General features: G+C 38.1%; 2 protein-coding genes across 2 annotated transcripts; one reads left to right on the top strand and one right to left on the bottom strand.

Moving 5' to 3' along the window:
* Positions 1-34770: 34770 nt before the first annotated feature.
* On the top strand, positions 34771-55873 carry LOC139712656 (uncharacterized). Its single transcript, XM_071624464.1, has 8 exons — positions 34771-34943; positions 42307-42470; positions 43764-43866; positions 45177-45249; positions 48591-48812; positions 50178-50305; positions 53363-53486; positions 54840-55873. The coding sequence occupies exons 1-8, from the start codon at positions 34836-34838 to the stop codon at positions 54992-54994; spliced, it is 1077 nt and encodes a 358-aa protein (XP_071480565.1). The 5' UTR covers positions 34771-34835; the 3' UTR covers positions 54995-55873.
* Positions 55874-59091: 3218 nt separating this feature from the next.
* LOC139712655 (ATP-dependent translocase ABCB1-like) lies at positions 59092-91796 on the bottom strand. The gene is made up of 25 exons (XM_071624463.1): positions 91595-91796; positions 87828-87876; positions 86460-86744; positions 85663-85796; positions 84574-84650; positions 82430-82524; positions 78253-78377; positions 77277-77393; positions 76267-76435; positions 74885-75121; positions 72968-73171; positions 71905-72075; positions 70747-70924; positions 70256-70392; positions 69465-69626; positions 68465-68644; positions 66642-66725; positions 65798-66001; positions 64732-64832; positions 64186-64326; positions 63826-63982; positions 62670-62867; positions 62021-62224; positions 60525-60671; positions 59092-59456 (listed from the first exon to the last, which is right to left on the bottom strand). The coding sequence occupies exons 1-25, from the start codon at positions 91777-91779 to the stop codon at positions 59253-59255; spliced, it is 3945 nt and encodes a 1314-aa protein (XP_071480564.1). The 5' UTR covers positions 91780-91796; the 3' UTR covers positions 59092-59252.
* Between the last annotated feature and the right edge of the window lie 52383 nt (positions 91797-144179).

The following is a 144179-nucleotide window of genomic DNA, read 5'->3' on the forward strand; positions in this document are numbered from 1 at the left end:
CTCCCTCTGCATGTTTATGCACACCGAGTTGCGCGTTCGAGAAACATAAACTTGCACGTTTTTGAACTCATATTAATAAATCGCTCCGGAGTTCCACTAGCACCGCGGCAAAACGATCGACGTAACGAACATGGGCTCAAAGGCATCCAAACATTCCAAGAGACCAAAAGATGAAGTGCCGTCGACTGCTGAAGGGCGATGCTGCCAGAAAGAGCCTGGTGAAAATGTGAGTACATATTCACGGTGCTATAAATTTTTAAAAACTAAAACTTAGGTTGTGATAAGAAGACAGATTCATGTAGAGAGGAACCAATGAGATAGAGGTGCACCGTACAGATGCACTCACTCTAAACTCACTATATTTACTGGCTTGTTAGCCTTATAAATTACGTCGCATTTTCCCCTTGGTATCTTGAGAGTAATCAGTTCATTATAATAAACAGATTTATTCTAATAATGACAAAGTATTTTCTATAGACAGAAATTTAGACAGAAAATGATTGCAAAATCTCTCGTATAATTGATGAAAGAAATAACGGCGAGTAAATTTCGGTTGAATTACAGACTTTTTGAATTTGAAGTTTTTTTCTTTTTCTGGAATGTATCACTGCTGTGTTTTAAGTGTGTTATTGTCGAGCCCACCGGAGGTGAGGGGAGACTAAGGGATCGCCTGCGGCGTCTGTCCGTCCGTCGTCCGTCCGTCAGTCGTCTGTCCGTAACGCTAGAAAAACTTCAATAACTCTTTACTCTGGGCTTCAATTGCAATCAAACTTCGAGGGATGAGGGGTCATACAAAGTTTTACATTTTACCATATATGAAGGTCACCACAAGGTCAAAGCTCACAGGCAGGGGTCAATGAACTTTAGGACCCAATGTTAAGTTTTTATGGTGCGTTTCTATTATTGGTCATAACTTTTGATCCATAACTCCATTTGTGACCAAGCTTGGATGGTAGATGTCCCTTGGGGAGTGGATGGTCACCACAAGGTCAAAGGTCACAGGCAGGGGTCAACGAACTTTTAGAGCCCAGTGTTAAGTTTTTATGGCACGTTTCTAGTATAGGTCATAACTTTTGATCCATAGGTCCGTTTGTTGTATACCAAATTTGGATGGTAGATGTCCCTTGGGGAGTGGATGGTCACCACAAGATCAAAGGTCACAGGCAGGGGTCAACGAACTTTTAGAGCCCAATGTTAAGTTTTTATGGCGCGTTTCTAGTATGGGTCATAACTTTTGATCCATAACTCCATTTGTGGCCAAACTTTGATGGTAGATGTCCCTTGGGGAGTGGATGATCACCACAAGGTCAAAGGTCACAAGCAGGGGTCAACAAACTTTTAGAGCCCAATGTTAAGTTTTTATGGCGTGTTTCTATTATGGGTCATAACTTTTGATCCATAACTCCATTTGTGACTAAACTTGGATGGTAGATGTCCCTTGGGGAGTGGATGGTCACCACAAGGTCAATGGTCACAAGCAGGGGTCAACGAACTTTTAGAGCCCAATGTTAAGTTTTTATGGTGCGTTTCTATTATGGGTCATAACTTTCGATCCATAGGTCCGTTTGTTACCAAACTTTGATGGTAGATGTCCCTTGGGGAGTGGATGGTCATCACAAGGTCAAAGGTCACAGGCAGTGGTCAGGGAACTTTAAGGGCTCAATGTTAAATTTTTATGGCATGTTTCTTTTTTGCCATAAATTTTAACCCTTTTATATCTCTTTTTATCTGTTATATCTCTTTTTTTTAATCCGTTATATCCCATTCGCGTACAATTTCTTGCACGCGAATGGGCGAGACACATTATGGCACTTGCCTTGTGAAAATATTGCGAGAAACCTGGGTCCCAACAATTATTATTGCACTACTAAATTTCAGCTCTCTGTTTACTGTTCTTGTGATTGATTCTGAACGTCCGCTAACTCCGCATTATCAGTACAATATTCAGTGAATTTCTATAACAAATTAGAAATCTCAGTCTATCGAGTATGACTTGCATTTAAAAACAAATCACTTGATCTATAGATCTGTGTAAGCCGATTGAAATTATCCAGGTTCTTGTGTGAGCGTGTGCGTGTGTATGTGTGTGCATTTAATCACTACTTACAATTCCGGAAATTTTGTAAATGGTGGTCATGATCACGTTTGCAACGTTGATCAGTGAGTGATTTTATACGATGCCGGCGCCTGTCTACTGTGGGATGTATACGGGTGGATTAAGTAGGATAAACTGATATTATGACTAATCGAAAGTTGACTTTGTATGTATATGAAAACACAAAATGTCTACGAAAACATCAGAAATAACATCTACATCAACAACAGAACTCACAATCTGTAATTCGCTTCATTTCGGTTCGAATTTTATTTTCATTCTTGTGATCTACAAATCATGATATATACCGCATTTTCTCACGGTGTCCTATATCTACCTTTCAATCGAATGGCCCGGGTTCGGGCAGGAATTAGAATCAAAGGAGTCTTAAGCCCCTTTTACACTTTCACGGATTGCATCGCGTACTAGTATCACACATCACAGATCGTCATTCCGTGATTATCCGTATGGTTTCCGGCATGACCGTGACGACACCGGGAAGTCATCCGGCATGTTCGTGGAAAAAAAAAATAAGCTTGCTTAATTTTTCACCCGGAGTTCACTGATGAAAATCAATCCGCATTCTTTCTTGAAGACACCGTGTACTCCGTGTAACATCCGTATTCACTCTGAAACATTCCAGTTAACACATCGGGACTGAATTTCCGTGTATTTTGCCGATACGAGCTCATAAAGTTCTTGAAATTTGCTCACACCTTCCCCCGTCAACTTAGTCATCAACTTCTCATACTGACCGTAAAGTGGTTCCCTGAGAAGCCAAGCTTTGATCCTCACATTCCATCTCCTCGCTGTTTTCCTGTGTCTTAATTGTTGTTGTTGTTGTTGTTTTAGTTTTAATATCACGATGTTGTTGCAAAATGAAAACTTCTACACAGAAGATTGTACCTTTATGGTGTCGACAAGAGAAGCTTGTGCTGTAGATTTTCTGGTATGCTTGCGATACTTAGCTCTGAAGACATATCCTCCGAGAAGGATAAATTTTCAAATGTGCCCCTACAAACCCAAGTCATCTGTCAACATTTTTGGGATTTCCTTGAAAGGGTCCATTTGCCTCCTTGCTCTTCCTTGCTGTCCGTGATAGCTACAGTATCGTATACCTTTCCGTAGTGGTCCGCGTTGCTACTTTGACTGTCCGTGTAGACACCGCAATAATGTCTTGTCCGTGTATAGGCTCCTTACTTTTCCGTGTAGACATCAAGTTGGAATCTACACCGGTATTGCGAGGAAAATGATGTTGCATGCCGGATCACCACGAATAATGATCCGTAATGATGGCTACAATGGCTTTACCGTCTTCTCCATAGTCATGCTATGTAGAAACAAACACTCAGACCCTTGGATAGGACATAAAATGGAGGTCTCACGTATGAGAGAGTCACAACCCATGCACGTAGGCCTATAAAATCCCGCTTCATTCACCCATCACAAAGAGCAGCCAGGGTGCATAACCCGGTAAGCTGCACTTCACCGGGTCATGCACATGTTCCGTCCTAAGTTCTCGTAACAGGACCCAATGGAAGACCACAGGTAGTGCAGCAGGTCTGCTAAATATGGGCTATCCAGCCATCTTCTCAGATCTAAAATGAAAAAAAAAAGAGGAATGATATGATGGAGTCAAGATTGATATGACAAGACGACAACGGAAGAGAGAAGCATACACAACGAAGACATCCGCCTTTAGAAGTATTATCGAGATATAGTTGAGCATCGTGAAAGTGAAAAGGGGAAAAATAGAGGATATGCGGAAATGACTTGAAGAGAAATAAAGCTGGACAAAAGCGGTGATAACTGCACTCATCGGTCTCGGCACTAGGGTAGTGATAGCAATAGCATTATGTTCAAATTTATTTACATTTCCATCAAATAAACAGAGAAAATTTAATACAATGTATAAGCAGAATATATTTGTAATTATTGCAAAAACGTAAATTAACAAATTAGGGGCCTGTATGTGATAATGAGAACCAAACTGAAGAAAACATAACTATATGTATTTCTTAAATATATACATATGCATAGTACAAATTAAACAAGGACAATGAAGGATGGGAATGGAAATGGACATGGGGCAATGTAGAAATCATATAAGTGCATAATAAGGGGAAAACCAATCTCTTTGACTTCTTTACCTGTTTAAGTATGTATTTCTCTTGAAAGTGTAATCTTTGTGTTTAAAGACTGACGTATTTCAAAATCAATTCACACTGAATTGTTCCATTCATATTAAAGCACAACACTAGGAATGCTCGAAATATTCACGTACCATTTAACTGTAATACAAAAATCAAATCTTCTATATTTTACAATGGCCCCATTCTTTGGAATGCCCTTCTCACATCAATCAAGAGCAACAATATTTCAAGTTGAGTCAAACTGTCAAAAGGCTTTGTAAACTATTTTTTTCAATGAAATGTACCTGAATTAATATGTATGAGCATGCAATATCTCTTCCTCTGCTTCTTTTCTTATCTTTCATGTTTTCAGCCTTTGTTTCATCATTTAAATTTGTCTAATTATTCCTCCGTTGAAATGTAATAATAATTGTTTGAAGGGGACCATTTTCAGCAAGTCTTGTGTGTGCTTTTTATGATCCCTCCATTTAAGATGTAAATACTGTAGCAAGACAATTGTATTTTGAATTTTGTAAATGTTCTCATGTTTTGAAATGGAAATGAACGAATGAATGAATGAATGAACGAATGAAATGAAAATATAGAAGGAAAATTTTGAAATCGTTATTCAAGGAGATCCACAACCTTTGGTCACCGTGAATAGATATAACAAAATATAACAAGAGAGTTCAACCCTAGCGCGTCAGTTTGCGAATGTTGTTATTATGGGGTCATCCCACGCACTAGACCGACACCAACGAGTCAAAGAGCCCACGAGTTCGACATTGAAAACAGGTCCTTAAGTCATACAGCTCACGAGTCATACAATCCATGAGATTGACACTAGGCAAGTAAAGCCCATGAGTTCGACACTAGGTAAAAACAGCCCACGAGTTCGACAGATACGACACGAGGCTTAATGCGTCGGGCTCGTGGGCTTTGTTATAACTTAGTGTCGAACTAATGGTTTGTATGACTCGTGAGCTGTATAACTCATGGGCTGTATGACTTGTGAGCTGTATGCCTCGTGAGCTGTATGACTCGTGAGCTGTATAACTCATGGGCTGTATGACTTGTGAGCTGTATGACTCGTGGGCTGTATGACTCGTGAGCTGTATAACTCATGGGCTGTATGACCTGTGAGCTGTGTGACTCGTGTGCCGTATGACTCGTGAGCTGTATAACTTATGGGCTGAATGACTTGTGAGCTGTATGCCTAGTGAGCTGTATGACTCGTGGGCTGTATGACTCGTGAGCTGTATAATTCATGGGCTGTATGACTTGTGAGCTATATAACTAATGGGCTGTATGACTTGTGAGCTGTATGCCTCGTGAGCTGTATAACTCATGGGCTGTACGACTTGTGAGCTGTATAACTAATGGGCTGTATGACTTGTGAGCTGTATGACTCGTGGGTTCTATGAATCGGGGCTGTTGGTCTTGTGACGTGCACCCGTTATTGTTCCTGCTTGTAGAAAGTCTAACACGCCAGTCTATATGACTATGCAAAAGCGTGAGCTGATGATGTCGTCGCCTCACAACTTGCCATCATAGTTTGTAAGGAAAATTTCAAAATTTTCAACTTTGTTGAAGTTGTTGTTGATGATGTCAAAAGGCAGTATTCCCCAGTCGCCAGTCTCAAATCCTTGATTTATATTGAAGTTATCAGGCGAAAATTACTTTATGTTTCACACTTTTATAGCAGGAAAAAATACATTTAAGTCAGTTGGGAAATTGTGACATCTCTTTAGCAGATTTTTGAATTCTCATCACAGCGTTCTATTGCTCTCTTCGTCTATCTCTTTTCTTGTTCTTTTCTTCAGTTAAGTTTCTTTTACTTTCTCTGTGGAAGCTTTTAAGTGGCACTTTAGAAGACAAGATTATTCTTCATTCTCCTCGTCGACCTTTTCGTGTCTGAAAAGACGAGAAAGTGAGATCTAGAGATCTCAGATCTCGTCTTTTCGACACTTCGGGTCCGACAAGGCGAGGAAGTGTGATGTGAAATCTTGGGTGCACGTCACGAGACCGACACCCATGTGAGTAATACAGCCCACGAGTCATACAGTTCACAAGTCATACAGCCCATGAGTTATACACCTCACGAGTCATTCAGCCCATTAGTTCGACCCTAAGCTTATAAGGCCCATGAGACCGACACATTAACCCTATAAAGCCCAAGCTATTTTGACCCCTCGCAGGCCCAAGGGGGGGGGGGGCACATTGTGCCCCCTATACAACTTTTTTATTATTTGATGTATCATCGTCATATTTGGCACGTGGGTAGAGTAACTCATACTCTACATGACCGTTTATTTGAATTTTCACAAGGTAACACATGGAGGGCGCTATTTACAAAAATATAAAGAAATACATAGGAAATATGCTAAAAACATGATTTTTCGGTATAATTTCTTTATCCCCAGTATATATGTCTTATTATAGACCAATCATTGGGTGAAGGAATCAAAATAACTCAAAATATAAGGGCAATCTGTAGAAAATATTATTGTTTTCAATTATCTCTATTATATCTGTTGTTTTATGCCTTTGTCACATAAAAAAAAGGAAATAATAAGAAAAACTTTCCAGGACCATGATTCCTTCAAATTTTGCTTCTTCAACAAATTTCAGCCAAGAAACACCCATTTCATACACTGTAATGCTGTTAAATGAAATGGGAACAGAAAAAAAATGCAAACTCTGACTGACGTGGTTGTCAGTTTATGGTTGCCATGGCAACCAACAACATCAAATATAGCTAAATTATATATCAAAATGTTCGCAATAAGATTTTAGGAAAAGCCACCAAATTTGGTTGAAATGGAATTAAGGACGAAGGAGTGGCAAACGAAAATCTGGTAGGGGGGCACAATGTGCCCCCCCCCCCCCCCTGGGCTTTATAGGGTTAAGGCCCGTGTTGTATCTGTCGAACTCGTGGGCTGTATTACTCGTGAGGTCTATGACTCATTGACCTGTTTTTGATGTCGAACTCGTGGGCTGTATGACTCGTGGGTGTCGGTCTAGTGGGATGACCCCGAAATCTTGTCTTCTCGACTTCTTGGGCTCGATAATGCAGGAAGACGAAACGCATTGCCATGTCTCTCCTTTACAGGATCGACCTATTGGGGCCGGAGAGGACTAGAAATTATCTCTTTTTTCAGGTGGCACTCAAAAGCATCTGTATCTTTCTGTATCTCAATCGTTCTGTCTTGTTTCTACATAGAAAGCTCCCGAGCTACCCGAGAAAAGAAGTCGCCTCTTTGTCCAGTATGAGGAGGGAAACCCCAGAGTGTATGCAGATTTTGGGGCCACACTTTTGACCAAGAACCAATGCCATCGCTTGGTGGATGTGGACCCCTCGGGAGTAGCACACAGCATCGGACTGCGGTGAGTTTCCTTTTGAAAATAAGATGACAACTTCACTGTATATTACATGATGGAATCAGCTTCCAGTACATATAGAAAATAAGTCATTTGTTGGATTTAAGATGAGTGTTTAGGTGTAAGACTGAAATGGTGTTAAAGGGATAGTACAGTATTGGTGGAGATTAGAATTGGGCTTTTAAATTTTTGTGAGATACCAAGAAAACACTTATGAAATAGTACAGAGCATACCATTTTAGGACGAATTCAAAGTTTATTTGATAGACATCGGGTATGGGATGACTGAAACATCCAAAAACAAAGTAAAACAAACGATCGTAATAAAATGTGGGTCCCACACTTTATTGAATCGCTCTGTTTTCGATATCTCTGCCATTTCAAAACCAATTTTCATCAAATAAACGTTGAATTCCTTATGGAATTACATGCTCTTTCATATTTCATAAGAGGTTTGCCATTATCTCACCAAAAAATGTTAGAAACCTGAAATTAGGTCTCAACCAAAACTATACGATCCCTTTCATTTATGAAACATATTTGATGGATAAAGATACTGTATGTAATATGTGAATATTCAATATTATTTTATGAATGGACAGGGGGATGGGAGAGGGTAAACGTTTGGCGGTTTTTTGGGGGTATTTTTTTTGTATTTCAAGCAATGTATTGTATTTTTGTTTTGTTTACATAGTTATGTTTGTTGATGTACAATGGATGATGATGTATATGTGATTTTATTGGGCACGGACCAGCTAAAGAACAGCCATTGGCTGAAGCATGTTCCATGCTAAAATAAAATAAACTGAACTGAACTGAACTGAACTGAACTGAACTGAACCCTATTGGACTTATCACATTAGGACCGAGTTAAAAAAGTCTTTTCTGTCACCAATACGACCATGGTGACTGTCTCTGTCTCATATGCTAGATGAAACAGCATTGTGCATTTCATCTTACGGAGCGATATCATTATCGTATGTTACTGATATCTGTAATTTCTGACATTTTAAATTTCCAATTTCAATTTAATCATCTTTCAATGAAATGTTAAAAAGGAGAAAAGTAGGAATAGGAATGAGACTGTATCAGATCAATTAGCCTCCAGAAGGCAATTACCCCGGCTAAGTATCGGTTAGTGATAGGCTTAGGGTTAGAATTTGGAGAATTAGGTTTCGGATAAAGATTAGAGTTAGGGTAAGGGGAAGGATCTGGAGCAATAATCGAGGGGGTAATTGACCTAGAACCGAATGAGACATTCAAATAAAAAGATACAAGTAGCTGTACATGTATACTTCAATAGATGATTGAAAATATAAAAATGTGTAGATGATAACAATAATGGATGGTTATCGTAGTACTGATAATACCATAGTAGTAATGATGACCACGATGATGAAGATAGTCCATAGTTGTGATAATAATGGTAATGGTAATGAATATTATGAATATGATGCTAACAACCGATTTAGGTCTTATCTCCTTGCCAACAGTAGTTGGTGGAGCGAACTCTGTATATCCTTATCATTCATTCACTGCGCGTCGCAGAATGAGAAAATCTATTTTGAAAATAGGCTATGATTCCTCTTCCTATCTTTCTCTTTTAAGTTTCAACGATGAAATCTTCTTCTTCAATGGCGTAAATGTGGAAAACGTCATCCATGAGTCTCTAGTAGAAGCCATCAGAGACGTCGGACCGAGATTACTCTTTGTTAGTACCATCTTATCTTTCTTTTTAATTTTTTGTCGATAGGTTTTTTTTTTTTTTTGGGGGGGGGGTTATATATCTTTTTTTGTGGGGGTGTTCGATTACGATTCGAATGAAATAATATCTGAGCTGAATTGTCTTACATGCAATGAGTTTCTGCAAAATATACGATTTTATACAAGTAAATAAAGCTATAAAATCTTGCAATTGAAATGTATAATTAAATGTTTCAACGGAATGAATAAAGAAAATCTGTGATTGTGTGAATGTACCACTCTCATAATTTTACTCGAACAGCATTGTTAGACTAGTCATCCGGAAGTAAGATAATGGTAGATATCCTGATACTGAGAAAAAACAAATCGGTTTTCTGTTTTCTTGAGTGTTACGTCATCAACTTGAACATGATTTAACAGGAAAAGTTTGTAGGCAAAGTTAAGTTCAAAGTTCGTAAGTAAAATCTATGCTATAGATAAGTTAAAAGTTCGTAAGCAAAAGCTATGCTTATAGATAATTTTGAGCATACAATTGGAGTTTTTCTTGATTTTCTAAAGCTTTGGATACGATAGATTACGAAATCTTGTTTTATTGTGTCATTATGGAATCCGCGGGACGCCCTTAGAATGGTTTAAGAGTTATTTAACAGAAAGAAAGCAATTTGTTAATATCAATGGCAATGATTCGCAGTTGAAACCTATTTCATGTGGAGTCCCACAGGGCTCCCTCTTGGGCCCACTTTTATTTATTTTATACATAAACGATCTTCCAAAATCATCGCAAATTTTATCATTCATTTGTTTTGCCGATGACACAAGCTTGTTTTTCTTTTCCAAATCGAGACCCTAATGCATTAATTGATATGATGAATACTGAGCTCAGGTCTGTGCAATCCTGGATTTATGCGAACAGATTATCCTTGAACATATTAAAAAAATTCATTATATGGTATTCAGTAATTCTTTGAATGTTGTCCCACATGATATCAAAATAAATTATTTATGTTTAAAGCAGGTTAATTAATAGCACAAAGCTTTTTAGGGCTTTGGATTGACCGAGAATTTTCATGGAAAACTCTCATTAATTTTGTAAGTAAAATATTGAAATTTTGAATAAGCTTAAACATTTGAAGAGTTTGTTCGCAAAAACCAACAAGTCCATTTTTGAAGATTTGGAAGTACGGTCTCTATCATAAAGTACAAAATGATATCTTTTAAATGATATATTGGTCACTACATATAAAGGTACATTTTTAAAGTTATGGTCAAGAGAAGCAAAAATTTTCTTATCATTCTCTTTATTTCCTTGACCTTTAATCGCAAATATCTCCATTTGGCAAATATGGACTTATCGGTTTTTGCGAACAAACTTGTCATTTCTTTCCCGTTTATATTTTGCAGAGTATACATATTCTTCTTTAATATCTCCACACTTTAATTATGGAATTCTGGCGTGAGGAAATGCAATTAACTCATTACTAGATTCCCTTCTCCGTATTCAAAAGCGTGCAATAAGAATCATAAACCACGCCGGATATTTTGCTCATACCAACTGTTTTTTTTTTTCATCAAAACATAATTCTGAAAATTCCAGACCTATTTTATTACAATCTCGAAATTTTCATGTATAAACTAACAACTAATGAATTACCATCTGTTTTTATCCACATGTTCAAAAGGAATCGCTCTATCCACTGTTATCCCACTCGCCAGAGTGACGCCTATCACCTTCCCCATACTCGCACTATTTTTGCAAAGAAAACAATTACATTTACTGGACCCAAATATTGGAATGACCTCCCTCAAGATATCACTTGTCATTACTTAGTGGATACACAATACCAAGTTTTTAGCAACTTTTTTTTATATACTCCCAGTCTTTTGTCCTTGTCCGCAGCACCAAGTTGTTTAATGGTACCGATACATCTTTTAATATATAGCATTTTTTTTTTTCAAACACTGCGAGATCCGTATACAGTCTGGTTTGTGTGATATCTATGTGGTTCATTAGTTTATGACTTATCGATCTTTGTACTGGTATAATTTTAGTTGGTCAAGACAAACATATCCGTTCTCCATGTAATTATATGTATATGAACTCGGGAACCTACAGTTTTACAAGCTCTAAAGCTTTTATGTAGGCCCCATCATATTTCTTATACTTACTTGTTTACATCTTCATACGATATGACCATGTACATTTCTGTCAAGTGTATATTTTCTTTCTTCTTCTTCAATCAAAAGACATGAATTTATATATTTTGTATTCTTGTTTTATTGTCAATAATTTTGTAATCTCATCATTGAGAAAATGGAAATGGAAATATGAAATAAATTTGAATTGAATTTGAATTTGAATTGAAAAAGTTCAACAACTTTTACACATATCTGCCAAAATGCACAATAATGTCTTTAATATTACATTATCTTCGTTTTGTTTTCCACTGGCCAATTACACTTTTCAGGAAAGTATCACATATTTTATATAAAATAGCTCTGATAAGTAAATTACCATCCACCTTACATTGTCTGTACTTTTTCTCTTCTCTCAGTAATTTTAATAACTCATTCGATGTCACATACATTTTACAAGTCGTTGACGCCCTTATGATGTAAAGCATTAGGCATGTGATGTGTCTACAAATTAACGTTCCTTCACATACATGTACAATGTCAAAATTGCTATCTAAATGCAGCTTTACCGTGACAGTGGTTGAAAATCTAGGAAGCTGGCGTCATAAGTATAGGATTCACACGTACACAAATTAGGGGGAGATTAATCTCCAGATTTGCATCGCGATCGCAATCTCAAGATTTTTGCACGTGTGGACACAAAGATCCCACAGGTTAGCGCGAAGCATCGCAATGCTAATCCCTTGCAAGAAATCTTTCTCTATCTCTATATCAGTGCCCTAATTTTGCCCGCGGTGACCATGTGAACGCTAGACCAAATGATGTCGAGATTTTATATCCAATCATTGAAATCGCACACCAAAACGGGGTCATCCCACTAGACCGACACCCACGAGTCATACAGCCCACGAGTTCGACATCGGAAACGGGTCCATGAGTCATATATCTCACGAGTCATACAGCCCATGAGTTCGACACTAGGCGAATAAATTTCTAGGCCCATTAGTTCGACACTAGGTAAAAACAGCCCACGAGTTCGACAGATATAACACGGGGCGTATAATGTGTCGGTTTCGAGGACCTTGTTAGCTTATTGTCGAACTAATGGGCGGTATGACTCGTGAGCTGTATAACTCATGGGCTGTATGACTTCTGAGCTGTATGACTCGTTGGCTGTATGACTCGTGGGTGTCGGTCTCGTGACGTGCGCCCTATCAAAACACACCACACCACTGTGAGGTGCAAGAACACACCGATTTATCGATCTTCAGTTAGAATGCCATTCTGTCTCTGTGAACGCTAGCAAAAGATCTGAGATTAGGAGCATGATCGTCATCTCGGTATTTCTGACCGTGTGAACGCTTGCAAAATATCTCGAGATTAAATGCCCCAGTCACATAGACATTTCGGATCATCCCGGACCACCCCCGATCTGATCCGGAGTGATCCGGGGAGAGATCAGTGTTGACGCCTTGGACATCCGTGTATGTCCGTGTAGATCCGGGGACAGCCGGGAGGCCAACACGGCAACTTTTGGAGGTCAAAAACATCCGGCGTCATCCGGATATTGCCGTGTTGGCAGAGCAATCCGGGATGGTCCGTGTGGCTGCCGTGTAGCTGCCGTATTGACCCGTGTAGATACCGTTTTGATCCGTGTAGATTCCGCGCTCTCCCGGCCTTATCCGTGTAGCTGCCGTGTTGATACCGAGTGTACAGTCATATCAATGCTCTTCGACACTTCACCGAGTTCGAAATTATCCCGGATCTCCCCGGATTACCGCGTAGATCCTTGAGGATCCTATTATGTGACTGGGGAATTAGGAGTGCGTGTACGTGTGAATGCGACGTTCAATTTGATCGACCAGTATGTTTGGGGGATTCACACGTACACCAATTGGCGGGTTACAAATCTCGAGTTTTGTAACCCGCTAGGAAACTCAAGTTTTTGCACATGTGGACACACACACACACACACACAAAACCCGAATATCAGCAGCGCGATGCTTAACTCAAGATTAGAAGACATCCATGCTCTTATTTTTCAATTAGCGCGCTAATTTACCCCGCCGGTGAGTGTGAACGGTCGGGCTTAAATACTCGCGACTAAGTTTGGGAGTTATTTCGATAGGCAATTGGCGGGTTATTTCTGTGTAAGTGTGAACGTGTGAACGGTTGCACAAAAAAAAAAAAAACTGAAAAAAAACTGAAAAAAAACCCTCGAGTTTTCGAGCGCGCTCGGTAACCCACTCTTTTTGTACGTATGAATGCAGCTTCTATCGGTAATTAGCGGTTTATTTTCTTTGTATGTGTGCACGGTTGCTAAAAAACTCGATTTTTCCGAGCGCACTCGGTAACCAGCTAATTTTTCTTTTTTTTTTTTACCAGCGGCATTTATCTTCTCCATTCTTGTTGATGAGAATTTCTGAGCGCTTGCTTCTCCGTCGCGATCGACTAGGTTTAGAAATGTACTGCACGCGCACACCCCGTGTGTACTCACATTTGACTCCGGCAGTTTTTACCTAGGTCTTTTGTACGAGGTTTTTTAGGGTCATAAAATACTCCGAGCAATTTACTCCGACAGGCTAGTCATGGTAGCGAGATACTCCTGAAAAAAAAAAAATCAAGAGTATCTTGGTCGGAGGAAGAGACCGTGGTAAGTTTCCCCCGAATGGAGGAAGTTTACCACGACCTTGTTTCAGACGGGCACTACTCCGACTTTCCTCCGACCTTCCTCCGACCTTCCTCCGGACCTTCCTCCGACCTTCCTCAGGACCCTTCCTCCGAAGTTTACTCCAACAAAAACTCCCTCCGTCTGAACCATAGAGCTGTTTATTATACGTACTAGAGTGCGGACACGTCATACGCGCGCGCGTTAAGGCTCTGTGATCGCATGGAGCACGATCCGCCATTACTAAGAGTGGCAAAAACTTTAGTACAGTGCGAATTGCTTGTGTATTAGCAATACCGTTTGCGTTGACAACCGGGGTTGACAACGCCGGATTTTGCTCCTTTGCAAGACGTACACGCGATGAAAAATCAACGATTTTGAGTGGTTTTTTGATAATCTCATTCACAAAAACCACGCGTAACGCAATAATTTGCTATTTTTTAATGTAAAATTAAAGCTAAATAATTATCTCCTCAGTAGTGTATCAATTTTTCATACGCTGAGCGCTGATTGTTTCATCGCGGACATTCAAGTGCAGCTACGCAGCTAATTAGCTCTGATTGATCGGGTGGTGAAACGCGACTTGGAGATAATTTGTAAACCCCGGGGCGGGAAATCAGTGGCATAGCTAGGATTTTTTCCAGTATGGGGCACTGGGGGGCCTCGTAATTTTGTAGGGGGCACCCTACAAAAATGTTTTATCCAGCATTTTTTTTTTAATTTATCTATTTTTTTTATTTAGCATATTTTTTTTTTCCAATGGGTGGGGGGTGGGAGGCACATGGTGGCTAATTTTTCTTTTATTTATTTAATCTATTTTTTTTTTTGGGGGGGGGGGATGGGGCAGGTCCCCCCATACTTTACAGTCCTGGGGACACTGCCATTACAAGTCCCTGTATAAACAATGCGTGTAAAAAGGGGTTGCTTTTTCACGGACGGGCGATGTACTCGCGTATAGTGCAAAAGGTAGCAAAGATCGCTGAAAATCAGAGGAAAAGGCCATACTTTTTACAGAAGTAGCTATAGGCTGCTTGAAAAAAAGGTAGCTTCAGAGTGAAATTTGGTGTATTTTGAGATCAAAGGATCATTACTTGTACACACACACGCGCGCGCGCACACACACAAAACACGCACACATACCTAACAAAACATAAATACACACACATACACATCCATAAACACATCCATAAACAAACACAAAACACACACACACACACACACACACACACACACTTACTGAAGGCCACCACCTCCATCTTTAATTAGGAATACAATAATTTGAATGGGACATAGTGAAATATGCCTGCACACACAAAACAAAACACACACACACACACACACACACGCACTCTCTCTCTCTCACACACACACACACACAACACACACACAGTCCTGAACATATCACACAAAAATACATGTACTGCAGAGCATATATTCTATGCATTTAATCTTGTCATGGGATATTAATTCTCAAATTATTCGACATACATCATACATGGCTGTTAGAAAATCCGTCATACAAAATACAGAATTATTTAAAGCCCAAGTACGCACTGGCAATATCGTCTGCATGCACAATTTTGGCAGATGCAGTGCGCGTGCATAATGCACTTGCCACTCTTAGTAATGGCGGCGAGCTCTCCATGCGATCACAGCGAATTAAATGAGTACGCCCACTAGCGATATTAATAATCCAACTCTATGGCCTGAACGCATCTACTGTCAGGGAGCTTGAAATGAACAAACAATGCTATGGAATGTTATAAAATGGGTTCAAGAATGTAGCCAATAGGAAGCGCTGAAATGAGTCACCTGTGCTTTCGTTACTCAGTCCCATTGCACTGCGTGTTAAATCCTATTGCCGATCGTCTGTGCGCGCAGCGGCTCCTTTGAATTGCATGCATACGCGCTGTCAATCCTGTAAACAACTTCTAGTCCGGCCTTTCTTCCCTTGTGCATAACATGTGTGGCGTACGTATCATACGTACAGTGTACAGTAGACCAAGCGTTGTGGGGCCGGACGCATACATGGAGTCACTTTGAAGGGCAAATCCAACGATTTAGCAGGTTAATTCTCACGCTGTTTTCAGAGTATGTTGTCTAGTAGGCCTATATGAGGAGTCTATATCAAGTCTTTAAGGTAAAGGGTGCATATTCTATGTAAAATAAGTAAGTTTTCATGCGGGAACTTAAGTGTCCGGAAACCCAACCCCCCATCATACTTATACTGTATGTGCGGGATTTCCGAGTGCGACGTGCGTAAATGTTTGGGACGAACATCTTCGGACGTCTTGACCCACAAAGGTACGTGAAAAACGCTGAAAAATGCTGTTAGTTTTCGAATTTTCGACCCATTTTATAAAACAAATGATGCACAGGATTGTTTCGTGGCGTTAGTGGAGGCGTATAGCTCACTCTTATACGCCTACACTAACGCACTCTATCCTGTGCATCATTTGTATACTAGCACACGGCCTATTCGGGCCCATTCGTTTTTCATGGCGTGTTGCATGACGTGTCGCAGAGACCTTTTATATATTCTTCTTGCCTTCAGCATAACGATCGATTTTATTACGTATGCTTACTGAAAGACGTTGCGAATCCAATGCAGTTCTTGAATGAGATTATCAAAATCAACTGTGCAGCTATGAATGAAACAACTTGAGCGGAGGCTTGATCTCAAGCAATAGCTGTATTTCAGGTAGTGTATCTTCAATCGTCATCGGTATTATAAGTAAAAACAACAGACATTACACACACAAGGACATAAACGAGGGAACATTTTCTGTCTATATGAATTTAGTAAACCCATGCATTTTCTAAAACGCTTATCTGTATTATCTAAATTACCGAGGAAGTCAGCAGGACTGGTAGTAACATAATGCATAAACCAATCGAGTCCTTCTAGAAAACTTGTTTACCAACAAATATCCTCAAGATAATGTTTAATGCCTCTGAAGAAACTGCACGCGAGTAAAGCTGAATTCATTGCCTCCTCAACTGAAACACACTCTCTCAGAAAGGATTCTTAAGAATAATTATATAATGTATTGCACACAAAGGTATCTTATATTCTGAATGATATTATGTACACGAAAGCACAGTTCATGTTTGTGATCAGTTAAAAATTGAGCTATTCTCCATAGATATAAAAAAGGGTCGGTTGTTGTTAAAGTATGTGTACCTTTTTTAATCCTTCCCATTCAATATTCGTCCTTCCGTAGTCTTTTCTCTTCCAGACATGGCCAGTCATTGAGGTTTCTTATATATATATATATATATATATATATATATATATATATATATATATATATATAAACATGTATAATGTATATTTATAGTCGAGTGTAAGATACCCGAAATACTGACCAATGGTTCGTTTGTTCCTCCGTGGGATAGGGATGACTTGTTTTTTTCTGCTTAATGCTCTTTAGATGCGCTTTCATAACGTTTTTTTACTCGAGGTTTTTGTTTTTTTTTCATTTTTCAATTCTCTTATAGGGTGCGATCCGGATCACGAAACAAGAGCAGGGTTCCAAGGTGGAGAAAGGATACGTGTATGTTCGTCTGGGGGCTGGGGGTAAGGAGAAATCTACGCAAGCTGAATTCTTATTGGGCTTTTGGATATGATGAAATGGGAAAGAAATGCAACTAGTAGTATACACCTCTTCTTAAACCCCTATCTCTATCTCTCTTCCTCTCCAGCCGAGTCTTTCTTTCTTTTATAATTCCTTATCAATATACTCTCCAAATCTATCCTCATTTCTGCTCCAATCAGAAATTACACAATCATATCATGCATAAGTCATGTAAGTAATAACAGTTAGATACAGTATGTACGTAGGTACAGTATAAATGTGCATGTTATCATACAATGTCACGGGAACGCGTATTTAACTGTATTATGTGTGTGCATGTGTTTGTGTGTGTGAGTGTGTGTGTTTGTGTATGTTATTTATGCGTGTATGCATGTATATCATTAGTTGACCATGTAATACGTTATGCATCGTAAATCATCTGCAATTCAGCTTTGAATAAATCGGATGCGCAAGATGATCCTCAAATCAACCATCATCAAGCAACCAACTCTTAGAATATTGTATATTATATATATTATATATATATATATATATATATATATATATATATTATGTTTACACACACACACACACACAAATATATATATATATATATATATATATATATATATATAGCGCCAAGATTCGCGAAATTAAAATGCACGCGAAAGATCTTGTCTACAATATAATTATGCACTAAATGCCAGTGGCAGTTCGCGAAAATTTCATGCTACAAAAAAGGCCGTCGGCTGCAATTCGCGAAAAATTCATGCCGCGAATATATTTTTTACAGTACGGATTGAGTGAACGCAGCAATATCACTAATGCATCAGTGAAGCTTGAGAAAATCGATTAATTCGTTTTATACAAAGGTTTGATTTTTTTTTTTAAAGTTCTGGTGCCGCCAGTGGGGGATAGGAAAACTGCAACGTGTCGTGACGTCAGGCATGGACAACAATGAAAACAAAAAGAGAATTAAACATATCTTCATTTTCCTCTTTTTTTTTTTTTGCATAATGAAAAAGCACTTGACTTGACTCGACTTTGAGTTCCCAGAACTGGAGCACTATGACAAACTGAGGCTGATTGCAATTTTAATGAATGTTTTTATTTATTTTTTTTATTTATTTATCTATTTTTGTCTGCAATCCTTTGTCCAGCAAACAACGTGCCAAAGATTGAGTTCAAACAGGTGGGGCTGATAGAGGTTCAAGGATTAGGAGTGAAGGTGGAACTGTTCGTCCTCCCGGACGGAGAGAGCTTCCCAGAAATCAACACCACCTACGAGTTGACGGGGTCGGCTGAAATCGAGCTGAGCTTAACGGCGTCAGGAATGAACTTAGCTATCACCTCCGATGGAGCGTCTTTCATCCGCTCTAATTGTGAGTATAGGCCTACATAATTCTAAATATTGGTATATCCCGCTCTCCCTCTCTCTCCCTTCTCTTACCCCCCCCCTCTCTCTCTCCCTCCTTCTCTAACATGTCTAAGGACTTCCTCTCATATATAATCCACATAACACGCCATTTTCCGGTCAATGTCTAGGCTTTTACAATGAATCTAGCATAATATTACATTTTGCGAGCAATGATTAATTATTCATCAATCTAAATTAAAATTCGTCCATTCTTACAATTTCCAGTTTTGCGATCATTCAGATTCTTTAAATAAGCATGTTTTTAGCTGCAATGACATTAGAAATGTGAAGTTCGTGTGAAGGAAAAAGTAAATTTGGTTAGGTTGGGGGAAGTCCAGCTCATGTCAATGAACCAGCGTTCCGCAATGACCATGGTGTTCTTGAATTACATCAAATCTAGGTAGAAATTCCACCTATTTTGAGAAGACGTTGTTTTGATTATCATTGCCTTTATGGTCTCCTCCCCGGTATTCTCATAATTCACTTTGATTATGCCTTACATTTGCTGTGAAAAAAGACCGGTTTTGCAATGAAAATAGAAGGGACTGAAATATAAGGAAACAATCATGAAAGAAAGGCAAAAGAAGGAGAACGGATAAGCAAAATGAAAAACATAAAAAAAGCAAGAAATTTGATAAATAATATGCATGTTGATGTGAGTATGCACGTTACGGTAAAAGATGTCTAATGAATTAACGGGTATGAATCATGCACAATTTTAAAATTAGTGAATAAAGACGAAACTTAAAGCTCGAAAACATGTCTATAAGCGGTGAGTTATCAAAACGATTGCCAAAAAAAAAAAATCAACAAATACCGCTGCTAATTACCGACATTGTTTTCCTTGTGAATGTTGTTGGTATCTGTTAATTGGAATGGTTGGTAGACACGATACAGAAGCATGTTTCAAGTTGAATGACCATTATTAAATCTTTAAAATCCTGTATAGTAAATACATGCATTTGCAGTTTTAACCCTACAATGTATATCTCAACCGTCCACTTTATCGACAGTCAGCTTGTGTAAGTACACCTATAGGCCAGTCAGCCCTATTACTGATACGGCAACGATTATAGCCATGGCAACGGTTATCAATGGCACAAGCTCAGCGCAGTATTGCATCTGTGGCGCTACAGCGGAAATAATCGATAGTCAGGTATTTGATTGGTATGCTTTTTTTTTTACTGAATTTGTGGAAATAAACTTGAATTGACTTGAACAGAATTGTATTGATGTCGATTTGATTCTCAACTCACTCATAGGTATATTTGTACAGCAATCATACACTATAATGAATCCAACACGCAAATTGTCTTTTGTTTACAATATCGCAAAGAAGCCCAGGTGATACATTTAGTAGTGACATATACATTTTTTTTTCTGAAGAAGAAATGAGGAATTAATTGTTACTTTTTTCATGTCATTTCATTTTATATCATTTTCAACAACACAAAATTTAACATACACGCAATGACCCAAAATCGGTACAATATTGTACCGAAGGAAAATACTGTGAACTGTCTATCTTACTGTCGCGTGGCCTTTTCTGACTATACCGAATTAAAGATGTTGGAGTTGGTGCAGTTTTTCATAACGATGTGACAGTATGACAGGATAATGATAAAGCAGTATATATAACATCCTTAAAAATTGTTTATTCACGTCATTCTATCGCCGGAGAACACCAATAGGATTATTGTTCTAGATATTGAGATCATCATATCTTGTACATGGTCATTCTATGTCAACTGAGAATCGAGAGTTATAACTCCTAAAAACTCAGCAATTGTGGTCGTTCTTCTGTTTTTACAAATAGTACTACATTATCAACGATTATACAATTTGTTGAAAAGTAGAATGAGATTGAAGGGTGTAATGAAATGTCTTTTCAATGTTTAATGAGAACTTGTTCCATCTGAATTACTTAAATACTTAATTTACTTCATTATTAAGGATATCAATTAATGAATCGATCCTCTTGTGTGAGTAAAAAACGTTTGGATCATCGGCGAATAAAATTAGACTCAAAAGAGAGTTTTTGATGTCACTATTGTACGTAAAAAAGACAACAACAACAACAACAACAACAACAACAAAACAGCAATTTCCGATAATGGATTCTGTATAACGTGAATACATTGTCACATTTCATGTTGAATTCCAGGAATTCCCTGACTACATGAAAACGATTTACAGACCACCACTCTTCTTCTTGCCGAATGAAAAGCTGTTTCGTTTTGTGGTGAACGGACATAAGCAGGAGTCAATAACCCCTCTCTCCAACACGGGTAGGTAACTCAACTCACTAGACCAAACCTTCCCCTATCATGAATGCGCTCTCTGGTATTATAGTCCCGCGCGCCCACATACCGTATTTTATCGAATACTACGACATATACTATGATTGCCTTTACCTGCCTGTGTCTTTGTCTGTGTCCTGTGTCTTTGTCTGTGTGTCTACGTATTAATACATGTAGCATGTTACCCAGAGACTCCAACTCTCAGCACCTTCTGATCTGGAGATTCTCCCGCCTGAAACCCCCAGCAAACGGGAGATTCCAACTTGATGTGCATGTCACGAGCGCAAAGTTCCTTGTGGCCGGGGTCCAGGGCCCGCTTGGGTCCTAGAAGCTCTCATAATTAGGGTTCTTGATGCTCTCTCCTGCTATCTAAGGCTTATTTTTCAACATACGAAGACAAAAAATAAGAAATCATTTCAAACGGGAGACACAGAGCCGGGCGGGAGAAATTAAATCTCAAGCGGGAGAACGGGAGATTTTGCAAACATGGGCTTTCGGCCGGAGATCTCCCGTCAAAAGCGGGAGAGTTGGAGTCTCTGGTTACCTTGTTCCGTATTCCATATTCGTATGACCATCTTGTGTCGATTTCGTAACAGTGTGACGGCGTCAGCTTTGCCACTGTGCAAAGTTTGTGTTCGTTATGTTAATTAGTGTGGTTTTGCGTCTGAATGCACACTGGGTACATGTGTGTGTGCGTGCGCACGCGCGTGTATATCGATTCCACGACATAATATTGATAGGTATATATACAAGTAGATTTTCTTATCTTTTTTTTTTTTATTCTAACCGTATAAAGGTCTACGTTAGCGATCGAGCTTGTTATAGATCCTACGGTGCAAACGCTAAAGGCCGTGTCACACCTTTCCGGGCAAGCCTTGCGTACGACTTGCGAAGAACAACCCGGAGGTCCGTGCAGATGACCCGCAGGTGCCCGGAGGTGCGCACGTAGATCTTTTCACCCGCAACTATGTTTAGGCCCTGTCACACCTTTCCGGGCAAGTTACGCTTGCTTGTTGAGTGTAGGGATTTTCCAGCATACCGCACAATTCCTGAGGGCGGACAAGGATTTGAGCGAGTCAGTGCATGTGTCTTAATTGCTGGACGCGTTCTACATAAATTCTACTTATATTGTGTGACCTTTGTACCAGTCGTGTGGGGGCTGACAACTCAGTGAAGGAATTCCTGTGGAGGAATGGCAGAAATCCCACAGAATATCATTATCTTGGCTGCATACGGGACTGCGAAGTACTCATGCGTGGGAGTTGCCTGTGAGGTGCCGCCGCTAAGGGCCTCCAACTGGCGTTCTGCGTGGACCTCTCCGGGCATCCCCGCGACTCACCCGGAAAAAATTTTGGTCATGCTCAAAACTTGGCTGCGGTTAAATCGGACTTGCGTGCGCACCTCCGGGCAACTACAGGCGAGATACACGCTAAGTACTGTCAGGTGCGGACCAACTGCGGAGAGCTCCGGGTAGCAAATTCGTTTCCCCGCAAGTCAAGCCGCAAAACTTCCCCAGATGCGGTATTACAAGGCCTTGAGCATGCTCAAAACTTGTTCCGAGTGAGTCATGGGGGTTCGCTCGCAGAGGTACACGCCGAGCACCAGTATAGAGACCCTTACCAGCAGCACCTCGCAGGCAACTCCAACGCAAGTACCCAGGTACATCTCAGTACCTGTAAGTCGCTCGTAACAGAAAACGGATCGGTTTCAATGCTCTCACGCAGGTCACATGGAATACACGCAAGTAGCAGGTAAGTAGTACTTGTCTAGAAGGTAAGAAACAGGTGCGAAACTCGTAAACATTCTTGTCCGCCCGCGGAAAATTCTCCTGCGTGTGGAAAATCCTTCTTCGCACTGTCGCAACAAGCCCGGTTTAGTTTGCCCGGAAAGGTGTGACACGGCCTTAACCCATTCCTTACGGGAGCCTGGTGGCCTGTGTATTAAGTCTATGGATTTCAGAATTCAGTATGGAACGGGTTAAGACGATGCTAATTAGGGGGGGGGGGGGGGTGGGGGGATGGTGTTCTGCACACGCGCGAGACAGCCGTTTCCATCGTTTCGGCATTCGCGTCGCAGATCTGAAAGTTCGCCAGTAACCTCACCATGTTGCTCACGATTAACTGCTACTAGATTTTTTTTTTTTTTTAATTTGTTTCGTTCATATTTGTTTTTGAAAACATTCTTTCCTTATCATAGATCTGAATCTGGATAGCCGCGGGTCACCAAATTATGAAGCCATTCTGGAAGATCAACCGTCTTTTGTGACAATCAACAACAAATTCGACTGCACGCAGAACTGCACGATCACTACTGACGCTAAGTGCAGTGAAGATTAAAGCGAAACTTGGCGTTTATGTTGATCAATCCCTTGACTGAAATTCATTACTTGTTCAAAAATACAGGAAAAAAATGTTTTTGTTGAAAAGTATTAGGTCTTCCATTTCTGATGATGCCCTTTTGTTCTACAAAATCAATTATTCAAAGCAAATAAATTTTTGCGACGATTATATGAAAGAACATAAAGAAGTGTCATATTCAAAGCCTTAACATTCTTCAAAATAGATCAATGCGTCCTATACTAAACGTACAAGCTGTTTTCCTTCCTGAACTTGTATGCATAACACTATCCACTGATAAACTAGATAAGAGAGAAAATAAACATACATGCTCCATAAGAGAAAAAATAAACATACATGCTCCATAAGAGAAAAAATAAACATACATGCTCCATAAGAGAGAAAATAAACAAACATGTTCCAAACGTGCAGTAGGGCTTATAGATCTCAGCTTTATTTTGAAGTTCCGACATTTACAATCCTGTTTGCTCGGCCATATTCAGGAGAAAGTTAAATGAATTGCGTGTAGTGGTAACATCTTTACTATAATATTGATTTCCAGTTTTAGTAACTTGCAGAAGCATACACTTGTCAAAATGTACGAGATCAGACTGCGGAAGATGTGTAATGGTCAAACTGTACTCAATGGCCAAAATGCTTTAAACGTGGTAAAGTTTGGTATTTAGGCTGAAATGCCAGAGTTAGCACCAGCTACTTAGCAGTATGTTTAAATGTTAATAATAGATTTCCTCTCTGCGAAAAGGCATCACAATAAATTCTCCGGTGTTACACAATATTATGATGTCAAATAACATGAAACGAATAAAAAGGCCTACATACCTTGCGTAATAAAGTTCCTTTCGAGAAACATTGCCATATAGGGCCTATGATATTCTGACTGAAAATTAAGATGTTTGATGTTTGACCAGTGTTGATCAATCCATGGTAACTTTGTACAGTTCTTTGATACTGCCTCACATGTGTTTCAATATTGACTTGAAAATCGTAGCATTAAAAAATTGAACCGACTACAGTAACACTATAATTAGGTCTCAGTGCCACTGACTCGCATTCAATTCTACATGATCTATATCTGATACAGATTCCCTGCTTTATTGCCAAAACAAATAAAGGTCCGAACAAACTCACATTTCACAAACGGCATATTTATGTGGAGGAAAGTATAGGCCTACACAACGACATGTTTTGCTTCAACTCAAATATCCACATAAATTTAGCTCGCCAACCCAAAAACTGATCCAGCTCAGAAAATAATCAGGCATAACGAACCTGACGTCTGAAACAAATATCCAATCAATTATGAAAAGCAGTGTACTTCCCACCTCGAAAGTACTTGTTGACGACATGTATGAAGAGTTGACATTTGTCTCCTCTATTTTTTTTTCTCATTTGTGAAATATAATAGAAATGTTATGTGATTTGACACATCATTGTCCTTATTTTCTTTCAAAAGACAATGCAAATTGATAAGTCTTTACATCATTTAAAATGTATGGCATCAAGTGTAATTTTGATACCACCCTTTAACTGATCTTATTCTATTGATTTTTAGCTTCTTCACCCGGAGGAAAGTTTATGTTTTTAACGTGGTGTTCGTTTCATGTTTCTCGTGTTTACATGATGATTGATCTATACACTATGTCATTTGGCTCAATGAAACTTCTCACGTTTGATTACTATTGTACTAATGTTCTCCATTCTTATGTATTTTTGTTTTATCTGTATAATGCTACACACTTTTTAGCTATAATACCATTCGTGCCTATATATTTTATATTGTGTTCATCGATCTGTCCTTCCCAGCTGGACGAAAGTCAAATTAACAAATGTACCGCATTGTATCTTGTATTTGTTTTTAGTGGAAATTAATAAATAATGATAAATAAACATAAATAAACATAAACATTAACACTCTGTGTTGTTATTCTTTTACGCCCCTTGGTAGAAAAGTTGGAAAACTTAAAAGGTTATACCTTACTTAAAGAAGATTGAATAAATAGACAGAAAAAAACCTAATAATGATAACAAAAGTAATTTTTTTTTTGCTTGACATCACTCTGTCTTTCATGGCCACATTTAGTAATGATGATGATAATAATAATAATAATAATAATAATAATAATAATAATAATAATAATACGGTCTTACTTACCCAGGGTAGCCTCTTCAGTGGTTCCACTGCTCTACCAGAGGGCCCTGCCGTTATTATTACCCTTGCGTTGCCAGGTACCCATTTATACACCTGGGTCGAGAGGGACGTGGTTGGTAAAACATCTTGTCCAAGGACGCAAGCACTGGGCGGGACTCGAACTCGGGTCCTCTGATCGGGAGTCGAGAGTCTTATCCACTATGCCAAAATGCCCCCACATTTGAACATTACACACTTTCACGTGGAGCCACAATACAGCTATTTCATCTGAAACATGCAGCCCAGAACCTATCTACACATTATTTTCAATCTGTTGCCTTTGTTTTTAGATAGGGATACCTGTCTGGTAAAACTGTGTTTTTGTATATTATGTTACGGTATACGAGTATAGTAACGTAATGTGGCCTCATCCAAGTTAAGCTCCGCTCGTAGTAACGGCCTTCTATATTGGTTATCCCCATGTCCGGGTACAATGTCACTGTTTTCTATTTTGTTCTCAGTGACAATTAATGTTGTGAAGTGGACAGGTCCTATATAGATGTGTATCTCTCCCTTTAGTCTACACTTTTTGTATCAGCATTAAATTTTGTTACTATAGATAGGGAATACTTGGAGAGAAAAAGGAATACAGAAATTTGATCCAAAACAGACCAAACCAAATTATTTTTTTTCCCTCTCTCTCTTTGTTTATTATATCAAAATCAGTAATAACCATTTGGAACACGATATCTTTAATTCTGAATCACATTACACGCACGCACACACACACACACACACACACACACACACACACACTAACACATACACACATACACATTGATGGTTAAATCTGGTCTTACATTGGCATCATCTTGCTCTGTTTGCGTTAATTTGATTTCATTTTGGTTAAAGGGCCAGGATACCTTACAAGTTTCCCCTTAGCTTGACTCACCATAAAAGCTTACACAAAACATTGATTAATGTTTGTGGATGAAACTTATTAAATTAGGGCTCAAAAAAAAAATCGATTCACATGAACTATTATATTTCAGTTAGAAACCAATCTTGACATCGAAACACAAACACCCATCATTGTTTGTTTCTGGATTTCATGTATTTACTTTCTACACAAAACACACACAACAACAGATACTAGGATGATAATGCAATACAATCATCAACTGCAGAAGAGCCCATAATACCACGAATTCATCACGGATGGTGTAAGAAATAAGGACTAACAGTAACACAACTAATTATTGATATTAATATGTGTGTATTAAAAAAAGTTTCAATGCTAAAACTGATAATGACCATTTTCATTAATTTTCATAATTTAGATTGAAGCTGCTGAAAAACGAAAGGAAATATTGAGAATACGTGATGATTTCAATAATGTCTTCAAAGATATTTCTTGTTATGTAACGAGTGCGGTATGATTGAAAAGGCTGCATTTTTCTTTTTTTTTCGTGATGACCTTCTAAAAACAAGTGAAAATGGGCGTTTTTTGTATTCACAATCATCATATTATGTGTATGTATTTATGCGTGTATATTCATGTGTTTGTATCTATGTATGTATATATACATCTACTATGCACATGCATTTGCACATAATCACCTTTCCACACATCATACAATTGGGTTCATTTTTTTTTTCATTTCATTTATTTTTTCCATCTCCAGCAGAACTTGTAAATACATTTTTCTTCAACAAAAATATAAATACATAATGTGACCGTGCGTCACAAAACGAACAAAAAGACGCACCCCTTGATATAACGTGAGGACTCAAAAAAGGTGAAATGGGTCTATTGGTCAACTGAGTCAATCTTAAGTTTTTGATATTTTCTGAAAGAGCTATCCTTCTTCTACATTATTATTTAGTTTAGGATCATAACATGAATGGGAAAGTATGTTTTCAGCAGTTTTTCTACAACTTTTTTTTTTTTGGGGGGGGGGGAGAATAGAATGATCAGGTATGTCTTATAGAGATCCCTTTTCATTTCTTGAAATCCTTCGCACACTCTTCACTTTCAAGTCTAATAACTTTTAAAAGGACACCGCTACTGCTTTGAAAGTTGGCATTAATCATGTACAGAATGTGTAGAGCAGGCTAAATTTCAGCCTAATCTGTTAATCCCTTCATTGTTGTTGCTCAGGTGAGTTACATCCTCTATTTTGTCCCTTTCATTGCACAGCTATCACGGCTTGGTAAAGATTAAGCGCATGAATAGACCTTGTACTTCAGAGCCTTTTTTCTCAGTTCACACTTTTCCAGAGTGTGTGCCTTCTTTCCAATATTTAGATAGATTAGAGGAGTCCATTTGAATTAAGTTATACATCATTTTAAAGCTCAGAGTCTGCTTTTTAAGAATCAGCCCTTAACTAAAAATCCATATATGACGACTTTTTGGTGTTTTGTGGTGCAGGGTCACAATTATATATGTGAATATTAGAAAATATGATAAGTCGAATTTATAGATACACAAATGATAAGGTGGAAAAGAAAAACACACACAAAAATAATCTGAAGTTACGAAAAGGCAGGAGATTGGGAGGAATGCTGAAGAAGCAAAGCTTGTAGGGTGCATTCCCCCCAAACATGTAGGAACATCTTATATCATTGATCTTCTACTTGGTAATAAATCTACTAAAAGTATTACACAAACTTCCGAATAAAAACCAACTAGCCCAAGACAAACACCCTGACAAATCCACAAACTAAGTCGCTGTCATGCAGAAAGTAGAATAGGAAAAGTAAGACAGAAAGATGAAGAAGAAATGATAACAAGGTTGGAAAATTGGAAGGAAAAACAATGTCGATAGAGGAGATGAAAAGTGACGAGTGAACCTTAAAACAAGTCAAACTTGGGACGGTTTTTGAATTATCACTATCAAGGTTATTCCAAAATTTTGGCCCAGCAAAAGTGAATTTGGATTGAGTGAACAAAATTATAGTCCTGGTTAAAGGCAAATGAAATTCATTAGAATGACGAGTTGGGTATCTGTGGAAAGAATTATTCTTCACAAACGTCCCAGTAAAAAAAAAAAATGGGAGGTAAATAAAATATACTGTATTTATACGTAATTGACCGAGATAATATCATTATAAAGATCAGTTACTTTTAAAATTATATTTTCAAAAAAATAAAATAAAACGTCAGTATGAGATCTCAAAGATACATTGCAAATAATACGAAGGATTTTTTTTTCTTTCTGGAGACGCGGCAGTCTATCAAGAGGTATTGAATGAGTGTTTCCCCAAGCCGTAATACCGTAATTAAGATAAGGAAAATCAAAGTTGAGTATAATAAGGAGGATGGGAATGGGAAAATAAAACTTAACTTTGTTTATAACACCAATATTACAAGATATTATATGACAAATATTATTAATGTGTGTCTTCCATTAAAGTTTATTATCAATTGTCAATCCCAGAAATTTCATTGATGAAACTACATCTATAACAGTATCATCTACTACAATATCATTGGGAAAACTATGCAAATAATTACTAAACAACATACATTTGGTTTTGAGAAGGTTCAAAGACAATTTGTTGGATTGTTTCCAATAAAGCAACTTTTTAAGTTCTAAATTTAAGGTATCCACCAAAATGTGGGGATCCGGTTGTGAAAAAAAAAATACATTTGAATCGTCTGCGAAAAAAAAAAAATATATATATATATAACACGAGAAACATTTATCATAATTATCATTTACATACGTTATAAACAAAAGAGGTCCCAATAAATTGCCTCGAGAAACGCTGCAAGTAAGAGATTTCTTTGTGGAACAGTGATCGGATAAAGATATAAATTGTTTGCGATCACTAGCAGTTCCTCAACCACTCTAACGCCTTCCCACAGATACCATAGTGACATAATTTATAAAGAAGTATTTCGTGATCGATGGTATCGAAGGCCTTGGAGAAGCCCAGGAAAACTCCGACTTATTTGATTTATTAAGACTGACATCAAGAGATTCAGTAACGTCAATCATAACCTATACGAGGTAGTTTTGCGAGGCAATTGCAGTTGTTATTTTGCAGGGTTAAAGGTCACCAGTCAATATTCGTTTCGCCACGTCGCTGCTTGTCGGATACACACACCGTACCGTACACAAAACAATGTGTGCAAACAGTGCAATCTTCCGGTTTTCGCCATTCACTTTACACAGGGAGGTGGGAAGAGAAAGAGTGGAATCTCTCTCCCCACCCCCCTGCTTTAAAGGACAAGTTCACCTTCATAGACATGTGGGTTGAGTGAATGCAGCAATATTAGTAGAACACATCAGTGAGAGTTTGAGCAAAATCGGACAATCCGTTAAAAAGTTATGAATTTTTGAAGTTTCTGCTCAGTCACGGCTGGATGAAAAGACTACTATAGCTTGTGATGTCACATGAGTACAACGATATAAAGAAGGAATAAAGAAAATTCAACATATTTCCATTTTTCTCGCATAACAAAAGAACACTCGACTTCTCTCTTTCAGAAGGTAGGGGGAATAATATTACCCTTAACATACGTCAGTAGCAAGTCGAAGAAATGTGCACTTTATTCAAAAAGTAAAGTTTTGTGAAATTCTCTTTTCATTTTCCTTATATAGTTGTACGCATGTGACATCATACACTGTAGTAGTCTTCTCTTCCAGCAGTGACTGCGCAGATACTTAAAATATTCTTAACTTTTGAATGGATTGTCCAATTTTCCTCAAACTTTCACTGATGTGTTTTACTAATATTGCTGCATTCTCTCAATCCTTATGTATATGAAGGTGAACTTGTCCTTTAAATGTAAACATTCCGATCGACCACGAAAAGAAAACATTCCAGGACGTCGCTGGTTGTCGGTTACACGCACCGCAGAAGAACGCTGATAAATCAACTCATACAAGGTCGACCACTTACAGCAGCACTACGAGTCAAACAATGACTAGTCCATTTGTGCTCAATAATTGCACAGTAACCATCACTTTTACAACTCTCCAAATTTAAGCAGAAGTAAAAATAAAGTGTAAAAGCGTTCAGATATCTGAAGTTCACCTGTTACAACTATGAAGTTGGAGTTGAATGATATACATTGATGAACAATTTTTCAATTATTCGACATGTTGATGAGCTACAGATAGTCAAATGTGGCGTGATCTATATTATATTGTATAGCCGTATTCACATATTTTCTTAATTTACCTAGGGGATAGGTAATAATTATGATATTGACTGGCCTTGAGGGAGATACCAGATAGATATTGTCCGCACTGAAAGAATATTGCCCTCGTTTTCGACTCGGGCAATATTCTTTCAGTTTGCTCAATATATTCTGGTATTTCCCTCGAGGCCAGTCAATCTTATATAATTATTTTCGTTTTCATCATGTTCACAGCGAATGGAAATGGGATGAGAAAAAGGTACAATTGCTGAATTGCAAATAATCATCATGGCACAACTCACAACGTCCACACAACACTGTGCACAAGATTATCTCTGCTTATGAAGATAGTTCCCTTATACTTTTCAAATTGTCCCTTTTTTAAGCCTAATTCGAAGTGTTCCTTATCGTACAGTTAACTTTCAATTTGACATTTTTCATAATTATTGTTCTCCCCATGATTATGTTGTCTTTAATGATCCACAATACAGTGTGCATCATGCGTTGAAACAATTCATATAATGAATGATTATCTTGTCAAATTTGTTATATTGGTAAACTGGCACCTCGTCTACAACCACCCTGTCCACTGTCCACCTAGTCTAATGCCATCTCGTCTAAACTCACTTCGTCTACTACCAACTCGTCTACCAACCATTTTGTCTATATGCCAATTAGTCTAATTGTCATTTCGTCTACTAGCCACTTTATCTAATGTCCAATTTGTCTAAGTCACATTTCGTCTAACACCCATTATGTCTATTGACCATTTCGTCTATTAATCATTAGGTCTATGAATAAAATAGTCTACAACTCATTTTGTCTAATAGCCAATTGGTCTACAACCAACTTGTCTAATAGTCAATTAGTCAAATAACCAGTCAGTCTACTGCCAACTGGTCTACTGCCAACTGGTCTACTCCCAATTAGTCTACTCCCAACTGGTCTACACCCAATTGGTCTACTCCCAACTCGTCTACTCCCAACTCGTCTACTCCCAACTATCTACACCCAACTGGTCTACACCCAACTCGTCTACTGCCAACTCATCTACTGCCAACTCGTCTACTGCCAACTAGACTACTCCCAACTGGTCTACTACTAGTTACATATATATATTTTTTGTTATTTAAGTCTACTTCATCCAGTTTCTTTTTTCCCAGTGAAATAGACAACAACTACTGCATCTCTCTCACAGTTACTGTAACCACATCCCAGCACTACATACATGTAAACGTAAACACACACACACACACACACACGCACACACACACACACACACACACACAAACGGAACACAGTACTAATATACACGAGCATCCGGTGTCAATCCATCCAACTACACGCCCACATCGCGCGGATCGTTAGTACCTTCACTAGTGTACCAAACGCAATGAAAATCAAATTACTCCATATTTCCTCATTCGGGATCCCGCCAAGTTTGCTGCATGCATGCGCACGGAGGTACAGGTGGACTGGGTGGTCGGTCGAAATGTAATTCTGTTTCGTATGACTGACAATTCGTTTGTGATGGAGGATTGTAACTGAGCTAGTTTATCATTATTTAGTTATTTTACGGCCAGAATGTAGACTGGATAGTCATGTCTCACCATTGATTAGTATGTCTTTATATTCAGCATGTGCGGAATAATTAACAAATAGAATAGTCTAATATTGATTTTTGTGCTAATCAAGGGCAGGGTTTAATATGAATAGTTCATGACAGTGAGACGGACTGGACACTAGACAAAGTGGTATATTCATTATTAGCATGACCAGATGGAAATGATCAGTTTGGGTAAATTGTTGAGAGCAAAACTATATCAGTTGGGAGTACACCAATTGGGTATAGACGAGTATAGACCAATTGGGAGTAGACATGTTGGGAGTAGACCAATTGGGAGTAGACCAATTGGGAGTAGACCAGTTGGGAGTAGACCAGTTGGGAGTAGACCAATTGGGAGTAGACCAGTTGGGAGTAGACCAGTTGGGAGTAGACCAATCGGGAGTAGACCAATTGGGAGTAGACCAGTTGGGAGTAGACCAATTGGGAGTAGACCAGTTGGGAGTAGACCAGTTGGCAGTACACCAGTTGGGAGTAGACCAATTGGGAGTAGACGAGTTGGGAGTAGACCAGATGGGTATAGACCATATTGGGTATGGACAAACTAAGGGTTGGACGATATGATAACTAGACAAAGTGAATGTAGACTAAATGACTTGTAGACGAGGTGGGAGTAGACTAACTAGTAGTAGACAAAATAGATATTAGACAACATGGCAAATAGACATTGTGAGTGTAGACGATTTGGCTATTAGATCAATTGTTTTGTAGACGAGTTGGGTATTAGACAGTACGGGTAGTGGGCAAAGTGACTATTAGACAATATGGGTACTGGACAAAACGAGTTGTAGACCAAATGGGTATTAGACGAATCGGTAATAGACGATATTCCAGTAGACTAATTGGAAAATAGACATAGTGGCTGTAGACGAGGTCACTATAAACCGTTATATTTTATATTGAAAACGGAATGGAGAAATAAACTGAACTGACTCAATAAAGTGAACTGAATGGGATGCATGTCACGAGACCGACACCCTCGAGACATACAACCCACGTGTTAAACAGCCCACGAGTTATACACCCCACGAGTCATACAGCCCATGAGTCATACAACCCATGAGTCCTACAGCCCACGAGTCATAGGCTGTGTTTACCTAGTGTCGAACTCATGTACTGTATGACTCGTGGGCTGCATGACTAATAGTCTTTTTGAATGTCGAACTCGTGGGGTGTATAACTCGTAGGTGTCAGTCTCATGGAATGACCCTGTTTAATGTCCCTGTTAAAAATTCCGGGACAGTTTTACCTTTCAGTGATCGGAAACAAGCTTCCGTGTCATAGTGCGATTCCACGGAAGGACGGTATGCAGGTGATCTAGTAAACACATTTTGTAGAACCTTTAAATTGCACTTAATACATGAGTATAGGGTGTGTATGTAAAGTACGTTTGATTTTTTTTTTTTTTTTTTTGATGGGGGGAGGACCTAGTAGTAAGAACAAAAAAAAAAAAAAAAGGATACGAATAATGCATGCCTAAATTGTCTTTGTTGTTAACAGGACGAGCACCGGAAGTATAGGACTACTAATTACTTTCACAGGAGTTCTTAGTTCTCTTATGGAAAATATTGTTGAGGAAAATAAAACCCAAATTAGTTAGAAGCCACTTCATAAACATGTGTATGATTCGCAAACTTCTACATCATTGCAACTTTAATGCTAGAGCAAATTCTCAGATCAAAATACAATTGAAAGAGTCGTATTCACTTAAAAAATTGAACACTTTATATGATATAACACTCACATACACACACACACAAATATATGATATATAAATCATAGAGACTGTGTTGTGTGTACATTAAACTATATATATATTATGTATTTACATATACATATATATATATATATATATATATATATATATATATATATACACACAACACAGTCTCTATGATAGGACCAATGTATACTAATTTCATTTTTGAATTCAAGAACAATTATTGACAGTAACACTGTTAGCCTTGAACAAAGCTAACTTGATGCTGAAGCACGTCTATCAGAGTAGACAGAATCGAGTTGTTCTGCTTGCCTTTGCCCAGTTGCCCTTGGCATTCAGTTCCGCGTTCGGAAAACACAAAGTTGCACTTTTATGAATTCGAGTTAAATCTCTCTGTGGTGGTTGCACTCTTTATCGCGACCTCTCGATCGACGTAACAAACGAACATGGGCTCGAAGGCATCCAAACATTCCAACAACTTGTCCAATATGCCAAAAGATGAAGTGCCGTCGACTGCTGAAGGGCGATGCTGTCAGAAAGAGTCTGTTCAAAATGTGAGTACAAATTCAAATACTAACTTTCTGACGACTAGACTGAAGCGTTGTAGGCCTATTTATATAGATTCATAGTCTAGAGAAAAATTTGCATTGGAAGTGACCCGTATAGATATGCACTCACTTTAAACTTATGTTGCTTATTTCGCAGTCTTCCACTTTGTTAGCTTGAAGAATAATAAAAAGTATAGATGTTTAGTTTTAACCTAGAAATTTAGTCAAAAATTACAAAATCTCTCACACATTGATGAAATAATGGAGAGTTAAACGTCTGTTGACTGGTTGGTGGACGAAGTGCAGACTTTTAATTGAATTGCAGCAGTATACTAAGATATATCGGTTGTTACAATTCGACAGATCGCTTGATTCCTATCATTGCATCATTATAACAAAATCTTATGCGTTATGTGAAATAATAATAATCATATTGTTCTTGTGTTGAAAGACTTCCTTATGTCCCCGTAATTTTGCCATACCACTTTACACTACAGTGTATATGTATACCCAACCCCTGTTTGCCTAGTCACGGATGCACGCACTCGTTAGGGGTCTTCGGCAAGAAAAAAAAAAAAAACAGGGGGACGTTAAAGAAGTCTTGCCCTTGTGTAATAGATCACGAATGTTCGTCACCGCCACTCAAGCACATAAATCGTGTGTGCGGTTTTTTGAATACAGTAATTATCACTATTCTTGCCGGTAAGGAAATGGACTAATATCAAGCGACTGGCAAAGCTTTTTACAGGCGAGATTACAAGCGTCTTGACAGTGGGTGCCACAAAAGTTTGCCACAACGGGAAAATACAGAGAATGTGGGAACTATCGAATGTATTCTCGTGGTATAGGATAAAAGTCCTTATAGAAACTGTAGTCTTAGTTCGCGAAGTAACACGACACTATTTCTTTTTCCTCTAATATATCAGGAGCACAAGCACAGGGCGCACATATCAGGCTGATATACACATCATGTCTACTTCATTTGTACCATTTGAGCAGTCAAAAAAAAAATCAGATTTGGTCAGTTATAGTGTGTCTGAATTCTATACTTTCAAAATGCATTCTCTCCAGCGCCAGATAATTTTAGTATAGTGATCACTTTTCCACGACTACAGAAATGTTAATCAGTATAAAAAGCAAGAACAAAAAACGAATTAATTATTTTAATTGTCAATGGGCTCTAATTACATGTAGTGCTTCATGCTTTTTTCCCCAAAAAGTTTATGAGGAAGCTGTGTTCTTATTTTCCTGTTTTTCCCACTGAAGTGAGGAGTCAAACTGGCGGAAGTCACATTTTCCCTTTCCTGTTCGTGTCGGCTAACCGAAACAGAATATCAATTTAAAGGTATTATTTACCATTGGGAGCAGTAATTAAAGAAAAAAAAATGAGTTACAAATCACATTTGATGCCTATGTGTAGTTTAGTTGTTTCAAAGAGCATGTACCATGTAAAAATGTTGCAGTAAAGTCTAAAATATTGAGAGATATCACTTTTTTTTTTCAAAGTAAGCCATATCATAACTGTAGAAGGTTCAGTCTATGAACAGGTTTATTTTAACTATTGTTCACATTTTGTATATTCAGCAAGTCTTAACAATGATTATACTGATTGGCAGTATTTTTACATTGGTTTGTTTCTATCACATTCTCACGTTTTACAATTATTTTTGAGGACTATAAAGCTGGGTTTTGTTTCATCTGCTAATGGTAAATAATGCCTTTAAATGGATCGTATAGTTTTGGTTGAGACCTAATTACAGGTTTCTAACGTTTTTGGTGAGATAATGAGAAAATCCTTATGAAATATGAAAGAGCATGTAATTCCATGAGGAACTCAGCGTTTATTTGATGAAAATTGGTTTTGATGTATCCAAAACAGAGCGATTCTAATCAAGTGTGGGACCCACTTTTTATTACGATCACTTTGTTTACTTTGTTTTTGGATGTTTCAGTCATTACGAACCTAATTTTCATCAAATAAACTTTGGATTCCTCTTAAAATGGTATGCTCTGTACTATTTCATAAGTGTTTTCTAGGTATCTCGCAAAAAAGAGAGTTAAAAGCCCAATTCTCATCTCCATCGATATTTTACCATCCCTTTAAAGAATCACATGTTTCAAAGCGTGAAATCGAAAGCAGTACAGAAAAAAAAGGGGGGGGGGAAATGATTACCAGACGTTCTTGTTTGTTTGCTTGATCGCTTGTTCTAAATCCGGACATTGTCGGAAGATGGAAAAGGGAATTAAAGCCTAATATGATATTGTGTGGATTCAGTGCGCATGCAAAATTATCAGAACACATCAGCTGAATTTTTAGAAGTTTTCATTTTCATTTTCTGTCGTGAACAATCAACATTATTGATCCCTGTTTTCCCAAAGGCAGAAAAATTACATTACCCTTAACAAAGTGTATATGTGGGGAACAGAAAGAAGGAATATGTACTTTTCATAGAAATGTAATTTTTTGTGGAAATCTCCTATTATATTATTCTTTAGAGCCTACTAATTGTTACCCTCCTACGGGAAAATGAATTGTTGCACTTTTGTCATCCAGTGATGACGGCATTTGGATTTCGACAAAGCTTTTAAAGATCACAACTTTTGAACGAATTGCCAGATTTTTCCGTGTATAGTATGTGTTACATCAATATTTCTGCATTCATTGAATATCAGTGTATATGATATTCAGGTGCATAGCTTCTTTTTAATAACATTAAGTATGATGACTTCGCATATTGGCTGTAGTAAAGAACGAATACACTCTCCTTCAGCACGCTTGGGTGTTGCTACTCACCTCACTGTTATGACTGAGAAAAACACTATATACGGTTTAACGGTTCACTCGATAACAATTCTTTGTGATACAGCTGTGAGTACAAAGGTTTGTCTCCTGTCGTACAAAGTTAGCCTTTCTGATAGACTCAAATGTTTTTATTACCACTGTATATGGTCATGAGAGAGACTGAGAGGGAGAGAGAGGATCAAAGCCAACGGGAGAGTCTTGGTTCTTGCAGGTAGCTACTGCATGGTGACCATTAGCAAAAGATTTACAGCGAAGTGTATGATGCCACTATCACATACACATGTAGATACAAGTTTTGAACTATACTGAAAGGCGCCAATTTAGCAATGACAGTCTGACGGAAAATCATTTATGTGAAGAAACTGATATGCAATGGAACCAACTGTTATATCAAGTCACAACGTCGCGTAATTTCTGCTCTTTCGCATGTTGCTCATAATTTTACTCAATTGCCCCTTTGTCCCATCATATGTGGAAGGTAGATATTAATTTTGTGGTGGAATATAGCCTACATAGGCAGGCGAGCACGTATATTGCATGAGCAGATTATAGCATGAGGGACGAGCGCCACGTTTACATAATATAGGTTTTCCCGGCCAATTTCGCACTTGTGTCAGTCCAATTCCTAATTGCTGCATTCAATTTAGCAAAATTTAGCGTAGATGACATGTTCGGTAGTTCAATTTTATGATCTCTTCATTCAAATTCATTTTGGAGCATTCAAATTACCTTTAGCGTCATTCTAATTAACACTTTTTCAATTGAAATTCGTAAAACTAGCACCATTTCGTTATTCGTTCATTCAATTTAGAATGATATAGTCACGTGATCACGGACATGCCGCACTCGTTCATTCAAATTCATTTTTGGGCATCCAATTTAACATCTTTTGCAGTCAATTTAGCACGCATGTTTATGCTTTGGTTCTTTCTTTCTTTCTTTTTTGTCAACACAGTTACTGTTTTGCAAGCGTCATTACATTTCATATTTTCGTACTTATTTGAAAGATTTTGGCAACAGGTTTTTTTTTTCTTCAATGTGCTTAGTGATTCTTCCAGTCCGAAGATTTAGTGCATCATGTGGCCACAACTTATCTGGCCGTTGAGTGCTTTATTCCGAGTGTGTCGGCCAGTTCTAGGAAGTCAAGGTTATGATCATCAAATGTTTCTATAATTCTTTTTCTGTCTTCTTGAGAAATACGTCTGTATCTAATTTGTGCTGTCATGACTGTAAGAAGATGAAGTTAGTATTGGTACATGTAGGCCTAAAATGACATGTATGAAAGAAAAGGGGCGTTACAGAACAACAAACCCGAGTTATGTATGGTAAAAAGTATGATACTTTTACTGCTTAACAGTGCGTGGATGAAACAAAAAGTCACATAGAAATACGCGTTTAAATGTTATCACCTTTTCAAAAGAGAAATAACATGACGTTAATTTGAATGAACATGTTAGGAATTTGACTGCCCATACGCGAAATTGAATGACTGAAATACCCCTTTCGGCCACTGTTGGCGAATTTGAATGACTGAAGAGCACGTGCCAATTTGAATGCTCGTTTTACGAATTCGAATGGCACATGTGCAAATTTCATTGATCGAAATGCTAAATTGAACGACCAACTTGCAATTTTGAATGACAGAATGTGCAGTGACGAGGATTTTCGCTAAATTGAATGAACCTTTTATCAAATGGACTGACAAAAGTGCGAAATTGGCCGGGAAAACCTATATTATCAGGGCAATTACCCCCGAGGGCAATTACCTCGGCTATACTACTGTACTAGTTAGCGAAAAGATTAGAATAAAGATTAGGGTTAAGGATGGGTTTAGGGTTAGAGTTTGGGTTAGAGTTAGGGTTAGGTTCAGGACTAGGATTAGTATCAGGATTAGGGTCTGGGTCAGGGTCAGAGTCAGGGGAAGTGTCTGGGGTAATTGCCCAGAGGGTAACTGCCCTAGACCCCCACGTCAGGGCAGACGTCCACTAGGGAAGGAAGGGTTGCAGAAGCAAATTCTGGCATTTCGGCAACCTGTCCGCGTCAGACGCAGAAAAAAAAGTGCGAATCGGCTTGTCCTGGGGACATTCCTAGGAATGTCAGCGGACTGACTGCGGACATTCCTGGGAGTGTCCTAGGAATCACTCCGGAAGAGCGCGAAATACTTCGGAATATGCCAATCGTAGCCGGGCAGCGCGGAAACATCTAGGTTACACCAGGAATGAACGGGGACAATCAGGATGTCTTCCGGACAACATAAGTTAGACATGCGGACAATACCAGGAAAATGGAAAGGTATACATTTTACGCTGACTTTGAATTTTCCTCATTTGACTGCTAGCCGTCGTGGAGGTCACACCAGCCGAAATCCGCTTTGCCCTTTTGCTTCAAATACCAGCTGTGAGAGATGCTGAGATAGCACTTACAGCTCACAGGTCAGTGAGGCATAACGGACCTGATACATGGAATGCTTTACCCGACTCCCTACAAACACGAACAACTCTGTCTTCTTTGAAAGCTAGTTTAAAGTAATATCATTTAACTCAATATATTCAGTAAAATAGAGTATTATAATTGGTATGAGTTTGTTTATGTTTTGGTCTGAACATATTAGTATTATCATACTGATATACTAAATAGTAATCATATTCAACAAATTGACCCCAACAAAAACATTCAATTCGATCACCTATTGCACTCGCACAGCACTCGCATCTTCTTTTCCCTCAAAAACATACTATTGTAATGTAGAAACGTTTGTGTTGCTCCTTTGCCATTTGGTTATGTTTGGCTTAAATTTGTCACATTGATGTAATTAATGTTTTATTTGATTTGATTTGAGAAGCAAAACAAATACGAACGAACAAACGAGCATTGGTCCTGGTCCCTCTAGGATGGCCGTTATCAAACAAGTTAAATAATTTTCAAGCTTATAGCAGAGTAGGTCTTACTTTTAACATAAGTATATAAGCCCTATGCCTATTCATATATTATATAAAAAAATGTCCTAGTTCTATTGTTGTGGTATTGGAGTTGAGCGGTCACATTTAATGCGAACTAAGCAATGCACTATCATGTATAGATGTAATGACAACTATAAAAAATACCTTAAATGAAAATGACTTCTGAAAAGAACGCAAACCCCCCCCCCCCCAAAGGTTACTCGTAACGGAGAGTGCTGCTTCTACTTTTTCCTAGTAACGGTTGGCAAAATGACCTAGTTCCATTTTTGTGGTGTTTGATTTGGGCGGTCACATTTAAAGCGAACTAAACGATGCACTATCATGTATAGATGTAATGGCAACTATTAAAAATACCTTAAATGAAAATAACTTCTGAAAAGACCGCAAAACACCCCCAAAGTTTACTCGTAGTGGAGAGTACTGCTTCTTCTTCTTTCCTAGTTACAGTTGGCAAAATATCCACTGCCTTCTGCTTTACTTTGTTCATTTGGGACTGGAAAATGCTGATATTTATCATCTCCTAATCAGTGGAAGAGAGGTTTGGTTGTGGGGCTTGCATGGGGACCTCGCCTCCCTTACTGGTCTTTTTGCGTTTCATTGACATAATGTGCATTGATCTATTTTTTCAACTTTCAAAATCATTTCGCTCATGGAACGTGTTGACTTTTTCATGTCTTGATCACAAAATGTAGATCCGTATCGGCTCCACGCTGTCCTAAAACATTATGGTGTCTTCCACTTTCATTCGCGAAGCTTTCCCACACCGCGGGATTCTTTCAAGAGCGTTTGCGGAAGGAGCGGAAGGGTTCCGGACAGGCGGGATGTCCTGAGGACATCGTCAGGACAAGTTGCCGAAGGTGTCAGGAAGTTTATTTCCGCGTCCAGATTTTGGTCTCGATCAAAATTTCGACGCGGAAACTTTTTCTCTCTCCCGAAGGTGCGGAAACGCCCGTACATGTTTAGGACAGTAAGCGGACACTTTCAGGAACGTGCAGACAGGTTGCCGAACGAGTGCGGAACACCAAATTTGCTTTCCGGTTCTTGTCCGCGCCCTTTAGTGGACGCCTGGGAACCGTTTCATGAAACTTTTTGTCAGTGATTTACACTGAGAACTGTTAAAAGCTACTGAAATCCTTGCGTCTGATTGGCTAATAGCAAATTTGTCGGTGAAAACCTCCGACGAACTCGTTGATGAAACATACCCCCCCCCCCCCCCGGTCTCAATAAGAAAGGCTGTTATGGTCGAGCTGCTCACATCCAGTGGAGAGGATAGAATATTGTATAGGGGTTAATACTAACGGGGGGCAATGATTTAAAAACTTCCCGGATCCAAGATACTTATCTGACCACTGGGTCGGCCGCCATATTGAATTTGGCTGCCCTAAGCAAGCACATTTAAAGATCCCTACCTTAGATTCTTATTGACCAATGGAACCTATATTTTTGTACACATGGGCCTTTGGCACACCGTTGGTTGCGTATTCACAGCTCGGCGTAGTCGGTAACCAACAGTGCTGCGTAACTTTATGCAGACATGATGTAAAATTTGAAAGCCCTTTTGCACACTCTAAATACTAGACTTGATTTCACACTCTATAATATGCAGAACGCCCCTGTACCAGCCGTGAGAAAAAGTCGCCTTTATGTGCAATACGAAGAGGGAAACCGCCATGTCTTTGCTGATTTCGGGGCCACACTTCTAACCGACAGCGAAGCCCACCGCTTGGTTAACGTAGACCCCTCGGGATTGGCCTATAGCATTGGTCTGCGGTGAGTCTGAAACGCATTCCACTCACGATTTTGATATTGCACCCTTTATGTGCAAGTGGGACAATGTCCTTTCCCATTTCATCACTACCTGGTTGTAAGGCATGATTACCGGTATTGTCCGTATGTTTGTATACACCTCTCATACATAGACAAATCAAAAGTTAATCTGAAAAGAAAGAGTAAAATTGTACAACTATAACAATGTAAAAAAAAGGAAACAGTATAAACATGCAGTCAATCTGAATATGAAAATGGTGAGTTGATATCATCGGCTCACAGCTTGGCTACTACAGTGCGTATCAAAAAAGAGGGGGATCCAAATTTGGAGGGGTACTGTTCATAATTTCCAGGTACTGAGGAGCGCAATATTGGTCAATGTTGGTATAAGAAAGGGGAACTCTTCCTCTGTCTATTGACTCCCAATTATGTTAACAAATGTCATGAATGAATCAGCACATGAACTTTAAAGACAACAATGACAAATTACACTTTTTCCGAGTTTGATTGCTGTCGTGAAAGAGTATTATATCTTCCCGAATGACATGAATGAGTGAGATCTGTCAATGAAAGTGGTCAAATTAACAGGCCAGCCTTCACGACTGCAGGATTTGGTTGATTTCTCCCTTTTTTGTGACCTTTCATTATCCATATCCTTCAACCTGGCTACGTTGTCGATAATGTGGTCATTCCCATTATCAATTTTTCTGTCTTCATATTCAAGTCATGGTCTGTCGCTGGGAGTTGTAAGTGTTGAATATGAACAAAGAGAAATGTGTGGGTTTGCCTTTGTAGGAGTGACCAAGTTAATGGACAATTGGCCATGTTAAAGATTATGGACCCTAACATGTTAGAAAGAACCCTTAAACACATACCTGCAGTGATGTAATGTAGCTGGCCTATTTGGCCACTTTCATTAACAGATCTCATCCATTCAGTAAGACATTCATTGCTCCTTCATGATGACACTCACACTATTTGAAAAAGTACAATTTTTCATTGTTGTCTTTTAAGTTCATGTGCTCACTCATGTATGACATTTGTCAACATAACTATAAATCAATGGAAATAAGAAGAATTCCACTATTGTGGAGTTATTCACTATGCATTTCACGTGATAACTCGAATATTCTTATTCTCTATTTTGACACACAAAAAAAAATCACTGCTCCTCATGGCGAAGAGTATTCGGGACACTAACTAATCATAATGAATGTCGTAAATCGTCATTCACATGAATTGCTCATCTAATTTCATGTACAGATCATAGAACTTCCTTTTTGTTTTAATTTTCAGAGAAAATTATGAAATCCTAGACATGAATGGAGTGAATGTCCAAGACGTAAACCACGACGCCCTGGTTAACACCATCCGGGATATCGGGAACAGAGTGGCGTTTGTGAGTTGTAACTTCTCAGATATCATGTTCACGATCATTCTCAACGAACTTCGTAGAATAAGAACGCTGTCAAGCTATGATAATTATGCCCATACGCGGCATAATTTCAAACCAGCGCAATAATTTGCGAAAAAGAACAATGCACTATAAGGGGCAAAAGGACCTACACTGACCCTTAACAAGAATAGCAACAAAATCACTAGATTTTGGCACATTCCAGTTTGCCATCTTCAACTGGATTTTAATAATCTTTTTCATGAGTGAAGGCTTGTCGAAACTCGACAGTTCTAGTCGGGTGTTGTGGCAATGAAAATACTAGATCCACGGTCCTCCCCTGGTTTCCGTGCAAAACTCACACAGATCAGTGGCCTTCAGTCGAAGGTGTATTATCAACTACATATAATGTTTTTTGCCTTGATGAAATAAAGAAATTGAAACTGAATGTCCTTATCATGTGAGATGCACAGAGAAAAAAAATGCCGAAGACAGGACAGACACGAAGTGAAAACTCTTTGTGGCTAGATGGTCGAATTTGACCTTGACATTGGCACTAAATGGTGCTACAATCCAACAGGTAAATAGTTATTAAGAGCAAGATGTTAATCAATCAAGAGATGGAAGGCCACGCATGGCATGATGCTTTTCCTCTTCCCCTTTCCTCCCACCTCTCCTCCGCGTCACCATTTCCTCCTGCAAATTCAAGAGATTTTCGAGGTGTCTTCTTGCAGCGTATACCACTTTTTTCGACACTCTCCATTAAGATATAAAATGACCTTGATTTCAGTCTTTCTTGAGTCCATTAGATACCAGCGTGTCACCATATCTTGTTAACATCGACAGTGCTATTGCTTCCGCTACTGCGCTGCTGCTGCACGCTGCTGCTTATTTTACTTCCAAGTGAATACTATGACAACTATGGTAAAAATAATGAAAAGACAACGTGATATTGATAATGTTAATAATGAATAGTATAACAATGATTATGATGGGTACAATGTTGATTGAATAGTAAATATGGTTAAGATGATAATGATATAAACAATAATGATATTTGTTATTGTTTTTGCTATAATGAATGTTATTATCACTTTTATTTTTTATTATCATTATAATAATTATGATGCGTCATCTTTCTTGCAAAAGTATTCCGATTCAAAGAATTCTGATGAATCCAAGGAATAAAAGTAGATAAATATGATGATTTGTTACGTGTACGTGCAAATACAACATGTTATCATCTATATTGTGTAAAATTAACAGCATTACAAAGAATGCTGACTTCTAAACAACTATACGGAATGTGTGTACAGATTGTGGCTGCGGTGAAAGCTGAGGAAAACATCATTGAAAAGGGATACGTGTACTTTCGGCTTGGGGCTGGAGGTAAGAAGTTGAGAATGCTACATGTATCCGGATCTTTGGTAGTTGTCAGTGGTCGTGGCGTAGTGCAGAACGTTTAAGGACAAGTTCACCTCCACATGCACACAAGCGCGCCGGAACATTTTTGTTGTTGTTGTTGTTGTTGTTGTGTTGTTGTTTTTTTTGGGGGGGGGGGAGGGAGGGGGAGATCCTCGACGGGGCACAATATAGCCCTTTTTACACTTGTGTTTCTTAACCCCGGACTTTCTCTGAACCCAGGAGTATCGTTAGTCCCGTACCAATTTTTTCAGCTTTTTACACTCGCCAATTAGTCCCGTACTATCTCTTGTCCGGGGCTAAGGAGAAAACTGACCTTTTACACTCGTATTTCTTAGCCCCGGACTTTCCAAACCACATGAATATTCATGATTACGCTGTGTACTATACACGTACACGCACGCACCGGCAGCACTTGATTACCTCGTTTCTGATTGGTCAGTGAGGGTCGAACTTCGTCTCCGTCGCTTAGCCCAGGATTATTTTTTCGTTCTGTTTACACTCACTTGCTTGGCACCGCAATTGCGGTGCTAACCCTGCTATTTTGCAGGGCTAAGCCCCCCCCCCCCCTTTAGCCCCACTGTTGGTACGGGACTAAGCAAAAATTTACAAGTGTAAAAGGCCCTTATGTGACGGTGTGAAATCCTCGGCGAGGTAGCGAAGCGACAGAGCGGGGGTACCACGGAATCAGTAGGGACTGTTTGTAAAAACAGAGTACAAAAGTCGCGTTTATAGAATATTTGAAAGCAAATTTATAGGAACCCCCCTCCCACAGTAGGGACTTTTTTTTTTGTAAAAACAGAGTACAAAAGTCTCGTTTATAGAGCATTAAAAAGCAAAGGTCTAGGAGGTTAAACATAGTGAAAAAAAATAGTATGAAGGGCTATGATTATGGGTTATTATGGGAAGGGTTACATTTTATATCATGTGAGGGGTGAGATCCTCGGCGAGGGAGCGAAGCGACCAAGCAGGGGAAGGGTGTGTGTGGGGGGGCCTCCCCCCCCCCCCCCCCCCACGGTAGGGACTTTTTGTAAAAACGGAGTACAAAAGTCGCGTTTGTAGAGTATTTAAAAGCAAATTTCTAGGGAATTAAACATAGCAAAAAAAAAAAAAACAAACAAACGTGAAGGACTACGATTATAACATACGGGGTACATTATGTGACGATGTGAGATCCTCGAGGGAGCGAAGCAACTAGCGGGGGAGGGTGTGGGAGGGGGTATCACGGTAGGGACTTTTTGTAAAAACAGAGTGTAAAAGTCGCGTTTATTATTCAAATGTCTAGGGAATTAAACGTAGTAAAATAAACATTCAATAAACTCCGAAGGACTATCATCATAACTTCTGACAACTATTCATTTTGCTATATGTATACGGGCAGAGCGAGCGAGCCACCTTCACTTTGCCATTCGACTTAAATGTCTTGATCGCATTGTTCGAGCAATAAAAGTGTTCTTATAATGTTAAATGGCATAGAAAAAAAGTAAAATGTAAGATTTACTAAAGGTATGTTTCAGGGGGCACACTCGAGGAGGCGAGGCCACCAGCTATTCACTGAATTTACTCATAAGTAAATATTAATGTATAGATATTATAATGTATATCAGCAATGATTATGATTTATTATGAATTGACAACTTTTAGACAAGAAAAGTGCATTTATTGTTCATTTTGGTCTTTAAACAATTAACTAATTATTTGTTACAGGGGGCACTCGTCCCCCCCCCCAAAAAAAAAAATAATGGAGGGGGTGGGGGTGGATGGGGGGGGGGGTAAGTGCCTTCCCTGCCTTCCCTGCCCCTCCCCCCCCCCCCCCGCTTCCGGCGCCCTTGTATGCAAACGTCGATTGATTGATTGCAGCAATATTAGTCGGACATATTATCCTTGAAAGTTTGAGGATAATCGGACATTTCGTTCAAAAGTTATGAATTTTTGAAGTTTCAGTGCTGCCATGGATGGACAATATATTATGTTCAGAACGATATGAAGATAAGAGCACATGACTTGCGTCTTTCCGAAGGCAGGGGAATGATATTGCCCCTATGATACGTCAGTACCAAGTCCAATGCTTACGTAAAAAAAAAAAAAAAAATTATCATTATTTCCCTTTATCGTTCTATTCGTGTGACATCACAAGGCACTGTAGAAATCTCCTCGTCCAGCAGTGACTGCACAAAAATGTAAGATAAAAAAAAAACATTTAACTTTTGAACATTGAAGGTTTCACTGATTATAATCATGCTCCACTGATTTTGCTGCATGCAGTTAATCACACGTTTTGGAGGCTGTCCTTTAAGCAGTGCATCGCCTTTAACGTGGAATGTGTTCAAGACAGGTCGAAAGGTGTTCCAAAGTCCGAGTATTGCCTTGTACTTTCACCCTCGACGATAATGTGAAAATAAGCCTGTTTGTATTTGCAAATCAGGTCAGATCATTGGTGTCAAAAACTAGCGGAGATCGGATAGACAAGTAATGACAAAAGCAAGAGAAGTGTAAAATAATATAGCCTGACGAGTTATAATGAGCATAATCGGATATTTCGGTTCTTTTGATGATGACGACAATGATGATTATGATGATGATGATAATAATGAAGATGATAATCATAATAACAATAATAGAATGACTTATTGTATTATTTATACAATGCCTAGTATATAAATCCACCTTATGAAATGCTCAAGGCGGGTACATTGTTAAGATTTTGTGTTATTAATGTGGGAATGTTTGAAATAATGACTATGTCGGAAAATGAAAGAAAATCAAAACAGGATATGTCCATGTTTGTTTGTTATCTATTGTATGTTTTTTGCTTCTTTCTCAAGAAATTGGGAATTCGAGGGTAATTTAAAGAACAGGAAGGATTTATTGATTTTTATTTTCATTTTTATGTTTTATTTTTTTGTTTTTTTTTCTATTCATTTATTTATTTTTTTTTATTTTTTTAAATCTTATTTCTTATTTTATTTTATTTCTATTTTTTTTCTATTTTTTTTCTTGGGGGGGGGGGGGGGGGACTTGGACGGGTGAATATTCCAGCTTCCGGTCACTGTAATTATATAGTAATGATGTATTCACAGACATTGTTCGGCTGGGGTTTCCTACGGGATAAAATCACAGTCCACACAGACATGAGTAATATACGTGTCTATGATCTACGTAGGCCTTATGTATTGCACAAATTGACTTTGAACTTTTCTTCACGTAATATTCACGCTGCTTTCCCTTTGTATGTAGTAATTACTATAACATGTATGTTTTTGTTGCTGTTTATTTGTTCGTCCTTTTTGTTCACTGGTCGTTCTCAGAAAACAATATTCCAATGGTGGAATTCCACCTGAAAACGTTGACCATCGTCGATGACAAGGAATTCGTCATCGACATCCCTCTGCTACCGGATGGAGAAGGTGTCACGACGATCACCAAGTATGAACTGACTGGATCCTTCGACATCGAGCTCGAGTTGGAGACTCCGACGGGAATGAATTTGGTCATCTTTCAAACCGAAGCAAAGTTTATGTCACAGACCTGTAAGTTGAGTTATCATTTTCCCTTAGTCAGATGTTAGTATACTTTGAGGAAATCAAAACCAAGGTAATGTAAGTGGTTTAGTGAGAGCAGCAATAACAAGTAAGAACGTATTGTTTGAAAAATGCGGAAAATGGGATAATCTATTCTAGATTATGAATCTTTAAAGTTTCGGTGCCGTCGGTCGGCACAACAATGTAAAGAAAGTACGAAGAAAATTGAGCATTGTTATTTTCACTTTCAGGAGGCTGGGAGGGGAATATTACTCTTTGAAAGGGACTGTATAGGCCTACAGTACTGGTTGTTGTTCATTTTTAGAGTTGTTCATTTTCCATCTGTGAAGATGGCTGGATAGCCCATATTCAGCTACACTAAGCTGGTCTTCCATGGGGTCCAGTTGGATGTGGGGTGGGACCACTTCACCGGGTTAGACACCCTGCTCTTTGCGATGAATGAATGAAGCGGGATCTTTTACGTGCAGGAGCTGTGACTCTCTCATACACGGTACCTCCATTTTATGTCCTATCCGAGGGACAGAGTGTTTTGCCTCTTGCTAGAGGGGACGGTATGTTTACACACAACATTGCTCAGTCCAGACTCGGGTTCGAACCCGGGCCGCGTGATCGTGAGGCAGACGCGCTAGGATTCAGGTTTATAACATTCCTAAGTGAGACAATGAGAGACCTCTTATGAAATATGAAAGAGCATGTAATTTTAAGAAGGATTCAACGTTTATTTGATGAAAATTGGCTTGTTTTCAAATCACTGAGATATCCACTAAAAATGATAATAATGAAGGGCGATAGGCGACGCCTTTTATTAGGATCTCTTTGTTTCACGTTGTTTTTGGATATATCAGCCCTTTCAAAACCGATTTTCATCAAATCAACATTTGATACCCCTTAGAATTGCATGCTCTTCGACATCTCATGGAGTGGTTTCTGAATATCTCGCAAAACGATAAAAGCTAAATCCTCATCTCGACCAGAACTGTACAGTCCCGTTAACATAAGCGAGATATGCAATAAAGTACTTTTCTGTGGAATTTTCCTCATAAAATGTTCTTTATAGCTGCTGTCCTATCATGACGTCATGGACTGTAGTAGTTTTCTTATCTAGCAACGGTGGCACCGAAACCTTAACCAATAATGCATAACTTTTTGATCGATTTGCAGATTTCCCCCGACCCTTTCACTGAATGATGTGTTCTGCTGATGTTTAGCCTGCTTTAACTCAATCCACATTCATATTGGGTTTTGATACTTAAAAGTGCTAATGTCGCACACCCTTCTAGACATTATCAGTCCCCTCCCGTTGAAAACTTGCGTATTTATCCTTTTTTCTATTGATTTTCCTACTGAAAACAGCTCGACTTTGTATGTACAAGTACAACCCGTCGACCCCCGAACAAGCCACCGTTATCGCCATAGCAACAGTGTCATCATCTGCGCAACTCTGCATTGATGGCATCAGTCCAGCGCCAGTCAGTGTGACGGTACGAACAATAGATTCAAACCATTTTTGCTTTCGAATTCACCCTTTATTTGTCCTAGTCATGTCGTAAACTGAACGTGTGCAAATTTGGGTAATGATAGGCAATGAGCAATACGAGACAATATAGTGCAGCTCGAAACAAAATAACGATATGATTTACATATAGAGAGCACACACTTGGCGTTCAACATGGCATGTATGACATGCGCATATAAGATACCCAATGCCTATAGAATATAGTCTTACTGTCGTTATGCCTACTATGGTTCAAGATTCAAGATTCAAATTTATTTTCACTTCCATCAAATAAACAAAGTGATTATAATAAATTACGTATGTACAGGATATTTGTAATACTTGCAGAATGTGATTTGACAAAGTACATTATGAAAATGAGAAGCAGATGAAAAAAAATGCAATTATATCTTTGTTAATATATACATAAAGCGTACAAGTCAACTAAGGATGAGGATGGAAGTGGAGGGTCCCACTAAGAAGCAGAGCTTGTACGATATGGGACCCTCAGAAAATACACAAGACAGCAATATAAAACAAAATAAAACGAACCGATGTCAACTGACATCAAGATAATTGGGAAGGGAAAAGAAACAAAAGGAAAAAAAAAAGAAAAAAAAGGAAAAAAAAGGGGGGAACTACAGCTCGTGCCATTGTGGACGCAAGCAATCTGGATTGCATAATGCAAAATAAGTGATGAAATACAACCTGGATTGAATATAGCGCAAAAAAAAAAATATATATATATATACATAATTATATTGGTAAAAATGCAGGAGAAAGAGAGAATAGACACATCGATACATGCAGAACACTGACAGGAACATAATTATAAGGAGGACTTATGTAAAAATGATACTAATAATAAATTAATAATAATTTTTTAATATAGGTTTTCCCGGCCAATTTCGCACTTTTGTCAGTCCATTTGATGAAAGGTTCATTCAATTTAGAGAAAATCCTCGTCACTGCACATTCTGTCATTCAAAATTGCAAGTTGGTCGTTCAATTTAGCATTTCGATCAATGAGATTTGCACATGTGCCATTCGAATTCGTAAAACGAGCATTCAAATTGGCACGTGCTCTTCAGTCATTCAAATTCGCAAACACTGGCCGAAAGGGGTATTTCAGTCATTCAATTTCGCGTATGGGCAGTCAAATTCCTAACATGTTCATTCAAATTAACGTCATGTTATTTCTGTTTTGAAAAGGTGATAACATTTAAACGCGTATTTCATTGTGACTTTTTGTTTCATCCACGCACTGTTAAGCAGTAAAAGTATCATATTTTTTACCATATCATAACTCGAGTTTGTTGTTCTGTAACGCCCATTTTCTTTCATACATGTCACTTTAGGCCTACATGTACCAATACTCCAGATTATCTTCATCTTCTTACAGTCATGACAGCACAAATTAGATACAGACGTATTTCTCAAGAAGACATTAAGAATTATAGAAACATTTGATGATCATAACCTTGACTTCCCAGAACTGTCCGAAACACTCGGAATAAAGCGCTCAACGGCCAGATAAGTTGTGGCCACAATGATGCACTATATCTTCGGACTGGAAGAATCACCAAGCACATTGAAGAAAAAAAAAACTGTTGCCAAAATCTCTAAAATAAGTACGAAAATATGAAATGTAATGACGCTTACAAAACAATAACTATGTTGACAAAAAACAGAAATAATGAAAGAACCAAAGCATAAACATGCGTGCTAAATTGACTGCAAAAGATGTTAAATTGGATGCCCAAAAATGAATTTGAATGAACGAGTGCGGCATGTCCGTGATCACGTGACTATCATTCTAAATTGAATGAACGAATAACGAAATGGTGCTTGTTTTACGAATTTCAATTGAAAAAGTATTAATTAGAATAAGGCTAAAGGTAATTTGAATGCTCCAAAATGAATTTGAATGAAGAGATCATAAAATTGAACTACCGAACATGTCTTCTACGCTAAATTTTGCTAAATTGAATGCAGCAAGTAGGAATTGGACTGACAAAAGTGCGAAATTGGCCGGGAAAACCTATATTCCAAGAAAATAATGATGACTTGACTTAGATGATAAAACGAAACTAACTCGGTTGGATGTTGTAAGATTTCAATAAAAATAATTTCAATTTATTCTTGAAGGCGTTCAGAGATTGAGCTGTTGTAATAATTTTATTGTTGTAAAGTGAATTCCAATACTTTGGCCCATAGTAGATGAATGCGTTTTGAGTCAACAAAGTTCTCAGAAATGGCAAATGGAAGTTATTTGATCGCCTTGTTGGATAATTGTGAACGGATTGATTTCTTTGAAACATTGTTTCGAATGTATTTGGAAGATTATTTTTGTTATAAAATGGTGAAATGATGCGGGAGATAAAAAATAGTTATTACTGAAATTCATTTAATTCCTTAGTCTTAGAAGGAAATCTACTTAAAAACAAAGAGCCTATATAGAATAACAAGATCTTTCAGGATAGAGAGAAATAACCGATTGATAGAGAAAAAAAAAACCTTGGCACAAAGTTAAAACATTGGAGGTCAGTACAAACGAAGTATATAAACACGCATAGGCTATACAAATAAATAATGTACGCACATATTCACTACCGTAGCCGATACACTAATATTATTATACAGTAGTTGAAGTTTATCAAGTTGGACGCATAAATCAACACAGTGGGGGATTTAATGTTTCAGATGTTTTTACCTGCATCGCGTGGCAAGTGCATACCATGCCAATCAGCCGAGTTCGACATGCACTCACATCAACTCGCAACACATATACCACATGTTCGCGCACGATACATTAATCTAAAAAAAAAATCGAGTTAAAATATTCCCTCTTAAAGGAGTGAATACAAGAAAGAGTGAATTTAGAGGGAAATTGGAGTGAATTTTGAGTGAAAATGTTCATTTTCACTCCTTTTGGAGTAACCTCAAGGATCACTCCAAGATTTTGGAGTGATCCCCGAGGTCACTCTAAAACGAGTGAAAATGAACATTGCATAATATATTTCTACGTATGTTTCCACCCCAGAGCTTCCCCGATTTCATGAAAACAACTGGTTCATCTCGCCCATCGAAAACTCCAAACAACAAAATGTTTCGATGGTTAGTCGACACGCATGATCAACAGTGGATAACATCACTATTGAATCAGGGTAAGTTGTGTGTCTAGTATTTGGAGTCGAGCTGTCCTTTACACCCGTAATCGTTAATTTGAATTCATCAACTGTTACTAATAAAGCAGGGTTATCAATAACCGAATTGTATATAGGGATGAGTTATGGCGAGTTGTGGCGGGTGTTGCCTGAATCAGACACTAACGGTAACTGGCGTAAAACTTTTCATGTAACTCGAGATAGTAATTTGTGACAATTAGACGCGACTCGGTGTAACTCTTCTTGAAATCACGAACAAAGGGATATTAGCCCTCAATTTTTGATCAAATTCCAAACTTCAATCTCCTTGCAACTTGCCGCAGTTCGTGATAAACTTGTAATAGAGTCGCATTATTCGTAACAAAATCGAGATGAACTCTATAACTCGCAATAACACGCCACCTTCAATTCTATCCGAGGAGGCCATCTGAGTTTCCACGAGTGGAGCTAGGCCTACTTAAGCACTAGATTGTGTTGCGAGTCATGTTAAGTACTCCGCTCGTGGAAACTCCTTTGGCACTCCGATATATTTGGAGGAGGCGTCTTTTTACAAATTGTATATAATTCGTCTCGAGTTTGTTAATGCAGGGTGTAGTAGGCATAATGCGAGTGTTCTACGAGTAGCATTAGTTGCGGCGAGTTTCAACGAGTTGGTACAATTTTAGAACATGTTCAAAAAATGAGGACCTGTTACGACGAGTTACGCCAAGCAGAGTCAAGTTGTCGCGAGTTATCCAAGAGTTTTACGCAATTTATCTCTAGTGTCTCATTCAAGCAACTCGACACAACTCGCCATAACTCGCCACTGAATCATTGGACTTTGTGTTTGGTTGTAACCGCGCTTTGCAACAGTAATGACAATTCTTAAATTTCTCCCATATTTCAGACATCTTGATACCAAATTATCTCGTCTGCCATCAATTATTTAATCACCATCCCTATAGACAGTACGTATTTAGATACTCTCTTGTACGAGAAACAATAGCTGTGGTTTATTCACATAGAAGTCTCAGGCATACTACAAGCATCCCTCAATGATGACCCTGTCTTTCACATTACTTGATATCAAAGATGATATTCCCTAGATCTGTCGGTATTACAAATTATTGTATATCAATATGTCAGCATTAGATTTTTTTTTACAGGATTGATTATATATCATAATACTTGTATGTTTTTCTTAACTTATAATTTCAATTTGCCAAGCAGTTGTACAGATATATATGGCCTATATATTTCAAAATGTTTGTATGTATTTCATGAAGTCTTAAGTTGACATTGGCAAACAATACATCACCATTCTTTACATTTTTTTTTTCTGTGTGTGTCTTTGTGTGTATGTTTTCATATTAGGTGTGTACCTGGGCGGCGACTCGGGGAATGATATGCTAGCGATATTGAGTAACGAGAATTCCTTCCTGAAAGTGAACGAGCAAGACGACTGTACCGACAGGTGTACGATTAAACAATCCACCGATTGCAATGAAGCCACGCCCTCTCAAAATTGATCGCGATTGATCGAGTCCAACAGTCACGATCTATATACCATTAACCAACCTACCAATTACAATGGAACCACGCCCTCTCAAGATTGATCGCGATTCGAGTCCAATAGACACGCCGTAGGATTAATCAATCCACCGACTAAAATGAATCCACGCCCTCTCAAGATTGATCGCGATTGATCGAGTCCCACATATGTAATCTATCGTTTGGCCGACAGTAGAGTCTTAGCTCAACGGAGCCAGTCTCAAGTGAGCTATTGCGATCATTTTTTTTTAATCGTATGGTGTCTGCTGTGTTGTATCTTATGCGTAAAATTGTAAATTTCCAGCTTATTCTTCAGAAACTTGTAACAAATTTTCACCAAACTTCGTAGATAGCACTCCTATGATATTAGAATCTCCCTTTGTTCAAATGGGCCCGAGAGCCGTTGGACACAGATGTTGTTCCGGGGAAACGTACACACACATACACGCACGCACATGCACACACATACACACACACAAACCAAGAGGCAAGCCACATCTCACTTGTCAGAAATTGACGCGACGGAGTTCATCGTTGTGGGTTTTACTTTTTATATGTTGACAATAAAGTATCACTTGCACAGGGTATATAAATACACAGTACCATAATTTCGTGAGTACCATGCTTGAGATATGTGGATATTGATGAAGCCAACGCAAACTTCAGTTCTAAAATCTGGATGAATTAGGTCTTCATTTCATGCTTGCTTAATTCCTCAACGGTTAGGTAAGATGTATCAATGTAGAACTATATGATAAAAATAATAAATTGACATCATTCATATTGGCAGTAATGCATATTGGTAGTAATGCATATCTCTTTGATAATCATGGAGAAAATATCAGACTCGGCTGTTGTTGTTTTTACGGAAGAAGATTTCAATAAGATTTTAGTAAATGCAGGAAAAATAAGTTCATGCTTAATTATCAACGAAATGATTATCCGTCGCATAGTCGAAAATATTTCATAAATTCTTGATTCAATCTGTGTTATGTTTTGTTGTGAAAATGAAAATAAATGAATTGATTTGACTCTGAATGAGGAAATTCACCTCCAAAATATATAAAGCTCCAAAAGAAAGAAAAAAAATCCCTACAGAACGTTCCGAAAATGACAAAAATTGGATAAGAAATAAAGGTATGACAGTTTGAAATATTACATTTTTTAGGAAAACATTTCTGGACTTGTACATAATATGCGAGTATGCAATTAATGAGGGAGTTAACGATGTCATGCCCTCGTTTTATTTCCCTTTATATGAAATTCGCATTAAAAATGTAATTTTTACGAGTAAAAACACATTTCCATACCACGTATATATGTATATATCAGAGGTAACGTTTGTTCTTTCTTATGTTGGATGATTTTAAATCAAGTTTTATACTTATACATCTTAAGTATGAGATTTAAGATTCATGTCATTTCTATATACTAAATAGATAAGAAATGTGAGAGTAGGACATCATCAACTTGCCGATTTGAATATTCATAACGACTGGTCAAGAAGTGTTTTCTCAAAAATTTTGCAATTTCAGAATATAATAACTTCCTTATTTCTCATCTGAATTTGATCACTTTGCACTTTTCTGAAGGAATTTTCTTTTCCTCTTCGAATTAACTTGAACAATGTTTGGAGTGGATTTGTGCTGAAAATGTTACTGTTAAATTCCGGACCGGTTTAAGATTAAATATTTTAGAGAATCTTATGATATTGTGAATTTTTGAGAATTTTCTCAAAAATACTTCTTTAACATTGGTAAATTCGGATATACAGCCAAATGAGTTTATATTGTTATTACCTCACATCTTGCCATTGCCTGTACACAAAATCTCGTAATTTCCCGGGCTTTTTTTTAATTGTACAATTTATTGCAATTATGGTTCTAGTCACAAATCCTAGTATATTTGACTGCTCAGTACTTTGAGGTTATTCAGCCATACAGCAGAAGAAATATTACGTTTTACATTTTATTACGAAATAATTGAAGTCTTGTCAGATTTCTGTACACAATCGAATTTGTGAGGGAATGACACCATTACCTCGCCCATGAGCATATGTGTATCAACTATATGAGACCTTTAAAAAACAGAAACTTATATTTCTAAACTTACTTAAATTATGGCCAGTTTTGGTCAAATATTCGTATAAAGTGATACATGCAAACGTTTACTCTTTCTTTTTACACTAAATCTTCTGTAACTGGCAGCAGAAATACAAAACAGACACACAAACAAAGCAGACCACTCGAAGAGCACGCATCTCATGTTTTGTGCATTCAAGACTTTCGACCAATTTTCCGTAAAAGTAAACCACGGGAACAACTAGCTGTCAAAAATCCCTTCCTATCAACTTTTTTTCCATTTCTGCATTTTCTATTTCTACTCCTTCCTTCATGGACAGGTAAGATTTTTAATGATAATTTGACAGGATGTCTGTACCGGAAACAGATTATGAGCACGTACAGCTTTGCATTGACAGAAGCTATAGACAATTGAGCGGTTGTCAATTTGAAATAGCCTGTCTTTATATTTACATGGGTCTCTTTTTCCAATAACACAATGATTTTGTTTACTCACTTTTACAGAGGCGATGCACTTACCGCTTAAAGATGTTTGTCGATATATTTTGTATTACAAACTGACTTCTTGTTATGTTACTAGTGTATTTGGAAGATTTGATGTGATTTTTTTTTCTAATAAAATCTAAAGTAACTAATTGAAATGTCACGGGTGTTAACGAGGGATAGAACTGCTAATTTGTTGGTGCCTGATATTGAGTTCGTGAATTCTGGATCATGCACGGGATGTACTTTATAATATATATATGTCCATGGCGGTGCTTCGGCGTATTCAAATTATTTTATCCTCCACATTCAGCAAACACACAGTATACACAGGAACACATACAAACACACGCATGCACATACAAACACACGCATGCACATACGCGCGCGCGCACACACATACACACACACACACGACACTTGACAGACCAAGGTACGGCATTCATTACACACAACACTTTGTGACAGAAAGTTGAATGTATTTTAATCATAATTTTATCATATTGCAATTTTGCGATGGTACCCGTGAACATATTTGGTGAAGTATCGAAGAGTGTGGTCCGCACACCATTCATGCAATAATCACTGACTTACCTTCAGAACCACATTGAGTTGTTTCATGCTATACCTTATATACTTACATTTCAACTACAATACGGGTCTATTTATATTTCGTTATTTATTTTATAAGTGCTGTTCATAAAGGCAAGCAGTAAAGGCCATTTCCTCTCTTTCCTGCTTTGGGGAAACGAAGAAGAAAGTGAGACTGAAATAATCTTTAGCTGTCGTTACAGAATATTATCAAGCCTATATTTTATATTAATGCGTAAATATTACATTTATTCTTACATTTATGATCATATTACAAAGATATGATTTTAGAATGCACGCATTGATAACACAGCTTGGACGACTTAAGTCCCTGCTTCCTCTCCCCAAACTGATATATTATACTTTTTGAGGTTTCGTTCTGACTCTCTGTACATTTTATGAACTTGTTCTCTTACAAGATGTGCCGTTCAGTCGGAAATGGAAAATTTCCCGTCTGACTAGAAGATATAAGAAGAAGAGAACACCTTGTACATTATGAGTTAAATAACTATTATAAGAAATAATTTCTTGAGTGCCAAGACGTCCAAAATGTAAAAAAAAAATGAAGAAAAAAACATATATATCAATAATGCTTCCATTCTGACAGGACCATGTGTAGAAATGTATGATAAAAGTAAATTCTGGTTGACTCTCAACCTTCCTATATCCTGTCACCACGGAAAGAGGCACCAGCAGTTTCCCCTCCACCAAACTTCATTCAATCTATGATTTACATAGTTGTACGTTATTGATAACAGCAGAACAAAAACTAATTCTGAAAACTAAATGACACCGAATGAGGTAAATGTTACGGAGTGTCACGAGAAAATGGTTACACGTCAATGTCATGGACTCTGATACCATTTCATCGAAATTTGACCAATATTTTGTAAATTTACGAGTGATTCTGACTTCTCTATTCAAACTCTTGTCGATATTTTCTTGTACGGCGTTGCCTTCTCCAGAACAGCAAAGTCGAACGCGGAGTAACGATTATTCCCGTTACGATGCTGTCGACCAGGAGGTGATCTCCCTGTGTCAACTAAAGTCCTGCAATATTTCTCATGCGACGTCGACGATCTTAGTCCTCTACCAGGGCTTGACCACCGGTCAAGGTGAAGTAGTGACCCCTCCTCTTCAAGAGCTCGACATGACTTCCGCTCTCCATGACGACGCCGTCTCTGATGACGGCGATGACGTCGGCGTTCTTGACGGTGGAAAGGCGATGGGCGATTACGATGGAGGTTCGTTCTTTCATGGCGTTGTCGAGCGCGTCTTGCACGATCTGGAAGAAAAATGCACATAGCCATATATTTTTTTGTGAACATAACGATCTAATAATAAATGGAAGTGTTTCTTTGATGTTGCTGTTGCTGCTGTCCTTTTTTTTGCAAAAATTAAACCAACCTTATCTTTGGCAGCTAGGATACAAAGCTAACTCTACATAATAATAGAATGGAAGGTCATTGATAATGAAAGCATATAATAGTCACAAGTAATGTTACGTTTACGTGTTTACACTCTTCACATCAGAGAAATGGGAGCTGGAGAACTTGGGAAGGATAATGGACACTTGCAACTTATGTTGACGTGAATACTATAGTTGCGATATTCAGCATTAAGATTTCACTGACCTGGTATTGAATCCGAAACCACCAAATTTTGGTTGTGGTTGGAGACATTCATATCCCATTATTCCAATTACAAAAAAAAAAAAATTAACAAATAAGTTAGACTGAAAGTAATCGTAAAGAAAACAGTTACACGCAACAGCATGAACGTAAGAGAAATAAACAGATGGACAATGTACATGTACTGTGCAAGGAGGATAAGGAATTTCCTTAAAGGGTCATGAGTAACCTTTTGTATACGTGAACGGGATGTACCATGTCTTTATCTCATGAGGTGCAGTAAAGTATCTTATTTATTCTTTGGGGTTATTAGTCATAATTCAATGACGTGATTGATACAACGAGGAATTCTTATACAGCGAGAAGTGACTTCATGTCAGATAGTACACTTAAAAACAAAATGGACAGGCTGCCAACGGCTTAGAATGAAGTGATATACAGTATTCACACACGTGTAGAGAACAACATCAGATCTTGTCTTGTGTATCGATGTAATATCATAACACCAGTCAGTTGGGAGTCTTGCTTTCACGTCCACACAATATATCGGAATTGATTATATTCTAGTAGTGTATCTCCCTCCTCGATATGAACAGTTTCTAACCCGTTAAAAGGCAATCTCTGTATACTGTAAAAAGGCACTTCACTACCTTCAAACCAGTCCCTGCAGTTGTGAGTGATCTGGCAGACGAAATGAATAGTCAAAGATTCCTAAATTATACCTTTTCGCTCTCCGTGTCGAGGGCTGACGTGGCCTCGTCTAGGAGGAGGATGCGGGGGTTCCTAGCCAGAGCTCTGGCGATGGCCACTCGCTGCTTCTGACCCCCGGACAGCTGGGTTCCTTTCTCACCGACCAGAGTGTCGTAACCCTGTCATGAACCATATAGAGGTTTTCAGTGGTTAAGAGGAAACCTTGCTGTCAGACATCAGGATTAATCCGTAGAAAGACGTTTTAGTTCATCCCCGAAAACTCATGCTTCAGTCCTTCGAATCAAGTGTAAATGATTTCAGATCTTATCGTGTACTGAGTCTTATTTTTTTTTTAGGTCGGATTGTATACCTTAAGCGTTATATAATTTAAGATGAGGCAACCATTGTTAATCAAAATTCCTTCTCAGTTAGAGTTTGAATTCCCCACGGAAATTACTACAGCATTTGAGTTTCAGACATTTTTTAATATGATGTAGCCACATAATGCGAAGAAGATTTGGAGGAGGCAGGTGAAGGAGGAGCTTGCTAGGACGGTTTGCTTGAGAAAGGAGGGCGCCCTATAAAATCGGGTAAAGATGATGAGGATGTGTGAGCACGCTTGCGGTAAGAGTGAGGTAAGTCCGACCGTAAGATAGCGGAAAACCCCATGTCAAAACTGAATAATGATGACGATTAAGATACAGTCTCAAGCCATCCCTGTGTTAGAGAGGATGCTAAACTAGTAACTGATCAGTGGGAATCAATGGGAATGTTTGGGATGATTGTTCCAATCCTTGTGGAATATAATGTACTCTTAAAGAGTACATTATGTATCTATTGTTGTGTGGAACTTATTTGCTTCAGAATGGTCTCATATTCAAGTAATGTGCAGTTCAATGTTTCCATGTTACCATGCCTGTACAGTGACGGGGCGATTGTTAAAGGGCCGTTAACATGGTTAACATGTTATTATAATGTGAAATACACCTTTGTGGTTTTCGATTTCTATGACCAAATCTCCTGCCGAGCTCAATCGGATTAAACAGCTTATAAATGTATTGAAGATGCAAATCGTAGTTGACTTATCACAGTGAATAGATCTATTAATCATGGGTATTACACGACTGCAAAGGATAGAAATGTCAAAATAAATCTCGATCGCTTTGGTAATTATTGTCAGTTATTGCAAAACCTCACGTTAATTTCTCTGAAAACGTTAATATGAAAATACATTATTTTTGACATTATGTAATACCAGATTGTCAGAGATGCTTACAGCGCTTTAGGAAGGGAAGTGCGGTTTTCCTCTCTGACACAAAATATTACGTTTATGATTGATTTAAGGGGCGAGCAATAATTATGTCTGAGCCCTGTTGCGTAAAAAGATGAAGTCAACCTATAAAGTCAAATACTACAGCCAACCAGAATTTAGGATTCAGAGACTTGTGTTTCATTTTCTGACTAATGTTTGATATCAACTTTTATGCAACAGAGCTCTGATTTCTTTCTCCTTGGTCTTCAAACTTACCATGGGAAGAGAGGAGATGAAGTCGTGGATGTTGGCCATCTTGGCCACTCGCTCGACGCTTGTCACGTCCATCTCTTCCTCCACGCCGTACTGGATGTTCTCCTTGATAGAGCTAGCGAAGAGGATTGGTTCCTGGCTCACGATGGCCATGTTGGCTCGTAGCCACTGGATGTTGAGGTCTTTGATGGACTTACCATCCACAGACTGTGAAGGAAGATTAGGAACGCTGATATGCAATAACTTGATGTACTTTTGATTAAAATCATAACTATTTGCTTTGATTAATGATTAATGAAATGAAATGGGGCGTCATTGCTTTTAAAATGAAAACTGGAAATTTCAAATCTACGAACTGTATGGCACTTTGTGAGGGGATAACATTATGACATCATTACTTACATATTCATTTTGACTGTTCAAGAACTGTTTTTCTGAGGAATAAACGAAACTTCAAAATAACTTCCTTATTTTTCATACGATTTTGATCAAATTGCCATTGTGCTAAGAACATTTTACTCCGATTTTCAGATTAACTTTCAACTGCACTGGAATTCCCTTCTAAGAGGCCGACTTGCCCATCTTTATCAACTCATACTCTCGTCTTTACATCTACATATTGATACGCTTCTGTTTAGACCACTGTACTGACCACTGTCCCGTCCAGCGGGTCGTAAAATCTCTCCAGGAGGGACACAAGTGTGCTCTTCCCGCACCCGCTCTCCCCGACCAGGGCCACCGTCTGTCCCGGTCGGATCGTGAGATTCAGGCCTTTCAGAATCGGAATATCGGGCCGAGTCGGGTAGTTGAACTTGAGATCGGTATAACGTATCTCTCCATCTACGTCTTTCTGAGAGAGCAAAAAGCAAAACAAAAAGAAACAAGAGAGAGAGAGAAAAAAAAAAGAGTCTGAAAGTCAAAAAATGTACTCTTAGATTCGTTACCACGTCATCCTGATTACGTCGCAGAAAACACCAAGAAAACTACCGAACAATGTGATTTGTAAGAAAGATTTTCAATTAGCAACTGTGATTAGGTATTCTTTCATAAATTTGGAAGAGAATTAACTATCTGGTTATTACTTCGGTCTTCAGAATTGACCTGTTTTGTCAATGTTTTGTGTTCTCCACGCGATGCTGTATTCCTTTTTTACCATTAACAACGACTAATGGTCCTGCCTTCCTCTTGTGTTGTGTGAGTTCTAATATATCGATGGGGGGGGGGGGTGTGATGGCATATCATCGGTGTGTTAGAGTCCGGCGATCAATAAAAGAAATAACAAGGCAATAAGATATCGCGGTATAAGCTAACACTTCAAGCAAAAAAAAAATGACCACGAAGGCAGGAAGTCTAAAAGTAAACTTATTACGATCTAAAACCGCAATAATCAGAAATTATATAAGCTCTGTTTTAATACTCGTCTGATTTTAGTTTACCTATGATTTGCCAGAGTCACAAAGCATCTCACCAGCATGAACTCTTTTATGATAAAGAAAAAACTTCGTCCTTTTTAAACAAGACAGGAATATCAGTATAACACTAGGCAACAAAGCGCTCCGTTGAAAGACGAAAGCGGCGTTTGGTTTCGTTTTCGGAAAAGCTTAAATCGAAGCGGTAGCGTCTGCCATTTTTGACAAGATAATGTCGTAGCAGGCATACCAACAGCAAGTATAATGTTTTACAGAAACTTGTAAGAACATTGTTGCGAGAAAACAAACAAAAGGAAAAAACATAGCCAGAGAATTGCGTAAATTGTTAACATTTTTAAGGAAAATCATAAAAGATGCTGGCCGGGTGCTGAAACTCACGGGTGTGGCACCGCGCGTGGAGTAATTGTCGATCAGCGGCTCGGTGGCGAACAGGTGCAGGAGGAGATCGGCCGAGTGTCGAGCCTTGGCATAGTCGGGGAGGAGGGCCATGGCACGACCCACAGACATTCCACCGAAGGCGAGACCAAAAATCACTCTAGATGGGGAAACAGAATAGATATCCAATGATACATAAATATCTCAACTTAGTGAGGGGAGTCATGCAAATGTTGAAGGATTCGAAGCTGCACTACTGGTGATCAAATGTTCGAATTCGGTTATTTAATTGGCTTCTATGTAATCGTATTTTTGTGGTGGTTTGCAGCATTTTGCTTTGTTTTGTTGTAGTTGTATACTCACTTGAATACGTCGTCTCCGTCCATTTCACCGATGGACACCAGATAGCCCCCGAAGCGGAAGGACACGGCGTAGATGAAGAAGATCATTGCTTGCGAGACGGCGAACCCGAGGCCGTTCATCTGGCTGTTTATTTTGCCCTGCCTGATTGGGACGAGGACGACACATTCGAACGCTAACATTAGTGACATTTTGTCAGGGCTGTAGACTGCGTGTTTCATTCGTGTATCGTTTTACAAATGCAGAATAATGAAATACGAATGATATCAAATTCTTTGAAATAAATATCAAATAATAATAGCTACCTTCGAAAATGATTGTAGGACAGTGAATACACTGTTAGGAAGTTTACGGAGTTAACCTTTTTTGTTGTTTTTGGATCGTTCTGTAATACCTTCTTCATTTGGAATGTGATTTTAAAAATTCCATATGGTTAAGATAGCAATGACATTAGAAAGGATACTGTGGTCAGCAAACCGTTTTTTTTTTTGTAACTTATGTAAGATAAGTGGGGTATTTTGACATGCTAATGGTAGAAATGTTTCTTACTTGTATGGTCGTTGCAGCTGTTCGTCGTAGTTCTTGATCATTCGGTCTTCCAGTGAGAGCGCCGCCACCGTCCGGACGTTTTCTATTGCCTCAGCAGCAATCTGTTGACAGACATCGATTTGATATGTGCTAAGCTCCATATTATTATTCAAGCATAGTCGATTTTCAGACATAGACGTACTGCAAAGAATGTCAGTCCCTACAATTTCTCAACTTGGCATTCGAGTCCATAATAATGACGATCGAGCAGTTCAAGGGATGGTAGAAGGATTTATTGTTAAAACCCTTAAGATAACATCATCGCATTGTTCCGACATCAACCGACAAGATTCTGTAAAACGGGGATTTTAAGAAAATTGAAAGACTTCCATCAAAATAATTTGAGCCTGCATGGGCCCTTCCTTGCAATTACAACATAGACGGACATTGCGGACATCTATTAACAGCTTTAAAAAAAAGGATATCGGCTTTAACAATGTATTACTGATGAGTCTGATCAGTCGAAGCATACTATATTCTGTTTCACTCTTTGTTGAATGGAATGAAAGAAAAATATTGTTTCATGGCAAAACAAGTTAACTCTGTTATTGTCGATATGAGATTTTCGACTAAACCCGCTGAAAAAAAGAATAAGGAAAATGAGAAGAAAATAAAAGAAATTTTATCACAATTTCAAGAATATTCCCTGTGATACTTCAAGTGAGGTACTTCTGGAAAGGTTTTATTTTGCTCTGCCTGGTGATGGACTTACATTAAAAATGTATATAAATGGCGATTAGCCCGTTTTGCAATCGATACTTTTAGTTCCACACACAAATCGCAACGCCAAGAAAAAGGAGTGTCACTTACGGGCGTGGTCGCATGATTATAGCGAGCTTTTAATAGATCTGCGACGTGAACGCTAAGAAGACGCAGCCTCCCAGCGGCCCGGGGTAGACACTTAAAACAACCCTCTCGCGCATGTGCAGAACACGATTTTGGGTCTAATTAGCAGAATAATAAATTTGCATAAACCATGGTTTGAATTTAAACCATCTTCGTGAATTCGGACCATTAAGCCGAGTACCTTCCCGGATTCCTCGATGAGGGCAGCATCGCGGGTCTGTGAACCCTGCAAGATCTTCATCTGCAGGCCGCCGGTGAAGGCGAGCACGGGGAGACAGGCGAGGATGAGCAGAGCCAGCTTCCAGCCGAAGATGAACCCGATGGCGAGGGAAGCCGTCATCGTCACCAGGGACTGTACGACGATGCTCAGTCGGGCACCGGTCGCCTAGCAACAGATATGATGAAAGAGTTATTTCTGCTCATTCAAAAATCAATCTCCTTGTTAAATCTGACCATAAAATTCTTTGCGAAGTCCGCAATCAATTACACCAATTACACACACGCGCGCGCTTGCACACACACACACACACACACACACACACACACACAAACACACACACGTCATGATCGAAACAGGCATCACAAAACCTCAGTACACTTAAAAACGTGGGGAATTTGCATGTATGCCTCAGTGCGTGGGTTATTGCATGCGTATCAATATCAAATGCTACAAATAAACAGTTCAGTTCAGTTCGGTTCAGTTCAGTTTATCTTTTTCTCATCAAGCAAAAAAAGGAAACAAAGTATAATCTAACATAAAAACAAAGTATAATACAATAGAAAGAAACAATAAGAATTAGAATTAATGAGTTCTTGCATCGATCTGTTTCTATTGCAACTGATTGACAAATTGCCCTACACAACGTAATTATGAACACAGTTGGGGAAAACTCCATTCGAAAAAGAGGTCAAAAATTGTATTCGAGCAAAAACAAAAGTTTGTCATAACTTGTATTCGTTATATCAGAGCCCCATTCACGAAGTATGCACACCACAATAGTAATGTAATTCGATATACGTCTCACCCCTTTAACGTTGGAAGCGTCCGCCGACAACCTCGTGGCGAGCGCCCCAGTGCTGTGGGAAGGCTGGTCGAAGTACGCTACGTCCTGCATTATTGCAGAACAATTAAGATTGAGGAAAATCATGAATATGTAGAGCAAGCAAGGATTAAGCAAGCTAGACAGACAGACGGTACAGACACAGAGAGAGAGAAACATGGGTCAGATAGGTAGGTTAGATTACAAAACATAGATTTATAGATCATGAATAGATAGATGATTTTGTATAGATTAGAGGGATGGTGTATCAGTTTTGATTGAGATGGTCGGTTCAGGTTTTTGACTTTTTGCAAGATAATTCGAAACCACTCACTAAAATATCTAAGAACATACAATTCTAAAAGGATTAACTGTTTATTTGATAACAATTGAATAATGATGAGAACAATGAGAAAATGAAAGAATAGCTGTATTGATGTTTTTAAATTCACTGTTGATTTTCCTCCGGACCCCAGTACTGAGCGCTGCATTTTCATTACTGTCTACTCAAATAATTTTTATAATACTTTCAGTTCTCATGCATTATTAGTTCTTTGCAATAAGTCAGCGAAAGCGTAAGGTAAACACTCTGGTCGTCAGGAGATAATGAAAACAATGCATCAAGTTTGGAAAAAAAAAGATAACCAGGGCTGCCAACTTTCCGGCATCGTTATGAAGGTTACAGAGATTTGGTGAAATTTGCGTTTTACTACCATCTTTACCAATTGGTTGCTGAAACACCGGACACCGCCCGTCTTATTACTCCGTAAAACGCCCGAAACTGCCCGTCCGTTTTTAAAATAGTTTCATGCTTTACCATTTTGTGTTTTCATATAGAATATATAATTATGAAATTTGAAAGAGGTCAAAGGTCAACAAATGCATGTCAGAATTATTTCTGTGACACACCATTCTCTTAATAGCCTTTTAAATAAACATAACTCATAATAGACAAAAATAAACCAGCTGTGAGCTATTGCACATAATCTATAGAAGGTTGTCGAAATGAGAGCAATGTTGCTGCACCTTCCAGGGAACCATAGGACATTATGTACAGAATCTTCATTTGCTAAACGGTAAACAGACATAATACCAAAGGAAGACACTATTCTCTTGCCGGGATATAAAGAGATATCCAAGTGTGAGGGGAGTCTTCTAGTAAATGATGAGGAAGACTTGGAAGCTCTGGTATACTAGGGAGATAGAAAGAGAACATCTCCTTGGGTGTACTCGTCACTTGATCGTGGAGTGCGTCTACTGCGGTTGGGGTCATCCCATGAGACCGACACCCGCGAGTCATACAGTCCCCGAGTTCGACAATGAAAAAAAGGTCCATGAATCATACATCCCACGAGTCATACAGCCCATGAGTTCGACACTTGACAAATAAGGCTCATGCGTTCGACACTAGATAAAACAGCCCGCGACTTCGACATTACAACATCGGGCTTAAAGGGACTGTACAGTACTGGTTGAGGTAAGGGATTCATGTTTTGAACATTTCTAAGTGAGATAATGAGAAACCTCTTATGAAATACGAAAGAGCATGCAATTTTAAGAAGGATTCAACATTTATTTGATGAAAATTGGCTTTGAAATGGCTGAGATATCCATCTATGGTTTCTGAATATCTCGCAAAATGTTAAAAGCTAGATCCTCACCTCGACCAGAACTGTACACACCCTTTAACTCACGGACCTTGTTTGCTCAGTGTCGAACTCATGGGCTGTATGACTCGTGGGCTGTATGATTCGTGGATGTCGAACTCGTGACGTGCACCCCCCCCCCCCCTCCCTGCGGTCTATTACCTGTCGCAGAATCGTCCAGAAAGCCTTACGGCGGAGGCGGAGTGTGAGCTCCTCACCCGACACGGCGAAAGCACTCCCAGTCACCGTGTTGCAGATGAAGAGAAGCCCGCCCAGTGCCAGGAACATCAACGACCAGAATATGGCTTCCTCGCGGAGCTCATCCGGCGGGAGACTAAAGATCTGTCAGTCAGTAAGTCAGTCAGTCAGTCAGTCAGATAAAAGAGAGAGTGATACGAGAAACATTGACAAGATCACTGTGTAAATATTGTCGCCATTTTTTTTCTCCAAAATATCCCATTATTTTCCCTTAATTTTGCATCGATGTTTAGAAGTTAGTGTGGAAACTGTATCAAATGAAAAGGAAGACATCACTGTCATCAAAAAATGACTGGTAAGATCACAAAGAAATTGACAATTTTCTTTTGAAGATTGTTTGAATTGATTTGAATTGATTGGTAAACATGAATTAATATGGATGTAACCCTCGCACGCATTCTGCTATGCGGAATCCCTAATATTTCTACAACTGTTCATAGGTTTGAATTTATTTATTTATTTATTTATTTATTTATCTATCTATCTATCTCTTTTTCTCGATCTTCCCTCTTAGCATAAAAGAGCGCCATACATGTACCATGGTCAGAACTCCAGCATTATAAGGCACGCCAGGGGTCCATCATGCCGCATACCTGGCATGCCTGGGCCCTGTTTCGTAAAGCTGTTCGTAAAGTTACGAACAACTTACAAGCGACTGGTGAACAGTTCTGATCGCTATGCTTATCAGAATTTGAACAATTCAGCACAAGAACTGATCACCAGTCGCTCGTAAGTCGTTCGTAACTTTACGAACAGCTTTATGAAACACCCCTGGGTAAATTTAGTTTAATTCTGCACGCATAATTGCACATTTTGCATGAAAGACAAGAGTAACAAGGAAAACACTCCATCACTCCAATGCAAGGCTTGAGTCGTCATTAACCGTCCTCGTCTTGCAACTCACCGCGATGACCTCGCTGAAGAGGATGGCGAAGGCAGGGTAAGCGATTCCCTGGATGCCAGCGAAAATGCAGCCGACGAGGATGACGTGCCACTCAGGACCATTCAGCCTCAGGATCTCCATATAACCGACTTGCCGGACACCTTCCTCCTCCGCTTCCTCTTCCTGTTGCCATGGTTACAGCGAGAAAGAGAGAAGGACAAAAACAAAAATGGCAACAAGGCACGCAGCAAATTAAGTGAGCCAACAAGGTTATACATATTCACTGTGTATAGCCCCATAGAGTCTCTAGTCCATAGTGGCGAACTATGATAATGGTCATACCTACGGTAGCCTTTTCCATGTTAGCGTTGTTTTCCCAGAGGAACCTGCCATGATTATTACCCAAGGACTGGAAGATATTTATCTACACTCCCGGGTCGAAAGGAACAATCATAGGTATAAACATAACTATGGTCCAAGAACGTAAGCCTAAAAAAAAGTTACAAAATATACGATGCGAAAGTACAGACAAAACAAAAAATCAAACATGTGACAAGTTAGTGGGAGACAGTAATTACGTAGGCATTGTGTACTAAGAGAAATTCGATATAATCTGGTAAAATAAGTTGCAACGGAAAGGTGCGAAATTGCTTTTCAGAATCCAGTAATTGAAGTTAACGATTTTGTTTGCTAATGTATTGAATAATCTTGATGCCGAATATAAAATGCTATTTTTAACTATAGTTGATTTTGGCTTAGGGAAATTAAGAATATCTTCATCGTAAATGGAAAATGAAGTGTACAAAATTTACCTCCTCCTTCTCACTCTTCCCGCTGCTGGCGGAAGAGATCTGGCGGGAAAGTTTCTGCGAACTCTGGCGAGATACTTGGCGGGGAAGCGGACTCGTGACAGATGCCTGTCTCTCCTTTGACGTCGCAGACGAGTCTCCTGTTATCGATAATCATCCATTTATTGATTTCGAGAATCATGATTGCAATACAGTTGATTACAGAAGTAAGTGAAAGACTACAAAGTGAGCCAACAACGATATAAGACAATCGTCATTCTAGACTTTTCCTCGGCTAAAATATAATGCTTGCTGCTATGTCGAATAAATGATAATAATAATAATGATGATGATGTTGGTGATGATGATGATGACAACAATAATAACAAGAGCAATAATAATGATACTACTACTACTACTACTACTACTAATAATAATAATAATAACAACAATAATGATGAAAATAATGATAATGCTAATAAGACTTATAATAATTTTTCTGTCCATCCGCTTACCGGCACCATCCAAAGCTTGAAGCGTGACTAGCTGTTTGTAGACACCACCTCTCTTCATCAACTCGGCGTGGTTTCCGAATTCCGCAATGGTTCCGTTGTCGAATGCGTAGATGACGTCCGCATTCTGGATTGTGGTGAGACGGTGAGCGATGACGATAGTGGTGCGACCTTCCGATGCCTGAAAATAGTAGCATCAGTTAAAGTACAGATAAGATGATAACTATGTAGTGTATATAATGGGAGCGACACTGATTTTAACTGCGGTAATAATGACCATGGTGAAAAAAAAATGATTAAGTAATGAAGATAATAACATGATTGCGGTCATCGTTATCGTTCACATTGTATCTACTTTAAATGCGTATTTGGAAAGGAAGAAAAGCGAGAGAAGATATTTGATATGCTACAGCCATCGATAAAATAAAATTATGTTTAAAGGGATTGCATAGTTTTGGTTAAGACTTAACTTCAGGCATTTATCATTTCTGGTGAGTTAGTGAGAAACCTCTTATGAAATATGAAAGAGCATGTAATTCCAAGAGTGATTTAATATTTATTCGATGAAAATTGGTTTTGAAATGGCCGAGATATCCAAAATAATGTGATCCTAATAAAGTGTGGGACTTACATTTTATTACGATTTTTTTGTATTATTTTGTTTTTGGATGTTTCAACTATTCCAAACCCGATTTTTTTATCATATTGTTGTTGTTAGTGTTTTATAGAAAGAAAGAAGAAATATCATATAAAGAAATATCATATAAAGAAGAAATATCATATAAACGTTGGATTTCTCTTAAAATGAATAAGTCTGCACTCTTTCATAAGTGTGTACTATATCATAAGTGTTTTCTTGGTATCTCGCAAAAAGTTGAAAGCCCAATTCTCATCTTCACCAATACTGTACCATCCCTTTAAGCTATACAGTTGCCCATTTTCACTTTGGATTCATTCCTTAGTTTTGTTTTTGATTCGTGCGCAAGATGCACCTAATGTACCTTCCGATTACAACTGTTACCATAGATGGGTGGCATATCTTTGAATTAATATCTTACTCCACGCTCGCTCCTTACACATCCTTCCAATATATTCTGCATTCTGCAGTGTCTATAGTCTTTAAGAAGCCAAAAATTTCATCGACAGTAACAATGGTCCTACCTTGTCCAGAGCTTGCTGCACGACTTTCTCGCTCTCCCTGTCCAGGGCTGACGTGGCTTCGTCCAGGAGAAGAATGGGCGGGTTTCTCACCAGCGCGCGGGCGATGGCGACTCTCTGTTTCTGTCCCCCGGACAGCTGGGCGCCGCGCTCTCCGACCATGGTGTTATAGCCCTGCAATGTGGTAGAATCATGAAGAAAAATGAAAGTAAAGGGCATTGACCATTTCGTTTATGGATCCAACGCTAAAACGCATCGCTAGGGAAGTACTGAAAAAATGAGAGATATAGAAAAAAAGACCCCAATCTAAAAGATAGATAACAAACATGGAAATTGAGCGCAATCAGGCTATTGAGAGGGCAAAAGCTGGTTATATGACAGTTATTTGAGAACAAACATAAAAACAATCACACAATTTATGTCCCAATTTTAAGACACAAAAAGACAAAAAAAGTAAACATATTCTATACATTAAGAAACAGTCACTTGAATTTGCTGTTATATACAAACATCAGGGGCCTACAATCAACGTCTTAATTTTAACAACTATGACAAGCGAGACTGATAGATTTCTTATAACCTGTCTCAGCAGATTTAAAGTAGGCCCTACATGTACGTAGGCGGTTATTTCACTATAAATTAATAAACTGTCAGTACAATGTGTCTCATGGATTTGTCCCAGCCGGTAGCAACATCCAAAGGACCCGGGTTCGATTCCTGAGTCGAATAACTGGGCCATGTTGCGTGTAATAATACATTCCTTCAGTAGAAGGAAAAACGCTCTGTTCATCTAAGTCGAATGAAAGAGGTCCCGTGTATGAGAGAGAATCATAACTCACGCACGTAAAAGATCCTGCTTCGTTCATTCATCGCAAAGAGCAGGGTGCATAACCCAATGAGGTGGTGGTCCCGCCTCACATCCAAATGGACCCCATTGAAGACCAGCTAGTGCAGCTGCACGACCTGCATATGGGCTATCCAGCCATCTCATCAAATGGAAAATGACACCCCACCCCACCCCACCCCCATTCCCCCCCCAAAAAAAAGAAGTGGTGGAGATCGTCACCTTGGGAAGTTTAGAGATGAAGTCGTGGGCGTTGGCCATCTTGGTTGCCTGGACGATCTCCTCCTTCGTCACGCCTTCGCGCCCGTAGGCGATGTTCTCCTCGATGCTGCAGTTGAAGAGGATGGGCTCCTGGCTGACCACTCCCATTTTCTTTCTTAACCATCGGAGGTTCAGCTCGGTGATCTCACGTCCGTCAACCAGAATCTGACAACAGTTCAAAAGACTAGTTTTTTGTCTTCTTTCATATTTATTCTTTGGCAGATCGAAGAGAATCATCTCTCATATCATAATTGTCACCATTCATGTCATGAGAAACAATATTCTAATCCTACCATTTTCTGTTCAAAAAGAAGGAAAAAACGTCCACAACAAGTTAAAGCTATTTGAACTTGGATTGATGCAGAGACGTTTCTTGAATATAGTCAACTTCTGCAAATCTACATCTGATACATGTATAGTTACAGATTCTAAATGTTAATACCACTGTCAGAGAAATTTGATTTAAATGCAGATTTAATGGTGCCCTAACCCCTCCCCGCAAAAAGAAAAAAAATGGCGACTGGTATGCCTCCGCCATAATGCATAATTCTCCTAATAGCTCTATAGTATGTCTTGGCAATATGTGATGACAGTTTAACATAATTAGCAAAATAATGAAATGACGCGATTGTCACAAATGTGTTTGAATGTTAACTTTTCTTGAACTAGGTTTAATTGGGTGAATGGCTACACTTTCTAAAAGAGCAGTTATTTGGAGATTTTAGGATTTTTACTTGACTTTTGACTCCTTATAAGTTTTATGAATTATTGAGTAATTTTCAAAGGATGGAGAAAAAGTATGATATCAGTATTAAATAGTAAATTGTTAGCATTTTAACCTGGCCTTTGACCCTTGACCTTTGACCCTATGACCCTAATATTCCCAAGAGAATCACTGTCAGGAAGAACATGTATGTATTAAGTTTTATGATGATACCTTAAGTTACTTTCGAGATATGGAGGAAGAATTGAAATTTACCACTTTCACATGACCTTTGACATTTTGACCGTTGACCTTTTAGGCAAAAGACTCCCCAGAGAATCTCACCTGTGTAATACATGTATACACTAAATTTTAAGAAAAAATACTGCAAGCATTGCATAAATATGAGGGGAAAAGTGAAATTTTGAGGAATTAACCTTGACTGTTGACCCCTGACCTTTGACCCCATGACCCTAACATTCCCTAGATAATCACTTCAAACCAGGACATGAATATGTACCAAGTTCCAGACGATACCTTGAACCACTTCCGAGATATGGAAAAAAGGACATTTTAACATTGTCATTTTACCTTTGACCTTTGAAATTTGACCTCATGACCCTTAAATCTGTCTAGAGAATCTTCATTTGGTAGCACATGAATACACTAAGTTTCAAGAAAATACCTTCCGGCATTGCATAGATATGGGGGAAATAGTGAAATTTTGAGCGTTTGACTTTGACTTTTTGACCTTTGACTCTAAGCTTGTGCATCCATAAGTTACAACTTCGCCCACTAATTCCTACACATGCCAAGTTTCATTAGGATACCTCAAACGATTTTTTTTTTATAGTTACGCTGCCCACAAAATTGATTACGGACGGACGGAAGGACGGACAACCCGAAAACATAATGCCTCCGGCGACACTTCTTGGCGAAGGCATAAAAACATGAAAAAGGATAAGAGTATTGTAATCACGTAAATTTAAAACACTGGTAGAATTTGTGTTGTCACCCGTCAAAATCACGCTATCGCGTTTGACATCATATCAGTTCAATTATTTATCCATTTCTAACAAAGTCATGATAATCAAATCATTAACACCATAATCATGATTATTCTTTTGAATACAAAAATATTTATAAATTTACATGTGTATATATGAACTTCTTACCCGTCCTGCATCCTTGTCGTAAAACCTGAGCAGCAGGTTGATGGTGGTAGACTTGCCACACCCACTGGACCCCACCAGGGCCACCGTCTGCCCCTTACGGATGCTGAGATCCACACCCTTGAAGATCGGGACGTCGGGTCGAGTGGGGTAGGTGAAGTGCACCCCTTGGAACTCGATATTACCAGTTATCTCGGCGGGTTTTTCACCCTTGGTAGATCGGGTATCTATTTCCGGATCCTGGAAAGATGCGATACGCCTAGCACATGAAACACCACTGTCTAAAATATGTAGTAGCAGTCAGATGAGGAATAATGAAAAATCTGATCAAATCTACGTCAGTAAGAACTAAGAAGTAAAATCGACAAATTGCCACTGTTATACAGGGTGGCCCAAAAAGAACGGAACGGCTAAGATCTTTAATTTCAGCAATATCGTTGCAAATATGTCATCATGTTGCATAGTATTAGAAAGGCCATTCTTTTTCCAATAGAATGACACCAGGTCTTTAATATCAGTTAATGTGTTACGATTTGAGGCCCATTTTTGTGAACCCTTGCAATTTTCAAAATGTGATCATTTTGCACTCTCAGAGATACAGAAACCAGTGAGAATTCGGCTTACCGTAGAAATAGTGGCGTTCGCAATGTGCGGAATGTGGGGCGGACAGTGTTATTGTCGTCAGGTCGACTCATCCACAATGGTAACAGACAATGACAGCCACAATCCACACATTGTGAACGGTACTGCTTCTATGGCAAGCCGAATTTTCGCTGATTTCGGTGTCTCTGAGAGTGCAAAATGATCACATTTTGAAAATTGCAAGGGTTAATAAAAATGGTCCTAAAACCATGATGCATTAACCAAAATTAAAGAACTTGGTGTCATTCTTTTGGAAAAAGAATGGCCTTTCCAATAGTATACAAAATAATGACATATTAGGAACAATATTGCTAAAATTAAGAATCTTAGGTGTTCCGTTCTTTTTGGGCCACCCTGTATAGAGGCACACGTTATCTCATATTCCGCTAAAATTCATTAGGTAACATTGACATCATTAGCGAGAATCGTTTATGTATTAAACGGACAGCAGAGTTGAGACAATGGATGATGATATGTACATAATATCTTAAAGGTAAATTCTGCGCCAAAGTTGCTTCAGAAAGATCTCTGTTGAACTTGGGTTTGGTGTATTGTTTGTTTGTTTGTTTGGGTTTTTTTTTTTTTTTTTGCTGTACTCAATGATGTCATAATTTCGTACAACAAACGGCAAGAGAAAGTAGGGATGATTTCAATTGAAATGGAAAAAAAAATACCAGGGGGCTGTATGATTGAGGATGGTTGAAGGTATAAGATTACGACTTCCACTATCCGTCGCAGTTTACCGCGTCGATGATGTCGAAGATGGTGACAGCAGCGCCTCGGGCTGTCGTGATCGACGAGAGAGACGGACCCAGGTTCCCGATGGAGAAAGACCCCATCATGACGCAGAAAAAGACCAACATGACATCACCACCTGACAATCGCCCGTCAGCAACCAACTTGGGACCATACCTGACAAAAAAGGACACTATTTTGAGATTCTTCGAGATGTTGTTCTATGTATTATTCTAGGTATAGTTATGACCAAAAAAAAGTGTAAACAAACGCACTCAGTTTTATGGTATATATAAATATAATAAAAGATATAGGTAGAAAGATAGATAGATAGATAGATAGATAGATAGATAGATAGATAGAGTGGACAGACAGAGTGATAACGGGAGTGATCAATAACGTATTCAAGCCAAGTTTCAACTTGAATACATATGCTTTTAATGCATTGATTACCTCGATTTTTTTAATTTGTATCATTCGTATACATATTATGATCTGTTGAAGAATGAAACACATGAAACAAAAATTGAGACAAATAGGTCCTGGATAGATAAACAGATAGATGGACAGATAAATAAACAGTAGATAGATAGTGAGATATTAAGACAGATAGATAGATAGATAGATAGATAGATAGATAGATAGATAGACAGATAGATGGATGGACAGATAGAAAGAAAGACATAAAGATAGATATTGGTAGATATACATAGAAAGATATTATCATACATAAAAAGAGAGCGATAAACAGAAATATAAAGATAGATAGGTAGATAGACAGAAAGATATATAGATAGATAGGTAGATAGATAGATAGGTAGATAGATAGACAGACAGAAAGAAAGATGTAAGGATAAAAAGATAGATATATAGACAGATATATAGATATAAACAATAAGAGAAAGATAGATTGATAGATAGTTTGATTGATAGATAGATAGACAGAAAGACAGATAGATTGATAGACAGATAGATAGATGATTAGATAGATGGATAGATGGATAAATAGATATCTCACCAGAATGCCAAGGAATAGGCTCCAAAGACGATGAGCATGGTAAGGCCCAAACCCAAGCCTTGGGTGACACCTTTCATGACTCCAATCTCCTTCGCCCCTTGTAGCTCGCGCTCGTACCTGTTAATGATGGGAAGTGGATTGATAAACATATAATCAAATGCATACATGAATGAAGGGATAAATAATAAATACATAGATAGATACATACATAAGTCAACAAGTAGATGATAAATATATGAATAAACAAATATATACAAATGAATTAGTAGATAAATGAGTGGATACATACATATGTGTATTCATTCATCTATTCATATCCGATTACATCGTAATTATGTTTATTTGTATGCTTATATGATATGTATACATAGCTGATAAAATGGACATAGTAACTAATAGTAACTAATATAAAAATGTACTAAGTAGATGTTCTTGTGTACGGCAGGAAAATGAATATTAAGTTCATGAATTTATCATTATCATCATTATCATTACACATGTAGCGTATTTGGTAATACGCCTATACTCATTAACAATACTCATTTATGACATACCACTATGATTATAGATCAAGGTGTAGAAACCACATTGCGCAAAACCTGCTAATTGATATTGAATACCATTTCGGCCTTATTTGCTTATGTGTAGGTTTTATTTAATAGTAATTCCCCCTGCTGTGGAAGGTTACGTAAAAGTGATGAAGTCATCGCATAAATTCCTTGAAATTATGATAACGATGGCAGTGATGATGAAAGATATCATTACTATCATTATTCTCATCACCAGTGTTCCTGCAACAGCTCGTCTCCATTGATTTAACTTTCAAAATTTTCATCAGCATCATGAGTAAAAGAATTAATCTTTAAAACTATCGTAAAGCCTTGTCTCATGCAGACAAGGAGACGGAAACCACGAATCAGGCATCAAAGTAGACAATTGACAAAGCTCTTCTCCTATTAGGCTCATCCCCAGTCACCTCTTCACTTCTTTCTGCTCCCCGCCAAAGGCAATGACGGTCCTCACGCACGATAACACCTCCTCCGCCACGCTGCCCGCATCGGCGTATGCTTGTTGCTCCCTTTTGGCGAATGACGTCATCCTCTATATACAGTGTATGTGCAAAGACCGAATTATATAACAGATTGCATTATCTTGATACCGGGCATCATTTCTCTTTAAAGTGATGGTAAAGTCTTGGTGGAGATGAGGATTGGACTTTTAACTTTTTTAGCGAAATACCGAGAAATCCCTTATGAAATGATACAGAGCATACCATTCTAACAGGAATTCAAAGATTATTAGATGAAAATCGGATTCGGAATGCCCGAAACATCCAAACACAGAGTAAAGCAAAGCGATCCTGATAAAAGGTGGGTCCCACCTTAAATTAGAATTGCACTGTTTTGGATATCTCAGTCATTTCAAAACCAATTTTCATCAAATAAACGTTGAATCCCTCTCATGCCTCTTAGAAGTTCATGCTCTTTCATATTTCGTAAGAGGTTTCTCATTATCTAAAAGAAAAGTTGGTCTCAACCAAAACTACATTGTATACGATCCCTTTAAAGTGATAGTACAATTTTGGTTGGGACCTAACTTCAGGTTTCTAACATTTTTGCTAAGATACCTTGCAATGAGAAACCTCTAACATGTCTAATGAAATGTGAAAGTGAATGTTTTTCCAAGAGGGGCTCAATGCTTACTTGATGAAAATTTCTGTTGAAATGGGTGAGATATCCAAAACAGAGCGATCCTGATATAAAGTTTTCCAGGATAATGAAAGAGCACTTAAATAACCGTTCTCAGAAAGCAGGGGGAATAATTACTACACTAATTAACATAATAAATGTCAGTATCAAGTTGATGGAATGTGTAATCTTCATGAAAAATGAATTTTTGTGGAATTCCCTTTATATTTTCTTAATATTATTGTCCACACATGACGTCATAATCTCAGGTAGTCTCTTCATCAAGTGTCATACAGTAGGTATCTTTCTTGACTACTCCAAGGCCTTTGACACAATCAACCATGAAATATTATTATACAAATTACAACACTATGGGATTCGTGGGAGGGCCTTGGAGTGGTTTGGAAGTTACCTTACTGGAAGAACTCAATTTGTTAGTTTGAATGGCCATGTGTCCAGTTCACAGCCTATAACTTGTGGGGTACCGCAAGGATCCCTTTTAGGTCCTTTATGGTTTATTCTTTATATGAATGACTTTCGCAGTTCGTCCTCTCTGCTCTATTTTCTACTTTTTGCCGATGACACCAGTATTTTTTATTCAAATCGAAACCCTCATGTTTTACTGAATACCGTAAATACTGAATTAAAATCAGTATCTAAGTGGATTCAGGCTAATAAATTGTCATTGAATTTGACCAAGACAAAATTTATGGTTTTTAGCAATATAATCAATATTTTACCGGGTAAGTTGGTTGTAAACGACGTAGAATTGAACCAGGTGGAACATATAAAATTCCTTGGTCTCTATATTGATTGTAAGTTGACATGGAAAGTTCATGTTGATTCTTTGCGTAAATTATTATCAAAAAATGTAGGTGTTATGTATAAGTTAAAACAGTTTTTTCCTAAACATGTTCTGCATTCATTGTATTCTACTCTATTTTTGCCTTATATAGGTTATGGAATCCTGGCATGGGGAAACTGCTGTACAACTAGACTTAATTCTTTATTATTGATACAGAAAAGAGTTATACGGATAATTAACTTCGCCACATTTTTCGAACACACTAATGTCTTATTCTTTTCCAGTAGAACACTTAAGATCCAGGATTTATATCATTTTAATATCGGGTCATTTATGTATCAATTAAACTCAGGTGGTCTCCCTGATGTGTTTTCTTCGATGTTTGTCAAAAATACTGAAGTTCATTGTTACCCTACTAGACAAAAAGATTCTTTTCATCTCTCTCCTGTACGAACCGTATCTGCTTTAAAAACAATAACCACTACAGGACCTAAATTTTGGAATGAGTTAGATAGAGAAATAATCCAATCTCAGTCTCTTTATTCATTTAAACATAAACTTAAACTAGTTTTTCTGAATTCATATCTATAGCTATTCTTCAATCCTCCTCGATATTCTCTGTTCATACTTCACATTACTGACATTATCGATTATGTAACATGTGCCTCGCTCGTGATTTCTGTATTATCTCCTGAACTTCCTTTGTACACATTTGGTATCTCTGCTATTGTACACTGCATCTGACTTGTACCTCGCTCGGGTGATCACGCAACACTCAAGAAGTCTGTGCCGCGGACATTGTTTTCATTGTTTTCTTTTTTCTTTTTCTTTTTACTTTTTGGCGTTTATATTTCTCCAATTCAGAAATTGTCATTCCTTTAATTACATACCCAAGTAAGAAATAATCTCACATCCGCATCTGGGAATCTACACCCTACAAGCAATGCTTCTATGTAGATTCCTCATATTTCACATGTTTTATTGTCTTATAAGCTGTACGTGACAATTCATCCAGGCTTTTGTATCGTGATGTCTATGTTTTATGTATTTGTTGAAATGTGGAATATGGAACAATAAAAAACAAACAAAACAAAAACAAAACAAATCAAGCAGTTCCAACGCCAACACTTTAAAATTCAAAAACTTTTGTATCAATTTTCCGACTTTCCTCGAACTTTCACTGATATGTTCTACTAATGTTACTGCTTTAACTCAATCCATTTTTCTCTTTGGGTTTTGGGCTCCTTTAAGTCTACGTACAATAGCGACACAAAGATCATGAGATAATCTCCCGTCTTCTCGAAAATTTCTTTAGGTCCGACAAGTCAAGAAGGCCAGATCCGAGATCTCCTTATTGTTTCAACTTCTCTGGTCTGAGAAAACAAGGAGGCAAGATAAGGCTAGATGTGAGGTCTCGCTACCTCGACCTCTTTGTATTCGAGAAAAGGAGAAAGCGAGATCTGAGGTTTCGTCTTCTCGACATCTCGGTTCCGAGAACATTGGAGATCAAGGCAAGAAGGCGAGATGTGGTTTTGAGATCTCGCCTTGTCGCTTTCTCGGACCTAAAAAAGGAGAGAAGGCCAAAAATGGCTCTGATTTTGTGATGACACTCATAATTCTGTGCTATTTACCCTAACTTACCTGGGCTATTTGGCAAGCTTGAATTCCTGGGGGGGGGGGGGGGCGTTATGGCCCCCCTTCAGATCTCGGCCGTTGATCGCGCGATCGCCGCAAAATTTTGCATGAATATAAAGCAGGATGTAATCTACAAGACTGTTAAGTTAAATTTTCAAAAAAATTGCATTTTCTATTTTAAATTAATTAATTATGCAAATATATGCAAAAACCTCATTTTCGTCTGTAATTGGCTTATAAAAGCTTATGGAATGCTGATTTTTGGTGTAAATATTCCTAGTGACATTCCAAACATTTGTGCGTAAAAAAAAAAAAAATCAGTATCAAAATTAATTTCTTACGTTTGTTATTGTTTTATCTTTTTTATGTATTTGTTTGTTTTCTCGAACTTTTGTTCTTGTTGTTTCTTTCAGCAGAATTTGTCATACACATCTTCAGAAGCATAATTTTACTGAAATAAATCTATTTCAGCGATTAAAATTAAAAATATGAATCTTTATATGAATTAATTGAAAAAACACAATTTGTATTGACTTTGTACAGAAAATCATGTTTTTGAGCAATTTTGGGGTTGACGAAAATCCCCCCCCCCCCCCCAGGTAAGTTAGGGTTAAAGTGGCGTTTATTTTGGCAATGATATGACTGCTACTTTTAGTGAGTGATAAAATCCCGGCTGGAAAATAATAGGGAGTCTTAGATTTGCTGCGCGGACGTTTGAGACGACGCCTGAGCTGGACGTTCTCCTCTTCCCCGCGTCGTGGTTAAAAGTAGCTTTAGATTACGCTGTTCATAACAAATAAAATGGCGCCACCAACCCATGATCGGTGCATCAGGTACTAGTAGCTCCTACGTGCTGACGTAAAAATAGCCCTGCTGAACGCGTAGTGAAAACTCAGGTGCGAGAGCTATAAAATAGATCGTGTCTGATACCCGATTCTGATACTCGAGTCTTTTTTTCCCTCTGAACGTCCCTGTTGCGAAAATCTAAAGCTCCCTAATTTAAAGCAGCGACCGTCCATACTCACAATGGACACAAAGGATCCTGCTAGGGCCAAGAGAGGTGACATGGAGAGGAGAACGAGGGTCATCTCCCAGCTCTTCCAAAACGCGATCCCAAAACCTTTAGTAAAGATAGATAGATACAATCATAATAAATAGATAGATAGATAGATAGATACAAGCAAGGATAGATAGATAAATAGATGGATACAAGCATATATTTACAAATATAGAGATAGATAGATAGATAGATGCAAACAAACATAGATAGATAGATACAAACATACACAGATAGATAGATAGATAGATAGATAGATACAAACAGAGATAGATACAATTGTTGATGGATAAATATATAGATAGATACAAACATAGATAGATAGATACACACATACGTACAAACATGGATAGATAGATAGATAAATAGATAGATAGATAATAGATAGATAGATAGATAAATAGATAGATAGATAGATAGATAGATAGATAATAGATAGATAGATAGATAGATAGATAGATAGATAGATGCAAGCAACGATAGATGGAGGGAGAGATGGAAAGAGAGATGCGCAGGTAAGATATATCTTTACTGAAGGATATGTACATATATAACTATTGAGAGAGCAAAGGTATACATTTCTTTAATATACAAGTTGGTTTTTATCAGAATCCAGTCAGAGCATACGTAAAACACGCTTTCTAAAACCATATCTTCCTATTGCATCAAAAGTTGAAGCGAAATCTTATATCAAAATATATCTAAAGAAAGAGGCAAAGGAGCGGTTTCACTTTTAAAGGAAAGAGAGATTTGGAAGAGTGGGGTTCGTTCTAGACCACAGTCCAAGTTACTGTCTACACAGGGCAGCATTATTACTGAATTACTGCAGGTCAATGCAGTAACTGACTTTTGGACATATATCGCCTATTTGGGAATAAATGAAATATTCAACAATTCAGAGGTTTATAATATTTCTGCAACAAAACAGCACAATGAACCTAGACCAAAACAGAATCCAATATAATCTGATGAAAGACATTTTAACTCTCCTTAATGGGGATGGCTAGTAACTGAACAGAGGGAATCAGTGGGAATGCTGGGGGATGATTGCTCTAATTCTTGTTGGATTCATTTTAAGAGTATATCTATCCATTGTTGTGTGAAAATTATTTGCTTCAGAACGGTCTCATATTCAAGTGTTGTGCAGTTTAATGCCCCTTCACTGTACAGGCATGCTAACCTCAACATTAAACTGGACATCACTTGAATATGAGACCATTCTGAAGCAAATAATTTTCACACAACAATAGATATATAGTGCTCTCTTAGTCTTAAATGAATCACACAAGGATTAGAGCAATCATCCCCCATCATTCCCACTGATCACCACTGATCAGTTACTAGCCATCCCCTTTAAGCCTTTTCTGTTTCAGGGACTTTGGGCAGTATGCATAGAAAGCTATGTGGTCTTATGTGGCAATTATGGGCACTCTAAGCACACACGAGGTCATAGGGGAAATCTAGTCCAAATATAAGTTAGTGTGATAAAAAAGGAGTGAAATCTCACAAATTCCATCGTAAAAATGTGACTGAAATCGGATGAAAAAAAAAGTTATGCCATTTTGAAGTTTTGTTATTTTCTGCAAAAAGAAAAAGCCCTTGTGCAGTGGATATAAATATGCAAATGAGTGAGCTAACCATATCGTACCCTCACAATTTTCCATTGATCGAGTAAAAAATAAAACCCTAAAAAATTCCATGTTTTTGTCATTGCTGAAACATGATGTTATTCCTGGTTGAATAACTTCAGAATAGTGTTCATATACGAGGATTTGCTCCTCACGCAAAATTGCATTTGAATGAAATACTGAAATTTTTCTCAAGGTTTTATGTCCAAACTGTTGTGGCAAGTTGTGAGGGGATGACGTGCTCACTTTGCAATTTACATATCATTCATGACTATTCAAGAATTGTTTTCTCCCAAAATAGCGAAACTTCAATACGTCATAATTACCTTATTTTTAATCCAATTTTGATCAGAATTATACCGTTGAACTCGTAATTTTTTACTCATTCTTATCAGAATAACTTATATTTGGACTGGATTTCCCCTTTAAGATACGCAAGCAAGGAATGATGAACTTGTTAGAATGTCCCAGAAATCAGACTTACTGGCAACAAAAGTGGCTACATACTGCAATGTAATGGATATCTTGTCTCCCAGGCCCTCTTTCACTCTCTCCATATCGCTGTAAATAAAAAAACAAACAAAACAATGAAACTAGTAGGCACTAGAGAGGACATCATTTCCACCCTTATTGCGATTTCCATCCTGAAAAAAGAAAAGGAGATAAAAAGTAATAATGATAATACTAAATCTTATATTCATATTCAGACAGTGATCAGGAAGACTACGAAGATTTGATCAACTACTCCTTGTGGCATTATCAACTCATCCTAAAATTTTCAATCAAATCTATTTATAATTTTATAAGTTACTTAGCAAACAAACAAACAAACGAACGAACGAACGAACGAACAGACATGAAACATAGTCAAACAGTATGAACAGACATGTCAATGCCGGCAACAAACATAATCTCCTTGGCAGAGGTAATAATCAGACTATTCTCTCCCACGCGGTGTAAGTTAAAAACTAAGGAACGATTAGAACAAACTGATACAATGACAAAATAGATTAAACCGAAGAGGTAGGGTTGTATCTACCAGAACATGACGTTTGTGAATTTTATTGTGTAATTTGTTTTCTTACCGTATACACCAGTTAATGAGCAATGTCCGTACCGTAACATTGGTGTACTATTTTAAGTTTGTATCATACATTTGTGCTTTAAAAAGAATGTCTGTTCCATAGCATCAATTATATCAATTTAAATAATTTGCATAATCAAGTTACGGTTGTATTGGTGTGTTTGTTTTTTTTTTTTTCGAGGCTAGCCTCTTATAGTGTTTCCACTGCTTTACCAAAAGGCCCTGCCATTTTTGTTACCCTAGTGTTGCCAGGTACTCACACCTGGGTCGAGAGGGACATAGTGGGTAAAAACATCTTGTCCAATTAAGGACCTAAGCACGAGGCGGGAATCGAACTTGGGTCCTTCAATTGGGAGTGGGGAGTCTTATCCATAATGCCACAGCGCCCCCCTGTATCATGTATTACTTTTGATGGAAATGAAGTGTACATGTAATTGATTAAATAATAGCTATTGAAGAATCCGCCCAATCCTCTGATGTCTCACTCACTCAGCTAAGCGTGATGTAAGTTCGCCGCTTTTATGAACGTCAAACCACTTGATCTCCTGATGAAGGATCGCGTCGAAAAATGCTCCTCGAATTTTGAAAATTTGCCGCTCACACGAGAGATTCCAAAGTGAAGACTGCCGCAGGAGAAAAAAAGAGAGGTACAATTAGAGAAATAAAGACATTAAGATAATTTTATGTGTCTAGAAGTAGTGGTTTGACTTGGCGAGAGTACAAGGACTGTCTGATATCAACAAACAAAAACCTGTCATAGTTTAAAGAATGTGTCGTGAAATGGGTAGCACAAACAAACTCATCTTCTTCCACGGCGTTACCGTGTCCTCTTCGGCTCTTCGAACGCCCTCGAATTATAAGCGATTGTTGTTATTTTATTTTGAATCGTCGAATTTGAATTGCTGCAACATGTATATTGGGGGATAATAGGTCCTACACGTCAAGATGGTCAATTATAGGAATGAGTGTGGTTAAAAATAAACATAGGTGAAGATCGTGCATGAATGATAAATTTGTTACGGGTCTTGACACTCTCACACGCAATTTACATTTTGAAAACTAACGATTTGTTTCAAGATATCCCCGTCATATCTAAGGAAATGAACAAACATCTTTCAAATGATGTCAGTGATATGTTCATGTCTTAAATTTTCTTCATGTTACAGAACACACTAGTTCAGGATACAAGAGTCCTACTGTAGCGTGAACACTCAAATCCCCCTTGTCAAAACTATGAAAACACATCAATTATGGCACCATTATTATTTTGCGAAAGGTTCGCCTACCTCTAGGTATGCTAGAAACATGGTAGCGAACCCTATGTAGGCGAATATGAGCGCATAGTCTTGCATGGCATCGTCGAACTCCTTGGCCGGGTCGTAGTCCGGTGGGAACGTTGGTGGAGGCAGCGTCGAGTTGAACAGGCCCGTGTCGTTCCTGTCGTATTCGATGAACTCATCGACCATGCTTGCGAAGACGACGTTGAGCAGCGGCATCGCCGAACCGTGTCCGACGGCAGCAATGGACCCGATCAGCAGAAGGAGGCCATCGAGTGAGGTGGTATAGCGGAACTTAACGTACAGTCACAACAAAGGGGTGAAAATTACTTCACAGAGCGGGGAAAGTTCTAGACATTTTAACTGAAATTCGAATCTCGCCTATTGTGAACATGTTCTGGCGCCCCCTCCCCCGCCATCGTCCGTTCTCCACAATATCTGTTTAAACCTATAGGTGTAAATAGCTGCTTGTGTGTGTATGTGTGTGTGCGTGGGTGTGTTCGTTGAAAGGGGAAGGGCGGACCTGCTCTCTTTATCTTTCATTCGTGTCTGGATATCTAGCATTTATTTACTTAAATTATAGACATTATTCAAATATGATGTTTAAAATGTGTTAACGAATACGTACATAAACTCATGTAGGCCTATGTCTTTTTGTATGCATAAAAGTATCTACGTAAAGGTATTGTCTGTTTGAGTTGCTTTATTTGCTTGACATGATCAAGGATTACCTTTTTGTTACAATTTTATTTCATTTCTGAAACTGTACTGAATACATTGTTCAATGAAAAGCACAGCAGGAATCTGCTAGAGGTGAAATGTGCTTCTTTTGCCCTACTGCTGCTGTATCATTTCTTCAATGATTCAATCATTCATTGAGTGTATCAAAGTAGTGTGATGCAAATGCTTGACTTAATGACAGTAAGTCAAGCATTAGCATCATTTAATAATCATCTGTCTAAAATGTTTACCTTTGGGAGCAGTGATATAAAGAATGTTTAAGAAATCATTTTTGATGCATATGTGTAGGTCAGTTGTATCACCAAATATTATCCTACCATACAACATTTTGCAATAAAGCCTAAAATAAAAGGAGATATCGCATTTTTCTCATAGTTATAATACACGGTATTATAGTTGTACACGGTTTAGTCTGGAAACATTTTTTATTATAACTATTGTTCACATTTTGTATATCTATACTTAACATTGATTATGCTGATTCAAATTTTTACATTTGTTGTTTATATCCCTAACTCACATTTTAGAACTTATTTGAAGCACTATGTTAATGCTGGGGTTTTGTTTCATCTACGAATGGTAAATGATGACTTTAAGCACGTTACTTGCTCAATACATTTCATCGTCGTGACTTACCATTCTTGCAAAAGATATTTTTGGTGGATCTTCTTTCTTTTCATCGTCTCTGTATAAAGGGAAAAGGACAGAAACATTACTCACGGATGCATATTATTGTAATACCTTTACAGTCATATGAAATATAATAAATTCAGAGGGATAACATTCAGACATTCAGTTTGAATAAAACAGATGTTTCTTTGGTATCAACAATTGCAAGCGACAGAAATAATTTTCTCGGTAGAAGTATGATAACGACATTTATGTTTGCATCCAGTTGGCGTGTTTTCCTCGCTCTTTTTATGTTTTTTATACCCTTTAGCTTGCAAAATGATGAAACCTAAGCACTTACGTGTTATAACAGCGCCGATTTATTATTTTTGTAATAAACTTGATCCTCTCTCTCTCTCTCTCTCTCCCTCTCTCTCTTGTTAGATAGCCCAAGTTGTATTTTTGACGATGTCTGTGATTATTCGGTTAAGCGCATGTACATAATCTTCTCAGGTCAGAAAAATAGATGAATAATTAGACAAAAAGATAAACAAATTAACTGCAGCGCCCTCTTCCGGGCAACATACGTATAATGTTGAGTTTGTGCGCATCCTAGCTGCTCAGGTTTCAGTGACGTAACAAAGAGCGTAGAAGTGCACGCACGAGTGATGAGCTGAGCTAGCTGAGCTGAGCAGCTGCTACTGTAGTAGATCGAGCTAGAGTGTAGTAACAATGTACGTACGGATACCCCGAACTCACCACCGCGGTCGCGCTGGGCGGCCTCGCTCGGCTCGCGTGCTAACTGTATGCCTTACTGTAACAATCTGTACGTACTGCGCAAAGTTCAGCTGTCTGAGCCGCATATACATGGTCATGGTAGCACAACACTGATCGACAGAATCGGGAAGCTTGGAAGTTGAACTGAACTGTTTCCATTTTCAATCCATAGATCATCTGTTTTGTGACATGCAGTTCATTATCTGTCCATCAACATGGTAAAATCGAGTGCTAAGGTATTTAGGGCCTAGCCTTAGTCGGGGACTACTAGTCTACTATAGACTAGGTGTTAAAAACAACAACAACAACAACGACAACAACAACAAAACAAACATATGACACACATTTCATCTTTAGGTCTAACAACTAAAACAATCCGAGTATCTCTGATAAAATCTAAATTAGATCTAAACTTGTCATTACTGATACAAAATATTGGTTGTTTGTTGTTGTTCTTTTTTTTTTTTTTTTGGGGGGGGGTTACAAAATACAAGGTCAGGAAAGTATTAGCAAACATGTATTTATCACTTTCACCATTCAGATATTGATTTTTGATTATCAAATCTGGTGTAACAAAAAGAGAATCAAAGAATTTTTTTCGGGGGGGGGGGGGTTCTCAAGGTACATAATATTCATAGTTCACAACACGCACTTTACCAACCACTGCAACAACCAACGCATGCAATCTACAATCTACGTCATTATATTCAGATTTGTTTTTCCTTTGGAGGACCGTCAGACTAATGCCAAACCTCCCATTTCCTCATATTAATTCTTCTTCCTCCATTATCACTTTCTGCACATGGTTACAGCAAGTGGGTAAAACAAACAAACAAGCATGTCAATGTGGAGTTTTCCACGCTTGCGTCCACATGATATCATTATGGCTGTGTATAAGGGAAATGATAACGAAAACGCACATGAACCTTCCTTTCTGAATATTTTTCCACTATATCACTGCAATTGTGACACGTTTTTTTTAAATTTTTTTACGAAAAAAAGGAAGAAAATGGGGTTTTGAGTGAACCGCATTCATGCATCCTAGCAGGGTATATCCCTGCATAGGTTCCTGAACGGATTTGGGGGTCTTACGATGATTTCTGTCGCAAGGAGGCTCTGCTAGCACAAAAGCGAGCACATGAACCCCCTATTTTTACAATTGTTCTGCATTAAGTAACCCTTCTTCTACAATTTGATAAAGTTTCGTGAAAATGACATGGGCTTTGAATATACAGCATGACATTCACGAACCCCTCCTAATAAGCACCCTCGATAGGTTTTAACTTGGGGGTCCCAGGATGATTTCTATTGGGGGTGCTGCCAGCACAAAAACTAGCACTTGAACCCCCCACTTTTTATTGTTTTTCTGGAATTAGTACGCCGTCTTCTACAATTTGGTCAAGTTTCGTGAAAAATTATATGGTTTTTGAATGTACAGCGTGAGATTTATGAACGCACCCTGCCAGGGCATCTCTGCATAGGTTCCTGACCAGATTTTAGGGATTTACCATAATATAATTTGTCGCATGGGGGCGCTGCTAGCACAAAAACGAGCACATGAACCCCCACTTTTTATTGTTTTTCTGGAATAAGTAAGCCGTCTTCTACAATTTGGTCAAGTTTCGTGAAAATGACATGGTTTTGAATGTACAACCTGAGATTTATGAACGCACCCTGCTAGGGCATCCGTGAGTGCCGTGCATATATGCACGGATGGTCAGGAACCTATGGGTTCCTGACCAGATTTTGGGGACATACCATGATATGTCGCATTGGGGCGCTGCTAGCACAAAAACAAGCTCATGAACCCCCACTTTTTATTGTTTTCTGGAATTAGTAAGCCTTCTTTTACAATTTGGTCAAGTTTCGTGAAAATGACATGGTTTTTTGAATGTACAGCGTGAGATTTATGAACGCACCCTGCCAGGGCATCCCTGCATATGTTCCTGACCAGATTTTGGGGACTTTCCATGATATATGTCGCATTGGGGCGCTGCTAGCACAAAAACTAGCACATGAACCCCCACTTTTTATTGTTTTTCTGGAATTAGTAAGTCTTCTTCTACAATTTGGTCAGGTTTCGTGTAAATGACATGGCCTTTGAATGTACAGCATAAGTTTTATGAACCTTGTCATTTAGCTCACCCCTACAGAAAACGCCGATGAGAAGGATTTGAGAGATTTCGGTGTTTTCTGCCGCGTGAGGGAACTGCTTGCTCAAGAATGAGAATGTAAATCCTAACTTTAAAACCTTTTCCTTGTTTTGGGTACCCTTTTCTGCAATTCTTGCAAATTTGGAGAAAATAACGTGGATTTTGAAAGAATTATGGGGATTTAAGTTTGTCATTGCAGATTTTGTTGCCAATCATTGTAGATCCTGTCACGATTTTTGTACAGGACGGCAGATTAGTCATATTCTTTAAAGTCCCGTAGAAGAAAAACAAGCACATGAACCTATGGCTTTGTTGGCTTCGGATGGGTCAAAGTTATTGTATGGGAAGTTTGAAGAAAATGACATGGACTTCACTTTAACTGAGGAACGTCCTTAAACTCTTCTTGTCCCTCCCGGCTCCCGAGGGGAACACGGGCGGGACAAAAGAAAAAGAATGTTTTGTTTTGTTCTGATCCGTCCCAAGCAATTAATCTCATTCTATTTCATTTAATACTATGAATTGTGATCCAATAATACCGAGTGCAGTAAATCCATCAGACCCATTCAAAGACGAATAGAAAAGATAGAATTTCTAAAGAGAAGAAATTAGAGTTGGTGTCATTGTCTGAAGTGTTAACCAAAACTGTAAATGCGAAATCCTTTTCTACGTAACAAAACCACGAAATAACTTCAGCAGTGCTGCCTAAATGCACTAAATAGCTTGAAGGAGTCTTTTCAGAAATGAGAAATTGACTATGTAATAAATCACCCAATATGCATCATTCTTGGAAACGTTTTACTGCGCTAATTGAATTACTGAGTACCCAATTTATTTAAGGAAAAAATAAAATATAGTGTAACTTACGTATCACTGCCGCTCTCCGTTCCCTTATCATTGTACTTATCCACCGCGTTCCCATTGGCGTCCCCTCCTTCCACAGGCTGGGGACCCATTTCGTCCATCACGAAATCATTGGTCTCTTTCGACGACGGCTTGAAGTCGACGTCCATCCGGTCCGTTTCGAGGTCATTTGAATCCTCGGGACCCATCGTTGTCGAATTCTTGACAGTCGTGGAACTGAAAGGAAAATTAAAATTGTGCAAACCGTTAGCGGTGTCATTGTTAATTCACTCTTTTAATCTAGAGGTACCTCGGGGTACGGACTGTTGTTTTTATTCCTTTTTATCATTTGTGACCGCGCATCACAAAACAAACTAAAAATCGCACCCCTTGATTTTAAAAAAGAGTTTAAAAAAAAGGTGAAATGGGTCAATTGAGTCGATTTTGATTTTTTTTCATATTTTCTGAAGGAGCTATCCTTCTTCTACATTATGCTTTAATTTGGGATCACAGGGGCGTCACCAGCTTTTTTTCAAGAGGGGTGCGTTTTGACACTAAATGTTTACGAGATTTTTTGGACAGACATAATTGGAACATAGGAAGCTCTCAATCCCTAGATTTTTACTGTTTTTTGAGGGAAACCAAGCGGGGAAAGGGCACCGGCGTAGATAGGATTTAATCTGGGGGGGGGGGGGGGTAGTATGCGAGGGAGCGAGCAAGGGTGGGGGGAGGGTGTGGAAGTGCCGGAGGGGGTTGTACCCCCTATAAATGGATTATGGAATGACGGTGTGAAACGACAAATTACTGGCAGCGATATCAGGAGAATGGCATAACGGCTACATGCGAGCGAGCGGAGCGAGCGAACTTGAAAATTTTGACATTATGCCGTTTGTAGCCATATTTTTTTGCTTTGGAAATTAAGGGGGGCACACCGGGCGCAACTGCTGGCAATTACTGGCAGCAACATCAGGTGAATGGCATAATAATCAAATGCGAGCGAGCAAAGAGAGCGAGCTTGGAAATTTTGACATTTTACAGTCCAAAAACTGCCATTTGGAGCCATATTTTTTCGCTTTGGAAAAAAAGGAGAGGTGGGGGCGCAACGGGCGCAACTACCGGTAATTACTGGCAGCAACATCAGGAGAATTGCATATCAATTAAATGCGAGCGAGCGAGCGAGCGAGCGAGCGAGCTTGACAATTTTGACATTTTACAGTTAAAAAAAACTGCCGTTTGTAGCCATATTTTTTTGCTTTGGAAATTAAGGGGGGGGGGCACACCGGGCGCAACTGCTGGCAATTACTGGCAGCAACATCAGGTGAATGGCATAACAAATAAATGCGAGCGAGCGAAGAGAGCGAGCTTGGAAATTTTGACATTTTACAGTCCAAAAACTGCTATTTGGAGCCATATTTTTTCGCTTTGGAAATAAAGGAGGGGTGGGGGCGCAACGGGCGCAACTGCCGGTAATTACTGGCAGCAACATCAGGAGAATTGCATAACAATTATTAAATGCGAGCGAGCGAGCGAGCTTGAAAATTTTGACATTTTACAGTCCAAAACTGTTTGTAGCCATATTTTTGTAGCCATATCTTTTTTTTTTTTTTTTTTTTTTTTGCTTTGGAAATTAAGGGGGGGGGGGGGGCGCACCGGGCGCAACTGCTGGCAATTACTGGCAGCAACATCAGGTGAATGTCATAACAATTAAATGCGAGCGAGCCAGCGAGCGAGCTTGAAAATTTTGACATCATACTCTCTAAAAAAAATCGAGTGAAAATTTTCACTCTAAAAAGAGTGAATACAAAAAAGAGTGAATTTCGAGTGAAATTGGAGTGAATTTTGAGTGAAAATGCTCATTTTCACTCATTTTGGAGTGACGTCAGGGATCACTCGAAGATTTTGGAGTGATCCCTGACGTCACTCCAAAATGAGTGAAAATGAGCATTTTCACTCAAAATTCACTCCAATTTCACTCGAAATTCACTCTTTTTGTATTCACTCTTTTTAGAGTGAAAATTTTCACTCGATTTTTTTTAGAGAGTACAGTAAAAAACAAACAAACTGCCGTTTGTAGCTATATTTCTTCGCTTTAGAATTTAAGGGGGCGCATCGGGCGCAACTGCTGGCAAATACCGGCAGCAATATAAGGAGAGCATAATGATTACATTCGAGCGAGCGGAACGAGCGAGCTTGAAAATTTTACATTTTACAGTCCAAAAACTGCCGTTTGTAGCCATATTTTTTAGCTTTGGAAATTAAGGGGGAGGGGCACCGGGAGGAACTGCTGGCAATTACTGGCAGCAACATTAGGTGAATTGCATAACGATTAAATGCGAGTGAGCGAAGAGAGCGAGCTTGAAAATTTTACATTTTACAGTCCAAAAACTGCCGTTCTTAGCCATATTTTTTCACTTTGGAAATTAAGGGGGGCGCACCGGGCGCAACTGCAGGCAATTACTGGCAGCAACATCAGAAGAATGGCATAAAGATTAAATGCGAGCAAACGGAGCGAGCGAGCTTGAAAATTTTGACATTTTACAGTCCCCAAACTGCCGTTTGTAGCTATATTTTTTCGCTTTGGAAATTGAGGGGGGGGGGGGGGCGCACCAGGCGCAACTGTCGGTAATTACTGGCAGCAACTTCAGGAGAATGGCATTACGACTAAATGCGAGCTTGAAAATTTTGACATTTTGCTGTCCAAAAACTGCCGTTTGAAGCTATATTATTTTTTTTTCGCTTTGGAAATTAAAGGGGGGGGGGAATCCCGGTGCGCCCCTCCCCCTGGATCCGCCATTGGTAGTCAAGGGTGTGGGTTTATGTTCATGAGGTGGCGTCGAAGTGACCAAGCGGGGAAAGGATGTCCAAAATCTGCACTTTAGAGCATCCCCTAAACTATTGTGCGTGTTTGTTTGTGTGTGTGTATATGGAAAAGTTAGGAATTAGCCCAGGTCAAGTCTTTTTATTGGCAATGCAAGATATTTTTATATAGACTAGTATGTAAAGCAACACTGCAAAATCAATGATCTAGCTTTGATATAACGAAGGTACAAAGGTGTACATTCTATACATCACATTGCGCAACATTGTAGCGACTCTTCGTTCGGATGTACTGAGTACACTGCGCACATCCTGCTTATAATTATGCAGAATGCCAACCAGGAATCACGCTGAATCACAATGTTATGTCGGGTCCGGGCTTTTTGAACAATGTTTCACACTATATACCTATTTAATTATGGTTAAAAGAAATCATAGAAAAAAATCTTATTTCTCGATCACCCTTTCATTCAAAAGCAGTTTACTAACACTTGAACTACTATTTTGGTAAGTTTTTTTTTTTTTAAACCAGCGGATTGGGAGGGGGGCGCACCCCCCCCCCCTCCGTAGTTACGCCACTGCTTTTGGGTGAAATAATTGGACAGATTTCTTGAATTCTAACAAAAAAGCAAGAAAATCTTTTCATCGCGGGAATTATGATTATGTGGGGTGGGGCAATTGGTGCGCTTGCCTTCCAATATTTTTATGGGGGCAACATTTTTGTTTTCTTTCAAAAGCAAGAAAATCTTACTTCGGGAATTATTAATTATGGGGGGCAAAATTAAAATATGCTTGCCCCTCCAATATTTTTATGGGGGTAACTTTTTGTTTTTCTGTCAAAAAAAAGAAGAAAATCTTCTCGTCTCTGGAATTATGGGGGGGGGGGTGGGCAAAATGATATGCTTCCCCCTCCATTTTTTTCCATTTTTTTTTTTAATGAGGCTAAGGCTCGTTAGTAGTATATACATGTACCCGTTCGCACCCCGTGGAGCAGTGGAGCTGTGGAGCGGTGGAGCTCCACAGCTAATGAATATTAATGAGCTAATGAATAGTAATGATCATGAATATGTATGAATATGTATTTATGTAAATGTACATGCATTATGTATGAGTGTGAGATATAATAGTCTGTGAATGGGAGTGGCAATAGCAATAGTGAATTGTGGAGCAGTGGAGCTCTCTGACCTAGCATATCATATTAGTGAGCTTAAGCCATGAATATGTATGATTATGCATTTATGTTAACATTGTATAAACTATGCGTACGCTGTGGAGCTATGGAGCTGTGGAGTTGTGGAGCGGGAGTGACTCTCTCGCAACATGGCTAGTGTGGAGTGTAAGTTGATGCGAATATAATTATGCAAATATAACAGTAAGGTGCGAAGAAATGAACATTATCAATAATGAATTGTGGAGCTGTGGAGCTTCAAATTGGCCTAACATATGAATATGAAAGAGCTTAAACTATGAATATGTATGATTATGTATTTATGTAAATATGATTTGTTTATGCGTGTGCGGAGGTGTGGATGGTGACTCTTTGCAACCGATGGCATGGCTTGTGTGGAGTGTTTGTTGTGGAGTCGTATGATTTTACACGATGAATATTATGAAAGGGTAAATTATATCAGCATATGCAAAGATTAAATGTATGACACCGATATGTTTACCTTGTGAATGGGCGTGACAGTAACGCGTGTGGGCTTAAGTTTATTTGATACTTGATTGTGGAGCTGTTGAGACTTTCATTTTTTTTTTTTGGCAACGGATTGTATGGCTTACAGTGTGGAGTGTATATTGTGGAGTCGTGGTTTTTTTTTTTTTTGCTACGTTTTTTATGTTTGTTTGTTTGTTTTGTCGCACGATGATACGAAAGGTTGATACGAATATATATGCAAGTGCGTATACCGGTAACGTATGAAGGATTAAGCATCATCTATAGTGAATTGTGGAGTAGTGGAACTCCAAGATGACTAATATATGAATATTGATAAGCTTTATTCATGAATATGTATGAATATGTATTTATGTTAATATATGAATTATGTTTGGGCTAAGGAGCTGTGGAGCCATGGAGCTGTGAGGGGGTCTCTCTTTTTCAATTGATTGTATGGTTGGTGTTGAGTGTATGTTGTGGAGTCGTATGATTTTGCGCGATGATACGAAAGATTGATATGAATAGAACTATGCAAATTCGTATAACAGTAACGTATGTAGGATAAGTCATCACCAATAGCGAATTGTGAAGCAGCGGAGCTCCAACAAGATGACCTAGCATATGAATATTAATGTATGCAAATGAGTATCAATTATGTTTGATTGTAAGATTAAGCACGCTCAGGTGAGACTTGTGGAGCTGTGGAGAGCGAGACTCTTAAAATGATTTCTATGGTTATTGCGAAGTTAGGTTGTAGAGTCGCATGCTTGCACGATAATACATACAGAACATTTCATATCATTACAGATATTCGTGTAAATGTGTAAACACGACGTAGGATCATAAGATAGGCCCATGATCACGTACCCGCTGAGCAGCGGAGTCGTGAAGCAGTGAAGTTCCAAGATAATGCAAAATGTATGAATATTCATGAGTTGAGGGTTAAATGTGGAGTTAATGGTGTGATGGGGTTGTGCGCATTTATATGATGGAAATCTTATGTGACTTTACTTGACGTAATATCATTACGGTGTGAGTACTTGGCATCGAAAGTGAGAATGAATGAGAACAATAATATTCATCTTTTCATCATTTCATCATTTCATCGTTTCATCGTTTCATCATTTCATCGTTTCATCATTTCATCGTTTCATCATTTCATCGTTTCATCATTCCATCGTTTCATCATTCCATCGTTTCATCATTCCATCGTTTCATCATTCCATCGTTTCATCATTCCATCGTTTCATCATTTCATCGTTTCATCATTTCACTGTTTCATCATTCCATCGTTTCATCATTCCATCGTTTCATCATTTCATCATTTCATCGTTTCATCACTCCATCGTGTAATCATTTCGTCGTTTCATCATTTCATTTCGTCATCATGTCCATCGTTTCATCTCATTTGCATTATCTACAAGTGCGAAGTAACAGATTGTAGCGTTTTGTACGATAATTGCGGAGTCTTATGCTTTGCACAATAGTATACGGAAAGGTGATATTGCATTCCAGGCATAATTATGTGTAAATGTGTAAACAAGTTGATCGTAAGGTAATGACCGAGTACCCAATGAGCAATAGAGAGTTCCAAGGTGTTGCATGATGCATGAATGAGTGCTCATTACAGATATGACTAAGATGTGTGAGTTCTCTGTCATGGTCACGGCGTTTTACATAACATGAATGAATCATGCATGGTATGGAAATTTAACCTTATGCGGCACTTTCGGATGGTACGGACATCTATAAGAACTAATAGCATTTAAAACAGAATACGCAAAAAACAAAATCAACATCAAGAAAGTGAAGAATTGGTATAATCTACGTTTCCATATTTTCCGTGTTCATGATACATATTTTACTCTACTACAAGTCGCACCTATCTTGAATAGTTTACAAAAATGTATCTTGTAATATCGTGTAATGTATAGTTGAACTTATTGATGAACAAAAAGATATTTCACTACAGCATTTACATCGCAGTGTTTTCTCTCATGCATAACAAGCTGGTACTTGTATCTTGTACAATTTTCTCTCTCCCTCTCTTGTTGTCTTTCTCTCAAAAAATCGGCAAACCACACGATCATTAACATGTAATCATGTTCCGAGATGTCAGCATATCAGACGTTACACAATGATATTGAAGTTGTAAAGTATCGCGACTATCATGTCGCCGTTTATTTGTTAACTTGTATAAGAATGTGTTGTACAACATTTTAACATGTTTTTTCCGTTTCGATAAAGTTAAGCGTTTTGAATAAACAACAACAATGACAGATAGATTCAAAAGAAGAAGAAGAAGAAGAAAAAGAAGAAGAAGAAGAAAAAGAAGAAGAAGAAGAAAAAGTATGTCCCGAAGACGAAATCGTACTGAATTTTTGGGCAAAATATTAATGGGAGAAAGGAAGTGAGATAGGGAGAGGCGGAAAGAGTAGGATTATAAAGTCCCATTGCGCGTGTACATTGATTGACTGACAGTGTGGGTCACGGGAACAGGAGAAGAGAGACAAGAATCATTGGAGCATGAAGTATAATCAATGCGAAACGGCGAAACGGCGAGTTGACGAATATGAGTACAATTATTCTTGCCTATAGGGATACCACGATTGAATTTTACTCTTCTAATCGTCCATACACGCATACTCTACACAACTACGCAAGGAGAAAAAAAAAATACACATTTTAGTCTTTCGGTATTATATACACCTTAAACGCTTTAATAAAAAAAAAAAGTTAATACAAACAATTTACATATTGAATCGTAGAAATATTGAAATAAAGAATATTGATAAATTAGTAACATATAACGATGTTTGGTAGTGTCAATCGCTTTTTGTCAACAAATACAACCTAGAGAATTGTTAATCAAGAAAATGAACATTTGCTGAATATTACATAATTATGATTATGATGCATATATTCAGCTATATATACAACCATCAAAGCTGTATACTGTACCTAAAGAACCTCCAAGGGAAAAAAATATGCAGCACATAGTCATGAAACGGTAACACGAAAATATTAGTCTGGTTTTGCGCAGCATCAACGAATATTTAAATCGAGACCATGACCATGAACCGACAAACAGATTTCACCTGTTGAGACTCGTCTGCATGAGTCATAACTGTTACGTAAGAACGACCGATTGTGGATTTCCCAAGTCGAATGACATCATTGTTAATTTAGATATCCCTGGCGGGTGGTGAGCAATTAGATATTTTGTGTCATTCGTGGATGATATTCTTTGACAAAAATGTAGTGAAATAACTATGTTCAGTAGTCTTGGTGGTATGGCGATTTTGATTTTGCACGTAAATCTGTGTGATAGAATACAACGATAATTCACCACATCGAATGGAAAACAAACAACAAAAGCGATTGATATTCCACAGCAACACTCCACCACCAAAGGTCTGCCTTTGAATTTAGATATAAACTTAATATTTGCCCACTCCCCATCAAGGGTTTCCAGTTTACACAATAGACAATGAAGTAAGCTGCTGAGTAGGTTGTAAGATCATTTAGGCCCCACCAAGAATATTACTTGCGAAATCTTGTCGAATTCAAGTGAAATAAAAAAAAAAACCAAGAACTTTAAAAAAAAAGAAAAGGGCCAATTTCTTACACACGTGCTCCGTATTAAACACTTGAGAAAATCGAACATAAATTATATGCATATCATGCAACTGCTGTGTACATAAGTTTATGCAACTAATGTGGATATACACTATTGATAACATAGAATTATAAATATCTCTATTGCAAAGCTTAGTATCATTGTCAAACAGCCCTATATTAAATAAAATGAAACCCACGTGTTTTTTTTTTTTTGCGACAAAATTCAAACCACTACCTAATGTTTTGTCAATCCATATTCATGATTTTGTACGTTCATACAATAACGTGCATTGTACCAAGCATCTAAATCTAAATCAAAGGAGACCTCCGAAAGACTTTCTGAGTTTTACATTTGAACAACTATAAATCAGTTATACTGAGTACAGAGTTTCAAAATTTATAGTGACTGGGTTGAGGAATAATAATGTTTTCAAAATTTACAACAAATGGCAATGTACAAAGACGATGACATGACAGCCTCACCATAAGAATGCATGAGTTGGGGCTCAAGGAAGCAGAAGAAAAGAAGAAGGCATGTATAGATTCTACACTGGTGAACTTGTTAAGCGAGCGGTACTGGAATTACACTGCTACATTTCTGAAATATGTAAGGCTCCTATGATATCAACACTGTTCATTGTAATTTCTTGAAGATTTTAAGATTATTGGTTTCTCTGCTCAAAGGCCACAATAAATTACACAAGTCTATACATGGAGCTGTTGATTTATGTACTACATGATGTGAAATTATGAAAATCGTCTGGAATGCACCCAATTCTTACATAAAAAAAAAAAAAAAGTGTTGATGACTATACGCTCATTCCGCGGTGTATGTAATCCAATACTCAGTACTGTGAAAGATTTACATGTACAATCAATAGCAACTAGACCAATAATAAACATATACAGGTAAACAGACATTCTCTAATAACTCGCTTCAACCGTAGATACAAACAAGCCAAAATTATAATCCTTTGAGATGCAAACAATATTTTGCATGAAAATTACAACACTCTTTGCAATATTACATTCATAATGATATCATAACTGAGTGTACGATGAAGGCATCTGTATCATTTTTTTTTTTTCTCGTTAGACTACCGGGAGGAAAACGTAAGAATGGAAAATGATTGTATGCAATGACTGATGATACTGCGTGTTTTTTTACTCAGATATCTAAATACGTCGTGGAGATGTTGTCATCCAAGATTTTACGCTTTGGATAGAAATAAGTGAAGGCATTTCTTGTTTGCGAGTATGTAGAGACACCATTGTTTACAACACGAAATCCTAAATTGGTTCCACCGCCCGACACTCTTGAATGGAGAACCTCTAGGTAAGTGTTTTTGTTGATGTCATTTTGTCTCTTACTGACGCCTTTGCAACTGAATTTGTCTGTTGGGCCAAAACAATAGTACGTCTTGCTACAAAGAGCAACTATTCCGTCACCCTCCCATTCCACTTTGAATAAACCCGGAGTTCGTTTATCATACATAGCATTTTCCACACAGTCATTTCGAGGAAACCAGTTGCCTTTGTCTTCTTCGTATTGCTCTCTCATGCTCGGTTTTATCACATCCTCAAAATCTTTGGAAGAGATGGCGATATACGCAGAATCCGTATCCATTTCACACATCTGAAAATCTGAAGGATCAACATACTTCACGAGGAAATCATAATAAAATTGCAACATTCGAAGTTTTGCCATTTGGTACACGGCGTGTCCAATCTGAACCGGAAGATTCATTTTGATTTTTTGTTTGGCCATGTCCACTTCATAGCAGTCTTTTCCGATAGGATTGAGATCCCGAAACAGAGTGCTATTGACTTGTTTTTGTGCCTTATTTTCATCGCACACATTCACATTGCGATGTTTTTCTTTGTTTGTAATTGTCTTTCCGTACGAAGAGTTTCCGATCAGCTTCATTGTATCAGCAATGATGCTCTTGCATGGATCGCTATCCCCCGCACGACGTGCGTCTGACACAGCTTCCCCAAATGTTTCAAAGCAAGCATTTGGTTTGTATTCTACAAATTGTGAAATGTTGGTAACAATGAGACCGTGTTCAAGGTACCAACGAAGAAGAGGGGTATACAACAAAATGTTCTTCCCGAACATACTTCCAATGAGGCTACGTCGAGGTGTCTGCATAATGCCATGTTTTTCTGCGTAGTTCCGCATTACATCTCCGATATCCTCCCGCGATATGTTTGTATTCTTAAAGATAGGGCACATCTCGGAGTAATAGTCTTTAAACTTGTCTGGCACGTGTATGTCGCATACAACAAACCCAAAGAGGTGTCCTTTCTGTATAGCGGAGAGAAGTTGTGCTTGTGACGCTCCATGGCGAAGCTTGGGTTGGGGAAAATGTTCTGAGAGAAACGCACTGAGCGTAGAGTCGTGCTTGCGCATGTCTCGATATTCACATTCCCAAATGGAAATGTACTCATATCCCATTTGTTGAATGTATTTCTTTTTCTCCTCAGTCTTTTGACGTAATTCTTCCATAGGTTTCCCCAGTCTTTTGTTTAGTGTTTCTCCTTTGGTCAGATGACAAGAATGCCCGTGGAAATAGCACCCATTGAATTCAAAGACCTGATTAGTCTCCGCGCAGAACCCATCCACGGGAAATTGGAGAGGGCCGATTCTTTTTTCGGAGTGATTGCCATTGTGTCGGATTTTAATGTCTCTTCTAAAACTTTCATACTGGAGCCATTCTTGCGCAATAGGATGTCTGCTCTCCGGTTTGAAATTGTTTTCCGCTCTTCGTCTCACATAGTGTCCAGTAGGCATGTCCTGCATGATTGCCCATAGATATAGAGCGTTCGCGTCAAAGCCAACCACTTTCTGACACATTTTACCTCCTCGAATCTTCGTCACGTTCTTTTCATGATGGCGATGAAAAATAATCGATGGACCCCCGACTAAATTTTCGCGAAAAGTGTAGAATAGGTCTTTATCCTTCTCCGAGAACAAACCGAAATGTGCGTCGGGACTACATTTCATCAGATATTTCATGGTAAGTCCCGGAACGGAAATCCCGTCCTTAAATAAATCAATTCCTCTATGCTCGTAGAAAGCACGCATCTTTTCTACAGCCTCAATGAATGGGGTAACATCGCGATTGTTATACCAGACAAGGTAGTCACGGAAAGTGGACATCTGGTTGTCTTTCCACTCACGCTGACATTGCTTGTATTGTTCAGGGGTCAATGCAGTGCGATGAAGGGTGTCATTAAATGCATCAATGGGTGGAAGTTGTGGTTCATTCAACTTAGCGAGAGAGTCTACCCATTCGTACGGAAAATACCCCTTTGTTTCCTTGCATCCATAGGCCTTCATGAATGAAGCTAAAGAGAATCCTGGGGCAAGAAAGTTCAAAATGTCGACGAATTGTAGGTGCTGAGTTTTGATAGCCATGTGGTTGTGGTTTCTCTTTACTAGGTAGTTGATAGGATCCATTTTGAGAAGGGTTGGGTATAGAAACTCCTTAATGACATTAATGTCGTATTTACCCGAGTTAAATCCGACAACTGGCAACTCTTGTAAATAATTTAAGACTTTTTGTCGCAGTCTCGTTAAGTATTTGGGTACAGGAGATATTTCCCCATCTGTCAAGAATCTACTTCGTATCTCCTCAGTTTTGTCGTCAATCTTGTCCAGGACGTCTTGATAAAGTGGTTCCAGAAGTTGAAAAGATCGTTGGCTGACTTCTAGTAAGTACGCCACCATAGTGTCGATTAATGTCTGGGGATTTCCATCCGACACCATGCAATAAGCCTCGTTGTAACCTGGTACATTTGAGTTCACGCTAACACTCAAAGGTATGTGTCGAGATGTATATTGTAGGTTGCCATTAGATTTGCATTCACTTTCATCACATTTTTCAAGATAGCTCTCTATGTCAAATGTAGCAAAATATGGGAAAAATCTCCTACTTTCCTCAACGAAAATCCCCTCAGCCTCCAGTTCCTCCCATATTGTGGCTGAGTTGTGAAATGTTGCAAGCCCCTTAGGAAAAACGTGTTTGGTGGCTGTTGCGCTGCAGAGTTTTTCATGTCGGTGAAGCGATTTTCGAGATTTCCACAATTTGTTGCATTGTCTACATTTATAGTTACGGCAATACCTCTCGATGTCAATGATATAACTGAAGTGACTGTCGTGAAGATTAACGTACAGTGTCTCGGCAAACTTATCCAGACCTCGACGAATGAGTGTAGCAGCCACTGTCTGTTCACTGTTGAATAGATCTTTTTCAGTTTCAGTCGAACTAACAGTAGCGGTACAAACATCGTTGACTTCCTTTCCACAATCTCCACCTATTGATTCGTCACCTACAGGCACTAACTGATAAACAATTATATTGATTTGAAAGAATTCTTCGATGTCACGTAGTTCGCTGAGTTTAACACCTGGGAATTTGTTAATATCTTCATTTGGTTTGTAGCTCTGTAGCAATTCTTTTGTTGTTGTTTCTAGACATTTTGAACTGTTACCACGAAGAAGGGCGATACATCGAAAGAGGCACAAATTGTCGTCGTACGTTTTACCAGTCTTTCGGTTCTTGACCAATGAAACGATCGCTTTGTTATCTAGCACGTACAGTGGGAGCTCCATTCCCCTACCGATGGGATGATCAATGAGGGAAAATACGTAGAATGTGACGTTCGTGATATGTTGAACCACCCATTTGGAATCTGGGCGCAGGGACCTGGCATATTCAAGAACATCTTCATGAATGAATGTGTTAATGAAACCTTCAAACGAAGCGTGATTTGTGATAACGTATGGTTCGTTGAAAATCTTCGTGTTTCTACTCGCGTAATAGTACCTACACTCTTTCGTTTCGTTGTTAAACAAAACAAATCCATACGAAGCGTTAATTTTAAAGGCAGTGGACTGCAGTTCAAACACTTTTCGAGCCTTTTCTTTCAAGATGGTGTTGTCGAGTGATTGGAGGTGAAAATTGTACCATCTATGTACTCGTCCTTGTGATTGCCTGTCCTTGATATTGTACCAGTGTTCTTTGTACATTCTGGCGACGCATCCCTCTGGGTCCACGTGCGGGGGTAGCTTGATATCCATACTGAAGTCAGACTGTTGGTCAGACTGAGGGCACCGTGCTAGAAACAAACAAACAAACAATGGTCTTAATTCGTGCCTGAGAGACTGTAGAGTCGGTGATTATATCGACATTTATCATTATAGCATTCAAATGAAAACTACTTACAATCAATTATGATCTAATTACCAAAAAAAAAAAATGCGCATTTATTATTCATTCATTTTATTTCATTTCATTTCCGACGAAAGTATACAATATGACAATTGCATATTACGAAATAAAGTACAACGTGACTTTTACATATCAGAATGAGATTTAAATGCACGTCATTTGTTTACAATGAGACAATACACATACTAGACGAAGAAATGCATGGACAAAAATGTAACTGAATAGATCATAACAAAGAAAGAGTCGGAAATGGAGGTGACTGCTAAAAAGATGTTCCCTCCAATTTAGGTTATCTATTCACTTGTTAAACAGGATGAGGGAGAGAGAGAGAGAGTTCTCTAGAGTGCATCATTAACGGAGATGAAGGTAATTTCGTTGATAAACACTAAATCTTTACTGAAACCTTAATTATGAGATAATGAAGAATTGATTCAACAGCAGAAAATTCAAACAAGAATACTTACGTTTCTTTCGCCTTGTTGACTGATTCTCTCGTGGAGACTTCCGCTTACACGTTGGTGTTGACGAAGATTGTTTCCCATGACTTTTAATGTGTTTCACAAATTTTCTGCATTCATTGTATACTCGTCCGCAAGTGTGACAGAGATAAGTTTCTTTTGGATAATGAGTTTTCTTATGATCTTCAAGATCTCTGATATCGGTAAAATGAGCATTACATTCTGAACAAACCAATCGTTGACTTTCCTCATCCGAATGACATTTGGAAAGATGTTGTGTCTTCTCATGTCGTCTTAAACTATCGAGTCGACCAAACGCCTTCCCACACGTATTGCAAACATACAAAACTCGCTGATCCTGATGAAATGTGCGATGATGACGGGTTAAGTTTCTCCTCACTGAAAACTCTGCATTACACGTCAGACAACTGTATTTCCTAGCTCCGGCCGTCGTTTTATCCTCCTGTCCTCGGACATTTTGATGATGGTGTCGGGATTTCTCATGGCGCTTCAAGCTATCGGTTCGTTTGAAAGTCTGACCACACACCTTACATGCGTGCAATACTTGCTGATCCTGATGATGTATGCGATGATGACGCCTAAGATTTCTCCTAGCTGAAAACTTTGCACAGCACAGCTCACAAGTATATTTTATCGAACTTTCCATCTTAACTTCAAAAGATAGTATGCATGGGTAGGCCTAACTTGAGAGCCTGGAGAGTCTCGCTAAGACGAGAGACGAGAGATGGTTTATTGTGTACGCCGTAAAAGATTAGCACCTGACTGAGCTCGAAGTCCAATTTGCGCTCATTTAAATCACCCGCCAATTATGCTTAAATTAACAATGACGTCATTGGACCAGGGCATTTCGCCATTGTCCACTTTTATTACGCAAGAGTTATGACTCATAGAGACAAGTCTCGAAAGGTGAAATCTGTCGGTTCACAGTCACGGCCTCGCTTCTGATATTCGATGCTGATGCGCAAAACCAAACTAGTATATCTGTATATATTATGTTTCGCCGTTTCATGACTCCCATTCGTGTCCGTATCATCGTGTTAACGAACACTTCCTATTTTGTGTATAGTCATTTGTTCATGTATAATAATTTGATTTGAGTTATGTATGATATAATTCTAAAATGAGAATTGCTTTTACTGTTCTTTTATTTCTATGCAATATTACAGATTATCATTGGGATATTTCAAAATACGTAAGTACGTCCATTGTAATTTATATCGTGCTATATAGACGTGGAAACAGAGGGGATATTGTTAGCTTTAAAAAAAAGATACGAAAAGGTGATTCCATTGTAAAAGAAGACTGTGTTAAACCTCATTTCGATTGAACACAATGCACTATACTTCATTTGCCATTGTGTACACTGAAAGTCCTTGACGGAAAGTGGGCAAATGTTGTGAGTTTATATTTAAACTTGAACGAGTATACAATGTACCTTAAATTTTTGGATGTTTCTGTAGCATATCAATCGCTTTTGTCGTTTGTTTTCCATTCGATGTGATGAAATATCGTTTTATTACACAACACTAGATTACGTGCAAAATCGCAGTCTCAGCAGCGAAAAAAACAACAACAACAACAGAACGGCGTCGTACTGACTCGAATCAACCTCTCCTTTAGGAACGCCAGCTAGATCGTGAAGTTTTGCGGCTTCATGAAGTAAACCCTTTGTGGGTGGTCTGTTAGTTCGAGACCAGGTTCGATATTTTCGATCATTATTAACGTAATAGCGCGAGATGACAATTGCGCTTGCAAAACAGGTTTTTTCTTCTTTGCTGGAGGGAACGGTGATGATGGAAGTTTTTCTTATGGATGCCTCGTCATCAGGCAAGCCATCCATTTTTCGCGTATATCCACCAGTGGGGTTTTGCACATGGTGAAATCTGATAGTAAAACCAGGTTTGAGGAAAAAGTTCTGGTTACTATTGAGAACTCGTTCTATCCGTTCTAATATAAGCGCGATGTCAAAGTGCCTGACCACTGCCCAGGGAAAAGCGATCGGAATATTCAATTGGTCCGAGACTAGCACCAGTCGCACATAGTCTCTTTCATTCGTATCGTGAAGAAGGAGCGTTCGTAGCTCCTCGAGAGATGATCTAATATAGTCAAGAACATGTCTAATTGAAGAATGATCGGGTATATCTCCGACAAAGTCGTACCAGACTTCTCGTACGCCGAAGCGTTTATTAATTCGTGAATCTATGAATTTCCATTGAGGTGAGGCTGTTTTTGTAGTCTCATTGCTCTGGCTTGAACAATCGCTCTCCGATTCATTTATGTCTGACGAAGAAGTCAGTGGGGGGCGAGACTGATTGTGGGGTGGGTCTAAATGCTTTGTTTTTTTCTTTCTCTTGCCTCCGTGCTGTTTCGTCTCAGAGGGAAGATCAGAATTTTGTCTATTTCCTCCACTTTGTACATGACCACATGGAGTATGATGACAGTTGTTATCAGAGTAGTCAAAATCATCGAGATCTTCGTCATCGTTATCATGATATCGGGTAAGGGGAGGAGGGGCATGTTCTGGTACGTAATTTCCGGGGGTACCATGAAAATGTGAAGGGCCAGGAATATCATAAATGTTATTGTCTTCTCCTTTTTTCCGTCTTGACCTTTGTCGGAGACTCAGTTTCGATCTTTTGAATTGGGAACCGCTTCCGATGTCCATTCTACGCTTCATTCCTCTTTGTTGTTTTGGAGAAGAGAGAAATATTTTTTCTTTTACAATTGGACATTCCGATCGTTTTTTGTTTCCTTTCAATGAATCAGACACACGTCTTGCTTCCTTTCCCTTTGACTTTCTTCTTTCAGCAATTAATTCGGATTTTTTCTTTTTCAAACCACCACCTTTCCCTCTATTAGAGCGGGGTTTTTCCCGCTTTCTAACTCGTGACTGTTGTGGATTAGGATCAACAAAGTCATCATCATCAGACCAATTGCAAACGGAACTAACAGGAACATTTTTTGAAAGTAATATTGGTTTCGACGAAACTGCTGAAGCGGCAATAACTTCACTTGTAGAGGCGTTTTTACAAATACCCACATCTCTATCTGAACTAGGAAAAGAAACATCGCATTCACTTACCTCATTTTGATCTGCCGGATGAACGCTACGAGCACGACGGACTAAATCAACTGTTCTGTTCACAATCCTTTGAATTTGAGAAGACGTGAGGTCGTACAAGTTTGAAATCGTGTTGGTTAGATTGTTTCTAAGAGTAGAACTGCGTTGTGAAGGATGGTTTTCATCCATTTTACGGCTTAAAGTGAGTAACAAGTTAACTCTAAAAAAATGCAAACTTGACAAGTATTCAAACGCTAAATACAGTCATAATGGTTTCAGTCACCCCTCTTGGCGTCTAGATTCTGTATAAACGTAAAGTTACAGAGCAATGACCACACGATATAGCTCGTGTATAAAATAGGAAGAAATGTGGAGAACTGGGTTTTGCTCAGGCCTTTTTATCTAACTCTCGCTCCATTTTCCCGTCACTTGTCAAAAGATTTTACTTTCAAGCTGAGACATGTAAGTCATCGGGAAGGACCGATCAATAAATAAGGGATTATTTTCTCAAGTGGAGGACAAACAATTCTGTACTTGCGCATAGGTCCCGCATAGGAAGTTCCATCCATTGTTCTTACGTAGACCTACTTGGAAGAATTCTTTTGAGTAAGGATTAACTTTGAATCGTTCGACGTTAATGGACTGTGGACAAAGGTGTTTTTCAGTCCGGAGTTCTCTTAATGGAGAGACAATATACTTGCACTTGAGTCCCCGAATAACAGTCATCGTTCTTTACTATTGTACCTAACAAACTTTCTTTACAGGACGTATTAACAAATTTTTTGTACTGCGTTAATGGACAGGGGACAAAAGTGTTTTTCAGTCCGGAATTCTCTTAATGGAGAGACAATAAACTTGTTCTTGAGTCCCCAAATAATAGTCATCGTTCTTTACTATTACACCTCGCAAACTTTCTTTACAGTGCGCATTAACCGATATTTGTACTGCGTTAATGGACTGGGGACTTGGACTGAAAAACACCTCATCTCTTCATCATGCATACTCACTCACTTCCCCCCTCCTCTTCTCTCACTAGCATGCAATTCAGTACATTTTGATCTTGGAGGCAAACAAATACCCATCCAAACACATATGCTCACTCATAGTTATCCAATCAATGTCTCATAGTTATTTTTCAACGAAATATCTATAAGGAAAAAACGTAATAAGGACGGTAAAATGAAACAAGTTCTCTATATGATGTATTTTTTATTATTATTCCTCATTCTCCTTTGACATTGACATTAAAAAAAAGAACGTAATAAGGACGGTAAAATGAAACAAGTTCTCTATATGATGTATTTTTTATTATTATTCCTCATTCTCCTTTGACATTGACATTAAAAAAAAGAATAAAATAAAATAAATTGTTTTTTTTTTTTCAAATCAGTTAAGTCCACATAATTTCTCCATCGGTCTCCTGAATCTCGGCCTTTATTTTCTGTATTTATCTTGATTTAAAATAATCTTTCTTGTATAGCCTTCCTTTTTTTCTCCCATCGTTCAGCCGATCCACTTCACCCTCTCACATGTTGCCCTTGAATGGCGTCGTTGATGTTCTTAATCACCGATGTAAAAGCTCTGAATTCCTCCATGGTGAGCGTGATTCCCTTCTTGGTAGGTAGTTCTTCGTGGTTTTTCTCAAAGTACTCACGAATGTCAATGTAAGTCTTGCTGCGGAACGTCTTGGCCACGATGTACTTCAGGCGGTCCGGTTTCACGCTGATGGACACTTTGCAAATAATTTTTGAATCATCCTCATCTTTCGTTCCCGGAGTATGGCTCGTAGGTTCGGGGTTCCCCGTGGTCTTCTTTCCTTGCACGTTTCCACCTCCTCTCATTCTTTTACGTGAAAGATCAACACGATGTTCACCTTCTTCCATGTTTTTCCGCTTAGACGACTGGGGAAAACATGTTCCCTCCTCCATATATAGACGGTCTGGAGAATAGTCCACGGTGCAATCACTCCCGACTTCCCCCTGAATACTGCTCATGTCTTGCGAGCCTTCAGGCGATGGGGCTGATGGCGTGTTATACACGTAGTTGTAATAACTCTGCTTCATTTTTCTCTCGTTCTTGTAGGACTGTTTCGTCTGGTTGACAAAATTGTGTCTGTTTCCTTCTCAGAGGGAAGGAGTATATATAACCATATATATATATATATATTATACGAATGCACTGTATGTATAAATCACACGTACTCCTGCACACCTTCATGCAGCGTTCTATGTCATGACGTCACTTTCATGCCCCAACTCGTTCACCCTCTATTCACTATACACCTTTTTTTTTCTTTATTGTTTTCTCTTCTCAAAACAACCTATGACGTCATTTATGCAAATGAATAAAGCTCCTGACGTCATTATGAATATTCAAATGAGTGACGTCATTCATTTTCCAGTTCTCCTATCACGTTATTTATTTGATTAATTTTTTAATTTGATTTTATATCTTATTCATACTCATAATTTCATATTTATATATCCCATATTCATATTTCATAACTCATCGATCTATCATATTCATATTCATATTCATATTTCATATTCTATTGTCCTAAACAATAGAATTAAGTTATGGCACCCGAGACATCCTAATACTACTCTCGTTCTAGGGCTGGCAATATGGATTGGTCAGAAGTAACGTACATAGACCCTACATACTTGTATATATAAGTAGCTCACGTACATGCAAACGTGTATAAGTGCTCCGTATCGTACGGATGTACAGTACGGTCGATAAATAGTATAACACTGTAGAATACAGTGCTGCAGAACCAAGGGTGCGAATTGTTTTTGCCGACGATTTTTTTTTTTTTTGCGTGTGTGTGTGTGTGTGTGTGTGTGTGTGTCCCTGGTGGAAAATATAAAAAAAGAAAAAGAAAAGAGTAATTACTAGTATTTAGCGTCCGGCGTTGAGGTCGCTCGCAAACTGATTTTTTTTTTTTTTAAGGATCTGAAGGGGGGTGCGTTCGCACCCAACGCACCCCCCCTGGTGACGCCCATGGTAACATGAATGAGAAAGTGTGTTTTCAGCAGTTTTTCTACAAACCTTTTTGGGGGAGAGTAGAATGATAAGGCATGTCTTAGAGGCCCCTTTTAATTTCTTGAAATCCCTAGTACTCTCTTCACTTTGAAGTCTAATAACTTTTGAACGGATAAGGCTACTGCTTTGAAAGTTGGTATTAATCAAGGACAGAATGTGTTTATGGTACATGCCCGATTTTAGCTTAATCTGATAGTCCCTTCGTTGTCGTTGGTCAGGTGGTTGACATCCTGTGTTTTGTCCCTTTCATCGCACAGCTAGCACGGTTTGGTAAAGATTTTAGCGCTTGAATAGACTATTATACTTCAGAACCTCTTTTCCCGTTTCACACTTTTTCCAGAGTGTGTGCATTCTTTCCAGTATTTAGACAGGTTATGGGAGTCCATCTGAATTGAGTTATACATCATTTGAAAGCTTAGAGTCTGCTCTTTCAGAATCTGCCCTTAACTAAAAATCCATGTCTGGCGACTTTTTGTTTGTTTTGTGGTGCAGGGTCACATTTAGTTCCTCATTTTATTTATCTATGTATTCATTTACTTTTATCTGTAATTAGTTTTATTTCTTCTTTGGGAGGGAGACTGTTCGGTATTAAAGTAAAGACCCAAGAGAACTGCTAAATATGAAATACCCGCACTCACTGACACAACACAACACACACACACACACACACACACACACACACACACACACACACACAACACACACTTACACACACATACACTTTTTCACGTGGCTGTGAGTCCACGTATAATGTTTGTGATGTTGCATAAGATTATTGTGCATTTTGTTCGGAAACAGAATATTTTGATAAAATATAATTGCATACATTTCGTTTCCTTTTTGATATGATGAGAAGTTACTGATTATCGGTGAAGAACAAAGAGTCCAAATGCAATGAACATTAGCCTAATTTGTATTTCGCATTCAACATGAGGTCTGTAAGGTGCATATATTAGGCCTACATGATAGATTTGTTCCAAAGACATGCATACGCAATAGCAGCAAATCACTGATCACTTTTCAAAATCATACACTAAGGCTATTAAACTAATGCATACGGCTTATCATTCTACGCCTGTATAATGTGTATTCATTCATATGATTATGAAGGTACCTCTGCAGAGAGGGGAAAAACATATACATTACTATATTGCTGCATTCACTCAATCCACAAGTAGATTTAGATATAATTCCCCTTAAAAGTGTATTTCTTTCAACAATCGGTCTCACAGAATTTGTCTTTTCCACTTGGATTAATAAACGGTCCTCGTTTAGCCACAGGTAAGAACTAGAGTTGAGTTTCGTAACTAAACTGAGCAAACAATCGTCATTCGCGAAATCTTATCGCGAGATAACATATTGAGTGTGTTGCGCAAGGTAATATTTGCTACACGGGGATTCCGTCTTTGAAACTGCATTTTGTTTGAATCCCCGTATAACTCTAGATTGATACTACCAGGGAGGTGGGAACCCACCTCCCTGATACTACCGAGCTTCGACTGTGGCTTAGAAATTCAATATCCCTATCACCGAGGGTGGCACATAGTTTATGTAAAGGTGATTAAACTCAAACATAATTTCAAGTACCATCCAATGTCAGATGAAATTTTAAAGAGATTTTGAAAATTAAAACACCACTTCATTCGTATCTATTCTTTCTTAGTTTTTTTCGATGCGAACACTATTTTCTTATTTGGTTTGTATGACATAAGTAAAGAAAAAGAAAGGAATGGTAAGTATTTTTATGAGTGCACAAACATTACATACGAGCAAATAATGCATTCTATGAATACTTTCGCTTTATGCATATTAAGCGATATTGCAAAATCAAAGTAGATCTTGAAGGCAATTGACATCTTACTCTCACCTCGTTACGACCATTTCTTAAATATCCCGTTTCTTTATTGCAAGATTAAATCCCCTCAACCGCCTCATTGATTGCCGGCAGGAATACGTGAAAATAAAAGCGCAAAACTCATGGTAACCAATGCGTATAAAAGGAACATGCCAGATCAACAAGAAATAGTTTCATAGTATGTAGGTTAAAGTGTTACTTTTAGTTTATTTTGGGTCAATTATTTGTGTGTACTGCGTTACGAATGGTGTTCTTCCCCTGAACGTATTTGTCATAAAAGTTGATGTAAGATATTTGTTGATGTTCCAACAATCAATGAGTATAAACCTGTCATCGCACATGATTGCATAGTCTTTGAAATCTCATACGTGTACATACGTGTTAGATATATATTGTTCGCTTTGTTACACGTACGCACGCACTGGTTTAGCACATCATAATTAAGGTGGTGACTTTTTTTTTTCAGGAGGGAAGAATAATCGCAGGAAATAATAAAGATTGTATCTGGTGTGAACGGATACTCATTGCTTTCACGAGTCAAAAATTTGGCGAGAGTAATAAGGAATAAGGACGTACTACCAATATACGATAGAAATTAAGCCGTAGCTACGAATGACGTATACTATCTGACCACAACAGTCTATTAACCCTTTCTGTGCAAATGAGAGAAACTGTGCACAGATTTTACACATAAAGCCAATGGACAGGATATAAACGCGGCACACGAAGGGTTAAATCGTATTTGACAGCTTAACGGATAAGAAGTAGAAGCCTCTTAATGCTCTGCACTTCGGACTTTGGACGGACGATAATCCTTCTCCACGTAGCAATCGCTGGTGACATGACTTCATACAAGAGTATTAATGGGTGGACCGCTGCAGCCCTTCAGAATAGTCCATGCCCTTTGAATTCTTCGAAGAAATAAGCTTCTGCAGTTTTCTCTGTCCATCTAGCTGTCTATCTAGTATACCAATCTATCTCCTATTTGTCTAGCTATATAGATAAAGCTAGTTATAGCTAGCTATCAGTCTAATTTAGTTTAATTATTTCTTTAATTTCAATTTTATTTCACCAGAGTACAAGTGTATAAACTCTTCAAGATCTGTACAGGTCCTGGTTAGAGAGCCCTTTTAACACATAAACATTAACACACAAACATTACATATCATAACATAGATTTTGGACATAATGGAACAGTAAAACATGAAAAACAAAATCTACACATCTGGTAGGACTGCCTTGTTAAAATGCATACAATCAAAATATCAATTCAACTCGTAGGAAGAAATGGGATTATCTAATTTGTTTTAATTCAATATATCTAATCAGAGCAATCTCTTCTAGCTGTTCATCTAGTTTTCTTTGTCTTCATCGCCTGTCAGAATAAAATTCAAATCAGTGTTCGAGAAGACTTTAAAGGGTGTGTACAGTTCTGGTTGAGGTGAGGATTTAGCTTTTAACGTTTTGCGAGATATCCGGAAACCACTCAGATATGAGATGTCAAAGAGCATGCAATTCTAAGGGGTATCAAAAGTTTATTTGATGAAAATCAGTTTTGAAATGGCTGAGATATCCAAAAACATGGTGAAACAAAGAGATCCTAATAAAAGGCGTGGACTGTCGCCTTTTATTATCAACACTTTTTGGATACCTCAGCCATTTGAAAAACAATTTTAATCAAATAAACATTGAATTCTTCTTAAAATTACATGCTCTTTTATATTTCATAAGAGGTTTCTCATTGTTCCACTTAGGAATGTTATAAATCTGAATCCCCACCTCAACCTGTACAGTCAATTTCAACAGGATTGTATAGGTTTTGTTTGAGATGGGGGCTTCAGGTTTCCAACTTTTTTTGTGAGAGAATGCAATGAAAACCTCCTAATAGATATAAAAGAAAATGAAATTCTAAGAGGAATTCAAAGTTTATTTGATGAAAATTTGTTTTGAAATGGCTGAGATATCCAAAACAAAGAGATTCTATAAGGCGAGACCCACCTTTTATTAGGATTTTTACTTTGTTTTTGGATATCTCAGCTATTTCATTGTATTTCGAAATCGATTTTCATCAAATCAACTTTGAATTCCTCTTAGAATTGCTTGCTCTGTAACATTTCATAAGTTGTTTCTATATTGTATATCTTACAGTTAAATGCTCAATCCTCATTTCGACCAATACTATACCATCTTATTGACCCTATTAGTCATGATGGTTGAAGTTTCTGAAAAAAAAACAACAACCTTATCAACTTGTATTGCTTCCGCATTCAGTTTTTGTTGTTATGTAATTACGGAGAATGTAATTTAGACTCTATAGGAGACGAAAGGTTTCGAAGTGATGAATTAGGCCTATCAAGCACAAAAAAAAATCAATATAATTTTTTTTTGTTTAGATGATGTGTGTGATGCAATTGAAGACATTGATATGTGGTTGTAAAAATGATAGCTCTACCCTATCAAAAAATTAATTCATATGAAACTTTACTATTCCGTATCTTTTTTCCCCATTTTGTCCTACTCTACATAATAAACCCTACTGTCTGTTCATCATTGTGGCCTTTTTTTTTTTCTTGTTTTCGACTGATTTCTACCTATACCCATTAAAGCACTTTTAATCAGTGGGAAACAGCATCTTTCTCGTGAGGCAATTTTTCATCCTGTACTTGTTGTAGGGGATGGTGAAAAGAATTAAATAGAGAAAAACCAATGGAGGCAGATGCGAAGTCAATAATTGACTTTATTGTTGTTGTTGTTGTTGTTGTTGTTGTTGTTGTTTTAAAGAACGAAAGAAAAGAGAGAGAAAATGAGAGAAAGAGCGAAAAATGAAGTCGATTGCAAAGAAGCAGATTTGTCATTCTAGGGTTGGTTCAAATGAAATCATCACCATCTTGTGGGCTTTATGCCGTATAAGTCATGCTTGAACATTTAGTGATACAAGATTGTATTGCATTTTAAAACGCGAAGAGGCTTAGGAGATTAATGAGCGGTGAAGAACACTGCCACCATCTATAGTCCGTTACTTATTTACGAAAAAGAACCCCGTGTATCAGCCGCGCTAGCTCTAATGGAGAAAATCTAGAGACAGTAGACATACACCATGATCATCATGTCCCAAACAAAATTAGAGACATTCCTTTTAACCTTTTTCTATTTTCACTCTACAGTCATGTGCGTGCGTTACCCGTGGTATATCACGTGAAATAATTCGTGGAGATTTTTATTGTATACCGGAAAAGATAAATCGCTTTAGAGTGTTGCGGGCGTATAACGCCCACTAAACAATCGAACTCGCCTTAAGTGGTGGCCTGTAACTCTGCTTGACAAGTTTATCGCACGTAACCTAGAATGGTTTGCCTCTGTGAGAAACTTATCTACTAATATAATTCATGAGGATGGAAACTCTAGATCGAAACAAGATGTGACCTATCAAATAATCTTCCCGAGTAATTTATCTCGGCACAAAGCATATATAGGAATCAAGGACTTTCGGGTACCTTCTTCTTATTGTATTTGTTCCGTCACCAGTATGGCATCATTCCTGTCTTTATTACCCATTATCAACTGGTCATACTGTCACGACGTACTCTCTGTCTCCTTATACACGCTTTTCATTTCATAGGCAGGATCCGACACAAACTTTTTTTCCGTCGTTGGCTCGTTCGGGCCACTAAAATCTCTGAATACAAAATTTCGAGGCCCGAAAACAAATTAAAAGCTTGCATCCAAAAGACGCTAAATCCATCATTTTCAATGGATTTTGAAATCCGCCTTTTGGAAGCAAGCTCTTCAAATGAAGTCTAATATTTGCCCGAGACAAATGGAAATACAAAGATTCACTCTGAATTTTAGCTGCCCGATCGGGCCAACCAAAGATCGCCGTTTTGGAAGTTTGGTGGCTCAACATTGATAATCTTTAGTGGCCTCACGCCACAGGGCTATACCGCTAGTGTCGAGCCTTGTCATAAAAATATGTGCATATACATTTGGTATACACCAGGAGTTGTTTGTGTAGTATCGTCGCAAATTGCGTGTTTATTCGCATCGTATCCTTTGCATTATGTATTTGTGTGAAAATGTTGAATTACCGATATGATTTCAATGGTATATGAATGCATATTAACCGTGCGTCACAAGTTTTTTTTTTTGCGTGATCAACGATTACAATTTTGCTTCTCACTTTCACTTTTCACAAATCACATGTTATAGCATGCACACTCGGTAAAGGCCTATGTCTGTCATTGTCTGTATATATACAGGCATTTCTCGCAGACTATTTAAAGGGCGTATCAATATTACGGATCACCTGATATCCCCCACCCCCCCCCCCCCATTGCAGTTTGGATTTGAAAGTCAGTACACAAGAGATTATCGTAGAACATCTTGCTACAAATCTATGGCAAATTCTTAAAAGAAGTCGGATTTTATTGTAATTCTTTTTCCATTGTTGACCAAAGCACAACTTAAGCATCACACAAAGAATTCTTGTATGCGCGTGTGTGTGTGTGCATGTGTGTGTTCATGCTTGATTTTATATCTATTCAAATTAAAATTTATTTATCTTAACATCGACCTCTCAGTGAGGGAGCCCTATATAGGAGAGAATAAATGTGTGTACATTTAACTAATTTAAAGAAGTCATAAAAATGTTCGCAGAAGCTGTTAACTAAATTTGAGTTGAAGCATACCACTACCACTGACGACGTTCACACAAACTTGTGCGACTTGCATTGTGCTATTAGGGTAGTATCACGCACAGTGGGCTGCATTACTGCAGATATTATTTCACTCACTTCTATGCACTCAACAGGAAATTTAAGTTGATCACAATTTCATGAAGATGTAGGCCTGCCTGTAACTTGAGATTCTCGTGACTTCTTATTACACGTCATGAAGTATGATGCAATGAAAACAGGTGGCCGATCAAAACCTTTGATGATATCTCAGTATAAGAGGCTACATTCTACTAAACTAATAGAAAAAGGGGCTGCCAACCTTTAAGATGAGGAGCCGGAGTAAGAGGAGGAGGAGGAGAATACAGGAGGCGGGGATTCAAATCCACCGCAGATTTTCGCTTCGTTGTCTCGGCCTGATCCTCAGTTGAATCCGTGCAGACGACAATAAAGTCTGTTCAGCGTAGATGTGTATAACCGCGCATATCTTCACCTATATAAAACACAACAGCACTGAACTTTCCGCTCGTCACGCAATGTGCATATATGTGTCGCAACGCACCGACCGTTGCTCATCGGTCATCGCTGTGAAGCAACCGAGAAGCTTAATCGTGATCTTATCTCGTAAATGTCCGTGTTATCTCAGGTCCATCTGTTATTCTTACAGAGATTCATGAAATTACGTCATTAGCAAAACGGCTACACGTACTGCAGCTGCAGTGCAGCAATAACACTGACAGATTCGTTGTAGATAACGAAATTAATTTCTTGTATAGACTAGAATGTATATTTCCGATGACTCATGTTGACAGTAAAACTGTTTATTTCTAATATTTTGCCAGTAACTTCCCGAAATCAAATGTGTCTATATTATTTCTTTGCCTGCCGCAGCTACTTCATGATCAGTAGGCCTATTAGTCGAGATAAGATTTCAAGGAATGCGCCATCTCACGGCTTTACGCATGTAGTGTGTTATTCGAGACGAGCACATAACAACCAAAAAAACAAACAAACACGATATTGAATCCACAGTGTAGACTATAGTTGAGTATATTTACATTTTTGTGTTGATCACAATAAGATTACCTCATCAGATAGTAACAATGTACTCACCTGTCTCTAAATATTTCTGTACTCTAGACTTTGGATGAACATTGAACCCTTGGATAATCAATGTGCTTTAATGAATAATGCATGAATTGATCCCTGTGCATAGTACGCCACGCCTCTCCCTTTATGAAGAAACGTTACAACTACCCCCATCCCCCATATTGCTGTGGTTTATTCAAAGGAAAAGATCAGGGATGTTTTACTCTTCCTTTGTTCTTCAGAGGAATCAGTGTCATTATTACGATTATGTAAATAATGATTAGAACCATAACACTAACATGTGAATATCAATACAGTTCTTACAAAGGGAGTTTAATAGTAATTTTATTTCATATCATTTCTATTTTCTATTTATTTGTTTATTTATTTATTTATTTACTTATTTATTTATTTGTTTATCTATCTATCTATCTATCTATCTATTTCATTTATTTATTTATTTATTTATTTATTTATTTATTTTGCGGTGAGGGGAGTTTTCAATTTCAATGTGAATTCGCATCTATCATTGATCAAGCTATCATCATGGGCAACAATGAAAGTATGATAAAAACAAATATCACAAAGAACGTTTAAGGCTCATCAATCAAGTTCTACTCAGGCCCTATATGGGATTCATAATTCATAATAATCACAGTCATAATGTCCATTAAAACTTTTAGAACTACTTAATGATATCCACAACATCGATCGAATAGTCATATCAACTTCTTATATAGTGATGCACTGGTGTAGATTTTGGACTGTTTTGTTTATTTATCTATCTATTTATGGGTTTTTTGTTTTCTATTTGGGGTCGCATTTGAAACCCATGGATCACGCCATCACACCGTCTGATGTACGCTGTTCCTTGCATAGCAGCCTATAAGAGACGGAGAAATGTAATTGAATGATAAAGCCACGGCCAAGATTCTACAATAAGGATACTCATTCCCAATGTTCACGTCATCTATAATACGCTTTTGACAAAACTCTGTGACGGGTCCAACAGAGGGAGAAGGGGGAGGTTGTGGAGAAAGGCCCCTAGTGGATAGCAGTGAGCCCCCAGCAGGATTAGGAGGATAATTAGTATGAATGTCTATTGTGGGGCCAAAAGCATCTTGAGTCATCAGTTGAGTTATCAGTCTATATCAACTTTCCTACAAAAACCCTTAACGATCAAAAATTGCCCAAGCAAAAAAAAAAAAAAAAAAAAAAAATGCATCTGAAAATGTATAATACAATACACACGTCCATTAGTAGTATATATTGTATAATTTTATGTATTTAAATAAGACAGTCCTCATAGTGTACAGCAACACATATTTATTTTGTTACAGAATGAAAAGTCTGGAAAAGGTTATCTAACATTTATTGTTGTTGCTTTTGTGTTATTGTTTGTCAAGAAGGACTTGAAAAGGGTTACTTTATGTGGATCCAATGCCTGAAAGAGAATCTTAAAGGGATGATGTAGTTTTGGTTGAGGTTTTTGCGAAGTAATTAGGCTTAGAAACCACTTATTGAAGTAACAAAGAGCGTACAGACAACGTAAGGGGTATTCAAAGTTTGTTATTATTTTTTTTTTTTGAAATGGCTTAGATATCCAGAAACAAAGAGAGCCTAATAAATGGTGGGAATCACCTTTTATTAGGACCACTTTGTTTTACTTTGTTTTACTACAATTTTCATCAAATAACTTTGAATTCCTCTTAGAACTATATGCTCTTTCATATTTTGTAAGAGCTTTCCCATTATCTCACAAAGAATTTGGGATACCTGAAGCCAAAACTCAACCAAAACTACGACATCCCTTTGAATTCAAGACTTCAGAAGTACCGGACATGGCAAAGAAAACTAGTGCAAGCAAAGGCTGAGAGTTAAAGGACAAGTTCACCTTCATAGACATGTGGGTTGAGTGAATGCAGCGATATTAGTAGAGCACATCATTGAGAGTTTGAGGAAAATCGGACAATCCGTTCAAAAGTTATGAATTTTTGAAGTTTCTCCTCACTCAAGGCCGGATGAGAAGACTACTATAGCTTGTGATGTCACATGAGTACAACGATATAAAGAAAGAATAAAGAAAATTTAACATTTTCTCACTTTTCTCGCATAACAAAAGAACACTTGACTTCTCTCTTTCAGAAGGCATGCAGGGGGAATAATATTACCCTTAACATATGTCAGTAACAGTCAAAGAAATGTTCACTTAATTCAAAAAGTAAAGTTTTGTGAAATTCTCTTTTTATTTTCTTTATACGGTTGTACGCATATGACATCATACACTATATAGGGCCTAGTAGTCTTCCCATCCAGCAGTGACTACGCAGATACTTTAAAAATTCGTAACTTTTGAACGGATTGTTCGATTTTCCCCAAACTTTCACTGATGTGTTCTACTAATATTGCTGCATTCACTCAATCCACATGTATATGAATGTGGACTTGTCCTTTTAAGTTAAAGGTTATATATTTGTGACAGTTGAAAGAGAAATTAGCAAAGATTCGTCGCAGAAGACAATAAACCAGACCAGACTGGCAAGAGTTAATCTCCAGCTGGCGCTATTCAAAAGGAGAAGTTCACCCAAATACATACAAATGTGGATTGAGTGAAGAAATTAAACATATCAGTGATTTTTTTTTTCTTTCCACGAAATCTCTTCAAAGTTATTAATTTATAAAGTTTCTGTGTTGCCGTAGCTGGATGAGAAGAGTACTACAGTATGTAATGTCATGACACGTGTATGTATAAAGAGAGTGTAAAGAGAATTCAACAAAATATGTCTTTTTTTTTTAATGATAAGTATGCATTCCCTCGACTTAAGGGTAATTCATTGTTCCTCCTGCATGCTTTCTGAAAGAGGCATAGTCAAGCGCTCTTTTATTTAGAAGTATTTAGTACAATATGAACATATGAAGAGTTTGTTCGCAAAAACCGATAAGTCCATTTTTGAAGATTTTGAAGTACGATCTCTGTCATAAAGTACAAAATAATACCTTTTAAATGATATATTGGTCACTATTATAAAGGCAAACATTTTCTTATTATTCTCTTTATTTTTCTTGACCTTTAATCGCAAATATCTCCATTTGGCAAATATAGACTTATCGGTTTTTGCAAACAAACTCTTCATATGTAGAATTCACTTTCAATTGTATTTCATTCATATCGCTACACATAAAGTGACAGCACACATCTGTCTTAATCGTTTCGGCCAGCGATGGTTGCACCAAAATTTTAAGTATTCAAAACTTTTCGACGGATTGTCCGATTTCCCCCAAACTTTCACTGATAACTTCCACTAATATTGCTGCATTCATTCAATCCACACATAATGAGGACTGGGACTCTTTTCGAGGGATCCTTTATTTTGTAACAGTTGGAAGAGAAGTGAACAAAAGTACGTAGACGTATACCTAGTATAAAGCCAGTTCGGAGTTAGCTCATGGACTTATTGGTAAGTCGAATGGCCTTTCTTTTTTCTCAGTCGGTTAGGGGCACTTCATTCGCTTTTAGAGTGAAGTTGGTAATGCATAAGCTTTATCGGGAACAATAAAGATGGGAATCATAAATCCTGCTCAGACAAAGAATGAACTTACTTAGACCAGATGACCGGAATGATCCGTCAATTGATACTTGGGAAAACATCCATTTAAAAAAAGTCAATGTATTAACTAGTGGTTTTTTTTTTATATATACACTGTCAGGTGGATGTGCTGGCAAGCAGCATTTATATAAGGATTATATCAATAATCATTAAATCACAGGTGCTTATCCCAGTGAATTAAAAAACCAAAATGCCTGCTGGTACGAATGACCTTTTTTTTTTTTGTACTCATGCGCAAATGGAACTCCGAACTGGCTCATACTACTTACTCCAAGGCAAAATTGTCTCGTATAAAGTGTCTCGTAACGTTGGTAAACTCTGTAAGCTGAAGTATTATGTCCCAAAGAATATTTTATTTATGCTTTATAATTCGTTGATATCGTCGAATATCTCATATTGTAACATTGTTTGGGCAATTACGAAAAGTCACATTGACAGTATATTGCTTCTACAAAAGAAAGCTATACGTATATGTACCAATTCAGGTCATCGGGACCATTCAGATCCTTTGTTCGTAGACTAAAAACACTAAAGGTAAATGATATTAATTTTTTGCAAAATTCACTTTTTATGTTTCGTTTGTATAACGGTCAGTTGCCATCTTCTTTCTTCTCATTATTTCAGTTAAACAAGGATATACATTCTTATCCCACAAGGCAATCTGATAAATTTAATCTACAAAATCCTAAAACGGTGATGGCTCTGAAATCTATCAGACACACTGGACCTGATATTTGGAACTCTCTTCCTTCAGAAATTCGAACTTTAAAGTCTATGTATTCTTTCAAGAAAGCTGCAAAGACAATGCTGCTCTCTGGATATCAGTGATACTTCATTGAAATTCCCTCGTTTAATTATCGCCGTTCAGAATTTATTGCGTAATGTTATGTAACCGACCATGACCTGTAACTGCTCTCCTCTCTCCTTTCTCCTATCCTTCTTCTTCTTCTTCTTCTGATTAAGTCTGCCTTCTTCAATAGACTGAAGATTCTTGCAGACTGGTGCTATTTACATTATAATACAATTTATTTACAGATATTTACAAGCACATAGAAAATTTGACGAAAATAACTAGCCACTGTGATCAACCTTTAGACGGTTTCGAAATGATCCCACAGATGGCGCTGAAACAATTTCTGACGACAGGGAATTCCAGTTCCTTACAGTTCTTGGGAAGAACGAGTGGCGATGCGATTCAGTTCTCGAATATGGTACCTGATAGGAGTGTGGTTGCGAGGCTCTCGTCAACTGAGTAGCCTGTTTAATAATATAGTCCTGTGCTGAAAGAGGAGTAAGATTATTGTGTATTTTGTACATCATAATTAGCCTGACATTTTCTCTGCGCTGTTCCAGAGTGGTCCAATCAAGTTCTTGTAGCATTTTGGTGACACTCGAGGTGTTATGGTAGCGATTTAAAGTGAATCGTGCAGCTCTTCTCTGGACCATTTCCACTTGGTGGATTAGGTTCTTGGTAGATGGGTCCCAAACTGTGGAAGCATACTCAACAATTGGTCGAACCAACGTTTTATCTCTATGCAAGTCATCCCTCCCCTTATTTTCCTATATGTTATGTATTATACGAGGGCTGCATACAAATCAAGCAATGCTTAAGCTGTAGCCCTTCTGCGTTATTCATTGCATCACTGATAATATTATGTTCTGTTGTACATTGTAAAGGCAATGAAGAAACAGTATTGCTGTACATTCTAAAGGTAATGAAAAACATTACCTTGTTAGCAATTAATGTTTATGTATATCCATTTATATGTATGGTACCATCATTGTATAGTAAATGATATATGTGTATGTATCTGCATGAGCAATGATATAATGCAGGAACCAATAAAATAACATCAAAATCAAAATCAAAATTAAAGACAAAACCAGACCGTATATACTGACGAGAGCTAAGCGCTAGCTGGCGCTCTGTATAGCTTCGGCGCAGTGCCATTAACGGCGCAGCTTGCTCCAGCTATGGACCTACAGGGCTCACACGGGTAAATAATTCCCCATAGAGACGTGTGTTAAAATTCAAATTTCAAAAAATTCTGTAAAATAGCTGGGAGAAATGAGGTGTTTCATCTTCGCTAACCTGGATAAGTGAGATATACCCTGTCATCCATCAAATTTGCAAGGCAGGTTCGTCAGCTCAAATTCTGTCCAAGGGTCCGCAAAGCCAGACTACGAGTTCTTGTCACTCAAAAAATCACCTATTTTCCGTACACGTACCCAATGAAATATAGTCCCCTCAAATTCCATCAGAAAAGCTTTCATCTTCCAAGCAAAATGCAGTTTGTAGAGGAATTCATACTCAATATCTACAGCTATTCAGTTTTTTGCCAAACTACATCATTGATTTTTAATTAATTTTTTTCTTCATTCATTCTGGTATCTTTGGTACGAATTTGTGAAGGGGTCTGGGACAGTCCGTTTTATTTACAGGTGTGAGCCCTACAACGTTGTAGGTCCATGCTCCTGCCAGCGAACTGCGCTCCCGATTGTCGGTGCCGACAAGCTCGAGGTCCAGTGAAAAATCCATGGGGAATGGGAAATGATATTGCTTTTATTTTTCTTGATATGGTGGCTGGGAAAGTAAACAAAGAAAGAAACGGACTAACGAACCTGGTGTCTAATCCATATTGATTATGACGCCCTCACGTGCATCAGTGAGAAAACAAGCTATTATTATGCATCATGTGCATGGAAATCTTTTGATTTTATAACTAAATAATATTTTATACATGGGTCTCAAACAATTCTATAAGTCTAAATTCTCCATTATATTATAAATTATGATTATGTCTGCCTTCAAGATTACGTCATAATTGGCAGACGCATTCTTTACTACTAGTATTTCTATTTATCTTTATTGCTATACGCTCGAATACTCCCTACGTAGGATTCTACTTCAAATGATACTCAAACCAAAGCATGAAAAGAGTTTTAGTTCAATAAAAAAAAAAAATCAGTTTTGATCAATTTTGCAATTTGTGAAGCCAATAAATGTACACAAAAGGAATAAGCCATATGTTTTATCACATCCACAATTACCCGACAAAGACAGAAAATAAGCAGAAGGTGTCAATTTATACTTATTTGATATTTCATTTGTTATTTGTTGCCTTTTTTCAACTTTTGTTAAGTTCCGATCAGCGCATTGCGTATAATGACACATAGTCAGTGAGGTCGAAATACCTATTAAAAGAAGAGAGCATTGCATACCAACCACCATTACTCACACACACACTGGCATTTACAATCTTTGGCAAATTAATACCCAACTGAATGATTGAGTGTGTATTGTTGAAATTCAATTCAATTCAGTTCATTTATTTTCATTCGTCTTTTTCCAACAAAAAATAACACAGAATAAAAGAAGAATTGTATCATAAGCATAACCATTCGACTTTCGCAAAGGATACATGATACAGATAAAGAAAATATACATGCATACTGGCAAAAAAAATACAAAATTATGCTTCAGTTGAAGAAAAAAAAAGAGAGGTCCACTAAGAAGCAAGCTTGTATATTGAAATGTATAATGTATTGTATTGTAATGTATAATGAAATGCTTATTTGCAAATACGTAGTACAAATATAATTCAAGACAAGACCGAACAAAACAGGAGAAACACAAGAACAACATGACACGACTTGACAGAAAAGATGGAAAAAATGGAAGGAAAGAAAGAAAAAGAGAGAGTGCCTATATACGCGCTGAACAAGGAAACGGAAGAGGGGATAGAGGAGGTGCTTCAGATAGCTGGTGGCTGCACACACCTATGCAAGGATTATGATGGCTACTCATTACATAATATTAATTCAGTGATTGATTGATTGATTGACTGATGGATGGAGGGATGGATGGATGAATGAATGATATAATGCAACCTGGAACAGAGACCTGTACATTAATTCGGTCTCGTGTCTTGTGTTCCACTCATATTTTGCTTCCATTGTTAGACGAGTGATTTAGCTTCTTCTCTCTTTTTTTTCCCATTTGATTACTGAAAGTGATAGTGATAGTGATTCACTGTCTTCCAGGATTCAGTTTAAATTTCAGTCTTATTACAATCTCCGCAACGATAATGCCACTATTGTTCTCCTAAAACCAATTTTCTAAGAAAAAGCGCACTGATACTGATACCAGCTTCCAAGCTCTTTAATGATTTCCCTTAAGTCTTGATAGGACAATTTATGATATCAAATTAGTCTTTACAGAAATAAAGAAAAGACTTGTATGATTGCACCAATTTATATCCAATTTATATCCAAGTGTTAATTTTGTACATTCAAATATTTGCACACAGACAGGACGGTCTGTCAATTCATTTGACCCCCCCCCCTCTCGTTAAATGCTCGTCTACCATTTTGAAACGTCTTAATCTGTTTACACTGTGAAATTATAATTGCTATTTTTCAAACCTTCGTATAGTTCTGTAAAATTCTTTTCCTCAGTTCTCATTTTGATTTATTTTGTTCATTGTATATACTTTTCATGTTATTTGCATTATCTTCATCGTATAAAATCTATGTTTTGTTATCATTTCACGGCCTCGCTGAAAAAAAAACCCAGATTACAGCTTTAGCAAGCTTTTTACCGTGGTTAGATAAACAAACTCAAACTCAAACTCATTCAAATGAGTTGTAACATTGCTGGGTTCATGTGTAGTTGTCCATACTCACTTATTGTTATACACCACTTTCGATGTTTGTAGCTTACAGCTGTATTGCGTATTTTCATGTTAGAATGTTTGTCAGTACTGCAGGGCGCCTTTGGAAAGCAGTTTTACAACCCAGTCGTAATGAAACAAATAAAACAGAATCCATAAATAATTGTATAAAGTGCATTCATTGGTCTTACAGTCTGGACTCAGTGGACGGTTTAGTTGCATTTATTTTCGTATTTCACTTGACATTGAGGTAATCTATATGATTATAATATACTAAAAAAAAAACCACACACACACAATAAAAAGACAACAGTGGATTATAGCTACAAAGTGTGTCTACATAAAAACACTTTTCTCAAAAAGATGTGAAATATGAAGGAACTACAAATGCAGAGCTTTAATTGTAACAGCACGTTCCAATGTTTTAATGTGTATATGATCATGTCTTGCTAACCATGGAGATGGGACACAATGTAAGTACTGAGGACATACAAAAAACAGAATTGCAAGGTACAAAGGGCAAAAGAAGGCAAAGAAACAGAAGGACAACTAGGTGAAAAAGAGCAGCTGACTCGAGTGTATTATACGAACATAATATCGTCAAATTCATTGCAAATTCAGTTACGGTATAATGATTCTTTATATTGAAATGAGTGTTGAGGCTTTTGCAAAACGCTGAAACCAGAGACATAGCAAACATGCACTTAAAATTGATCCGCTATGCATGAAGTGAAGATGATGTAAATAACAGGTTAAAGCATTCCAGTCAGGCAACTTAATCCTTTGACTTACTCTGTTTTAAAACGATCAAAGAGTATAAAATGTGATTATATTCTTCGGGAAGATCATTCCAATAGTGAAAGCAAATATTTTTGAGCTTAATGTGTACGCAGAAAGTGAAATTATTGTCATTATTTTCTTCTTTTTTGTTTGTCTTAGAGGTAAGCAGCGATTGCATATTCTTGTTTTTTTTTTCTGAAACATGTATACGTAAATATGTCAGGCAAGTAGTTGACGGATAGTTGATAGATGAATGTGAATAAGTTGGGTTATGGTACTGGTTAAAAATGTGAAAATGTAGAAGTAAAAATCAATCATTCAATACATAAGTCGAACAAACACGAATGACAATTACACATGAAATGTTGTGTATTTTGTATTTACGTTTTTGCAGGGAGGTGGTGAAGTTCATTCATGGTTTTATTTCAGCTCACTTTGCTGAGACGCTGAACAACATGAAAAACTAGATCGAAGACCAAAAGCACGTTTGGGTGTTGGTGACCAGCGTGACTGTTTATGACCTTTATCAGGATATATGGTCTACAAGACAAGACAGTTAAGTGTACCATTACGTAATGCAAACAGATTAGAAAACACGACTAATAAAATACAACAGTCTTCGATCTAGACACGGAGTGTTTGTGGTTTGTGTTGCACTTCTGTTGGACCAGGGAAGTGGCTGGTTGGAGACACACAAACACACACACACTCCCACACACACACATCATGTACACACATTATTATCAATGTACATAGTATGTATTGAACTGACAATGATTTTATAGTGACCATTACTTTTTTTTTGTCAAAACAAAACAAATTGGTCCTTGTGAAAGATGGGTCGCACTTTTTATTTATATTATGCTCCTACTTTGTTTTTGGATAATAAAAACCAATTGCCATCAATCAATTAACATTTGATTCCTCTTAGAATTATATGCTCCTCTAACATGTCAAGTGGTTTCTATTTATCTCGCATAAAGTTAAAAGCATGAATTCGCATATATCCCATCTCAACCAAAATTATACCATCCCTTTGACCATTATTTTTCGCATTGGACGTTATGTTGGTCAATGTTAAACAATCAATCTGATAAAATTAAAAGATTTGAATTAATTAATGCCAACAAATGGAAGACGATATGCAACGCATTCTATATCATACATAACAACCCTAAAATGACTATAATATCCCAATGTGCCCTAATATGATTACTGTTATTGAAAATAAAGCTCTGTACTCGAACAAGTTATTCATTTCTCTCCACATAACAGAGTTGTTAATTCATCATTCATACAGTATTTCATATCAACGATAAGTAACTGATGCGAATAGATGCAGCTGTTCTCAGTTCAAAAGGCACTGCAATACTTTCAGGACAGCTTAGGCAGTAAACAGGACTAAAGGTTAGGATCGCGATCCCCCCCCCCCCATGCGGATCCTTCTTCCTTTACCACCTTTTTCTTTTCCCGCCCTTCCAGTCAGCTTTGCCCGGTGTCAATATGTTCATCCCCCTGGTACAAAAATGGTAAACTGCCTTAGGTAGTTCATGGAGCTACCAAATTGTAGATCCATGGGTAGTTCTGTCTCTTCGCACATCCCTGATTTTACTGCGCATCTTACAAGGAAGAAAGTTGTGATGCAGTGGTTTATTTTCATTTTCATGCAGAAAATTGTGGGGAAAATCAAAAACAAGGTCATATCACCAAACGCAAATATCCAGTTTATTGCTAAGAAAACGCAAGCATCCCAAGGTTGAGTTATGAATTTAGCGATTCAGAGGCCTTTCGAGAAACCTGCAACTGATGTCCAGTGTCAATTTCTATTCCATTTTCCGTAACTGCTAGTAACAACAATGGACTCCGAAGTGCAACACTTTCATTTTCACACACAAGGGCGGGAGGTACAATGAACTCTAGAAAATTGAAAAACGACTCGAGAGCTTTTTGCAAAGTGAGACACTTCACACGCATAACTATGATGATCATAACTTTTGAACTTTCACATGGACTATAGATAATGCTCCTCACTCACCAGGGTTGTGATATTTTGTATTCATCTATTTTTTCCCGTCTCAAGTTTAAGTTTCGCGTCGTTGTGTGCAAAGAAGTTATAACATTAAAATTTGATCTGAATGATTGGTTGAAGGAGGTTGAATGCTAGATCATCGATGTTAACGTTTAACGAAACTAGAAGGCTCTTTGTGACTAATGTGAGGTCAGGACTCGGGACAGAATCATATCGCGTCTGGGCCTTTAGACGTTCAAGGACGTTAAAGCCCCCCTCCCCCTCGCCCCCCCCCCAACACACACACACACACACACACACACACACACACACACACACACACACACACACACACACACACACACACACACACACACACACACACACACCTACACACAACCGGGCTGTATGAAAACGACGGCAAAGGCGACGGAAACGATTTTCGTCAGCTCGCGGTGCGCTCGAGACGCACTGTGTAAACAATTTTGGCTTATTAGCAGACATGACAAGTTAGTGTTTGATGGCAAGTCAGAAGGGTCTGATTATGCGAGTCTAATTTGAATGAGACCTAAAGGGTACACAGGGAGGGGAACGGTCTGCTTTTCATCTCGGATGGACAGCGTATAATACAGCTAGAGAACAGCACACCGTTACCACATCTCCTCAAGGGATATCCTGACTGCTGCGAGCTGCTTGCCAATTCCATCGCCGTCATTTTTGGAAAACTGTGTGAGTAGCAATTATCCTTGTATGTCATGCTTATCCACTTGGTCCGGAGCCTCATGTTTCTTTTAATTTTTTTTTTTCTGACAAAAGGAAACAGTAAGGGTTTTCTTTTACATCAAATGACGAACAACAGATAGCGCAATCAATCATACTCTGTTACACCTGGCGTGTCCAAAGAAAGAAGACCGGTTCGCGGTTCCCTGGGTACACCAAGAAGGTACTAGGCTCGTCGAGTACCTGATTCGATGCAACTTGGTCACTCGCCTACAGTACCTCCTTAATCACAGGTAACATAGACTTGTTTTACTCGACAATCATTCTGTATTTAAGGCCTATAACAGGCATTCTTTTCAGAAGAATGTATGTAAAGGAAAGATTCTTTGCGATGGCGTAGTGTACGAGTCGATATTGTGGCGCCACGTCAGTTACATGCATGGGCATATTGTATGGGTATACTTGCGATATATATATAGCAAAAGCTTCTTTTGATGTTGGGATAATACATCAGCTCAGACCCGTGTCCACGCAGGGTGGTCCCCGCCTCAGCGCCATGCATGAATCCCTGCCGCGGCCGTAGGGAGCCCCCTGTGTTGTCAAAGGAAGAGTTGAACACTGCATAAGCCCATAGTTTTGTCAAGGCGATATGCGAGGAGGTATTGTCATTTGGTGCTGGTGAGACCGTGATATTGAGTGGGTTAAACATTTATGAATGTGCTGCCCCCCCCCCGCCCCCTTTCCCTCCGCTCTCATCCCCTCTTTCTAGTACTACAATGACGCACATATGTGTTGAAGCTTACCTTGGGAAATGCAAATTATGTAATATTGTGTGTCGCTATACCATGCAAGGGGTGAGTTACTCGCCTCGCTTGTTGGGTATACTATAGGCCTATATTTTCAAATCAAAACTCAACCCGGAAAAGAGAAAGCAGAATATAAACAAATAGAGTAAGAAACCGTATTTATATCCCACCCCCCCCCCTGATAAAAGATTATTTTGAATGCCTTCCATTTTCACATATAATTATATACAATTCAAGGTAATAGGTGATCATGGTTCCTTGCAGCAATCGTTAGAGAAATTCTTTATTTCTAATCCCATCAGGTGATGTTAGAAGTCATGCTGTGGATGAATTACTAAGATATAATCGCCGAATTACATAAGATGACAACTAAATTATTGTCTTTCCATTTTCACGTAGGCCCTAAATAGGTGATGTTTCCGTGCAGCAATTTATTGTTACTAATGTTAGAGAAAATCTTTATTTATAATCCCAGAAAAGATGTTAGAAGTCATGCCGTGGGACTGACAAAAAATATAATCGTTGAATGACATAATAAGACATAAATCATTGTCATTTCAGTCCTGCAACGCATGCAAACTATTCACACAGTCCAATGTTTCTTGTATAAAGAACATCGTATAATATTGTTTAGTTTTTGGTTTTTTTCAAAGCGCAGGTGCTTGTGTGTGTGTTTGTGTACTATAGGCCTATATTTTCAAATTAAAACTCAACCCGGAAAAGAGAAAGCAGAATATAAACAAATAGAGTAAGAAACCGTATTTATATCCCACCCCCCCTGATAAAAGATTATTTTGAATGCCTTCCATTTTCACATATAATTATATACAATTCAAGGTAATAGGTGATCATGGTTCCTTGCAGCAATCGTTAGAGAAATTCTTTATTTCTAATCCCATCAGGTGATGTTAGAAGTCATGCTGTGGATGAATTACTAAGATATAATCGCCGAATTACATAAGATGACAACTAAATTATTGTCTTTCCATTTTCACGTAGGCCCTAAATAGGTGATGTTTCCGTGCAGCAATTTATTGTTACTAATGTTAGAGAAAATCTTTATTTATAATCCCAGAAAAGATGTTAGAAGTCATGCCGTGGGACTGACAAAAAATATAATCGTTGAATGACATAATAAGACATAAATCATTGTCATTTCAGTCCTGCAACGCATGCAAACTATTCACACAGTCCAATGTTTCTTGTATAAAGAACATCGTATAATATTGTTTAGTTTTTGGTTTTTTTCAAAGCGCAGGTGCTTGTGTGTGTGTTTGTGTGTGTGTATGTTGGTAAGTGGGTGTGAAGGTGTGGGTGTGATCGCGAGTGCATGCAACGGGTAAGGTGTATCAAAGGGGAATGATTTTGATTATGGACCAACCTTTGCTGATATCGTATAGTTGTCAATGTTCGAACGTCCATTTTTCGTCCAACATGGCGTCTCAAAATAGATGCCCATGACACAATGTTATCTACCGGTATTTGCTTGTATATGTTGCCGTTGTATACATTGTTTACATTTCCTGGAGATCTTTATCTATCCATGGAGCTGTTTAGTAGCTCCAAGGAGCTCCATGTGTTTGAAGGCTCCTTGGTAGCTCCATTTATCTACCAAATGAGGTATAGGCCTAGAGGCTCGCCTAAAGAGTAGCATCGGCCTCCTTGGTCTACCCAAGGAATTATAATATTTTCGGTCTCCCTAATTCCCAGGGAGGTCGGGTGTGCATTCCCTGAATGTATGTGTGGCCTTGTCTACACACAATTAATCTATCACACTTGTTTGTTGTTATAGAGGGATGGAATTAAGTGCCTTTTCGGCCGTCGTTATACGCCACAATATATCACCTCCTTTCTCTGCGTTTACTATACAGAAAGACGGTAACAACATTCTATGCAACATTATGGCGTCATGTTCTTAAATACATTATTATGTTAAACAAAAATGGTTGTAAAGCTATAATATCCAGGACTATTGCCAAAACCCCCCTGACGTCCAAACGGTACTAGTATAGTGTGAGCTTGCTTCTCAATAATAATGCGTGTCCGATTTCACTCATAGAATTATGTGATGGTCAGTCCAAAGGAGGTTCGCCTATAGGCTCGCCTTGTACCTCTTGATCTTGGTCAGTCTCACCATGAATAATGTGCAGCTACATAGAATTATACTGTACTCTAAATGGTCGCACCGAAGAATTATTAAGTATTGCACACTATAATATGCGATACTTCATGGTATCTCCTTGGTCTCACCATGGAACTAGGCTCCATTTCCCGCTTTCTCTCTCTCGTCACCCTATTTTCAGCTCGAAGGTGCTGTTTACCTGTGTGCTCACAGCGAGCACACCTATTCCGTTATAATTTATGCCACCCGCCTCTTGAAGCCAGGAACAATGCCTCTTCAAGCATGTAACAAAGGTGTACATGGCCATAAAAAAATCAGGCACGCGACTGAGCAAACGAATATTACGTAATAGTTTAAAAAGTCCAGAGTTCGATTATCCCCCTGTTGTCCAAAGTGGTTCTTTCGGACTTCTTTTCTAGTTTCATCAAAGACGAAAAGGTCGAAAAGGCGAGGACCAATCTCATCCCATGTTTCGGTGGCGCCTATAAAGCTTGTACATCACACGCTATGAAAGTGCTGGCCTGAAACGCATCTAGCAATAAACATCGGTGTTTTTCTGTAAGTGTTCCGTGATAATGCTGCATTGTTGAGCATCATAATAGTTCAAGTATATGGAACAACAACTTGAGAGTTAAAAAAGAGAAACTCCGGACTGTTGTTACAAGTTTGTCTGATAAGAAAGAGTATAATCTAAGTAGCACAACTGTGAACGGTTTGATCAAAATTGGGTGAAAATTTAGAAAGTTTGATATGACATTATTAATTTTCTCTAATTTTCTCAGAACACTTCTCAAACAGTCATTATGGAATATATGCAATGAGCTGATGATGTCATCCCCATATAACTCGCCATATAGTTTGTACACAAAATCTTGAAATTTCCTTGTTTTTGTTTCAAGCATTTATGTCCTATATAGTCTCAAATTCAGATATATCTGATTTTCATAGTACGAAAAAGGCCTGAATCTTGAATCGCGTGAAGTTTGATTTTCACGTTTTATATTGTGTTGTCAGCATTTGATGATGGTATAGATCTGAGTTGAAATAGGATGTAGGGGAGACCCAGGAGAGTTGAGCCACTTTTTACATAATTTGTCATATTTCCCCCTAATTGTATTTTTGGCTGAAGACTTTCTTATGATTGGAAGTTACAAGCTAAGGTCATATGTCATAATCCAGTTTTGTTAATTATACGGAAGGTGATTGCATTTCAGAATAAGAGCCCGTTCAAAAAAAGATGTCAAATGGCACAAGTCTCCTGTAGGACGAGGAGAGTTGAGCATACCCGCAATGAGAGTTGAGCCACCCATGGGAAAGTTGTGCCACACTGTACTAGGGAGTGGGAAAGTCGTATATCTCGTGAGGATGGGCCCGCATAAATACATTTAATGTGCTGTTCTTATCGAATATCACTATTTTGTAAATTGAAATACAGTGACTCTAACAGAGAACTATGATTTTTTTTTTTTCAGATAGAAAGAACTTCAAGATAGGCTTTCCAAGTTGTAGACAAATTGATGATGTTATCGAAATGTTCTGAGTTGGCTACCTGGGGCCGACAATCAATAACTTTAAAACACTTCCATGACATATGCTCCGGCGACAAATGCTCCGGCACGAATTGCTAATGTTGAAGCTTACACAAACCTTTACCCCTACCCTAACCCTAACCCTGATCCAAATCCTTACCCTGCTCTGACCCAAAAACTCAATCATACCCACGAGGCTCACTCTCTCTCTTCGGAGAGATATTAATGTCAGAGCAATAATTGTCGGCGGAGCATATGTCGTGTCACCCTTTAAAACACAATAACTTCTTTGAGAAATCATTACTAATGAAGACAATAATTGAGTAGGCGAAAAACCATTGGCAGCTTGATTAAAACTTTAAAACAACATTAAAACACAACTGATATAACCCTTACTTAGATCTTACAATGCTTTTCAGAGCTCACTCAAACAGATATGCAACCTTGAACAGGAGATAAAGATTGTAGTGCGTGGAAATTAACATGACATTTTGTTTCATTTAGCTCACGTCAGCTTCAGGCTATGCTATTGATATTTATGTATCATCCTCTTTGTTGTGAATTTCAATTTCCATGGGGTTTCATTCAACGTCTAAAGACAACAAGGGGCCACAAAACTTTCTAGAAGTGCCTGAATACAGTCACATCTTTTCCAGTCACATCCTTTCAAATTTCAGACGATGATATCATATTGTTAACAATATCTGCTCAAAAAATGTAGTCCCATGAACAACATAATGCCAACCAGTGACTCTTCCATCTACCTGGCAAAACAATACAAAATAACAAAATGACCTCAACAAATGATTTGTTATAGATTCAACGAAATTCAGAATACCATGATTGCAGTGTGAACCAACACGAGTTTAACAATAATGACACAACAAATGATGGTGCCCTTCACTCTTAGAAAAAAATGTGCTGATTAGAACCTCTTCTTGACCTGTATTTAAGATTCTTTATAGACCCTTTTTGTGTAGGGTTCTACAATGTATAAAGAACCCTATACAAAAACGGTCATCTTTCTGTTTATCCATGTATCTCTTGAGTGTCATTCGATCTACACAAAATGCTCGAGCGGCAGCTCGAACACTGTTCAACTCTTCGACTGCTTTTGCTCCTCGCTGAAGCAATCCTGGATCACTCCCACGGTCTGATGTCCTTTTGTATATTTGTGGCATTGTCGGAAAGAAAAGTAAAAATTTGTATAAATAAGATAATGGTAAAAGGAGAGTTGAGCCATGGATCATGTCTCCTCATGATGAGTGGCTCAACTCTCCAAAGGTCGGCCATTTTTGCATGTGACTTAACTACCACTAGAGCAGTTGCATCATATTTAACCAAAAACATCAGAAATAATCAACAATGCAGAGGCTACGCGTTGCCCATATTGCGACCAAAGTAACTGCTAGTATAGGAATAATAAGAAGGGTCTTACCTCTAACTCTCAAATCCACTTTTCAGCGCGATATTTGGTTTTCCTTTCACAAAATCTCCCATGACGTACCATGGATCTTGCTGACTTAACTGGAAAGAAAGTTATATTATACACTACCAGCAGAGGGAGTTTTAACTTTTTATCTAAAGTGCAAGTGTGAGATTTAGGGGGTGGATCAACTCTCCTTGTGGCTCAAGTCTCCTGGGTCTCCCCTACACATCCATTTATACATGTCGTTTATCAATATCATATTACTAGTATAGTGTAGACACCCTCTCCTTATCGTAATGCGCCTAGCCATGAACAAAATACACACAGTGGGCACATAAACCAAGATGAACATAGAGTTTCGATTTGTATTAGTTCGAATATAATATGATGCTGGGCAGTGGGTACACTAAGAAAAGAAATTGATATTTGCCAACATCGAGGTCTCCCTTTATTCCAGAGATATACAATCGGGGGGGGGGGGGGTGGTGGAGTGACTGATTACGATACGGGAAGGGATGGACTTTCATAGAAATATTTATGTTCAATAATTACCTTACGCCAGGACATCTAACATAAACAAAGGTACAATCCAATATTACATGTATTTTAACGAGTACAAGATATTTAAATGTCTTTATTTTAGTGTTAAATGATTGCAGCCCCCCCCCCAAAAAAAATGAAAGTGCTTTTGTATACTTAATACTAATAGTCTATATAGAGAAAAATTAAATGGACTGAAGAAAGAAACACAGACGGAAGCCATTCTGCAGCCGTTCTGCAGGGGTATGAAATGAATATAGAATTGAGTGGAATTCAATGCAGTTTAGCTGAACTTAATTAAAGTTTTGGATGACCAGCGCAATAGCAGCTATATTATTGTCAGCTTTTGGATAATAGCAATTTTATTTCAGTATCATTGTTGCTGTCATTGTGTTGTTAATCAACATCGTCATTAGCACTTTCCAGTATTACGTGATTCACTTTGGCACAGATGTGAAATTTCCAATCGCTTGAAAAAGACACAAATTTGAGAACAAGTTTTGATAACACGCGTCGATGACATTTGAATCTGATTGTGTATACTACTAACTTGTCTTGTAAAGGTTTCAGTCAAGCTTTTAAAGTGAAGATAATCACCCGTTCACATAATGCACCATAGCAATTAATTACGCGTTTGCACACCTACGCACCATTTTAGATTACGTCTGCTTTGAACAACTTGTCCAGCCATCCAAATAGATGACAATTGGCGAGAATGGCACATGGCTTATATTGTTGGGTAAAGCTAGTATCGGACATTGCTTATTCCACGCTGAAGACCCGCGAAAAATGGAATGAAGAATGGAAACCATTCATTACGAAATTGTTTGGACTCCGCACCCGGCTAACGTCCGCATGTTACTCAGTGACCGATGTATACTCGAACTTTGAAAGAGCAATGACCAGGGATTCAAGAGCTCATTTGTATCACAAGGTTCCCTACCGTGCATAAATTTCGCAATTCAGCCGCAAATATAAGGCGATCCCTAATTTTCTCAACAAAACGTCACGTTGACGATTCAGTATAGAAACTATTAAAAAAAGGACTGTGTATAGTTTAATCTTTTTTATTTAACTGCATGTGCTTAACATTGATTATACTTATGGACATTTTCATGTTCGTTATTTTTATCCCTAACTCACATTTTAAAACACTTTTGAAGCACTTAGGCTGTGTTTTTTTTAATTCACCTGCAAGGGACTGTTATCTAGAAATGAAGTAAGGTTTGTAGTAATTGTACAGTTATTTCGAGGGTTCATTAATTTGTTCATCCGAAACGATTTATGAAAAAAAAAGCGGAGGGGGGGGGGGGGGGGTCGTTGATCCGAAACCGAAGTAAGGTTTGTAAGGTTCTAAGAAGAAGAAGAAAAAAAAAAGCCGGTGTCACAAAGGGAGCACCTCTAAAGGTGCAACTCTCCAATAATTGTCTGGTCTTTAAGGTGCAATGTTGCACCTATAAAGGTTCTCCCAGTATGGCTCTGGATGGTAAAAGTGCAGAGTTGAACCTTTTTTGCACACAATTTATTGTTTTTTTCTTCAGTTTTTTTTTAAATTAACAAGCCTTCTTTTTTAAAAATATATTAACGCTATTAATGACACGTTATACGTAACCCATTGTATCATCTTTTCTCCCTATTTTAAAAGTACCCCCCCTTTTTTTTATATGGTCAACATATTATGAGTGTTTTTCAAACCGAATATCGTCGCTGGGGTGACAAGACCTTGTATCTCAAATTTTGGTGAAAATGACTTGTTTTGATTGATGGTCAGATCATCTGTTAAGATGTCCTGTCCAAATCCTAGCTGTCTTACCCCCCCCCTCCCCCCCCCAAAAAAAAAAATGACACCACCATTGCTTGTCAAATGAATTTCTATCCCATTAGCTAATATCAGTGGCGGATGGGGGGGGGGGGGGGGAAGGTGAGCGCACGGGGCACGCGGCTCCCTTATGTTTTGTTAAAACAAAAGAAATAAAAGAAACAATTGGTGGGGGAGGGGTGTGTGCGCCCCCTCTTTAATTTTGTATCGGCGCCCCCTCTTTACGGAATTCCTGTATCCACCCCTGGATATGGTGCCTTGGCTACCACGTTTTTCTGCTCTCCTGAACATTTGACATTTTTTAGATACGAGGTCTTGTCGCCCCAGTGATGATATGCATGACACAGTCTTCAATGAAGAATACAAGAGCGACATCTTTCGGCGAGCCCGAGTTTCTAGCCTGCGATACATGTAGTACCAGGTTGATGATTTTTAAGAAATAGCAAGCAAAATAACAAGCAAAACTGCATCAAATTCCGGTTCTCACCCTTCAGTCTGATGGTAATTCCAATTTTCGGACATTATGGGGAATTCCTGATCAGTTGTGTGTTAGTCTCTGATAAGAGAGATTAACACTTTGAAAACACAATGATTATGATTTAATAAAAATCGGGTATAAACTGAATTAAAGGCAGATATGAAATGGTGAAATTTTGCTAACTTTTACAGATCACTTCTATAAACAGTCAAAATTAATGTGCAAGTCTGGAAGAGAGTAAGTTGATGATAAATATCATCGACTCGCAGCTTGTCATGTACTAGTATAGCTTGAGCATAAAATCTTGAAATTTGCATTTAAAAAAATAATATAATGATATATCTGACTAAAATTATGCTGTAAAGTTGTTAAGCTAGGGACAACATTATACACATGTATTTTACACTTTCATGACACACACGCACACAAAAATAGTAAGTTTGTGTACACGGTCAAGGGAAAAGTGTGACGTGATGACTTCATCAGTTCACTCACGTGCACTTTCATGGTTTCATTTTAACCGTTCAAGAACTGATTTGCAAAGAAATACCGAAATTTCACAAATTCATGACTAACGTAAGTATTTATATTAATCGTCAGATTTTGACCATATTATTATTATAATATGTTGTGCTTGTATAAAATTTTGCTCTGTCTTTTCAAGCGAACCTATATAACTGACCCGGATGTTTATGTTGGAGAAGATTGTACAGATTTGGTTTAGATGGGGCTGAATTTTTCAACGTTTTTTTTTTTACGATTATTTTTTGAGATAATAAGAAACCTTATAAAGCAAGAGAATATTAATCAGGGACCGGGGATGAAGGTTGAGATGTGAATTTTCTTCAATTTATCCCCCTCTGAAAATGAAATTTGTAAGATCGCAATTGATGATCTGTAATTTAACAGGCATATCGGTAACAAGGGTTAATCTGTTGGTAATGTCGCTGCCCGGAAAGCAGTAGATGACAGGACAAGTTTGAGTCCCGTGGTTCCTTTTTCCCCTTCATGGTTGTTAATAAATTACAGAATCAGCAGTTGCGATCTAACAAATTCCATTTGAAGATAAAGACAAATTGAAGAAACTGCACATATCAATGAGGAACCTCTTGTGCAATGTAAAAGAGCACATAATTCTGAGAGGATTTCATAATTCATTATTGTGATGAAAATCGGTTTTGAATTGGCTGAGATATTTAAAAAACAAAATAAAACAATAAACAAAATGTTATGTCCCACTTTTCATGAGGGCCACTTTGTTTTAAGAATTTAACTTAGGAATTCCTCTTAGACATATTGTATGCTTTTTTTAACATTTCATACAGTGCTTTCTAAGTATCTCGCAAAAATTTAAAAGCTGAATTATCACCCAAACGAATACTAATATATCCCTTTAAGTTATCTCAATTCAACGCATGCGCTGTCTGTGGACGGTACAATAAACTATGTATCCATGGACATTGAATGCTGCATCTGCAGCCCATTATTGATATACAAGACATGTATAAAACAAAACGCAAAACGAAATTTTCCCCCAATGATTTTAATATTTTGTATAGGATGCTAAATTTTTATTTTTCTGTTTTCCTTTTTGAGTGTTATACTTTATAAATCTTTCTATGCTAGCTCTTTGTTTCCGTGACTTCTTTCAATGATTGATTGAGTCAAATCAGGAAGCATCAATAGCGCCATCTGTAGAGCGAGTACGACCTCTAACGTAAGAAGAAGCTTCTCATTTTGCGAGATATTAATATATAAACAGTGTACTGTTTTTATATACCATCAGAACAGAAACTATTTATTTTGATGTTTGTTAAACAAACACGGACGCGAACACGGACATACTTTACTTTCATCTTACACACGGTAACACATTAAAGGCATTGCAGATGGAACAAAAACCCTGCATTTATGTTTCAAAATTAATTTTCTAAAATGTGAGTTAGGGCTGGAAACAACCAATGTCAAAAAAGTTTTGATGTTGTAATTACTGGATAAGGAGACTACTAAAGTTTATGACGTCATGTGTGGACAACAATATAAAGAAAATAAAAGAAGAATTGAACAAAATTCATTTTTATGAAAATTATACACATTCCATCAACTTGTTACTCACTATATGTTAAGGGTAATACCATTCCCCCTGCTTTCTGATAGAGTTAAGTAAAGTGCTCTTTACAGTAAGGTAGAAAAGTGACAGTATGTTGAATTTTCTGTACATTTTCTTTATATTGTTGTCCATACATGATATCATAAACTATCCAGCAAACGCATAACGTTTTCATAACGTTTCCTAAACGTTTTTTAGGTTCCGGACGTCTTCGTATAAAATGGACGTTTTTGAAACTTACATACAACGTCAAAGTTGGGACTTAGCATTTACCGCAAAGCACAGGTTTTTTTTTTTTTTTTTTTTTTTTTTTTGCCAACATTTTAAAAACGTCAACGGACGTTACAGAACGTTTTTATTATGTCTGCTACGTCTTCATCCTTTATAAACGTCCACAAAACGTTTTTATTAGGTCTGCTACACTTCGACTTCGTCTTTAACGAACGATTAAAAAACGTTTTTTATTTGGTCCGCTAGGTGTTCGTCATTCATGGTTTCTTTATCATGAATATTCTTGCCTATTTATGAGTATTCAAATTAGAAAATATAAGATTTGAAAACTAGTGAAAATAGATAAAGTGAAAGGACAATAAAACAATCAATTCAATTCAATTCAATTCAATTCAATAAAAGACCTTGAAATCTGAAGATGTATGCTAGGTCCAAACATTCTGTGTTAAAAATAAACTTACCTAAGTTATTGTGAAGCTGTTCACAATTTCAAATTGTGTTTGAAGCGGTATTTTGATATGTTAATAGGCCTAATTAAGGAGTGTGTGTGATTTAATTTTAGTAACCATGTCTTCGTGCATTACAACATTTTGCTGGTATATATAAAAGAATGTGATACCGATTCATCAATTGGGAATAGGATGTAGTATAGGTTTTCCCGGCCAATTTCGCACTTTTGTCAGTCCATTTGATAAAAGGTTCATTCAATATTAGCGAAAATTCTCGTCACTGCACATTCTGTCATTCAAAATTGCAAGTTGGTCGTTCAATTTAGCATTTCGATCAGTGAAATTTGCACATGTGCCTTTCGAATTCGTAAAACGGGCATTCAAATTGGCACGTGCTCTTCAGTCATTCAAATTCGCCAACACTGGCCGAATGGGGTACTTCAGTCATTCAATTTCGCGTATGGGCAGTCAAATTCCAAACATGTTCATTCAAATTAACGTCACGTGATTTTTTTTTCGAAAAGGTGATAACATTTAAACGCGTATTTCTATGTGTCTTTTTGTTTCATCCACGCGTTGTTAAGCAGTAAAAGTATCATATTTTTGACCCTACATGACTCGAGTTTGTTGTTCTGTAACGCCCCTTTTCTTTCACACAATGACATGTCATTTTAGGCCTACATGTACCAATACTACAGATTAACTTCATCTTCTTACAGTCATGACAGCACAAGTTAGATACAGACGTATTTCTCAAGAAGTTATTATAGGAACATTTGATGATCATATCCTCCACTTCCTAGAAATGGCCGACACACTCGGAATAAAGCGCTCAACGGCCAAACAAGTTGTGGCCACATGATGGACTGGAAGACTCACTAAGCACTTTGAAGAAAAAAAAAAAACTGTTGCCAAAATCTCTAAAATGAGTACGAAAATATGAAATGTAATGACGTTTGCAAAACAATAACTATGTTGAAAAAGAATAAGAAAGAACCAAAGCATAAACATGCGTGCTAAATTGACTGCAAAATATGTTAAATTGGATGCCCAAAAATGAATTCGAATGAACGAGTGCAGCATGTCGGTGATCACGTGACCATATCATTCTAAATTGAATGAATGAATAACGAAATGGTGCTTGTTTCACGAATTTCGATTGAAAAAGTGTTAATTAGAATGAGGCTAAAGGTAATTTGAATGCTCCAAAATGAATTTGAATGAAGAGATCATAAAATTGAACTACCGAACATGTCATCTACGATAAATTTTGCTAAATTGAATGCAGCAATTAGGAATCGGACTGACAAAAATGTGCGAAATTGGCCGGGAAAACCTATATTATGTATAGGTGGTAGGACATTAGTAACAGGTTAGGGTAGGATTATATAGGATACGGTAATAGGGTATACATTGATCCCACATTGTGCCTGTATTGATCTCATAACTACACATATAATTTTTTAAATACCCAATAAAAAATAAACTTAAGACGTTCTTAAAAGGATTTCTGGACGTTCTAGACGGATATGAAAGGTTCTCTAAACGTTCTGGAACGGGCCGTAAGACTTTTTAGACTTTCTTAAAACGTTTTTTGAACGTTCTAGACGGTTTTCAAAGGTTTTCTGGACGTCCGCAGAACGTCCACAGAACGACGTTTGGAATATTCTTAAAAGGCTTTACGGACGTCTATAAAGTCCAGAAGGTTTTCTGCAGGTCCACAAAAATTCAGGAAGTTTTTTTTTTTTTTTTTTTTTTATAACGACCATTAAAACG

Source organism: Diadema antillarum, unplaced genomic scaffold (genome assembly GCF_040938485.1).
Source record: "Diadema antillarum isolate AM-2024a unplaced genomic scaffold, OU_Dant_1.0 seq00001836_RagTag, whole genome shotgun sequence".
NCBI classification, from domain to species: Eukaryota; Metazoa; Echinodermata; class Echinoidea; order Diadematoida; family Diadematidae; genus Diadema; species Diadema antillarum.

Coding starts and splice junctions, on each gene's coding strand:
- LOC139712656 (XM_071624464.1), top strand. CDS start 34,836: ATGGGCTCGAAGGCATCCAAACATTCCAACAACTTGTCCAATATGCCA. Junction 50,306..53,362: donor CAGCGCCAGTCAGTGTGACG/GTACGAACAATA, acceptor TTTCCACCCCAG/AGCTTCCCCGATTTCATGAA. Junction 53,487..54,839: donor AACATCACTATTGAATCAGG/GTAAGTTGTGTG, acceptor TTTTCATATTAG/GTGTGTACCTGGGCGGCGAC.
- LOC139712655 (XM_071624463.1), bottom strand. CDS start 91,779: ATGGGTCCCGAGGATTCAAATGACCTCGAAACGGACCGGATGGACGTC. Junction 82,525..84,573: donor TGTAGCCACTTTTGTTGCCA/GTAAGTCTGATT, acceptor TCTTTACTAAAG/GTTTTGGGATCGCGTTTTGG. Junction 62,225..62,669: donor ACCCGCTGGACGGGACAGTG/GTCAGTACAGTG, acceptor CTTCCTTCACAG/TCTGTGGATGGTAAGTCCAT.